The following is a 142,537-nucleotide window of genomic DNA, read 5'->3' on the forward strand; positions in this document are numbered from 1 at the left end:
GAGGCTGAGGCAGGAGGACACTTGAGCTTGGGAGGTCGAGGCTGCAGTGTATTATGACTGCAGCACTGCACTGCAGCCAGGGTGACAGAGCAAGACCTTGTCTCAGAAAAGAAAGAAGGAAGGAAGGAAGGGAGGGAGGGAAGAAGGAAAGGAGGGAGGGAGGGAGGAGTCTTTACTGTTTAAAGAATGGATACAGGGAGGAGATGTGGGTGGATATTTGGCATTTCCAAGCGGGAGTTTCACTTGAATGTCATCTAAATGTAATGAAAAATCAAATAAGGCATACTGGAAGAGGCAGGATTTTTCTGAATCAGAATCCAAGCTTTCTATTCTGCAGAATCTGACTCATCCTGCCATCTGCTGCTGGAAAATGTCCATTGCTCAATTACCATCACCAAGAGGTGGCCGGGCAACTAACCATCACCCCATAACGTCACCCCAAGGTATCCACCCACACAAACTGTGCTTCCACGCAATGTGTACTTCCTGTATCTCCCGCTGAGGCCATGTGCAGATCTGAGTAAGGAAAACTGTATAACCCTAACCCTAGGAGTCTTTACCATTTGTGGGTCCATCTGATTCGGGATTTGCTCTCAAATCCCTGTTCTACCCAAGTCAAATTTCATAAAAGATTCGGATTTTTACAAATCATTCCAAGTAGGCTCCTAAATATGCTACTTCCTTACCTAAATTATATCCAAGATCTGAGGTGTGAGTGCTGGCTTCAGCCAAGCCTTTTGAGATGATTTAGTGTTGGCCCATCTCAACTGTAATTCACATTGCTTTTCTCATCCTCCGAACACAGTCTTGAGACAGAAGAAATCACGTATCTTTTCTACAACTTTAGACCAGTGCCTGGATTGTTCTAGGTTCTCCATTTATGTTCACCCTCTGAGGGATGAATGAATAGCATGGATCACAAATACTAGTTGTAATTAAAATACATGTGCTTAGAAAAATCCAGATGATAAATGATGCACTTTGACACTTCTGTCTCTCTCTCTCCCCCGCTACCCTTCTGTCTGTCTTTCTTTCCCTAATTTTTGCTTTCTGCGATTCCTATCTGAAACTTTAGGCGATGCATTCCATTCCTTCAATGCTATGAAGGGTCTGAGGAGCTTACATAAAACACTGACCACCTCAGATGGATAAAGTAGGTGGAGGTGAATTTCTGGAAGCGATCAACAGCATGGGTTGAAAGAGGTGTTTTTCCTTTGCAAATTCATCTTCTAAGAATGAAGTTTAAATGTATGCTATCTTTACAAAAATGAAATAAATGCACACATTTATCGTATTAGGAATTTTGAGCTAGCGGTGCAGACAGCTATGTCAGCACGCCACCTAGTGTTTAAATTCATCTAATCATTAAAAACACGCATTGCTCAGACTTGTGTTCCTCCACGCAAAGGAAAGAACATCAATTATTTAAAGAATAATTCAGAATAAGCAAAGAATAGAAATTACTTAAGTAACTCGATTTGTAGACTTAATTTTATAATTTATCTATTTAGGGAAAATGGTTAATTTAGGGCTTAGGGGGCATGTGGAAAATATTGACCACCTCAGATAGACAAGGCTGGTGAAGGTAATTTTCTCAATGCAGTGGGTCATGATAGGTTAATGAAGCGTTGAGTCTGGGGTCTTTAGACCGATGGGAAAGGATTGTATCATTTTGAAAGATGGCATCCTTTCTATTTTAATTTTAAGGTATTTTCAAAATAACCACTGGAAAAAGAAATATAATATTTATTTGGGCCTGTGGGCTGTGTGCTAAGTCTTTTACAGATATTATCTCCGTTAATCTTTGTAAGTCTCATAATATACTTTTTAGTTGCATTTCACAGATGGAACAGCTGAAGTAGAGATAGGTTAGGGAATGTGTCCAAAGATACATAGCTGGCAAGAAGAACAATTCCCATTCGCCCCACTGTGTCAAACCCTAGACAGCATTCTCTCCACCTCTGTGAACACCACAGTGTGGAAAAGAATGTATCCCCTTGGTTGTACATAGCTAGCTTTTATCTACTACCTTCTCCCTGGCGCGTGCTTACAGAAAATGGAAGGACAGGAGCTGGGGAGGGAGAAGGACCTTGCATTTGGGGTTGACAACCTGGGGTCCGGACCTCATGGTCCTGCTCCCTTTACGGTGTAGACTCACCAAAGCCTCTTCATGTCTGCACACTCTGTGTTTTTCATCTGCAAAAATAAGAGCATTTGAGAAGATGATTTCAGAAGTTATTTCTCAGGTGAAAATCCTAAGATTCTGTTCTAGGGCATTCTAAATTCAAAATGAACCTCCTCCTAAGAGTCATGAGAAAATAAGGATGTTTTAGAGATCTTGAAACAAGGAGTGGCAGAGGAATTGCTCAGCCTTTGTAAGGAACTCTTTTGTGGACAAGGAAGTCTAATCTGGTTGCCCCAAATCACTTAGGAAAAAGATACCCTTGTTTAATAGCTAATATTAAGACAGCTATTTGTATTTCACTTAGCACTTTCATATTACTCCTTAGTAAAGACAATGTGACAGGTCCATTGAAATAAGTCAAACATGCATAATTTTTGATTCTTTTTTTTTTTTTTAGTTCCATAGGCTTTGAAGGAACAGGTGGTGTTTGGTTACATGAGGATGTTCTTCAGTGGTGATTTGTGAGATTCTGGTGCATCCATCACCTGAGCAGTGTCGACTGCACTCAGTTTGCCGTCTTTTATCCCTCACTCCCCTCCCACCCTTTCCCCCAGAGTCCCCAGAGTCCATTGTGTCATTCTTATGCCTTTGCATCCTCATAGCTTAGCTCCCACTTATGAGTGAGAACATAAGACGTTTGGTTTTCCATTCCTGAGTGACTTCACTTAGTCTCTAAACCCATTCAGGTTGCTGTGAATGCTGTTAATTCATTCCTTTTCATGGCTGAGCAGTATTCCATTTTACATACATATACCACGGTTTCTTTACCCTCTCATTAAATGATGGGCATTTGGGCTGGTTTCACATTTTTGCAATTGCGAATTGATGAACACACATGATTATGTTACTCCTGGGGTTGCACCTTTGAGAGACACTGATGGAGGGCAGATGAGTCTCAAAGTGGGGCTTAGCCCACAAGGGTTCTTGGCTTGACCCAGGAAAGAATTCAAGTGCAAAGCAGAGGTAGGAGAAAACGGCTTTATTGAAGCGACAGTGTTATAGCTCCATGACTGCTCCCACAGAACAGGGTACTCTGTAGGTGGAGAGAAGCAGCTCCGGGCAGCTTTGGAGTCATATTTATACCCATTTATTTTTATTTTTATTTTTTTTTCTTGTTTGAGGCAGTGTCTCACTCTGTCACCCAGGCTGGAGTGCAATGCCACCATCTCAGCTCACTGCAACCTCTGCCTCCCGGGTTCAAGCAATTCTCCTGCCTTAGCCTCCTGAGTAGCTGAGGCTACAGGTGCCCGCCACCACACCCGTCTAATATTTTTGTATTTTTAATAGAGACAGGGTTTCACTATGTTGGTCAGGCTGGTCTCAAACTCCTGATCTCAAATGATCTGCCCGCCTCAGCCTCCCAAAATGTATACCCATTTTTAGTTGCATGAAGGCTAAGGGGCAGATCATGCAGAAATTTCTAGGGAAGGGATAGTTATCATTGAGTTATTGGGTCATTGGAAAGGGGTGGTAACTCCTGAGTGTTGCCATGGCAATGGTAAATTGACATGGCATACTGGTGGGCATGTCTGGCTGAAAGCAGCTCCTGTCCCTGCCCTGTTTTAGCTAGTCCTCAATCTGGTCTGGTGTCCAATCCCCACCTCTGGAGTCAATTTCCCCCTCCTGCTTCAACACCATAGGGTTGATGTGCATGGAGATTTGGGGTTGGTATGGCTAGGGCCCCAGTTCCAGCCCAGTAACACTTAAGCTGTGTTCTCCTGAGCATTTCTGAGTTCCAGATACTCTACTTGGTGTATAGGGCTGCAATGGGTTAAATTATGACCTCCTCAGAGGTTACATTAAGGTCCTAAACCCTGGTATCAGTGCATGAGACTTTATTTATTTGTTAATAGGTGGCTTCTAAATTCTGTATGACTATAATCTCTCTCTATAAGGAAAGAGCGATTCAAAGACACAGAGGGTAGACATTCATGTAATGACAAAAGCAGAGATTGGAGTGATGTGTCCAGAAGCCAAGAAATTTCAAGGATTGCCAAGGACAGATTCTGCCCAGGGTCTCCCAGGAAGCACCTTGACTTTTGAAGTTCTAGTCTCTCTGGGCAATTTCACACAAGTGTTTATACCTAAAACATGAGGCTGAGCTAAGAAGGAAATAAGAGACTTCATCAATGCTCTGGCACATTCTCGAGGTGGGGTGGGGGGGCGGGCTGCGGGTCAAAGCAGTGCTCCTCCTAGGTTGTTGACGCCTACTTTGCTTTCTAGAACTTGGCTGCCCATGAGACATGATGTCTTAGCTGTTGCTGAAATTTCCAGACTGCCAGAAGACCACTTGTTGTGTTACTCGGTGCTAGCATGTGTGCAAAGAACATATCTTGGGCTCCGCAAAACCACTAAGGAAAACTCAATCTGGAAACTGCTTAGGGCAAACCTGCCTCCCATTCTATTCAAAGTCACCCCTCTGCTCACTGAGACAGATGCATGTCTGATTGCTTCTTTTAGAGAGGCTAATCAGAAACTCAAGGAGTGCAACCCTTGTGTGTCACCTACCTGTGACCTGAAAGCGCCCTCCCACTTCGAGGCTTCCTGCCTTTGCTTCAAGTTGCCCCGCCTTTCCAGACCAAACCAATGTACTTCTTACATGTATTGATTGATATCTTATGTCTTCCCAAATGTATAAAACCAAGCGGGCCCTGGCCACCTTGGGCACTTCTCTTTAGGACCTTCTGAGGCTGTGTCATGGGCACGTCCTCAACATTGGCAAAATAAACTTTCTAAATTAGCTGAGACCTGTCTCAGATTTTCTGGGTTCACACACGTTTTGCTGAATTGCTGCACCACTCTTGATTCAGTTTCTATCTATTGTTGACAAACATAAACGCTTTTGGTGGGTTAGTTGCCTCCTCATCACACAGGGCCTTATATTTAGAGCAAAGCAATGGAGCAGATGGCACAAGTGTCTGTAGGTGCTTGTTTTCTGACACGGAAAGACTTGTTTAGAAAATGGAAATTAAGCTTGGTGCAGTGGCTGATGCCTGTAATTCCAGCACTTTGGGAGGCTGAGACAGGAGGATCGCTTGGGGACAGGAGTTTGAGATCAGCCTGGACAACATAGCAAGACCCATTCTCCACAAAAGAATAAAAAGAGCTGGGTGTGGTGGTATGTGTCTACAGTGCCATCTATTCAGGAGGCTGAACTAGGAGGACTGCTGTGGAGTCCAGGAGTTCAAGGGCACAGTGAGCTAGGATTGCGTCAGTGCACTCAGCTGCCAACATGAATGACACAGTAACTGTCTACACAGGAAGGTCATGAGCTCTGACTTCTTCAGAGGCACAGGAAGGCAACAGGACCCAAGACAGAAATTCAGGACAAACTCACCCAAATGGACGAGACCACAGAGGATTCCTGGTTGGTTTGTTTTGTTTTGTTTTTCGTGTTTTGTTTGTTTGTTTGAGAAATGGAGTCTTGCTCTGTCACCAAGGCTGGAGTGCAGTGGCACGATCTCGGCTCACTACAACATCTACCTTCCAAGTTCAAGTGATTCTGTCTCAGCCTCCCAAGTAGCTGGGATTATGGGCATGTGTCACCACGCCTGGCTAGTTTTTGTATTTTTAGCAGAGACGGGGTTTCATGATGTTGGCCAGGCTGGTCTCAAACTCCTGGCCTCAAGTGATAAACCCACCTCAGCCTCCCAAAGTGCTGGGATTGCAGGAGTGAGCCCCTGCACCCAGCCAGGACATCCTGTTCAGAACTCATTTTAGTGGTGGCAAGACAACTGGTTTTGGCATGATTAAAAATTTTGGATAATGCAGAGAAAAATGAACCCAAACATGGACTTGCAAGACACAGCCCATATGAGAAGAAAAAGACCTCAAGGAAACAGCAAGTGCAACGAAAGAACAGAACAAAGAAAGTCAGGAGACTGCAAAGGCCATTGGAGGTGCTGGTGATAGGCAAGGTGGGGATCAGGTGAAGAACAGAAGTAGCAATTCTGCAGTGACGTGATCAGTGATCGTGTGGATTTTTACAAGAGAATTAATAAATTACAAACTTTCAGAAAATAAATTTCAATCAGCATTTATCCACAGGAATAAAAAAAGTTAGCAGCAAATGGAATAAGTGGTGGGTCTTTCATAATCTGGAGTGGTAGATGAATTTATTGGCTCTTGAAAGCACCGAAGTTATTGACCTTTGGTAACCTGATTGTAATTATCTCTTCTCCTTAGCATCTGGAGCTAAGAGAGTTCCCCTTCCTTGTCACACAGACAAAATGGGAACACCCCACAGCAAGGAGCCAGCCACTTCCTGGCCTGATTCAGTTCTGCGAGTTGGTAGGTCACGGGCACGATGGTTTCCTGATGTTCCTTCAGGGCAGCGGCCACCTTTTTAATTACAAAATCGTGGAGGGGCTCTGTGTCAGGTGTCAGGGGTGTGGACTCCGAGGGGTCCCTGGAGAGATCGAAGAGCAGAGGGGGGTTGTGATAGGTAACTTGTTCTCCGAAACATTTGCATAGTGAGGTGACATAGCAGGCACCAGAAGATGGTGGCTGGAATATCGGGGTCACATAGTGAGCCTTCCAAACTGCGCCACCTGGAGGAGAAAAGAGAGATTTGTTAAATGATGCCCATTTCAGCCAAATCAAAGGAAGAAGCTCTAGTGCTTTACAGCAGGGGTCGCCAATCCCCAGGCCACGGACTGGTACCCGTTCGTGACCTGTTAAGAACCGGGTCACACAGCAGGAGGTCAATGGTGGGGTGAGAGAGTGAAACTTCATCTGTATTGACAGTCACTCTCCACGGCTTCCATCACTGGCTGAGCTCCGCCTTTCGTCAGATCACTGGCGGCATTAGATCCTCATAAGAGCACGAACACCATTGTAAACTGCACGTGCGTGGGAATGATCTAGTCTGCACACTCCTTATGAGAATCTAATGCCTGATGATCTGTCACTGTCTCCTATCACCCCAGATGGGACCGCTTAGGTGCAGGAAGGCAAGCTGAGGGCTCCCATGGATTCTACATGATGATGAGTTGCAGAATTATTTCATTATATAATACAACGAAATAATAATAGAACTAAAGTGCACAATACACGTCATGCACTTGAATCATTCTGATGCCATCCCCCATCCCAGTCTGCAGAAAAATTGTCTTCCACAAAACTGGTCCCTGGTGCCAAAAAAGTTAGGGACCCCTGTTCTAACACTGTAGAATGACTATAGTTAACAACAATAAGTTACATAGTTACAAGTAGCTAGAAGGAGGCTAGTCAATGTTCCCAACACAAAGAGATTATGCATGTTTGAGTTGATGGATGTGCCAATTATTCTAATCTGATCACTATGCATTGCGTATCTCAAAATATCACTACATACCCTCATTTCCATGTGCAATATGTGCATATTATTATGTGTGTGTCAATTTTTAAAAATTAAAAATTACAAAAAAACACTTCTAAGTCCTGGGTCATGTTCTTCCAGCACTTTTATAAATGAGAGTTTAACCGTGACCACTTGTGCCTACAAAATAACCTGCCCTTAGAAGATATTCAATAAGAGTTTTTTTATCTCCAAAAAAAAAAAAAGAAAGAAAGCAAAGCACATCAGAGACATGCACCCAAAGTGCTGACTGCTCTTGTCTTCTTCTGTCTTTTCAAGTCTGTTTCTTGTGCTTCCTTCTGCCCACAGGTCAATGCTAAATATTATGCAATCCTTAGAATAAAATGAGAACGTTAGAATCCCCTGGGAAAATGATCCACACATTTTCCAGCAGATATCAGCCCTGTCTCTAAAAATGTATGTATATATACTTTGGTTTTGTTTTTGTTTGAGACAGAGTCTCACTGTGTCTTCCAGGCTGGCGAGTAATAGTGTGATTTCAGCTCACTGCAACCTCTGCCTCCCGGGTTCAATCAATTCTCCTGCCTTCGCCTCCTGAGTAGCTGGGACTACAGTAGTGCATCAGCACATCCAGCTAATTTTTGTATTTTTAGTAGAGACGGGGTTTCACCATGTTGGCCAGGCTGGTCTCGAACTCCTGACCTCAAGTGATCTGCCCGCTTCAGCCTCCCAAATTGCTGGGATTACAGGCGTGAGCCACCATAACTGGCTAAAAATGTCTGTTTCTTAAAAGTGTCTCCCTGACTTTTTGGGTAAAGTTTATGTCCATGGATTTATTTTATACATCTGTTTTATTTATTAAGGTGCAATTGAGAAGTAAAAATTGTATAAATTTTCCATGCACAACGTGATGTTTTCATGTATGTACATCTGCTGAGATAATTAAATGAAACCAATTAGTATCTCCATTACCCCCGCCTGCCTTTCTGCAAAAGAGCAATTCTGAGAAACTTTTCCAAAAACATGTGTTCAGCGACAGCCCTGGAATGAAATGACTGGTCTAGGGAGGAGAGGAAGAACAAGCTGAGGATACATCTGCGTGACCCTGCTCCTGGCAGGGAACAGGAAGGCACGGGTCGAGCACTCACTGTCGTCCTTGGGGATCCACCGCACAGCATGCAGGTAGGAGCTGCAGTAGTGGAACAGAAACTCATGTTCCGAGTGCCTGATGTTGCCCTGCAGCAAGGGCATGAGGTCTCTGCCGTCAATGACCCTGCAGAGACACAGACAGTGCAGATAAGGAGAAGCGGGAGAAGGGACGCTGGCTCCCAGGCTGCCTGAAGGGTACGGGGTGCAGACGGCGCCATGCCTCAGGCCCAGAGGACAGCATGCTGAGTCTTCAGGAAAGGAGATGACACTCAAGTGGGCAAGACAAGAAAGCTAAGCTTTGACCGTGAAATGATGAGACCCAGGAATGTGACAATGCATGCTTCGAAGGCGAAAAGACCGTATCTCCTTGGTTGCGACACAGAGGCTCTCCGCAGCTCAGCAATTGGTGGCAGGTTCATAAATCTGAACTTCATTTGCAATTGTATTGCTACCCTTTGAAAAAGGAATCACTAAAACGTCATATATGTCTAATTTTATGTGAGAAATGGAGTAAACAAACGCAGAAACAGAAAACCAAACACGATGTTCTCACTTACAAGTGGGAGCTAAACATTGGGTACACATGAGCAGAAAGCTGGGAGCGCTAGACCCTGGGGGCCCACAGAGCGGGACGGAGGGAGGAAGGAAGGGTTGAAAAACTACCTGCTGGGTACTATGTTCGCTATCTGGGTAACGAGTTTAATAGAAACCTCAGCATCACACAAACATCCAAGTAACAAACCTGCACATGGCCCCTGAATCTAAACTAAAATGAATTTTAAAATTTTGCATTAGAAAATACATCTTGTGCCTTATATTAGAAAGCAATAATAATAAAACCTACTTTGTAAAGAAACACATAATAATACATCCTAGATAAGGATTTTTTTTTTTTTTTTTTTTTTTTTTTTTTTGAGACGGAGTCTCACTCTGTCGGCCAGGCTGGAGTGCAGTGGCACGATCTCGGGTCACTGCAACCTCTGCCTCCTGGGTTCTTGCAATTCTCCTGCCTCAGCCTCCAGAGCAGCTGGGACTACAGGCGCATGCTACCACACTCGGCTAATTTTTTGTATATTAGTAGAGACGGGGTTTCACTGTATTGCCCAGGCTGGTCTTGAACTCCTGAGCTCAGGCAATCCACCCGTTTTGGCCTCCCAAAGTGCTGGGATTACAGGTGTGAACCACCACGCCAGGCCAGGGATAGCATTTTTATGTGAAAATTTTGTATGAGAAAAGCGACAAAGCACCTAATAAGAGGAATAAATGAAGAAATGAACTATATATTTACTGAATGGAAGATTCAAATTTTTTAAGACATATACTTTCTGCAAATTGATCTATAGATTTAATGCAATCTCAATCACAATTCCAGAAAGGTCTATGTTGAAATGAAGAAACTTATTCTAAAATACACATGGGAAAATTAAGATCCTAGAATGGTTTAAAATTTTTTTAAGAAAATAGTTTGTAGACTCACTTCATAATTCCCAAATTTACTATAAAGCTAGTGTAGTGTTGATACAAGGGTTTCAATGAATCAGCGCAATAGGAGAGTCCAGGAATTGACCAATACGTATATTGTCTTTCAATAAATGACAGTAGAAAAGCTGGATATCCAAATGCAAGGAAAATAAATCTCAACCGATACCTGAAACCACATGAGAAAATTAACTCAATGTGGGCCATAAACCAAATGTAAATCCAAAACTAGAAAACTTCTAAATGAAGACATTGGAGAAAATCACTGTGATCTTTTGATAAAAATATTTTTTAAGTTTTATCACAAAAATCACAAGTTATAAAAGAAAAAAGGATAAATTAGCTATTAGCAAAATGTAAAACTTCCGCTTTCCAAATGTCAATGTCAAGAAAATAAACATGTGACCTCAGTCCATTAGTGGGGAAAAAGAAGAAAAGAAAAAAATCAAAATATTGAATACTAATAAAAAAAGTTTAAAGCATTAGGACAAATACCTAATGCATGTGGGGCTTAATATCTAGATGATGGGTTGATCGGTGCAGCAAACCACACATGTATACCTATGTAACAAACATGCAAGTTCAGCACATGTATCCCAGAACTTAAAGATAATTAAAAAAAAAAAAGTTTAAAAGAAAAGAAAAAGACAAGCCAAGGAAGAAAATAATCATCCCTCTGTATCCAGAGGTTCTTTTTTTTTCTTTTTTCGAGGGAGAGTCTCACTCTGTCGCCCAGGCTGCAGTGCAAGTGGTGTGATCTTGACTCACTGCAATCTCTGCCTGCTGAGTTCAAGCCATTCTCATGCTTTGGCCTCCCAAGTAGCTGGAATTGCATATGCCTGCCACCACATCCAGCTAATCTTTGTATTTTCAGTAGAGATGTGGTTTCGCCGTGTTGGCCAGGTTGGTTTAGAACTCCTGAGCTCAAGTGATCCGTCTGCCTTGGCCTCCCAAAGTGCTGGGATTACAGGCGTGAGCCATTGCGCCAGGTTCAAAGGTTCTGCATCTGTGAATTCAGTCAACTGCAGATCAAAAATAGTTCATAGGATTCTCTCCTATTTTTTCACCTAGAAGTTGTATAGCTTCAGGATTACATTTAGGCTTATGGTCGAAATCGAGTTAATTTTCTAATGTGGTGTCAGGTATAGATTGACATTTATTTTTCTTGCATTAGATGTCCAGTTGTTCTAGTGTCATGTATTGAAAGACAGTTCTATCTCTACTGAATTATTCTGGGCATTTGTTGAAAAGCAATATACACATATTGATCAATTTCTGGATTCCCCTATCCCATTGATCTGTTGAAACCCTTATATCAACATGACACCATCTTGATTACTCTAGCTTTATAGTACATTTTGGAATTATGTAGTGAGTCTTCAAACTATTTTCTTCTTAAAAAAATTTTAGGATATTTTAGGTTCTTTATTCTAGAAAATCCTATGAAATATTTTTGATCTGCAGTTGATTGAATTTGCAGATGCAGAAACTTTGGATACAGAGCTATGACTATTTTCTTCTACTTCATTGGCTTTTATGGTATTAGCATCCTTCATTTCTGTACAGGTGAGAGCCGCTTTTGAGTTCTTCTTGTTGATTTCATTGTGTTGGAGACTGAAGGAGACAGGAGACAGGAGACAGGTATCCACAGGCCCTCACTCTGCTGGTGTCATAGACAGTGAGCCTGATACTGTAAATTTGCTGTTTGTTCTTTTCTAGATAGTAGAGCCATTCTCTATTAGCAAGGACATATTTAACAGGTCAACGCACATGCCAGCAATGTCATAAATTCAAATAAAGAGGCTTGGGAGAACCAAGTGTAGAAATAACCAAAGAATCAACCTGATGAGTAATACCCGGCACACCAACCAGTGTGTGAAGCAGAGGTTAGGTCTCCCACCACGGTGCCTTAGTCATTTTCATGATTTTCTTCCACTTCCCATTTAACTACAAAGATGGCACATCCTCTGAGGACTTAGCCTGTGGCTAGTGGAGTCATGGTTGCAGGCAGGAAAGGACAGCTGTACTATACATCTTATTGAGGACATCAAACTCATAACCCTAACCCCTAACCAAATGAGCGTGTAATCTCATGGAGCAGAATGCACTGGAGTGGTGAGTGAACCCTGATCGACTCATTCTTCTTTTTAAGGTCAGCACAATGGCCGAAGTTCGGCAGCAGTTGCCCTCCACCTTCACGCAATGTAACAATATTGTGCCTGGACATCTCCCTTCTCCCTAATAGGCTGTTGCCCCATGTGGAGTGACAGACTTCTTCAAACAACTATTTCTAAATGGTAGAACAGGGAAGCTGGGGCTTCTCCATAGTTTTTTTTGATAGGTTCTTTTTACAATAACCTCACAGTGATTTTTAAAATATTTTTGGGGAGGCTAGGCATGATGGCTCACGCCTGTAAATCTCAATACTTTGAGAGGCCAAGGAGGGAGGATCACTTGAGGTCAGGAGTTCAAGACAAGCCTGGTCAACATGGTGAAAACCCATCTCTACAAGAAATGCAAAAATTATCCAGGCGTGGTGGTTGGTGCCTGTAGTCCCAGCTACTTGAGAGGCTGAGGCATGAGAATGACTTGAACCCGGGAAGCAGAGTTTGGAGTGAACTGAGATTGTGCCACTGCACTCCAGCCTGGGCAACAGACTGAGACTCTGTCTCAAAAATAAAATAAATAAAAATAAAAAATAAAACATTTCTTTCCTGTATTAGCATCATCAATGCATAACTTCTTTTCAGGCAGAAAATAAAAGCATCGTTATCTAATGTTGAGTCCCAAATATTATAAAATAAATTCCAGCCTTAGTGTGTTGATACAAATATCTACTAGCATCAAACATTTTTTTTCAAATATTAGAAAGGCAAACTGGGGGGGGGGGGGCTTAATTAGTTCTCGATAGTTCATTTTTCAGTAAGTAACCATGACTTCTAAAATATTTTTCTTTCTGTATTAGTACCATCAGTATTTAGCTTTTGTTTTTGGAGACGGAGGGGAGAAAATATAAAAATTTATCACAAAAATTGTTGAAAAATATAAAATATAGTCTTAGTTTCTTTGTCTTATTTTTTAAAGCTGCCTTTCACCCTGGTCAATATTTTTTTCATCTTTATATGAATAACTAAGTAGCAGCAAAAACACACAGGTTTTTATCTATAATAAAATACACTGGTTTTCTCTATGAATCCAAAATAATTGCCTTCACTGGCTAAAACTGTCTAAGCTTCCTTTGTTGGATAGGGGCAACTTTCTTTTTCTTATGAGCTTTGACACATCTGACAGATATGCTTTTTTCTTGATATAATAAAAACTTCCAGAGACTTCCAGCAAAATGGAGTGACTTGCAGTTTCAGCAAAGCATTCACATCTTCTAGAATCTTCTAGAATCATTGCAGTGATTCACCTTTGTTTCCCATTGAAGTGTGAAGTCAAATGCAGAGGGAATGGGAATGAAGATGTAATACTTTTAGAGCTTATTCTGATAAAATCAAAATCAAATTCAGATTCTTTCCTTTTTTTGGGAGACAGGGTGGAGTGCAGTGGCAGGAGCATAGCTCACTGAAGCCTTGACCTTCCCAGACTTAAGCAATCCTCCCACTTCAGCCTCTTGAGTAGCTGGTACTACAGGTATGCACCACTATGCCTGGATAGTTTTTGTATTGTTTTGTAGAAAGGGGGTTTCACCATGTTGCTCAGGCTGGTCTCAAACTCCTGAGCTCAAGCAATCCACCTGTCTCAGCCTCCCAAGGTGCTGGCATTACAAGCGTGAGCCACTGTGCCTGGCCTAAAAATCAAATAATTCCTATGAAGGCAAATCCTAATCGGCATCCACAGACCAATATTCCATGAGATTGAGGTTCTCCTCAGCACTTTGTAAGTCCAAAATAGTCTATACCAATATCCCAAACTCAGTGCATTTCACTCACATCTTGGAAAATTATTTTTATGATTATGATTGGCTTAGTAACTTAAAAAATTGGCATCAGCACTAAACTATTATATAAGTATTTGGAAATGTATTATTTAGCTCAAATTGATGAATACTCTTTTTTCAAAGTAGAAGGAATCTTTATTTTGTTATTATTTTCCATAAATTCTCAATAAATTCCCTTACTGGCTAAAGCAAGTAAGAAAAGGTGGGGGGTGCCAACTGTGCTGGTTCATGTCTATAAACCCAGCACTTTGGGAGGCTGAGGCAGGAGGATTGCTGGAGGCCAGGGGCTAGAGATCAGCCTGGGAGACATATCAAGACCCCATTCCTACAAAAATGAAAAAACCGGTCAGGTGTGGTGGTGCATGCCCATGGTCCCAGCTGCTCAGAAGGCTGAGTGGGGAGGATCTCTTGAGCCCAAGAGATAGAAGTTGTAGTGAGATATGACTTTACCACTGCACTCCAGTCTGGGCAACAGAGCAAGAACTTGCTCATATATATACACAGACACACACACACACACACACACACACACACACATTAGCCTGTGGCTAGTGGAATCATGGTTGCAGGCAGGAAAGGATAGCTGTACTATACATCTTATCATTTTATACACACACACACACACACACGCACAGACACACACACATATATATATGGGGGATCTTTTTTGTTTTTAATTAACATTGAGATTTATCCTATTTTTCTTCAGAAATAGGTTAGCTTTGTTACATGAAGAAAGAAATGTTACAAGAACTCTGTGGGCTTGGAGGAGATACATAGTTGTGTCTGACCTACCTGGACTCCCTTGCAGAGCTGTGCTCAATGAACTGTCAGTAAATCAGCAGCAAACCTCTCTAGGTTTGTTGCTGCTGGGGAATGGAGCAATGTAGTATGAAGAATCTTCTCTTGATGAAATTCAAAGTTTTCATGGTAGAGTTCAAAGCACTCTCAAACACCTTACCTTCTTCACAGTCTTCCAGATCTTTCACACCAGAGACTAGGATTATTTTCCCCTTTCTTATGGAGATGAGTGAGTTTTACCCACCATGCCTTCATCTCCAAAGTTTCCTGTCTCCATCTTTCTCCCAGCTGAAAATGTTAAAGTATCTAAGATGGGCCACGTTAGATTAGTATCTAAGACTGGTCGCTGACAATATGGAGGTTCCTCGGAAAACCAAAAATAGAGCTACCATGTGATCCAGAAATCCAACTACTTGGTACATACCCAAAAGAAAAGAAATCAACAGATCAAAAGGATATCTGCATTTCCATGCTTATAGCAGCACTCTTCACAATAGCCAAGCTATGGAATCAACCTAATTGCCCATCGGCAGACAAATTCATTTTTTTGAAAGTGTTATATATATACAAGGGAATACTATTCAGTCCTAAAAAAGAAGGAATTCCTGTCATTTGCAGCAATATGAATGGAACTGATGGCCATTATGTTAAGTGAAATAAGCCAAGGCCAGAAAAAAGCAAACATCACATCTTCTCACTCAATGTGGGAGAAAAAAAAAAAAATACTAAATCTTAGGAAGACAGAAAGCAGAATAGTGATGACCAGAGGTCAGGGAGGGGAGAGATGAGAGGATGATGAAGGGAAAAAAGAATATAAATAACTCCCTGATAACTTCATAGCTGCCTGTACAGAAAAGAAAATCCCCGTTGTTTTTCGATTACAAGAGGATTATGATCATAGCTACTACTTCACTGCAATCTTTATTACTGATCACAACAGACATCATGCCAAATACCTGAATGCATGAAAAAGTCCAAATAAAAGAATCTCTTCAGGATTATAAAAGTTGTAAAATACAACTGTATTGCTGAGCAAAAAAAAATTTCAAAACATTGAATTTTATAATGCTAAAAGGGCTTCATTCTACAGTTGAATCACATCTGAATAAAGATATAAAACCTAAAAAATATATATATAAATATGCTTATTACCACTGAACTGTATCCTGAAAAATGGTAAAGTTGGTAAATTATATATGTGTATTTTACCTCAATAGAAAAAAAGAAAAGACTAGTCTCTGGCTTATGAAGGATGCTGAATAGACACAGTCATATTTGAAGGTAAAACTGTATAGGCATTAAGTAAAAAGTGGGTCTGCCAGGATAGAGTCAGTCTCCTTGTTCTGAATCTTCTGAGAAGGAAGAAGAGTGAAAAGAAGTTGTTGTTAACAGTTTATATGACATCACCTGTCCTGAGGGGGACTTCCTCCTGACACAGATGCAAGAGTTGGTAAAATATCCATTAAACTTGTAGCTTCCTTAATCAACTGTCCAGCTGGTATCTTTCCAGGCCATCGAACAATTCCTGGGACGCGGATTCCACCTTCCCAGCCCCCCATGCCTTTTCCACCTACAAGACAATGCAATTATGTCCAATTATTGTGGCTAGTTAAAATAGTCACTGTATGGAATGTATTTAAAATGTAAGCTAGTATCAAAAGAGATCACATTTGTGTAGTGTCTACTGTTTGTAGAGTACTGGTGGGGTAAGTAGTGCACATCCACAGAATTATATTTTCCTGTCCTGCTGATAGGTTTTTGATTAAATAACTAAACATATGTAATCTTGGACATTTACATTCTATTTGCATGGCAATTTTCTCTACTTAAAATGTTCTTATATCAAATATGTATCTACTTCATTTACAATCTCCCTCATACCTTTGCTCAAAGTAACTTCCTGTATTTTTTAAAATTAACATTTTTTCTTGTATCCAGCCCCCAAGGTTATGGAGCTCACAGTAACTTCAATGAGGCATGCCTGAATATTTAATCTGATACAGCATCCCCAACCCAGAATTCTTTATTCGCATGTTTTTTCATATTTACTGCCACCTTCTAATATATCATATTATTTATTTATTTTATTTTCTGGTGTGCCTGCCTCCAGTAGGATATAAACTCTATGACGACAAGGATTTCTGCCTGTTTTCCTCATTGTTGATTCCAACACCCTGAAAATAAATGGAATACTATGGGCATATGATAATTTGTTGTCCACATCAAGGTATTATTGAGAATAAAAGCAGAAAGTTGTCTTAATTATACCAAGATGACAGGCGTGCACCAGGATTTCCAGGGGGAAATTAGGAGAAGAGGCCACCTTCCTGTGTTAATGGACTTTTATTTTATTAAATTAATCAGAGTAGAGTTTACATTATGTCATGGCATGCTGAAAAATTAAAATTTTTAAAAAATAGTTCTCATAAGCAAACGTAGAATTTCTTAACATGCACACACATGTTTACAGCAGCACAATTATCAGTTCCAAAGATATGGAACCAGTCTAAGTACCCATCAACCAATAGGTGGATAAAGAAAATGTGGTGCTTGTACATCATGGAATTCTACTCAACTGTAAAAAGAAATGAAATAATGTCTATTGCAATAACTTGGATGGAGCTGGAGGCCATTATTCTGAGTGAAGTAACTCAGGAATGGAAAACCAAACGTCCTATGTTCTCACTTATAAGTAGGAGCTAAGCTACAAGAATGCAAAGCTTCTTTATAGAATGAAATAATGAAGAATGAAATAATGGGCTCTGGGGGCTGAGAAAAAACAATGCTACATATTGGGTACAGAGTACATACTCGGGTGATGGGTGCACTAAAATCTCAGAAATCACCACTAAAGAACTTATCCATGTAACAAAAAACCACCTGTATCCCCAAAGCTATTAAATTATTTTTTAAAAAATAGAATGTCTATAACAACAATTTCCACTAAGGATTCATTTTGGGTCCTAAATGCACATGTCAGTGGTACAGGCTCTAAGAGCACACATTCATACCCTCTGCAAGACGGAGGCATAGCCTTTACCTCATTCATACAGAAGTTATAACTTCCTACTGAATCCAAGACTGTGGAATCTGTAGTTACATGAATAACAATGTATTTTCCTCTAGAAAATAAAATCTCTCCCAAGACATATGATAAAACATGCTTGACGTTTTCCAAATAATTTTCTTTTCCTTTTTTTAATCCTTATTTCACAGATGAAAATAACATTCTTATAACATCAGGTTACATGTTATAGAGCTGGCCAATGTAGTAGCTTATGGACCTATTTTGTGGACTAAATGTTACATCTGGACATAAAATCAGTGTATGTGAATTTAATAGTAAAACCCAAGATGGGCTTGGCCGCTTTCTATGCTATACTATATCCTTGGAAGAGAGCATCAAAGGCTTCTTAACAGTGAAGGATCCCTTATTTAATGTCTCAATAGTCTCATAAATGGAATTAATAAGTAGATATCCCTTTAAAAACCTCATAAAGGCATCTGCTTGTGCTAACTCCTCATAATTTTTTAGGGTTGTCAGAAAGGCATATTTCTAGATGCTCCCGCTACATACATGACTTCTTTCCACAGAAACGTTAACATAGAAGACCAATTTTCTTGACCTTGGTTCAATACTTCATTTTACTAAGAGTCAAATTAAACAAACTTGTTCAGTTTTTCGTGCCTCATTCCTTTGTGTTGTGGGCTTTAATTATAACAACCATAAAAAAGCTTATTCATCACCAGATCACATGCATGAGTTGCTCTCCTCACCTTTGAATATTCCGTTCCATCCACCAAGTTGGGCATGCCCTCGCCTAGCCTCCAAATGCCCTCCATGGTCTGATGTAAAGTAGACGAGGGTGTCGTTCCTTAGGCCAAACTCATCTATAGCATCAAGAATCTTGCCTAAAATAATATAAAAGAGACAAGTAAAAATAGTGACACTATGAAATATTTCACCCCTAAGTCAAATGGGCATGAGCTATCTAAAGGAAAACAAGGATGGTGTGACCCTTACTATGTCAAAAGCCACAAAAGAAAAGAAATGTGCATTAACAGTTTAAATTGACAAACCATTGAAAGAGAAAAAAACAGAGGCTGGGCGTGATGACTCACACCTGTAATTTTAGCACTTGGGAGGCTGAGGCGGGTGGATCATGAGGTCAGGAGTTTAAGACCAGTCTGGTCAAGATGGTGAAACTTCATCTCTACTAAAAATACAAAAATTAGCTGGGCATGGTGGCACATACCTGTAATCCCAGCTACTCGGGAAGCTGAGGCAAAGAATTGCTTAAACCCGGGAAATGGAGGTTGCAGTGAGCAGAGATTGCACCACTGCACTCCAGCCTGGGTGACAGAGTGAGACTCCATCTCAAAAACAAACAAACAAACAAAACAAAACAACAAAAAAAAAAATCAGAGTCCAAAATTTGTAAGAAATAAAAGATGAACTGCTTTAAGAAAAAATTATGGCAATACAAATGAACATCAGTTGCTACTAATATCAATTAAAAGAGCAAATTCTCCTTGATCATTTCCTTCATGCAGAACAAAAACATTAAACAGAGAAATCCCTTTTTTCCCACTGGATATGAAAAGGAGGACCATGGTGGTATTCTGACTGATGTGTCTCTGCTCATAGAAAGCAGACATTGTTACAGAGTTTGAGGAGACAGAGGCAGGAATAACACACTCCCACTGTTGGGTTCACACAATTGATTTGAAATATCCTTGCAGATGATTTAGGTAAGTAATTCTTCAACCATTTTCACTTCCCTTCTTATTTGATATTTTAAATAGAGAATAGGATAACTAGATGGGGAGAATTAGATTCAATGGGCAAGTTAAAAGAGGAGGAACATACTCAAAATAAACCATATTTCCAATCATTTTTATAAGAAAATAGCCAAATTCCTACAGTTTCCAAACCCAGTCTGTATTATGCATAATTATGGAAAAACTCATTTGTTGCAAATGTGTCTAATTCTGTGTGTTCTACTGTTGGTTATCTCAGATAACATTACATTAACATTCTTTTTCTTTTTCTTTTTTTTTGAGACGGAGTTTTTCGCTCGTTACCCAGGCTGGAGTGCAATGGCGTGATCTCGGCTCACCGCAACCTCCGCCTCCTGGGTTCAGGCAATTCTCCTGCCTCAGCCTCCCGAGTAGCTGGGACTACAGGTGTGCGCCACCATGCCCGGCTAATTTTTGTATTTTTAGTAGAGACGAGGTTTCACCACGTTGACCAGGATGGTCTCAATCTCTTGACCTCGTGATCCACCCGTCTTGGCCTCCCAAAGTGCTGGGATTATAGGCATGAGCCACCGCGCTCGGCCACATTAACATTCTTAAAGTACTATATCTTAGAAATTTTCTAGAGCCAAGACACACAGGTAAGGACAAGGCTAAGAAAGAATTTATATTTTTAAATACTTCAAAAAAATTACCACAGTACTTTTAGCAAAAATCACACTGAAAATTGAGCCAAGAGAAAATGATCAATGGATGCTAAACCTGGCACTGAAAGTTTGATAAGAACCAAGATATTGGCTTCCTCTCAAAGTGTCTCCCATAAAATAGTCAGTAATTTCAAATTAATAAGTAATGAGAAAATAAGTAACTTTACAGTGGAGAAAACTGGAAGATACCACTTAATCAAGTGATGATATTGTTTAACCATTGTACTGTTGTTCACTATTTTGGTTAATTTTCACTTTGCCATAATTTAAAATGCTATAATGAACAACTTTTGGCATTAATAAGAGTTCATTTTCTCAATTCCTCATCAGTGTCTACTGTTTGATAGGTGATTATGGTAAATTATGCATGATCACGGGTTTCCTCCTGTGTCCACTCTGACATTTGTACTTTTAATCTGTAAAACATGTTTAGCTTTTGCTGATATTCTTGGGAGGAATTATGTGTTTCCATTATTGATTTATAAGAACTCTTTATTTGTTAAGGAGTTAAAACAATGCCATGTTGTTGCTAATATCTCCTCAGTTTGCAAAGGGCCTTTAGTCATGCTACTTATCACATAACCTTTTGCTATTACTAACACTATACCCCATCCAGTTGTAAATTTACTGTTTAACTATAGCTTCTTCTAGTTTTTGTTTTGTTTCATTCAATGTCCTTAATGTGTATGGAAAAGCATGCTAATTGAATTGGTAATGGTTTTTCCTAAACCAACTCTGTGAATTCCCTTGGGCTGCTGAAACATTAGTACAAATTAGGCGGCTTAAAACAACAAACATTTATTCTCTCACAGTTCTGGAGGCCAGATGTTCAAAATCAAGGTGCTAGCAGGGTCACTCCCTCTCTGAAGTTCCTAGGGGAAGATTTTTCCTTACCTCTTCCTCGCTTCAGACAGTTGGCATCAGTCCTTAGCCTTCCTTAGCTTGTAGCAGCCTCATCCTAATTCATCATATCGGATTAGGACCCACTCCCAATGACCTCATCTTAACTTGATTCCATATGCAAAGACCCTATTTCCAAATAAGATCCCACGCTCATGTAACTTGGGTTATGACTTGAACATATCTTTTCTTTTTGGGGGGACATAAGTCAACTCATAACAGAAACTTTCCCCAACATGTTTCACCCCTGCCACCTTGACTTAAAAAACTTATTGTGCCTAATGTAATGTTCTTCTCTTTCCTGGACCTGCTCTAAGGCTATTATTTTCTGCTTCATTGATCTAAAAGTCAAATCTCATATTTCTGTGTTTTAATTTTTGTACTTTTCTTTATGATAGCATTTCTTATGATCACAGAAGAGTTTCTTGATGTTTTCTACCAAAGACTTTCTGATCACATGTTTCTGGAAACTTTATTTCCTATCAGTTTATTCAGTGTGTATTTCATCATTACCTCTATAATGATCACTCCCCAGAGGATAGAAATTAATGCTCTAATCAGAGCTAGCTTAGCCTTCAATGTTAACTCTGAAATAACTAATATGTTTATACTATCCACTCTTCCCTTCCATGTATTCAAGTTTTCTTTCATGAGTCAACTTGAAAATACTCATTTACTGCTTGAAAAATTATTTCTAAATATTTTGGTTATCGATATTGGAGCTATAATGAATAGTAGCTGGTGATCCATTGTGTCTTGAAATGCAATATGTTTAACAAAAAGGTCTTAATTATGGTGCATGTATCCAACCGAGAAGCACTGTAGACTTTATATATATATGCAAAATATATATTTTAATATATAGCTAATATATTTTTATATATAACTAATATATTTACATATTTAGCTAATATATTTCTATGTATGTAACTACTTATACTATTGGGCTATCTATCAATCCATTATCTATCTATCTATCTATCATCTATTTACCTATCATCTGTCTATCCATCATCTATCTCTGTCAATCATCTATCTGTTTCTATAGATATGTACACAAACACTACAGACACAGACATACACACTTATACCTACATAAACATCTATTCATGTGCATGCATTTGGTTTGAATGTTGTTTATATTTTTAAATATTTTATATTTTTATGTGTTTAAGACTATACAAATTGGCTTTGCTTTTTCCAGGCTTACTTTTCCAAAGTATCTTTTGATTTAGTGACATATATTTCACAATATCTACATCTGGAAAATATTGTACTTTAAATTTGTCTCCTGCACATATGTGAGTTTCACTCATGATTTTCTTTTATTAATGTTGGACAATTGAAGCCATTTTGCTAATCAATATATTTACCATGTAAATCCTAGGAAATCACATTTACATTGTTCTCTCTACAAGGTGAGTTCATGAGGGCACTGGATTCTGACTTACCAGTTAGTCCCCAACCCCAGCTAAGATCTTGTTGCTCAACAGACCTGCAATAAAGGTTGGCTATGTCACTAAAGAGTCTAAAGATATGATTTCTCTTTCTATCAAAAAGATGTGTGGGCTGGGTGCAGTGACTCACACCTGTAATCCCAGCGCTTTGAGAGGCCAAGGCAGGCATATTTACCTGAGCTCAGGAGTTCAAGAGCAGCCTTGGCAACATGAAAAAACCTTGCCTCTACAAAAAACACAAAAGTTAGCCGGGTGCAGTAGCATGTGTCTATAGTCCCAGCTACTCGGGAGGCTGAGGCAGAAGAATCACTTGAACCCAAAAAGCAGAGGTTGTAGTGAGCTGAGATCACGTCATTGCACTTCGGCCTGAGTGACAGAGGGGGGTCTTGCCTCAAAAAAAAAAAAAAAGGGCCGGGTGTGGTGGCTCACACCTGTAATCCCAGCACTTTGGGAAGACGAGGCGGGTGGATCACGAAGTCAAGAGATAGAGACCATCTCAGCCAACATGGTCAAACCCCATCTCTACTAAAAAAAAATACATAAATTAGCCAGGTGTTTGGCACACACCTGTAGTCCCAGCTACTCAGGACGCTGAGGCAGAAGAATCGCTTGAACCCGGGAGGCGGAGGTTGCAGTGAGCCGAGATTGCGCCACTGCACTCCAGCCTGGCGACAGAGCAAGACTCCGTCTTAAAAAAAGAAAAGAAAAGAAAAGAAAAAAAGACATGTACATTCATATGTTCATCACAGCAGTATTCACAACAGCAAAGACATAAATCAACCTAGGCACCTATCAACAGTGGATTGGATAAAGAAAATGTGGCACATATACGCCATGGAATACTACACAGCCATAAAAAAGAACAAGATCATGTCCTTTGCGGTAACATACATGCAGGTGGTGGACATTATCCTATGCAAATTAATGCAGAAATAGAAACCAAATACTGCATGTTCTCACTTATAAGTGAGAGCTACTGTCACCCAGACTGGAGTGCAGTGGTGCGATCATGGCTCACTGCAGCCTCAATTTATGGGCTCAAGCAATCCTCCTGCTTTAGTCTCCTGAGTACCTGGGACTACAGGTGCATGCCACCACACCCAGCTAATTTTTGTGTTTTTATAGAGACAGGGTCTCACTATGTTGTCCAGGCTGGTCTCAAACTCCTGGGCTCAAGTGATTCTCCTGCCTCAGCCTCCCAAAGTGCCGGGATTACAGACGTGAGGCACTGTGTTCAGCTGTATTTTTGTTAAATAGATTTTAGCTGATCTTATCACAAAAAAGTAACTATGTGAGATGATAGATAGGTTTGCTTATGACATTACTATTACTTGACATAAGTATATTAATGATTACTATTTGCTTCACTATAGTAATCATTTTACCATCTATATGTATCTTCTAACATCACCTTGTGAATCTTAAATATACACAACAAAATTTATTTTTAAAAACAAAACAAAATAAGTGGGAGCGTAGCATCAAGTATACATGAACACAGATCAGAACAATAGATACTGCGGACTATTGGAGGGGTGAAGGGAGGAGGGGGCAAGGGTTGAAAACTAACCATTGGGTGCCATGCTTAGTGTCTGGGTGAAGGGTTTGATCATATCCTAAACCTCAGCATCACATAATACACCCAGGTAACAAATCTGCGCATGTACTCCCTGAATCTAAAATAAGAGTTGAAAATTTTAAAAAGAAGGTCTAATTTGTGGTCTGGCCAGCACCGGAGATGCAGCCAAGTAGACAAAGACCCCAGTTAATAAGTGGATGGCATGCAAAGTAAGGAGAGGAAATGCATATGGTATTTTGCTGACTTTCTCAATTGCTTGCAACTATTAGCTCATTTATGTCTCAGACCAACCCTGTCCCATGGTCATAATTCTCTTCACTCTACAGGTTGACCAAGAGCAGTTTTCAGGTGCCCTGTACTATCAGAACACGTTAGTTTCCGTCCACTTAGGTCCTGTGACTTACCCACCATGGAGTCCATCTCTTCCACGTTGTCCCCATATAAACCATGCTTGCTGGTGCCAATGAAATCGTCTGTGGTGGGGAGAGGCACGTGCACATGAAGAAAGGAGAAGAAGAGGAGGAAAGGTCCCTCACGGTGCCTGAGAAGACATCAATGACACTACTTGTGAATTTTCAACACCTATGAATGTGAAAAACAATATGTTTTGGCTTCTCACAGACATGACGTATTTCCTTCTTCTCCATGCTGCAGAAGATAGAGTGGGTCCACCCAAGGGCCCCATCCTGCGTGAAATGTATTCCAAGATCCTCCAGCACCTCAACTGCTCCCCAACCCCTTTGGCGATGCTACTGAAACCGTCTCTATAAACTTCATAAAGCAATCAGAGAGGAAGGGAGGGGGAGAAACAAAATGAACTAAGCTTGCAGCATACTCATCTTTGATCCTGAGGCCAGTTTGCTCTCTAATCTATGTCTTCCTACTAGTTTGGTACCTATTTGTCCTAGAATGACATAGACCCTGTTACAGGATGATAACATAACATGAAATGTTGTTTTCCATTTGCAGTAACCTTTCAGGACCTGCATACCAGGGAAACTACTGATGTCAGCTGCTCTAAAAGACCCTATGAGAAGCTGACTTAACAAAGCATGCCATTTCTATATTCTGATGATTTCATTCCCTCTTACCTCAACCTATCAGTGACCCCAAGACCCTCCATGATTTCCCTAAAAAACACAGCCCAGAACTCATTGGAAAGATAGATTTGAGACCAGGCACAGTGGCATACACACGTAATCACAGAACTTTGGGAGGCTGAAGCAGGCAGGTCACCCTAGGTTAGGAGTTCAAGACCAGCCTGGCCAACATGGTGAAATCCTGTCTCTACTAAAAGTATAAAATGTAGCCAGGCATGATGGTGGGCTCCTGTAATCCCAACTAGTGGGAGGCTGAGGTGGAAGAATTGCTGAACCCAGGAGGCAGAAGTTGCAGTGAGCTGAGATTGCATCAGTGCACTCCAGCCTGGGCAACAGAGTGAGACTCTGCCTCAAAAAAAGAAAGAAAAAAAAAAAGATGGATTTGAGGTCTCCTCTCATGTTTGCACTAATTGTCCTGAAATTATTAAACTCTTTCTCTGCTGTAAACCCTGCTATCTCAGTGTATTGGTATGTTACTGTGCAGCAGGCATATGAACCTCGTAGTCCTGTGACACCATCACAGTTCTTTTGATTCTCAGATGCCAGGACAGCTGTAGAATATACTGCAAGCCAACACAGACCTCCCATATCATGAGAGTGCAAAAAGTCAAATCCAGCTCTGTTAGGTTGATGTTCTCACTGTTCATGAAGCCTCAAACTATAGTCACACCCTGAGAGACATCAAGAGATAGTGGTATGGAACTCATTTCTTAGCAAGATCAAGAGTTTCATAAGCCATAAGCCAGTACAAACAGAAAGCCCTTGGCATTTGCACACTGTAGGTTCTCACATGAGGATACAGGGAACTAGGCTGACCCACTTTTAATTTTGATAATCCATCTGCATGAATGGTAAGTCCTCAGCTACCCAGGGAAGCACACACCACAAATGCCATTTGTTGGGAAATTTTTGCTCTGATGAGATATCAAAATATAAAAAAAGAAAAATAAATGAATTTAAAAAACAAGTCTTGTCTCGTGGTGTCTTGAACAGTGACCCCTCAGAATTCATGTTCACCTGAAACCTCAGAATGAGACCTTATTTGGAAATGGGGCCTTTGGAGATTTAACTAGTTAAGATGCGATCATTCTGGATTAGGATGAATCCCAAATTCAGTAAGGTTGTCCATGTAAGAGAAGAGGAGACACAAGCACAGAAGAAAAGGCCACGTGGAAATGGAGTAATGTGACCACCAGCCAAAGGACGTCTGGAGCCACTAGGAGCTGGAGGAGGCAGAAAGGATCCTCCCCTAGAGCCTCCAGAAGAAACTGGATACAATTGTAGTAGATTGAATAGTAGACCCCAGAAAGATATGTCCATATATTTAAAGCCCAGAACTTGAAATGAGACCTTATTTGGATATAAGGACCTTTGCAGAGGTCATTAAAGGATCTGAAGATGAGGTCATCCTGGAATTAGGATGGGCACTAAATCCAATGACCATTGTCCTTATGAGAGACTTAAGATGAGACACAGACACAGAGGGAAAGGCCATATGCAGATGAAGCACAGACTGGAGTGATGGAGCCACAAGCCCAGGGATGCCTGGAGCCATCAGGAGTGGGGAGGGGCAGGAAGAATCCCCCCCAGAGCCTACAGAGGAAGCACAACTCTGAACATTAAAGATTTAAAATTAAATAGTTTGCAACCCAAACTAAGCTGCCAAAATAAAGAGTCATGGTCAAAGTGATCACCTGAATAATGTCCCATTCCAAAGACAGCTACATCCTAATTCCCAAAACCTGTGAATATGTGATGTTACATGGTAAAAGGTCTTTGCAGATGGGAATGAATTAAGGATTGTGAGATGAGGTGATTATCTGGATTATCTGGGTAGATCCAGTGGAATCAGAAAGGTCCTGTCATAAGAGAGACACAGAGGGGTCTGAGTCAGAAAACAAAACCCTACAAGCTAAGGAATGCAGGCAGCTTCGAGAAACTAGAGGAGACAGTAACAGATTCTCCCCTAGAATCCCCAGAAGTAACTAGCCCTGCCAACGTCGTGATTTTAGCTCACGAGGTTAATTTTGGATTTTTGGCATCAAGAACAGTAGAATAATAAATTCGTGTTGCATTAGGCCACTACTTCTGTGGTACTTTTTTTGAGATAGGACCTCACTCTGTTGCCCAGACTGGAGTGCAGTGGTGCAATCACAGTTCACTGCAGCCTCAAAATCCCCAGCTCAGTTAATCCTCCCACTTCAGCCGCCTGAGCAGCTGTTACTACAGATGCATGCCACCATTTCCAGTTAATTTATTTTTTATTTTTTTGTAGAGATATGGTCTCCCTGTGTTGTCTTGACTGGTCTCAAGCTCAACAGGACTCAAGTGATCCACTTATCTCAGCCTTCCAAAGTGCTGGAATTACAGGTGCGAGCCATTGTACTCAGCCCTATAGTGATTTGTTATAGCAACTGTAGGAGATTCATACACTGAGAATGCAGATAAACATAGTTTCTAGTGTTCACGAGCCTAAGCCATGAGCTTACTGTCACATTGTCCAAGTCTTTGTATTTCCTGTCTACCATTGTTTTTTCCACTCAATATCGTGTTATTGTGGATCATGTGAAACTTCTGAAACTCAACAGAGGTTTTGGTGAACAATGTAGATCTGTTCTTCAAGCACTAATGTAGAGTCATAGGTGAAATGTGTGAGAATGCCTGAAGACTCAAACTGGCAGGCAGAAGAGAATAGGATTGCTTATCTTACACTTTCAGAGTGGTTGGTGCTAACTTGTAGCCTATCGATGCTCTTTCTGTGAAAATTCATAGAACTCTGCACATTTGGAAACGTACCAGGGAGAAAAGGATTTGCCCTAAGTGACACCAAGCATTCAGTTTCATCTACAGAGCAAATATGGCCTTATTACTCCTAGACAACTTTTTTTTTTTAAAGACAGAGTCTCCCACTGTTGTCCAGGCTGGAGTGCAATGGTGTGATCTCAGCTCACTGCAACCTCCGTCTCCCAGGTTCAAGTGATTCTCCTGCCTCAGCCTCCCAGCTAATGTTTGTATTTTTAATAGAGACGAGGTTTCACCATGTTGGTCAGGCTGGCCCCAGACGATTCACTCGCCTCGGCCTCCCAGAGTGCTGGGATTACAGGCGTGAGCAACCGCGCCCAACGCCAGACTACATTTTTATTACCTTCACTTGGACTACAGAGTAAGGACAAAGCTGTGTACCAGAGTGCACAAGACACCTTACATCCTGAAAATCCAGATCCTAGAATGGCTATTGGTAAAGATGAAGCTTTAATCAATATGGAAAAAACAAATGAAAAATGGGTCCACCGACTTTTTTTAAAGAAAGTCCAACAACAAGAGGATAGATACCCTTGAAAATTTCCAGCCATTCTGTTCTGGAGGCATAAAGTTTTTATAACAATCACTCTTGACCATTAACCTCATCCAATTCATGAAATAGCCCTTACATATCACATGCTCAAAGAGAAGCCTTCTGATTTTCATTTCCCCAAGTAGGGTTTTTTGATTTTTTAACAACAGGGACATAATGCAATGGACAACTTACTTTTTTTGTCTGATTGCCTAATATATATAAATTTATCTGTATCTATATCTATCTATAGGTATCAGGGAACCAAACAAAAAATATTATAAAATATATATATACATATATAGTATACATATAGGTATATATGCATATATGTTGTATGTATATATAGATATATATTGTATATGTATATATTTCCTCTTGTAAATTAACACGATGACAAGATGCATTGTAAATTCACATAAAAATTTTGTGAGTTTGAGTTACTAGGGTCTGCCTCCATGGTCTGACCACATATAAATTTCAGAGCCAACAGAGAGACCATGATTTTAATAACAGAAGCCCAAACAAGGCACTGTCTCTGTAGGTAGCAACTGAAGAGTCCAGCTGGTCTTCAATACACTTTCTACACCACTTAGCAATATTCCATTTCCTAACTCAACATTTGTATACCATTGCCCCCTATTAAAGATGTGCATATTTTTAGGGGACATGTTGCGATTCAATACATTCATATAATTTGTAAATAATTATTACAAATGATTTATTATTTCAAATCAGTGTAATTGGGTTGTCCATCACCTTAAATATTTGTGTTTTCTTTATGCTAGAGCCATTTGAATTATTCTCTTTTAGCTATTTATAATTGTACAATAGATTACTATCAACTACAATCACTCTACTGATCTATGTAGGTCCTTTTAAAAAAGAGATCGTTATCATTATTACATGTATCTTTAATTATTACATTTACCTTTCTAAAAAGGAAATCGCCTCCTTCACCATAATGGATCCAGCTCGTTCGGCCTTCATGGGCTGCTCTGTGATCTCGTGCTCCCGCATGAGGAGGCAGTCCCAGTATAAACGGGACGTGTAGCTGGAGAGCCAAGCATAGCCCAAGAGGAAAATAAACAGAATCATGGAGAAGATCAGGAGCCAGGGAACGGAGACCCAGCCGCTCAGTTTCCCAAAGGTTAGTGTGAGTACAGCAATGGCAACCAGCTGTATGCAGAGCCAGAGCCGACTCTCAAAGGCTAGTTCCATGTTACGAGAGGGGGCCGGCCAGCAGCTGTCAATGAGAGTGTACGGCATGCCATAGTAGTAATCAAACCCATAATTATATGGATGGTGGCAGTGGTCACTTCGGGAGTCACAGTTCAGGCCTTGGTGCCATTTGCCTAAAACCAAACACACAAACACATGTACACATCAATATGTCAACACACGCCAGCACATGGCAAAGAACGCTGTGACCATTCTTCATGGGAAACAACCAGCTAAGGCACACAAATAAAGTGGCAGAGATAATTCCTTGGTGTAAAACATCCAAGTTCCACTTAGCCACGTTTTTTTCGTTCTTCTTTAGTTCATAGAGGAAGTTTTTATTTAGATCTGGTTCTGAGCAACAGGACAGGATAAAAAATAAGGGAGAAAAATAAAATCATGATTTTCTTTCAAGGACGTGAACTAGAAATTTTCTCATTCACTGAGAAGACAAAGTCATATCCACAAAGATAGATACATCATAGAGACAAGGCAGGTTACATATGATGAAAGGATAGGTGTATACACAGATATAGCTAGATAGATATATACAGATGATATATAGATAGACAGATAGATAGATAATATGTAGAGAGAAAGATAGGCAGATAGATGATAGAGATAGAGTGAGTGTTTGGATGGATGGATCAATATATAAATAGATACAAAGATAAGTAGGTAGATACGTAGGTAGGTAGATAGACAGATAGATAGATAGGATAGAGGAGAGGGTAGGAGAGGACAGATTCAAATAAATGATGAAGGCTAGATGGAGCATGTATAGATGTGTGTGGATGGATGGAATGATAGATGAGTGGGTGATTACACAGATGCATGAATAGACCTGTGTTGTGGGGAGATGAATAGACAGCTAGAGTGTGATGGATAAAAGTAAATTATGGAGTATACATCTATGTATACATATGTGTATGTAATATCAATAGAGAGATAGATGTGATAAATACGATAGAAACAAATGATGGATGGATACATGGGGCATGTATGTATGTGTAGGTGAATGGATGGACACGTGGGTGGGCTGCTGAGTAGGTGAAGAGATAGGTAGGTAGATGGAGATATATGCGTGGATAGATGAATACATAGATATGATGGATAGATGGATGATGGATAGATGATGGATAGATACATGATAGACAAATGGGTGGATGAATAAAGAAATTATAGATGATGAATAGATAGATGATGGGTAGATAGATACACAGATGATAGATAAATGATAGAAGATGGATCGATTAATAGACACGTAGAGCGATGGATGCATAGAGATATACGGGTGGATGGATGGATGGAGAAAGAGAGACAGAGAGATGACCAATGATAGCTATAGATAAATCATGGAGGATGGACCCAGCGTGGATAGATGAATAGCTGGCTGGCTGAAAATCCTAGGGGCTCTCGTTAAAAACTGAAGCAAGGGATTTATTCAGTAAAACGTACCACATTGAATGATCACCAAAGGGTTTGTGTGAGTCCTGCTAGCATGTCATTGCTCAGCAAACCCTCCGAGGCTGCGATAATGTGTATCTACTAGGAATATTAACTGCTTCCTGTATGTGATGAGGGCCCCGTCAAGAATGCCCATGCTTTCACCAAACTCAGTCCCTGCGGGGTAGGTAGAGGAGAGGCTTAGGCTTCCTGTCCTGCAACCCAGGGAGACTGTCTTCTTTTATCAACAGCAGATGTGTCACCAAAGTTGAAGGGGTTTAAAATAGCATCTTATTCTCATGCCGGCTGAAACCCAGGCTTCCCAAACAGGAATAGTAGTTGAAGCTCCACCTGCTGGGTGACTGAGGACTCCTGCCATCTTTGGCAGTTAGAAGAAAATCTATGTGGTCCAGTTTTAATGAAACAAAGAGGCAGGTGACGGGATACATGGTGAGAGACTATGCGGGCGTGCAGAGCCAGACAAATTTTATATTCTTGCAATATATTCGTTTTAAAACATCTCCTATCACTGGGCTGTATGAAGAGTCAGACTGAGTGTGCTGGCTAACTCCCATAATCCCAGCACTGGGAGGCTAAGGTTGGCGGATCACTGGAGGCCAGGAGTTTGAGACCAGCCTGGCCAACATGATGAAACTCCATCTCTACCAAAAATACAAAATTTAGTCAGTTGTGGTGTCACGTGCCTGTCGTCCCAGCTACTGAGGAGGCTGAGGAACGGGAGTCCCTTTAACCCAGGAGGTGGAGGCTGCAGTGAGCTGAGATCGTGCACACAGAAACACAACGAGATTCTGTCTTAAAAAAAAAAAAAAGAAAAAGAACTCCTGGCACAAGCAATCCTCCCACCTTAGTCTCCTGAGTGCCTGGGGCCATAGGCGCATGCCACTGTGCCCAGCTAATTTTATATTTTTAGAGATGGGCTCTTTCTATGTTGCCCAGGCTGGTCTGAAACTCCTGGCCTCCAGCGATCCTCCCACCTTGGCCTCCCAAAGTGCTGGGATTATAGGCATGGCCACTGTGCCAGAACATAAGACATTGTGAAATACAGCATTTCCAAGAAAGTCATAAATCAAGGATAGAACAAAGGACATTATTACCTTATGTTCGATGACTAACAGCGATTCTTGTGTCTTACCTATAAGCCCTGTGCTGTATCCTTGCTTCTTTAGCAAGGCTGCAAATGTTGTCTCATTTAGAGGGAGGCCTGCGGGGACTGCAAGACTTTTGACGACACGTGTATTATTACCACTAGAAACCATACCTAGAGGTAGTGTGGAAAAAAGCACAATGAGTTGGTGTTGCTATGGAGGGAAGATTTTTGTCACTTCAAAATTTGCACGTTGAAAGGCTCATCTGCAAGTTAATGGTTTTAAGAGGTAGGGCTTTTAGGTGGGGATGAAGTCAGGAGCGTGGAGCCTCAAGAATGGAATCAGTGCCCTTATAAAAGGGACCCCAGAGAGCTCCCTCACCCCTTTCACCAAGAGGGGACACCGAAAAAAGGCGCCGTCTATGAAGCAGGAAGCAGGTCCTGAATCTGCCACCCTTGATCTTGGACTCTCAGCTGCCAGAACTGTGAGCAATAAATGTCTGTTGTTGATAAGCCACCCTGTCTACGGCATTTTTGTTATAGCAGCCCAAACAAACTAAGATTTTTTTTTTTTGAGACAGAGTCTCGCTCTGTCTCCAGGCTGGAGTGCAGTGGTGCAATCTCAGCTCATTGCAACCTCCGCCTCCTGGGTTCAGGCAATTCTCCTGCCTCAACCTCCGGAGTAGCTGGGATTACAGGCGTGTGACAGAAAAGACCTTTTCTTTCTTCTTGCCCAAAGTCAGTGACAGCAGTTTGGCAGTAGGGTTGATACATGAGACTTTATTCTGCCTCCAAGAACCACTATCTGGAATCCATATAATCTGACACTAAAGTGCAGCATCTGTGCCCACAAGCCAAGACCACTTCCCTCACTTTTTTTTTCTTCCTCTCTCTCTCTCTCTTTTTTTTTGTTGTTGAGATGGAGTCTCACACTGCTGCCCAGGCTGGAGTGCAGTGGCACTCTGTAACCTCCGCCTCCCGGGTTCAAATGATTCTCCTGCCTCAGCCTCCCAAATAGCTGGGATTACAGGTGTGAGCCACCATGCCTGGCTAATTTTGCATTTTTATTAGAGACGGGGTTTCACCATGTTGGCCAGGCGGGTCTCGAAATTCTGACCTCAAGTTATCTTCCCTCCTCGGCTTCCCAAAATGCTGGGATTACAGGTGTGAGCCACTGTGCCCCCAGCCCACTTCCCTCACCTTTAAAAAATAGAACCATATGGGTGGATGTGGTGACTCACACCTGTAATCCCAGCACTGTGGGACGCCAAGGCAGGTGGATCACCTGACGTCAGGAGTTTAAGACCAGCCTGGTCAATATGGTGAAACCCTGTCTCTACTAAAAATACAAAATTAGCCAGGCTTGGTGGCGCATGCCTGTAATCCCAGCTACTTGGGAGGCTGAGGCAGAAGAGTCGATTGAACCCAGATAGCAGAGGTTGCAGTGAGCTGAGATCATGCCACTGAGCCCCAGCCTGGCAACAGGGTGAGACTTCATCTCAAAAAAAAAGAAAGAAAGAAAGAAAGAAAAGAAAAAAAGAAAAAAATAGAACCATACAACCCATAAATTTCACTCCTGGGAAATCTCAAAAGAATTGAGATTCCTGAGAAACCCAAAAGGATTGAAAACCAGTATTCAAACAAAAACTTGCACACTTAAATTCATAGCTGTATTCCTCATAATCGCTAAAGGGTGGAGACGTCTTGAATTGTCTTCAGTTGATGAATGGATGGAGAAAATGTAGTGAATCCATGCAAGGGAATAGTATTCAACATAAATGAAGCTCTGACCCAGGCTGCCAGAAAATATGACGCTCGGTGACAGAAGCCAGTCACAGACTGTCACATACTGTATGATTCCTTTTATGTGAAATGTCCAGGACGGACAAATACATAGAAGGGGAAAGTGGATTCTTGGTGACCAGAGGCTGTGAGAAGAGGGAATGGGGAGTGACTGCTTCATGGGGACAAGATCTCCTTTGTGGGTGATGGGAATGTTCTAGAAGTTGATGGAGATGATGGCTGTAGAATATTGGGAAAGTGCTAAATGAATTGCACTCTTTACAATAGCTAATTTCAGCTGGGCACGGTGGCTCACGCTTGCAATCCCAGCACTTTGGGAGGCCAAGGTGGGTGGATCACTTTAGCTCAGGAATTCAAGACCAACCTGGTTAACATGGTGAGACCCTGTCTCTACCAAAAATACAAAAATTAGCCAGGCGTGGTGGCAAGTGCCTATAATCTCAGCTACTCAGGAGGCTGAGGAGGGAGAATTGCTTGAGTCTGGGAGTTTCAGGCTGCAATGAGCTGATATTGCGATACTGCACTTCAGCCTGGGCAATAAAGGAAGACACTGTCTAAAAAAAAAAAAAAAAAGTCACCAGATTGGATGCAGTGGCTCGTGCCTGTAATCGCAGCACTTTTGGATGCCAAAAAGGGAGGATGGCTTGAGTTCAGGAGTTCGAGACCAGCCTGGGCAACACAGCAAGACCCTGTCTCTACAGGTAATTAAAAAATGAGTTAGACATAGTGGTGCACACTTGGGGTTCCAGTTACTTAGGAGGCTGAGGTGGGAGGATCACCTGAGCCTGGAAGGTTGAGGCTACAGTGAGCTGTGATCACACCACTGCACTCCATCTTGCACAACAGAGCAAGACCCTGTCTCAAAATAATAATAATAAATTAAAAAGTAACAAGAACATGACAACTAGAGCTTAGGATAATTTTCTTCTTCTCATTTCATTTTTATTTTATCTAACATTGATATATGGCTGGGTGTGGTGGCTCATGCCTATAATCCCAGCACTCTGGGAGGCCAAGGTAGGCAGATCACCTGAGGTCAGGAGATCAAGACCAGCCTGGCCAACATGGCAAAAACCCATCTCTAACAAAAATACAAAAATTAACTGGGCCTGGTTGCACATGCCTGTAATCTCAGCTACTCAGGAGGCTGAGGCAGGAGAATTGCTTGAACCCAGGAGGTAAAGGTTGCAGTGAGCCAAGAGCGCACTACTGCACTCCAGCCTGGGTAACAGAATGAGACTCCATTTCAAAAATAATAATAATAGACCAGGCACTGTGGCTCATGCCTGTAATCCCAGCACTTTGAGAGGCTGAGACAGGTGGATCACAAGGTTAGGAGTTCGAGACCAGCCTGGCCAATATGGTGAAACCCTGTCTCCACTAAAAATACAAAAATTAGCCGGGCATGGTGGCACATGCCTATAATCCCAGCTACTCAGGAGACTCAGGCAGGAGAATTGCTTGAACCAGGGAGGTGGAGATTGTGGTGAGCCGAGATCACATCACCACACTCCAGCCTGAACAGAATGTGACTTTGTCTTAAATAATAATAATAATAAATAAATGAAATGAAATTGATATAAATTGAGCAAGAGGATAATCCTACTCTCTCCATGGGTAAACTGCTGTGATAAAAGTTGTCCAAAATCTGATAGCTATTTCCTGGTTTATGACTTTGTGGTTTGAAAGAAAGGAAAAAAGATATTTTGTGGTGAGAGACTGCATGTGTAAACACATGTTGTGGTAAGTATTTCATTCCAAGAGAGCTTCTCTTTGTTGACCTGGGAAACACAAATGTATACTCAGTGACTTGGAATTCAGATAAAAAGCTGTCATTGCGTCAGAAGACAACTCAGTCACACAGGGTGGCGTTGCATCTATTTGAAGCGCAGCGATTTTGATGTGGATGGTGGTAGTTGTGTATGCCAGTGCATCTATGCTCATGTGTGCTTTTTTCCTTCCTTTGTACCTTTTTTTTTCTTTCTAAGACATACTCTGTCAACGAGGCTAGAGTGCAATGGTGTGATCATGGCTCACTGCATCCTCAAACTCCTAGACTCAAGTGATCCTCCCACTTCAGCCTCCCAAGTAGCTGGGACCACAGGCACATGCGACTATGCTCAGTTAATTACAAAAAAGATTTGTGGAGATGGGGTGTTGCTCTGTTGCCCAGGCTGGTCTTAAACTCCTGGGCTCAAGCAATCCTCCTGCCTTGGCCTCCTGAAGTTCTGGGATTACAGGTGTGAGCCATCGTGCACAGCTCTTTTTTACTTGTTAAGGTAGTCAAGCCACATTTTTATTTCCTCACATCCTAACATGAGGGCCGAGTCCAGCAGAGCCTCCAGTTTGCGCACCTGATCGGATGGGGTACCTTCCCGTCAGAAACGCGGACCGGCTTGGGCTGCAGAGGGGGGCAGCCGAGAGGTGCTGAGTCAGCTGCACTCCTTCCCTGGCGAGGCGGTCGATGTGAGGTGTCCTGAAGGGGGAGAGAGAAGGTGTATTGGAGAGAAGGAAAAGGTAGAGAAGAGGGGGGAAAGCAGAGAAGAGCAAGAGAAAGGCAGAGGGACACACGGAAAGGCAGAGGTGGAAAGAGAGAGGAGAGACAGATAGAGACAGGGACAGGGACAGAAAGTGAGGCAGAGAGAGACATGGACAGAAAGAAAGGATGAAAGAGAGACAGACAGAAAGAGAGAGACAGAAAGAGACAAACAGAAAGAGAGAGATGAAAAGAGACAGAAAGAGACAGAGAGTAAGACACAGAAACAGAGAGAGATGGAAAGAGAGAGAGGAGGGAGAGAGACAGAGAGAGGTAGAGAGAAAGACAGAAAGGGAGGCAGAGAGATAGACAGACAGAATGAGATTAAAGAGAGACAGAGAAAGAGGGAGACAGAGAAAGACAGAGAGGGACAAACAGAAAGAGAGAGATGGAAAGAGACAGAGACAGAAAGAAATGGAAAGAAAGATAAAGAGAGGGAGGGAGACAGAGAGAAACAGAAAAAGATGGAAAAAGAGAGACAGACAGATGAGGGGAGACAGACAAACAGAAAGAGATGAAAAGAGAGAGACAGAGTAAGACAGAGTGAGAGACACAGAAAGAGAGACAAACAGAGAGATGGAAAAAGACAGAGGGGGAGAGAGAGAGAGAAAGAAATGGATAGAATGAGATAGACAGACATAGGGAGACAGAGGGAGACAATCAGAGACAGAGCTAGAAAGAGAGACAAGCAGACGGGGGTGGGGAGACAGAGACAGACATAGATCTCTGTTCGTTGTGATTTCCAGGTGCCCAGAGCAGGTAACTGCACACAGAACTCCTTTTTCTTTGTTGCCCGTGTCAAGGAGAAATGGGACTGGGATTGCAGGCAGCTGTTCTTTTGTAGGCTTGGTATACTTGGGTGCTGCTATATGGTGTCTATTCACTGTACTGCAGCCTTACAAAATAAAATGCTTAAGGGATTGGGGTCTGATTCATCGAGGCTAATTACTTACAGACCTCACTTATGCCTAACTACTTACAGACCTAGGGATGGGGTCCACCCACCCAGCCGTTTGATAGATACATTCCCCTGCAGTCTACACAGGCTGCAAAAGTGTCATATGATTAAATATTCAAAAGAAGGAAATCCCATCATTTTCAACAACACAGATGAACTGGAAGGGTATTAGATTAAATGAAATGGGCCAAGCACAGAGAGACAAATACTGCATAATCTCACTTATGTGTGGAGTCGAAAAATACCAAACTCAGAGGTAGACAGTAGAATGGCGGGCATCAGGGGCGAGGGTGAGGGTTGAGAACAGGTAGCTTAAAGGATACCACGGTTCGTGTAGCCAAATGTGAATGAATCCTCCACTTGATCTATTCCCCACATAGAGGAATACATTTAAGAGATCTGTTGCAGATACAACAATGTATTCTATTCTTCAAATTGCCATAATTCTGACCACTCTCACTACATATAAATAAGTATGTGAGGCCCTGCATGTCCATTAGCTTGATTTAGCTGTTCCACAATGGATACAGGAATCAAAACATCACAATGTACACCATATATACACACAACTGTAATTCGTCCATTAAAAAATAATTTAACAGGAGATTTCTGGAGGCTGCAGAGATTTCTGGGAAAAGAATCAATCACCTCTTGGATGAAAATAAAATGTGATGAATTCTACATTTATTCATGAGAGAAATTATTTATTCATTCATGACAGAATAAATGAATAAATAAACTCATTATTTATTCATGAGAGAAAAAAATAGATAAATGCCTTGGTAGAGCTACAAATTCTTCTTGAACAGGTAAGTGGTGCAAGAAGAATTTCCAGCTTTACCAAGGCGTTTATCTGGTTTTTTTTCCAGATATGGAAATCACCTACCGACTTTTAAACCATTATTTATTTTGCAAAGAAAAAAAAATTGTAAACTGCATTCCTGGGGCACATGTGCCTGGTTTTAGATTTTACATTACAATCCCACTTCTCAAATTGCTAATGTTTTCAGAAAACACCGGTACCCCACGCCAACATCCACTCTGTAAGTATCTGCTATTTATGGACACCGTTTCTGTGCTTTTGGGTGACTCCTCCCTTCTTTTCTCATGAGCAATGGTTAATTTTTGGCGACGACTTTTGACTCCTGGCTCTGTTGTTGAAAACTGCGATGACTACCTTCAGCATCTATTACTCAGACAACATAATGATCTTAAAAGTGTATGATGTATGCCTCGTAATGATGTAATCCTAAGCTCAGTTTAAGCACGGCTAATATAGATGACTTCCATCCACCACAAAGCTCTGAGTTTTTGTTTCATATCTGTTTTTCTTCTTTCAGAATGCCCATTGTTAAAAATATAAGCTCACCACCTTAGAGGATATGTTGGCTCCCCAAATTAGGAAACAGAATGATGAATTCTACTGAATATACGTATTCACATTTATATATTTATAAATTTATACATATTTATGAATATGTTTATAAACATATATATTTATATATTATGAATATGAATATATATGTACATAATGAATATATATAAATATAGATTTATAATATATACTTTTATATATTATGAATAGGTATGAATATTCATTTTATATAAATTTGTATTTGTGTAAAATATATAAATATATATTTACATACATTTATTTACATATATTTGTATAAAATATATAAATATATTTATATATTTAAAGATGTATAAATGTATATAAATTTATGTTTATATATAAATGAATATATATTCACAGACATATGTAATATGTATATATTCAAGTATATATGAATAACATATTAATATATATTTGTAATATATAATATATATTATAAATATATTCATGTTTATATATTGAACATATATTCATAATATATGGATATACAATATAATAAATATACAATATATATTTTATATATCATATAATATATTCATATATATTCATTATATACCCACAGATACATATATAAATGTCTATATAAATACAAAAATGTAAATATATATAAATATAATTACATTTATATCATTATATTTTATACGATGATATTTATATTATTATATTTTATATGATTATATTTTGTACAATTATATTCATGTGATTTTATATTCATATATGAAATATATCACATGTATTTCTATAATTACATTTATATGTTCATATCTGTATATATACATGTATACACAATCATCATGCTTCATAATAGACTGTAGGATCAAGGGTAGTTGTGTGTTAGGTACTATTCTAAGTTCTTTACATATATAAACTCAGGGGTATAAACTCTTCTCTGCATTCGACAAATAAGAAAACTAAGGCACAGAGAAGTTCAGTGACTTCTCCAAGACTTTAGAGCTAGTAAGTGCAGAGTCAGGACTCGGGTCCAGACAGCCATGCTTTTACTATGACCATCCTAGTTCATGCTGGAGACACTGGATATGTTGATTACCCTGACCTGATCACTATACATTGTATGTATCCAAACTTCAGTGTGTGCCCTGTGAACATGGACAATTATTACTTCTTAAGTTTAAAAACTGAAGGAGATTCAAATTAAAATTATTGAAAATGTAATCATAAGACAAATAATCTAAATAATTTTAAACTATCAGAAACTTTAAAGTAACAAAAAAAAAAATCCCAACAAATCCATTTGCTTTTGCATGTAGATGCAGTCGTACAATCTGTCAGCCTGCCGACTCTGAACAACTGATGAGTGTACGACTTGCCATGAACCCGCCATACCTGATGGTGTCATTGCCATAGCAGCCCAGATCTCCAATACCCAGGTCATCGGCCATAATCAGGACAATATTAGGCTTGTCGTCATGCATGCTGTGTGCCTGGCACATGTTCAAGAGTGCGCACACCAAAGACGTGAAGACCAAGGGGCTCCTGGAACACAAGTGGGGATGTTATTGGTATCAGGTTTCTCTGGGTGGATTCAGGATCCACCGTCCAACACAACATAACAGGGGTCTTTGGAGATCAAGTGAATCTCCCAGATGTCTACCCAAACTCGAGTGTCTCTCTCCAAGCACCAAGCACTGCTGCTGAATAGCAGCAGAAGTGCCCAACATGATGCTCTCTTGACTTCTCTCTTTGCATAAAATAAAGGTAAAACAACAGATGTTGATGTGGATGTAGTGAAAAGGGAACCCTCATATACTGTTAGTGGGAATGTAAACTAGTACAACTACTATAGAAAACAGTATGGACATTCCTAAAGAACTAAAAGTAGATCTACCGTTTGATCCAGTAATCCCACTCCTGGGTATCTACTCAGAGGAAAAGAAGTCACTATATATAAAAGACACTTGCAGGCGGGTGTGGTGGCTTACATCTGTAATCCTAGCACTTTGGAAGGCTGAGACGTGTGGATGACCTGAGGCCAGGAGTTCGAGACCAGCCTGGTCAACGTGGTGAAACCCTTTCTGGACTAAACCCTATCTCTACTTCTCTTCTAAGTGCAGTAACTCAGGAATGGAAAACCAACCATCGTATGTTCTCATTCATAAGTGGGAGCTAAGCTATGAGGATGCAAAGGCATAAGAATGACACAATTGACTTTGGGGATTTGGGGAAAGGGTGGGAGGGGAGTGAGGCATAAAAGACTACACGTTGTGTACAGTGTACACTGCTCCGGTGACAGGTGCATGAAAATCTCAGAAGTCACCACTAAAGAACTTATCCATGTCATCAAACACCACCTGTTTCCCAAAAACTATTGAACGTTTTTTTAAAGGCTAAAGTAGATGCCCTTCCAGGAGGGAAGTCTGAAAACATGTACTCAGAGGGAAGTCTGAAAACATGTACTCAGAGGCAAATCAGTGCAGAGGACAGAGATGGTAAGACGACTGAGGTTAACTCCCTCTTCCAGGGACCTAACCTCATTTAAGCAACTTAAATGAGCCTGTAAGGTTAAGGGATTTAACCTTAACAATTCTAAAATTAGAATTTTTATTCTAATTTAAGGGTATGTGGGTGCATGTGTTCCTTACAGCACTATTCACAATGGCCAAACTGTGAAATCAACCTCAGTGTCCATCACTGGATGAATGGATACAGAAAATGTGGTACATATAACACTGTGGAATACTATTCAGTCTTAAAAAAAGAATGAAATTCTGTCATTTATGACAACATGGGGGAACCTGGAGGTCATTGTGCTAAGGAGAGTAAGCCTGGCGCAGAAAGACCAGCGACGCATGATCTCACTTCTACAAAGGGCACAATGATGCCTGCTGGGGCTGGGGGCCAGTGTGGAAGGGATTGAGGAGATGCTGGCCGAAGGATACAAAATTTCAATTTGACAGAAGAACTAAGTTCAAAGACTGTATTGCACTTGTGGTAACTGTAGTTAATAAGAGTGTATTTTAGAATTCAAAATTATTGATAAAATCTATTCAAAGTTCTCATTACAGATAGGTAAGTGGATGAGGTAACGTGCATTAGCATGATTGAGCCATTGCAAAATCCAGGCATATTTCAAAATACCAAGTTGTACACCATAAATCTATACGATGTTTATATGTCAGCTTTTTTGACTCAAGGGACAATAAAAAAAGAAAAAGAAACTTAAAAAGGAAAAAAATTAAAAAGAAAAATGAATTTAAAAGAATAAAAGAAAGAAAAAATAAAAATAAAATAATAATATAAAAAGGATGAATACATGCAATTTATTGTTACTCACAATTTTTAAAAAGTCAAGTTGCAGTGGCTCACACCTGTAATCCCAGCTCTTTGGGAGGCTGAGACAGGAGAATCAGTTCATCACCAGCCTGGGCAACATAGTGAGAACCCATCCCTACCAAAAATGTAAAAATGAGCTGGGCGTGGTGGTGCATGCCTGTAGTCCCAGCTACTCTGGAGGCTGAGGTAGGAGAATCGCTTGAGCTCAGGAATTCAAGGCTGCAGTGAGCTGAGATCACGCCACTGCACTCCAGCCTGGGCTACAGAATGAGACCCTGTCTCAACAGAGAGAGAGAGAGAGAGAGAGAGAGAGAGAGAGAAAGAAAAACAAGCGGAAAAAAAACCCAATAAGGAATTACCAAGTAAAGGAAAAGTGGAAGTTGGGGAAAGACCTGAACTGAGGAAAGAAAAGAACATGGAATCTGAGGACCACTTGAGTCCACTTCACAATTCTGCTGAGTCCCGGCTGAGGTCGTATTTTCTTAAGGAAGCACGTAACCCTCTTCTCAGCATATCCCTACTCAGTTATCAGGTAGTGAATATTGGACCTGTGGATTATTGATTCAATCTCTATCTCATCTCTATACATGTTTCAAAACCCACTTCAAGTATCTCCTCTGAGAGGAAAAGTGCAAACAGGAGTTCATCCCTACTGGCTCTCAGAGTCCGTTATAAACACTCCAAAACTACGGTAGCCACAGAAGATGACAATTTTTTTGCTTTATGCAAACATCTCCTCAAAGACTGAGAATGTCTTGCAGGCAAAAGCTACATGCTCAGGACTGTGGGTCAAATCCTAAGTTACAGAAATGCTTTTCATTTGTGAGAAGTTAGTTGAATTGTTTTATCACCCCGTTTTTACAGTACTTTAAAATCATATACACGGCTGGGCACAGTGGTGGCTCACACCTGTAATCCCAGCACTTTGGGAGGCTGAGGTGCGAGGACTGCTTGAGCCTAGGAGTTCAAGACCAGCCTGGGCACCATAATGAGAACCTGTCTCTACAAAAAATAAAAATAAAAAATTAGCTGGGTGTGTTGGTAAGCACCTGAGGTCCCAGCTACTCTGGAGGCTGAGGCTGGAGGATCTCTTAAGCTCAGGAGGTGGAGGTTGCAGTGAGCTATGATTGCAGCACTGTAGTCTACACGGGGTGACAGAGCAAAACCTGTCTCCAAAATAAGTAAAAATAAAAATAAACTCATATGTATCTGTTGGAAATTTACAGTTTATATTTCTATCAATTGCCTAACTCTCTCCTACCTTTTCTTAAAAATCACACACTTACTAAGTCCAAAGAATGAACTTAGACATCTTATGGCAAGCCATGTAAAAACAGCATGTTGACTTATAGTAGGTTACAAGAAAAGAAAAAGAAAAAAGAAAAAAAGACAGATGCTATCAAATGCCACTATCTGTAAGGCTGAATTCACAAATACACAAAATTATACAGTAGATTCACTGTGCTCACAATATAGCGTATGGCTTTACCTACCTGACCTTCATTGTGCAGCTCCGAGGACCTTCCTATTGTCTTTGGCAGAAGACATAGGATTAAAAAGACAAAAAAAAAAAAGTGTCATTCATGTGTTGATTAAATTAGTTCCGAGCCCAAAATTCTCACTAGACCTGGGAGCCATATCCCTAATTCCAACATTTTGAAATTGATTTTCCGAGGCCACTACTGCATGAGTCCTGAACTCTCAATGAGTTCATTCTTTTGATCCATATTTTTTATCACAGGGAGTCTTGCCCTGGCACCCAGGCTGAAGTGTACTGGTGCGATCTCGGCTCACTACAACCTCCGCCTCCCGGGTTCAGGCGATTCTCATGCCTCAGCCTCCTGAGTAGCTGAGATTACAGGCATGCACCACCATGCCTGGCTAATTTTTGTATTTTTAGTAAGAGACGGGGTTTCACCATGTTGGCCAGGCTGATCTCGAACTCCCTACCTCAAGTGCTCCTCCCGTCTTTTGGCCCATTTTTAAAGGAACTCCTTGTGGCTGGGCGTGATGGCTTATGCCTGTAATCCCAGCACGTTGAGAGGCCGAGGCGGGTGGATCACTTGAGGAGTTTGAGACCAGCCTGGCCAACATGGTGAAACCCCTTCTCTACTAAAAATACAAAAATTAGCTGGGTGTGGTAATGCATGCCTGTAATCCCAGCTACTTGGGAGGCTGAGCCAGGAGAATTGCCTGAGCCTGGGAGGCAGAGGTTGCAGTGAGCCGAGATTATGCCACTGCACTCCAGCCTGGGAGACAGAGTGAGACCCTGTCTCAAAACAAAACAAAACAAAACAAAAAAAACCAAGCAAACAAAAAAACTCCTGCTACCCCAAGTCCTGGGGCTCTTGCATGAATTGTCTCAGTGGCAAAACCTGCTCTGAAACATGCTGGCACTGGAGAATTGTCTCAGTGTCCTGCCAAGCCTAAAGTTTAAACTCAGAAAGCCTCTGTGTCCTAAAGAAGAAAAGAGGCAATTACTTAAATTGAGCTGCCTCTTTTTTGACTGCATTAATCCAAGTTCAAAACCACTGAATGACTAATGATTGCATTTAATTGGCAGTGGCAGGGGGTTAGGACTAAGGAATACGACAGCGAAATGCTTTACAATGAAAGAAAAGCCCATCTTCAGTCTGCAAAACTACCCATAGTAGTACCTTAAAATAACACTAAGATCAAGATACAAACTAATTCCTCCAAAGCGTGGATACTCTGGCCACAGACTACGCGCGTGCATGCGCACACACGCGCGCGCGGACACACACACGTTCTTGGTTAAGAAAGAAAAAGTAGAGAAGGAGCAGGGAAGAAAGAAGAGAGGGTATGAGACTGACAGAAAGCGAAACTTACCCACGCTGCAACTGCTTTGGAATCAAGATCAATGCCTCAGCTGATGCATTAAGTTTCAGAGTACAAGGTCAAAGGATCTTTCAACTCTGCCCATTTCAACCAGAGGTTAAAAAAAAAGGCTGAAAAAATATATAGGAACAAGCCTTTCCCAACTTACCTATTAGTCATATTGTCTGTCTAATATCTTAGAAGAGAACAGACAGGCTGTTCATAGACAGGCTGTTCTGCAAAGGCTCTGCCTCTTCTGGCAGTCGCCTCAAATCATTACAAAAGCGTCAGCCTCTCTCCGTCCCGCCTCCCTCTGCCACGGGAGGGCTGGTCCCTGCTCGGCTCACCCAGATGGTTCATGTTGATTATGTACAAATGAGGCAATCTGCACCTGCATTTGCAACTCTTACTACACATCCAGGAAAAGAAAAGAAAAAAACAACAGCACACCAACAGCAAAACATTGCATTCAGCAAAACACCTACAGCCTGTCTTGCTGACGCTGAATGTTCTTATCTGTGACAAGCATCAAACCCATTCATCACACCAGGATTCAGACTGGCTCTTTTGAGCCAGAGTAATCATGTCCCTTGCATAATGGTGACCTCATGGTCTATAGCAGTGCTTCAGGGACATCTGTGATCTCAATTAAAGGTGGCGGGGGAGTGGGGGATGGAAGGTCTTCCCTGTCATTATACCTTAATAATATTTAATAAGACTGACGCAGTGACCCACACCTGTAATCCCAGCACTTTGGGAGGCCCAGAAGGGCTGATTATCTGAGGTCAGAAGTTCGAGACCAGCCTGAACAACGTGGTGAAACCCCATCTCTCCTAAAAATACAAAGATTAGCCAGGCATGGTTGTACGTGTCTGTAATCTCAGCTACTCAGGAAGCTGAGGCAGAAGAATCGCTTGAACCTGGGAGGGGGAGGTTGCAGTGAGCCGAGATTGTGCCATTGCACTCCAGCCTGGGCGACAAGAAAGAAATACCATCTCAAAAAAAATTCAACAAGACAAAGTGTGGGGAATAATTTGGAAGATGGTAGGTGTGCTGTTCGTCAACACCCTGCCCCAAATGGATGGCTATTATATTAAATGACACTGATGCAAAGCCAGATAGCAGCTCTCCCAACATTTTAAATAAAATTTGAGGGTATCAGAAGGCATGTGCAACTCTCTCTCAACAAAATACCATTTTTTGAGATGGAACACTATTAAACATGCTATTGTATGATTTCATAAACTCTAGAAACCAGTTTTTTTTTTTTGAGACTCAGTCTCTCTCTTACCCAGGCTGGAGTGTAATGGTGGTGATCACAACTCACTGTAGCCTCGACTTCCCAGGCTCAAGCAATCCTCCTGCCTCAGTCTCCCAAATAGCTGGGACTACAGGCACCCACCAGTCCATGGAAAATGTTTCTATTTTTATGTAATCTCACCATGTTTCCCAGGCTAGTCCCAAACTCCTGGGCTCAAGCAATCCTCCCATCTTGGCCCCCAAGGTGCTGGGATTATAAGCATGAGTCACCATGCCCAGGTGCATTTTCAACCCAAACAATAAAATATAAAGAATCAAAGTGTCTGGAATACAGATTCCCATGGCAGCTCATGACAGTCTCATTGGTGAATTAGTTTCTCTGCTTTCTGCAGATTCCTCTTCTCCCAGCTTCCAGGACTCTCTTGATTCATTCTGTTTCTCTGTGGAGTGAGTGTTCACTTTGAGAACTTCTTTCAGAATTCCTACTTATAATTCCCAGAAATGTTTTCCACCTTCATGCACCTGCTCATGGGAAAATCTCGGTTTCTAAAGAATTTGCTAATCTCTTTTTTTCTTTTTCTTTTAGAGACAGGGTCTCATTCTGTCACCCAAGCTGGAGTGCAGTGGAATGACAGTAGCTCGCTGTAGCCTCAGCCTCCTAAGCTCAAAAGATCCTCTAGTCTTAGCCTCTGGAATAGCTGGAGCTATAGGCATGCACCACTGCGCCTGGGTAATTTTTTTATTTTCTATTATTTTTTTGTAGAGATGAGGTCTCTCTATGTTGCCCGGGCTGGTCTTGAACTCCTGTCGTCAAGGAATCCTCCTGGCTTGACCTCATAAAGTGTTGGGATTATAAGTGTGAGCCATCATGCTCAGCCTAGATTTGCTGATCTTGATATGTTGTGCCTTTTCTGATTCCCTTTTATGTTGACAAAAACAGCAAGTAGCATGCCTGTGGTGCCAGCTACTCAGGAGACTGAGGCGGGGCGTGGCTTGGGGCCAGAAGTTCTGGGCTATGGTGCGCTATGCTGATCGAGTGTCCGCACTAAATTCAGCACCAACATGGTGACCTCCCAGGAGCAGAAGACCACCAGGCTGCCTAAGGCCAGGTGAATGCAGGCTAAGTCACAGATGCAGCAGGTCAAAACTCCCATGCTGATCAGTAGTGGAATCACGTGTGCAAATAGCCACTGTAGTCCAGCCTGGGCAACACGGCAACAGCAAGACCCCATCTCTTAAAGAAAAAAAAAGAGAAACAGTAACATAGCCATGCTTAGCTCAATTCTAAACTACGGTTCACGCTACCTAAGTAGTCATGCTTATTTAATGCAATAATGCCATGGCACAAAACCGTCTTAAGGGCAGGAAAAGAAAACACTAAAATGCACAGTGAAAAGGAACAAACCTTTGACCAAACCAGGTGGTGTTTCTTGAGTTGTGTAAGTCAAAGGCAGTCCTCTTAAAGGTCATGATTTGCAATGTTCTGGTGTCCATTGAATAGTTGTGGGGGTAAGGGGCACGTGTCTGACTTGACCCAAACTGTTCAGAAATGGCACTTGCCTGCTATCTCTGAAAGACATAGATGAATCTTAATATAGTCCTTGTACATAGCTTTTCTATGTTTTTTTTTCCAGTAGGACAAGAAGTACATGGAAGACTTTATTGTCATGCCGGATATGGTGACCCACTGAAGATAAAGCTCCCCTAATTAAATTCATAGCATGTCTGTTTTATCAAACTTTGCATTTCTTTTGAAGTGTAGCATCTGACCAGGAAACAGAGTGAGATTGTAACAAATGCAATGCTTATCATCGACATGGCTAATTTACTGAAACCCTTGGAGTTCACTTTTCTCATGGGTGAAATCAAGACTGGTGTGTTATCTTTGCATAGCCTTTGATGTAAAGGTAACAACACTCCCTAGCCACATTCCCTGGACAATTTCAGCTGCCCCCTGATAAAACGTTCTGGCTGTTACTCTTTGGAATTATGGGATGAAGAGGGCTCCATAAACCATCTCAGTGATATAGAATCAGAACCACCCACTCTTCCAGGAGCTGAAGGGAGCATTTAAGTAACTCACTTAGATGACTAAGTGTCCTAGTAATGTCAGTCTCTGGGAAAAACACTAATAAAATGTATGAGAGCAAAAGTGCTCCCTGAATTTCTGATGCAGGAGATAATTCTTGCTGAAGCAAAGCCTTTTTGTTTGTTTGTTTCTCATTAATGTAAATTTTGCTTAACAATATTCAGATCTGGAGAAGATATGATACGTGTCATTTTGCAATAAGCGACCTGCTAGGGTGATTTTTATGAAAAAATATCCAGGGATCTGTCAAATGATGGGCAACTGACTCTTTTACCCCAAAGCCAGAGTTCATTTGTTCATGGAATATTTATAAAATGCCAGCTGAGCATCTGACTTCCAGGGTAGATTTGGTAGTCACAAGGAATGGAGTCAGAATAGCTCCTCTCTCAGCAGAGAGGATCAATGTCAGTCGTGGCTATTAAAAAGTGCAATAAAGTGTTACAGACAACAAGCTGAATGTATCCTGAGTTGAAATAGACACAGGTTAGAGAGTGAAAGGAATTCTATCCAGGGTGATCAGAGGAGAACCATAGAAAAAGGTCAATGTTCTCCTGTTTTCTAATAAAGCAGTCAGCCTCTCTACAAGAAAATTGAGTGAAGCACATTTCATTTAAGATTTAGGTTAAAGTCAGCACTGCCTCCATCTATTTCAGGTTGGGTGGAGAGGGTCATTCTCTTTAACAAGATATTGTTTTGATACAATCCAATATGTTCAATTCTTTCAAATGTCTAGACTAGACATTGAAATTAAGAACGATGCTGTAGCCAGGAGTGGTGGTTCACGCCTGTAATCCCAACACTTTGGGAGGTTGACGCAGGCAGATGGCTTATGCTCGGGAGTTCGAGACCAGCCTGGCCAATGGGGCAAAATCCCTTCTCTAGTAAAAATACAAAAATTAGCCAGGTGTGGTGGAACATGAGTGTAATCCCAACTATTCAGGAAACTGAGACAGGAGAATCACTTGAAATCGGGAGGCGGAGGTTGCAGTGAGTCGAGATCGCACCACTGCACTGCAGCCTGGGTGACAGAGGGAGACTTCATTTCCAAAAGAAAACAAAAAAAGAAGAATGGTGCAACCTGGCGCAGTGGCTCATGCCTGTAATCCCAACACTTGGGAGGTTGAGACAGGCAGATTGATTGAGATGTATTCATTGGAACAAATACTCGTGGAGAGAAAGTAGAGAGTTCAGAAAAGATAAAAATAGAACTAGATGCTGGGAAAGCCATATAATGTTGGGATTCACTTGGGGTGGCTGGCAAAGTATTAAGGGAAATATTAGGGAAATTACAGGTTATAGTCTGAAACCTTTTGGAAGGCTGCACGGTTTTAATGAGATGGGCTGAAGGCAGCCAGTTCTTAACATTAGAGCATTAAGTCACAGAGTGAAGATTAGGATAATAAAAGCTTCCCCAGTTAAGTCTGTTTATCCCACATTCCTTTGTCCCTACTCTGATTTGTTTACTCATGTAAACTTTGTGCTGGATGGCCGTCTTGTGGGGAGGTCAAAGGGGAATTACCCATTAATGGTGTTTACTCTGGGCCCCGGAACCAAGACCTTTTATCATTCATAAAACCATTCTTTAGCCATATTAATTATCCACAAGTATGTTGACTTAGAACCGCTCTTATTAAATCTATACAGAATAAATGTGAGGAAGGACAGGAAGTAGGGTCGATTAGCTGCAATCGCCCTCCGAAATCACTGTACTGTGCATGTGAGTGCACTTATTCATCCATCGCTGAGTCAGGGTCTACAGGACAGACCTCCACAGGTGGTGATCAGCATCTCAGGTGGTGACCCTGACGTGATACTCGTCACAGCTGGCACCCGAACAGGGACATCGAAATAACGCCACAGCAGGTGCCCTGGTGTGAGGAGACCAGACCGAGTCATCATCACAGCAAGTGCCCAAATGCGGAGTGAACCAACATCATCATCACTGCAAAGAAGGAAAACAGTGGATCCCCGAAAACAGAAGCTGCAGAGACTGTATGATCAGGTCAAGTAGTCAGCAAGTCAAGTAATCCCCCACTGCGGATTGCCAAGTTCAAGGAGGCCTAATTGAAAGAATTAATACAGACTGTTGCTTCCCAAAGCCCATGGTTCCCGGCAGACAGCACACTAGATGTAAAGCTCTGGGAACAACTAGGGAGAAATCTTACACAGTATCATGCACAAAGCAACCAATGAGTAGGAAAAAGGACAAAGGACATGCTACAGCTATAGGTCCTTGTCTTAAGCAAGCAGCATTACAGAAGGAACTCTTAGCCTGCTCAGGCTAATTAATGATCGGCAAGGCAATCAGGTGTATGTTTATAAAAGGATAAGAAAAAGGGAATTAGAGGCTTCAGGAGGAAAGCTCTTCCCAAGCCAGCAAATGCTCCCAAGAACTCGGCCTGTGCAGTGATAGGGAGCCAGGCCCAGCACACCAGAGTTAGCCTTCCAGGGAGGGCAGGAGGCATGCACAGGAAGGTCCACCCAGCAGCTAACTGAGGGCAGGAGGAGGGAGCGAGGCACAGAGAATGCAGTGCAAGTAAAGAGCAGCAGCTGGCAGGGCCGCAGCGTGGCTGCCATCCTGGGACCCGTGCCACTGCCTCTGGCTCCGCAGGTGTCCCACAGTGAAATTTCATGTATTCCTTGTTTACAATGTCCTAGATTATAATTCTCTGCTGAGATTTAAGTAAAATTTAAATTATGATAATAGCTACCCTTGTTATCTCTAATGTAACCATGTAACTCTATCCAAATCCGACTTAAGGGAAACAGTAACCTCTAAAAGGAGAGAAATTACAGAAGGCCCATGAATTAGTTAAAAAACAATTAACAGCTAAGCATGTAAAACCACACATAACTCTTTAAAGGAGAACTTTAAATCAAATTAAATAATATTTGTTGAATTAAGAAGTAAAAATGTTGTGCTCTTCTCAGAAAGTGAAGAAAATTTGTATGTAAACATATGCATGAAAGACTGATTAGAAGTAGTCTTTGCTTAGGTAGTGAGTCACTGTTTTCAGAACTATTTGGCAGTTTAAAGTCCATAAATCTGGTCAGCCTGAAAACTCAATTGCAAGATTTCAGCTATTCTGCCTGTGACTTTAAGCACATGGTTAAAGTATATTCTTTGAGTCTCTGCTTCCAGAGATGCTTTCAGATTTCCTCTTAAAATTTCATGTTATCAATTTCAGCTTGCCATCTTAATGAATTATACAGTCAGTTGCTAGGTTACAATCCTGATACCATCAAAATTCCTTTAAGAAAAGAACCATTCGAAGTGATATTACACTCCTCCATACCTAATGCTTTAACACTGTTTACTGATAGATCAGGTAAACAAGGAAAAGCGTCAGTCTAGTACAGATCACATAATTCAATCACCTGATCTAAGCTTACCAGCAGTCAGAGAGCTGAGATTAAAGCCATGATACTAGCCTTAAAAGCCATTTTCCACTCAGCCAATAAATACAGTAAGTTGCGTGGCTTACTCAGTTTATCTACTACAAAATCTTCAAACGGAATAAGGTCAAGGACTGCGTCACTTGACAGACTGACACCTGAATGCATCAGTGGCCAGCACACAACAGAGCCTGATATTAATAATAGTAAATCCAGACCGAGTGAGTGAATTATATGGTCTCCACCAGACTGTCGCTTTTCCATGCTTACCAGAACCATCAGTAAACAGTGTTAAAGCATTAGATATGGGGAAGTGTCCTTACTAAAGCCCATAGTGTTAAAGATGATGTTGGGACCCATTGCCTTGAGCATAATGCTGTTTAAGATTTCTCCTCACTTGTTCCCAGAGTTCTACATCTAGTGTTTCTTCTTCTGGGAACCATGGATTAAGTGAAGCAACAATTTGCATTGTTTTTTAATTCAGCCACCCCAAGTGAATCCCAACATCTCCTTTCCCATTCCTGGGAGTCACTCTTTGACTGGAAAAGAATGTTGCTAATTGTACTCATATTTGTTTTGTTATTTGTTAATTCCAGGATGCAAAACCAGAATAGAAGCAGTGATCACCTCACCTGACAGACATGTTGCTGCTCTATCTCTTCAGTCAACAGGACCTGATGCTAAAAACAGAAAAGGGGAAAATGTGGGGATTCAGTCAACTTGGTGGGAGAAATTTAGCTATAGAGAATATACACAAACCCTTTTGGAAGGCCTGAGGGTTTTTCCTATTGCTCTTGGCTGAAGGCAGCCTTGTCCCCTTAGTTAAATATATTAGAGTAGAAACAAAGGACTGTGGGGAGTTTACCTTACTAACTTGTTTACTCATGTGGTCCTATAAACTAACCTTTGATCCTTCCTACTGATAAACTACAAAACCGGTTTTCTATCTTAAAGGGCAATCCAGCCATGGATTCTCCAAGATATTTAATCCCTGCAGCAAAAAGAGATATTGAGAAAATAGAGCAAGCCATTTCTCTCAAAATCAGCTGTTACAATCTCAGGCACCCATCTCCTCCATGATAGGCCCTGGGTCTAGAGTGAGGGTGCTTGTATAGTTTTAGCAGCAGGGCATTGGCAGTGACAAATAGTTTTGGCCCTATGAGATGCTGAATGAGGGAGATTTATAGGTTTTGTCAAATTGTCTGTGATCATCAGAATACCATGATTCTGGTTTTCTCAGACGTAAAACAACAAGAAATAAATAACATTCATAATTTTGACAATCAAGAGAATTTGCATGTCACAACAGAAAAAAGAAGCTATACTATTAGGGTGCCAACTAAAAACATCATGAAGAAAATTATAACCTGTATCATTTTCAGAGAATTCTTGTAGTCAAGAAATAATTCATGATTTCATCTGCATTTAAAAATGAAGGTCAAAGCTGAGCACAATGGCTCGCACCTGTAATCCCAGCACTTTGGAAGGCTGAGGCAGGCAAATCCCTTAAGTCCAGGAGTTTGAGACCAGCCTGGACAACAGAGCAAAACCCCATCTGTACTAAAAATGCAAAAATTAACAGGGCATGGTGGCACGCACCTGTAGTCCCACCTACTGGGGAGGCTGAAATAGGAAGATCGCTTGAACCCAGGAGGTTGAGGTTGCAGTGAGCTGAGATTGTGCCACTGCACTCCAGCCTAGGGAAGAGGGAGATAATACTCTGTGTCAAATAAACAAGTAAATAATAAAAACAAAGGTCAGGGCTGGAATCTAGTAACAGGTATGTTACAGGTGAAACAATTTTTCTGTCTCTCTAGCCCTCCTTTTCTATTGAAGGAAAAGTGTAGGAAGAGCAATTCATCTGCAAAATAAGTTTTAGGCTCATTATACTTGAGTATTTGCATAAAGCGCAGCAACAGTTGATATGCTTTTCTCAGGCTGGCTCTGCTGGAACTTTACTAAAAGTACATTATTTTGGTGAAAGCCTTGGTCAAGTAAAGTGTCCACAATTGTGTCCTGTTTCAAAGGAAAACAGTCTTACTAAACTCATGCAAGCCACTATATATTTCCGTAAAATGAGAATAGTCAGAAATAGTTTCCAAATTGTGGAGAACTCAGCTAGAGAGAAAGGTAAATTTTGCTCACAACAAAATATGATTCCAATCACTCTAAACTGTAAATATCTCACAAGAAAAACAAATGTCCTTAATGCTTCTTTAACCAGAGCAACAGCCTTCCAAAGAGGATGATGATGTTTGCTCACCTTGGAACTACAATTCACATGCAAAGAGTTATTTAACAGGCACTGTAAAATCCACCAGCTCCTCACATAGTTACAGAGTCAGTCTGAAGAGGAAAAAGAGGCTCCTCCTTGTATGTTATCTTTGCATTACCCAGGTAGCAGGTCCTATATGAACCATTTATGTTATATCATGGAACTCTTTTAGACACCATTATTCCCATTAGCTTCAGTTAACCTCCCATAGCAAGGGTGGAATTGCCTCTGCTGGCAAAAAGGATCAAAGTCTGTAAACTATGGTAAGAGATTTATTCTGAGCCAAATATGAGTGGTTACTGGCCCACGGTACAGACCTCAGGAGATCCTGAGAACATGCGCCCAGGGTTGTTGAGTTACAGATGGGCTTTATGCGTGTTAGGGGGACATAAGACACCCCTCAACACATGTAAGATGTGCATTGCTTCGGCCAGGAAAGGTGACACACTTCAAGGTGTGGGCTTTCAGGTCACAGAGAGTCATAGATTTTCTTGTTGGAAATTGATTGAAAGAGTTCAGTTGTTGTTACAATAGGTAGCTAGTCAGGCCTGAGCAGGGCAGGAAAGCTTCTCCCCAGCCCCACCAGGAATGCCAGCTGAGCATCAGGTGATTGTCAGGCGCTTACTAAACTGTCCCTCTCAAATAACAACTGGGCACAGCCAGTAGCAGGGAAAGGCTGTCTCCCAATACATAGAAAACACCTGAAACAGGTGACCAGCAGCTTCCCAATACGATCTCAGGAGCTGGATGAGTGGGCACTGGTGTGCACACTAAGGTAAAATGGTGGCATTTGACTGGTCCACGACCTCCTAGGAACATTCAGCTGGCAAGGGAAGAATGCCTCAAGTGAGCATGTGTACAACTCCAGTAAGCACACTGGTGCCTACTCCCGTCCTGAGTGCTGGCAGGCCACTGTGCATGCAGACAGCCCACTTCAAAGGAAGACTCAGGAGAGAAGGGACACAGACTGCAGAAGCATGCCAACATGTAAACCCCAAGTCTAAAGGTCAAACCATGCACTCGATCTCTTAGGTCAGATGCTTGGCCGTGTTCTAAGTGTACTTTCCTTCCTGCTCTAAAACTTTTTTTTTTTTTTTTTGAGACGGAGTTTCGCTCGTGTTACCCAGGCTGGAGTGCAATGGCGCAATCTTGGCTCACCGCAACCTCTGCCTCCTGGGTTCAAGCAATTGTCCTGCCTCAGCCTCCCGAGTAGCTGGGACTACAGGTGAGCGCCACCGTGCTCAGCTAATTTTTGTATTTTTGTATTTTTAGTAGAGACGGGTTTCACCATGTTGACCAGGATGGTCTTGATCTCTTGACCTTGTGATCCACCCGCCTTGGCCTCCCAAAGTGCTGGGATTATAGGCGTGAGCCACCGTAGAAGTTTTTAATAAATGTTCACTCCTGCTCTAAAACTGGCTGCAGTATCTCAGTCTACATTATGCCTTTTGGTCAAATTCTTTTTTTCTGAGGAGGCAAGAATTGAAGTTGCTGCAGACTCCTACAGATTTGCTCTCACTGACATATTTTGGTGCCATGTGACTCAAATAACTCCCACCGCTAACATTATTATTTAAAGACCTGGAATCAATAGAAGAAACTGTCTGGGTTAAGGTCACTGTTGTGGTCACTTGGAAGGCTGAGACAAGAGAATCACTTGAACCCAGAAGGCAGAGGTGGCAGTGAGCTGAGATTGCACCACTGCACTCCAGCCCGGGAAACAAACAGTGAGACTTTGTCTCAAGAAAGATAAGGGATTGTGGAGACCAAGGTTTTATCATGCAGATGAAGCCTCCAGCTGGCAGGCTGCGGAGCACTTACCAGACCTAAACACTGTGCCGGCTTCCTAGTTAATTATCTCCTGAATTAGGAAAAGACCTCGAAAGAAGCAGTGATTTTGAACAGAACGTAGATTTTCCCCATGAGAGACAGCCTTGTAGGGTCATTTCAAAATACATCAAATAAATACATTTTTGGGCAAAATACTTTGATTTTATGTTGCTTATCTGTTACTGATGCTATACTAGAGTCAGTTTGAAGTTTGGTATCTTGCTGTCACAGAGTCTCCTTTGCCAGTCTTAGGGTCTCTGTGTTGATGTTAGTGGTGGTCAGTTATGCCAGAATTTCAAAGGAGGGAGGTATCAGGAGGCATGTCTGACCCAACTTCTCATCATGGCTTGGCCTAGGTTTTCAGGTTTGCTTTTGAATGCCTTTGGCAGAGAAGAGGGATCCATTGTACTGGTTAGAGGGCTTCTAATTTTATTGTTGGTTGCAGCCCTGAAGTGGAAATTCTCTAGTCCAATGTCCCAGTAGTTGTGATACTCGACAGGCTTACAGGCTTTTGCCATTGGCCCCAATAAACATTCCACAAATGGCTGGGCATGGTGGCTCATGTCTGTAATCCCAGAACTTTGAGAGGCTGAAGTGAGTGAATTGCTTGACCTCAGGATTTCGAGATCAGCCTGGCCAACATGGTGAAACCTCATCTCTATAAAAGACAAACAAAATAACAGTCCACAAAGGGCTATGAAGTGGAGAAGTTTTCCTTGCCAGCACCCCAGCTTCTACCCTATGTTCTGCAAGCTTGGGCAATCTTACCCGTTCCCATTGATCATGTCCAATTAACATTTCCCCAAAGGGCAGATTTACGTGCCTTCAGTTTTATAGTACTGGGGGGGAATATTCCCTGCTCAGATACAGCACCTATTTTCATAAGACCTTTACATCAAGAAGTCATAACTAGCATACATGAAGCCTGTTCAAACATCTCAAATTTTGTACTCCTACCAACCCTTACATTCTTAAATATCTGGTCCCAGGGACTTTACTTCCCTATTTCCTCTCCAGTGAAAAAGGATTTGGGTTTCCAGCAGAGGGTTGAGCCAAGAGACTCCTGCCCTTTCGTCAATATTTATCTTGACTTGCCTGAGGCAATGTCAATATTGTCATTAAAACCTTTGACTTTTGATTTTTCTTTTCTTGAGACAGGGTTTTGCTCTGTCGCCCAGGCTGGAGTGCAGTAGCACGATCTCAGCTCACTGCAACCTCTGCCTCCCAGGTTCAAGTGATTCTACTGCCTCAGCCTCCCAAGTAGCTGGAATTACAGGTGTGTGCCACCACACCCCGCTAATTTTTGTATTTTTAGTAGAGATGGGGTTCGCCATGTTGGCCAGGCTGGTCTCAAACTCTTGACCTCAGGTGATCTGCCTGTCTCGGCCTCCCAAAGTGTCGGGATTACAGGCATGAGCCACAGTGCCTAGCCTTAATTTTTCTTAAATTTCTCCAATCTAAGGCAAATGAAGAAAACTGGTATGGGGTGCCCTAATGTTGGGGGACCACTCGGGGCTCCCTTTGGCCCACCCAACCTTTGATCATGTTGTGAAGACCTTTGTTTTAACTCATCAACTTTCCTTTTATTTGTTTCATTTCTTAATAATTGTCCAAAGATTTCCACCCTTGTGGCATGAGCCCTTTGACTTACTTTTCCCTTCCCTGTTTTTGCTTAACAACTTATTAATTTTGTTTGTTAATTAGTGAAAAGAAACTAAATCCCCAGGCTAAGGGGAAAAGTCAAGTTGGGAACTGTGTCAGGAAAAACTGCCTCCCGTTTTATCCTAAGTAAGACAGCCACGAAGACAAAAACAAGAAAACAAAACAAAAAAACTACATATGTCTTTCACAATCTGCCCACAAAGAAATTTTTTTGTGGGCCTCAAGATCTTTACCCTAAAACAATTCTGTTCAATTTCACCTTGGCAATAAAAATTGACAGCCCCTTCTATTTTCACAGGTGTGGGACAAAGGACAGACAGAAGTGAAAGTCAGCCCTCTGCTCACCTGAGACAAATGCTTATCTGATGGCTTCCCCTGCCCTATTGTTTACGCAAAGATGCAGATTCATTGAACCATTAAGGCATCAGTGACTGTTCCTCTATGCAATCCCCTGCCCTCACATGTAAATTGTGTATTCAATGAAAGGCTGATCAAAGACCCAAAAGAATGCAACCTTTTGTATCTTATCTATCCATGACCTGGAAGCCCCCACTTTTGAGTTATCTCACCTTTTGGGATGGAACAAATGTACATCTTACATGTGTTGATTGATGCCTCATGTCTCCCTAAAATGTTGAAAACCAAGCTGTACTCAGACCCATGAGGGAAAGCTACAACAGAAAATTTGATAAGGTTTCTCAAACCATTGTTTGATTCTACAAGAGTAATGTCACCTGGGGTGCTCTTGTAGAAGGGGACCCTTGAACCAAAGCATTTATAGAAATAAAGCTTTCCTTTCCAAATTCATGAACCTAACAGTTCTTCAGTCAACATCATCAGTACACTGAAAATCTATTGTGAACCCAACGTATCTGAGACAGGTCTCAGTCAACTTAGAAAGTTTATTTTGCCAAGGTTGAGAATTTGTGCCCGTGACGCAGCCTCAGGAGGCCCTGACGACATGCGCCCAAGATGGGCAGGGCACAGCTTGCTTTTATGCGTTTTAGGGAGACATGAGACATCAATCAATGTGTATAAGATGTACATGGGTTCGGTTCAGTAATTCAGGACCTCTCGAAGTGTGGGCTTTCAGATTAGAAGTAGATAACAGACAAAAGGTTGCATTCTTCTGAGTCCTTGATCAGCTTTCTACTGAATACACAATTTAGGCTGGCTCAGTGAATCTGCACTTTTACATAAGCAATGGGCAGAGGAAGTTATCAGATAAGCATTTGTCTCAGGGGAGCCTTGGAAGGATGACTTTGAGTTCCGTCTGTCCTTTGTCCACACAGAATTTCCTTATGCACAAGTTGTAACGTGGGTATGTAGCTTCTTTGTATCTGTCTTATTGAAGAGTCAAATGGGAGGCAGGCTTGCCCGATACAGTTCCCCGCTTGACTTTTCCCTTGCTTAGTGATTTTGGGGAGATTTATTTTCACTTCACACTGTGACCGGGGTGATAGAGTTTGGCTGCGTCCCCACCCAAAGCTCATCTTGAATTGTGTCTCCCATAATTACCATTGTTGTGGGAAGGACGGGGTGGGAGATAACTGAATCATGAGGGCAGTTTCCCCCATACTGTTCTCGTGGTAGTGAATAAGTCTCACGAGATCTGACGGTTTTAAAAGGAGAAACCCCTTTCGCTTGGCTGTCACTCCCTCTTTGCCTGCCACCATTTCTTAAGATGTGACTTGCTCCTCCGTGCCTTCCCCCATGATCGTGAGGCTTCCCCGGCCACGTGGAACTGTAAGTCCAATTAAACCTCTTTCTTTTGTAAACTGCACAGTCTCAGGTATGTCTTTATGAGCAGCAGGAAAACAGACTAATGCATTGGGCAATGGGCATATTCAGCTGGTGAATATCCCAGTAATGATAAAGCCAATCCCACATGGCTTGCATATGAAGCTTTATCTAGGATGCTCCATTTGGCATTTTATAGGGAAGTTTGGGCAGTCCCCTTCTCAGGATAAACGGACCTTGTGGTGGTGTTTACCCATTCTATCAGGCTGGCCCTTTCCTCAGGAGAAGCTTCCTGTGCATCTGGGTCCCATACGTTCATCAGTAAGTGTTTAATAGTGAGTGAGCTGTGGGTCCTGAACCAATCCAAACATGCCCTTTAATTCTGTGGCATTTAAAAATTAAACACATTGGCTGGTCAGGGTGGATCAGGCCTGTAATCCCAGCACTTTGGGAGGTCAAGGCGGGCAGATCACCTGAGGTCAGGAGTTGAAGAGTAGCCTTACCAAAATGATGAAACTCCATCTCTACCAAAAAATAGAAAAGTTAGCCAGGCATGGTGGCATGTGCCTGTAATCCCAGCTTCTCAGGAGGCTGAGGTGGGAAAATCACTTGAATCCAGGAGGTGGAGGTTGCAATAAGCTGAGATCACACCACTGGACTCCAGCCTGGGTGACAGAATGAGACCCTTTCTCAAAAAAAAAAAAAAAAAGAAATTCACATACTCTTCTTAAAGTAGTCATTCTTACAAACCATTTTAGAAAAGGGAACTCAGGAAGCTGATGATACCAATCTACAAGATAAAACAATTCTTTTTCAAGCTTATACAACCCACGGCCCGTGAGCTGCATGTGGCCCAGGACAGCTTTGAATGTGGTCCAACACAAATTTGTAAACTTTCTGAAAACATTATGAGATTCTTTTTGCCTTTTTTTTTTTTTTTTTTTTTTTTGCCTATAAGCTATCGTTAGTGTTTGTGTATTTTTGCGTGGACCAAGACAATTTTTCTTCCAATGTGGCCCAGGAAAGCCAAAAGATTGGACAGCCCTGCAAATACGCTTTGGGTTTAATAGTTACTTGGTTTTGCCCTTCCCTCACATTGTCTATTTTCTTGGCAATCACTGGTCTCAGACGTAACTTTCAGTTGGCCTGGCTTAATTTTTCCTTTTATAGGAAGCTTTGCAGTGACTGGCCTGATCTGAGAGAGACCCACCTCTGAGCTTGGTGCAGCCTTCAAGTCCAAGCCAGCTCTGTTTTACTTTCATTTTAGCAACTACAGAGAGCAATAAGAAAGGGGTTGAATAGTTCACTTATTCCTTATTAATTTGCATTTCGTATACATCCAGGGGCAGGGCGTGGTGGCTCACCCCTGTAATCCCAGCACTTTGGGAGGTTGAGGTGGATGGATCATCTGAAGTCAGGAGTTGGAGACCAGCCTTGCCAACATGGTGAAATCTCATCTGTATTAAAAAAAAAAAATAGAAAAATTAGCAGGGCATGGTGGCACATGCTGCTACTCAGCACAGTGAGGCAGAAGAATCACTTGAACCCAGGAGGTAGAGGTTGCAGTGAGCTGAGATCATGCCACTACACCCCAGCCTGGCAGCCTGGGCAACAAGAGTGAAACTCCATTTCAAAAAAACGAAACAAAACAGGAAACATGGCACCTGCCAGGTAGCGAATCCATCTGCATAATAAAAGATTATGCTATGCACGCCCTATGCAAATGACATGCCTAGTTCTAACCAGTTTTATGTGCCTTATGCAAATGGTACACCTGGTCCAACCAGTCTTTTGCGCCCTATGTAAATCAGACATGCATTGCCTCCTCGAGCTCATCTATAAAGCTTGCTGCATTTCAGCATGGGAGCAGCAACCCACTTCTCCAGGACCCTGCTCTGCTGCAGAGAGCTCTTCTCTTTCTTTTGCCTATTAAACTTCTGCTCTCAACCTAATTTTGTGTGTCCATGTCCTCGTTTTCTGTGGCCATGAGACCATGAATCTCAGCTTTTTATCCCAGACAAGGATGCTGCTTCATTACCAAGTGTGACCATATGGCCACCCAAAAGTCAAAGGTTTTTCATTCCACACCTTTTTATTTTTCTCTTTCTCCAATGAGTTTTATCTATATAATTTTCCATTTATTTTAAAGTGACCTTTAAATAGCCTCTAAACATTACATTTTCTCTGGCAAAAACCACATCTTTGTGCTTTTATAAACCTCACCAAAAATACACCTTACTCTCCTACTATTCCAACTCCCAGTAACCCTAATTTCCAGTGCAAAACCTAGGGTTACCTAATTTATCCTAACATTGATACAGGATGGCTGGGCTCCTGGCTAAACTACAACCTCAGGTCTGAAAGCTTGGCCCTAAGTGAAATCAGCTGACCTCGTTTTTCCTGCCCAAATGATTGCCCTTTTGGCCTGCCCTGCCCCCTATCCTGTGTCCATAAAGACCAGACCAGCTGGCAGGAAAAAAAAAAGAAAAAGACAAAGGCAACACAAGCAGCTGACTGGCAGGGATACAAGCTGCTGAGTGGCGAGCAGAGAAGTAACTGAGCATTGGAGATGACAGATAAACACGACTAACTTCAGACAGAGTGGTTTTGGAGGGGAGCCCAGCCAGAGAAGTCTAGGCTTCAGAGAAACATCGCCTTCTTCACACACCATCCCCTTTCCAGCTCCTCTTCCACTGAGAGCCACTTCCACCCACTGCTCAATAAAGTCCTCCACATTTATCATCTTTCAAACATTCCATGTGACCTGATTCTTCTTGGACACCAAAGAAGAACTTGGTGTCAAAAAGGACAGGTGCAGCCCGGTGCAGTGGCTCACGCTTGTGATCCCAGCAATTTGAGAGGCTGAGGCGGGTGGATCACCTGGGGTCAAGAGTTTAAGACCAGCCTGACCAACATGATGAAACCTTGTCTCTACTAAAAATACAAAAATTAGCCCGATGTGGTGGCCGATGCCTGTAATCCCAGCTACTCGGGAGGCTGAGGCAGAAGAATCACTTGAACCTAGGAGGCGGAGGTTGCAGTGAGTCGAGATCACGCCATTGCACTCCAGCCTGGGCAACAGAGCAAGACCCCATTTCAAAAAAAAAAGGAGGGGGGACAGATGCAGAAGGCTGTCACCCTGATCCTTCACTAAGCTATTTTTTTTTTTTTTGAGACGGAGTCTTGCTCTGTCACCAGGCTGGAGCACAGTGGCGCAGTCTCAGTTCACTGCAACCTCTGCCTCCCAGGTTCAAGTGATTCTTCTGCCTCAGCCTCCCAAGTAGCTGGGACCACAGGCGCGTGCCAAACGCCCAGCTAATTTCTGTATTTTTAGTAGAGACGAGGTTTCACCTTGCTGGCCAGGATGGTCTCGATCTCTTGACCTCATGATCCACCTGCCTCGGCCTCCCAAAGTGCTGGGATTACAGGCCCGGCCACTAAGCTATTAATACATAGCTATCCACAGAATGCAAGCTAAGTAATACAAGTGACTCCAGTTCCTGCCCACGAAGGAGGTCAAGGTCAAGGGAACAGTCCCATCTCAACATGACCCTTAGATTTTAAACTACTGGACAGGATTTTGAAATTAAATTTATCCAATTAATTTTACCAAAGATTACTAAAGGAATGTGAATTAAAAGTGTCTGAGCTAGCTTTTGGTTGTCTGATAAGCACTTACTTTTCTTTAAGCCATTTGATTAGAGCTCTTTCATATGATTTGGTACTAAAATATTACTTTCTCATGACATATAGAAACATACAGACAAGGCCGGGTGTGGTGGCTCATGCCTGTAATCCCAGCACTTTGGGAGGCCGAGGCAGGCAGATCACAAGGTCAGGAGATGGAGATCATTCTGGCTAACATAGTGAAACGCTGTCTCTACTAAAAATAGAATAAATAAGCTGGGCATGGTGGCACATGCCTGTAGTCCCAGCTATTCAAGAGGCTGAGGCAGGAGAATCACTTGAACCTGGGAAGCAGAGGTTGCAGTGAGTTGACCTCATGCCTCTGCACTCCAGCCTGGGTGACAGAGTGAGACTCTGTCTCAAAAAAAAAAAAAAAAAAATACAGACAAGGTCAGGCATGGTGGCATACACCTACAATCCTAGCACTTTAGGAGGCCAAGGCTGGTGGATCACTTGAGCTCAGGACGGAGACCAGCCTGGCCAACATGGCAAAACCCCATCTCTACAAAAAAAAAAAAAAACACAAAAAATTAGCTGGGTGAGATAGTATGCACCTGTGGTTCCAGCTACATGGGGGGCTGAGGCAAGGCAGGAGGATTACTTGAGCCCAGAGTTCAAGGCAGCAGTGAACCAAGATCATACCACTTCACTCCAGCCTGGGTGACAGAGTGAGACCCTGTCTCAAAAATAAACAAATAAATCAAACAAACAAATAAACAAACAATATATAAACATATATATAGACAGAGACATATCCTATACAATTTTTCATTTGCCTGTTTTGAAAAATTCTCTCTCTTCCTTTAGACTACTAATTTAAAAAATTACAGGAGCTAGCAAAAGCCGAGATAGTGCCATCACACTCCAGCCTGGACAACAAGAGTGAAAACTGTCTAAAAAAAAAAAAAGAAAAGAAAAAAAGAAAATACTGGACCAGTGAAGAATTGCCTCTAGGTAAAGGCCAAGAGTTAATAAAACCAGCAAAAAGGTCAGGAAAAGCGTTGTCACTACCAGGGAGCACTCGTGAGGGGATGAGTGGAGTGCTTTGGACTCCATATGCAATTTTCTTACTCATCTCGGGGCTCCTAGTGGAGACTTTTGGAGGAAATATGCACGTATTTTTATCAATGGCTTGGGTTATCAGTCCTTCCTGAGAACAGACAGAATGTGTTAGCTGGCAGACAGAAGAAATGGAATTAGTAACCCTGAGGGCAAGTGTTTACGTTGAGAGCTTCAGGCACATCTCGCGTTCTTGGAGTGGACCGGACCATACTTTCCTAATCTGCTTTTTCGTTTGCTCATTCTGTAGGGGCAGATCAAGGCTTACTGAATAGTTTCTTCAGGAACTGGTCGACGGCAGACATCCAAAAGCTCTGAAGCAAGTATGACGCAGCAGAAGTTGAACTCCTAAGACGTCAATCTGAAGAATTTCAAGAAGAGACTGTGGAATTCAAAAATTAAAGACTTCTTGCAATTTCATTAAGAGTAAATCAGTATTTTAAGACATTCTTGTTCTAACCAATTCTTTCCTTTTGCATTACTATATTTCTATTATCAAAATCCAACACCTAGAATGATTATAATTTCCTTTTATTTATAGCAAACTTAATTACATAAAATTTTTTTGAATTCCTTTTTTACAGACAGTATTATGACTTGCACAGACCATATGCAACCTGCTTGGACTTTCTAATCTGTCCTAAACATGTCTTAAATAACTAGTTATTTTATGTGAAAAGACAAATTAAACATACAAGATTCTTTCTCATACAAAATTATTTTTCTTTCAACATACCTTACCAAAAATACCTCCTTGTAACTTTCTTTTATTTATTTATTTATTTTTTGAGACAGAATCTCACTCTGTTGCCCAGGCTAGAGGGCAGTGGCATGATCTCCACTCACTGCGACTTCCACCTCCCAGGTTCAAGTGATTCTCCTGCCTCAGCCTCCTGAATAACTGGGACTACAGGTATGCACCACTACAACTGGCTAATTTTGTATTTTTAGTAGAGAAGGGGTTTCACCATGCTGCCAGGCTGGTCTTGAACTCCTGACTTCATGATCTGCCTGCCTCGGCCTCCCAAAGTGCTGGGATTACAGGTGTGAGCCACTGTGCCCAGTCTACTTTCTTTACATCTCTTATTTCTTGGTTCCTTTAAATGTGTTTCATAAATAACCCTTAAATGAATGTGGAATCTGGCCGGGTACTGTAGCTCACATCTCATACCTGTTATCCCAGCACTTTGGGAGGCCGAGGTGGGCAGATCGCCTGAGGTCAGGAGTTGGAGACCAGCCTGGCCAATATGACGAGACCCCATCTTTACTAAAAATACAAAAATTAGCCAGGTGTGGTGGTGGGCATCTGTAATCCCAGCTACTCTGGAGGCTGAGGCAGGAGAATCACTTGAACCCAGGAGGTGGAGGATGCAGTGAATTGAGATTGTGCCACTGCACTCCAGCCCGGGTGACAGAGCTAGACTCTGTCTCAAAAATATAAATAAATAAATAAACCTGGAAATAGATAAAAATAACTTAGCTTTGAATAAGAATATATTTTTTAGAAAAGTTTTTCTATAATATAATTTTTTAAAGTTGGAAATGACCCAGATAGTTAATGAATCTCTATTATTTAACTTTAGATCTAAATTATGTTTATTTACAAGCATTTTCTTCATTACATTTACCTAATTAATTTACAAAATGTTTTACCTAGATTATCTATAAAAACCGTGATTGTCACCATTTAAAGTTATTTCCCTGTTAACCATTTTTATAGCCTATGATTTTTGTATGTTTACCTAAGTAAAAATTTTAAGGTTAAATATATAGGTATCTTACCAATAACTTAAGATTTAGCTATTTTTATTACACCAATAACATCAAATGTCTTATTTATCAAAAAGTACACAAACAAAGATTATTCTGTGTTATGCTGGGTTGCTGGGTTTATGGTTTTATAAGCCTTATGTCAAATTTTGACACCTTATAATCTGTCAGAGGTATGTAAGTCATGTGAACTTGGAAAGCATTTTGGCTTATTATTTAATTTATGAGTACTCTTTCTTTTTTTTGAGACAGAGTCTTGCTCTGTCGCCCAGGCTGGAGTGCAATGGCATGATCTCTGCTCACTGCAACCTCCACCTCCCAGGTTCAAGCGATTCTCCTGCCTCAGCCTCTCGAGTAGTTGGGATTATAGGTGTATGCCACCATGCCAGGCTAATTTTTGTATTTTTAGTAGAGGCGGGGTTTCACCATGTTGGCCAGGCTGATCTCGAACTCCTGATCTCAGGTGATATGCCCGCCTCGGCCTCCCAAAGTGCTGGGATTACAGGAGTGAGCCACTGCGCCGGCCTATGAGTACTCTTTAACTTGAAGCCAATCTGACACTTCATGGCTAAAATACATAAAAAATATATGTATGTACACATATTTGCATGTACATAAAGACATCTAAACACACATAGACACTCATACAAAGATCCTATAGCTTTTACTTCAGCACTCTAGCCAGGAGATATCAACACAAACTCACCAGCAGTAGAAAAGTAACAGAAGGGCCAGGCGCGGTGGTTCATGCCTGTAATCCCAGCACTTTGGGAGGCTGAGGCAGGAGGATCACTTGAGGTCAGCAGTTTGAGACCAGCCTGATTAACATGGTTAGACCCTGTCTCTACTAAAAATACAAAAATCAGCCAGACATGGTGGCAGGCCCCTATAATACCAGCTACTCGGAAGGCTGAAGCAGGGGAATCACCTGAACCAGGGAGGCAGAGGCTGCAGTAGGTTGAGATCGCACCATTGCACTCCAGCCTGGATGACAGAGCAAGACTCTGTCTCAAAACAAAGAAACAAACAAACAAAAAGAAAAGTAAAGTAAACAGAAGATTTTAAGTAGGCAGAAAAGAAAATAGAGGACTTAGGAGCTGTATGGTTGCAGGCTGACCTTTGGGCTGGAATTTTCTTTGATGTAATGTGTGCAGCAGTTTAAAGTTTGAGCAAGCACAGACATGTAACAAGGACGTTTCTTGTTTCACCTGGTATGCCCTCAAACTTTTCCCACTGACACAAATACTGGTAAGTAGAGGAACCATAAAACCAAAAGGGGTACCCAAAAGGAGGTCATTCTCCTTGCTCTTCCTCATTCTTACCTGACATGTCTCCCACTTTTTTTTTTAATGCAGAACTAAACTGTGACCTAGGTTTTAGTAGGGTGGATTGAAATGTGCTGGCTGTGGGAGGGACTACAGTGTGTCACCACTGAGTCATTCCACCCTTTTATGTGTCTCGGTTTCCTTGTCCAGAGGTCTAGACGTCCAAGAGGGCTCAAAATAGCAAGTGATCAGCTCTTACACCTGTTTCCTGGATGAGCTTCTTCAAATTAATTTTGTTGTCTGGTTCCCTGTAGGGTCACTGCACGTAATGGCGGGAGTCAATCCCCCAGACACTCCTACTCAATCCCCGCCACCAAGGGGCGTTTTTTGGCTAAGAGGAGCAAAACCCCCTTTCTTTAACAAGCTGAGGAGCTCAGCCTCTCATCTACAGAAGTGGCAGTTCAGTTCCTCATGCAATTGCACACACAGGCCAATGGAGATTAATTTGGGGAGAAAATGCAGTGGAGAAGACCCTTCAGAATGCAATGCCAAACCTAAATAAGGATCCAAAAAAACCTAGGAGAAAGCAGAAAGAAGAAAGAAAAAGAACTCAGAATGAACCAAGGATCATCAACCAAATGGAAGGTCTGGAGCTCTGGAGGAGTCACTGGTTCCACTGGAGGAGAAACCTAAAGTTAGGGAGGGCTTCCGATGGCCCTGCTGGTAGCTTAGCTCCAGGTTCGGGAAACTCCTTTAGGGATTCTGACTCTTTTCTGAGGCCCCACTTGTAGGGCACCAATTATTGTCCATGAAAAAAGTCAAACTCTGTAAAATATTTGAAGAGTTATTCATTTAACCAATGCTCACAACACAGCCCCAGGGTTCCTGAGAACAAGTGGCCAAGGTGGTTGTGTTACAGTTTGGTTTTATACATTTTACGGTGACAGAGGACATTAATCAACACATGTCAGTTGTATATTGGCGTGGTCCAGAAAGATGGGATTCCATTCAAAGTGGGGGCTTCCAGGTTGTACATGGATTCAAAGATTTTCTGATGAAAGACCTGTAATCAACAGAAAGGAAACGTCTGTGTTAAGATAAGGGGTTGTGGAGACCAAAGTTTTTATTATGCACATGTAGCTTACAGGTACCAGGCTTTAGAGAGAATAGATAGTAAATGTTTCTTGTTAGACTTAAAACGGTGCCAGACTCTTGTTTAACCTCTCCTGGATCAGAAAAAATAATAGTTTTACAGTGGAGATCTCCAACAGACACCACTTAATCCAGGTGCTCAGATTTAACATCACCAGGACAAGACATAAAGATATCATGCACTCCCTAACATGACACACTGAAAACTTATATCATTTCTGATTTTTTTTTTTTTGCCAAAAATACATAACCTCAATCTAATCATGAGAAAACACTGGACAAAACCAAACTGAAGATGGGGCACAGTGCCTCACACCTGTAATCCCAGCACTTTGAGAGGCTGAGGCAGGTGGATCACCTGAGGTCAGGAGTTCGACACCAGCCTGGCCGACAAGGTGAAACCCTGTCTCTACTAAAAATACAAAAATTAGCCAGGTGTGGTGGCAGGTGTCTCTAATCCCAGTTACTCTGGAGGCTGAGGCACAAGAATTGCTTAAATCTGGGAGGCAGAGATTGCAGTGAGCCAAGATTGCACCATTGCACTCTAGCCTGGGGTAATAGAGTGAGACTCTGTCTCAAAAAAAAAAAAAACAAAAACTGAAGGATAATCTATAAAATAATTGACAATTACTTAGATTGGACAGTGAAACAGAATCATGTCAAATGCATCCATTTGTATTTAACTTTTTTGTTTCCTTGTTTTTAATTAAGCTGCCTCTTGCACTAATGTATGTCTGGGTTTTATGCTTATTTTCCCATTCAGAAAGTCTATCTTTTTTAAAAGGAATTTTAATCCATTCATGTTTATTATGATCACTGCTACATTGGGACTGAGTCCCGCGCTTTCGTTTCATATTATTTCCCCTTTTTCACATGTATCAGACGTTCCACTTCTTTGGTGTCATTCTTTCCCACCCACCTCTGATTGCGTGAATCAGGTTTTCTTCAATCCATGCATTTCCCATGAAGGCTCTGAAACGTGTACAAATGTTTTCTAGTTTTCTGGTGGTGACCACCTTTCAACCGCCTAAGCTGATATTTTCTATCAAATATAAAGATAGTCATTATCTATGTCTTCTTCCCAGACGAAACGAAAACGTGAACATAGGCTCATTCTCTCTTTCTTCTCTGCTCTTTCAATTATCTCCCATGTGAAACATTAATTCCAGATTATTTTCATAGCTATGCGCTAACAGATTCATACTTAACTGTGTTTTATACATTCATTTATTCAGCACTGCTTCCTGTGTGCTCCCTTCTTTTTATTATTACTATTTTGGGACAGGGTCTTGCTCTGTCACCCAGACTGGAGTGCAGTGATGTAACCATAGCTCACTGCAGCTTCAATCTCCTGGGCTCAAGTGATCCTCCTGCCTCAGCCTCCTGAGTAGCTGGGACTGTAGGCATGCAGCACTACACTCAGCAATTTTAAACAAATTTTTAGTAGAGACGAGATCTCACTTGCTGTTCAGGCTGGTCTTGAACTCCTGGAGTCAAGTGATCCTCCCACCTCAGCCTCCCAAAATGCTGTAGTTACAGGCATGAGCCATTGTACTTGGCTACTCTCACCTTTCTTGGAGTCACATTCCATTTTGCTGGAGTCAATCAACTAACTTTTTCCTCAAAGGTCTTTGAGGGATAAAAATCTTGAGCATTTGCAAATTTGAAACACTCTGTAAAAACCAAAATGGCACATTCATTTCTTCAGTCTCTCCATATCTGAGGTGATATAGTTTGGCTGTGTCCCCACCCAAAGTTCATCTTGAATTGTAGCTCCCATGATTCCCACATGTTGTGGGAGGGACCCAGTGAGAAATAGTTGAATCACAGGGTGGTTTCCCGCATACTGTTCTCATGGTAGTGAGTAAGCCTCCCGAGATCTGATGGTTTTATAAGAGGTTTCCCTTTTCACTTGGTTCTTTTTTCTCTCTTGCCTGCCACCATGTAAGATGTGCATTTTGCCTTCTGCCATGGTCTTGAGGCCTCCCAAGTGATGTGGAACTATGAGTCCATTAAACCTCTTTCCTTTATAAATTACCCAATCTTGGATACACCTTTATCAGCAGCATGAGAACAGACTAATACCTGTGGTATATGTTCTATGTGGCAAACATGCAGGACAGAAAACACAAAGGCACTCTGGAGGTGTTTCTTCCTACCATCTTAACAATTCTCAAAAATATTGCAGCAGGTTTTGGAAAATACAATAATGAAGGAAGGGGAAGGGTTTGCTCCCATCACCATGTTGCCAGCTCTCTGGCAAAACCACAAATTCCAGAAAATCTCTTCTCAGACACCTTCCAGAACTCACCTCTTTAAGGTTCATGGTATGAGGGTGGAATGTCCCTGATGAAGACTCTGTCAATCCTTCGCTCTCTCTCAATTCCCCCTGTCCTCTTAATATGTGACTTTTCACATCCCAGCATGGGATGATAGAGAGATCAGGGCAGATGGTTTGAGTAAGACTCCTACTTCTGCTACCTCATGTTTCTTAGACATTCATTTAACACCTCTTATTTTATCACCATTTTATTTTTATTTTTAATTGACAAATAATATGCATATGTATGTGGTACACCATGGAATGCTTTGACATATGTTCACAATGTGGACAAATTAATAAATCAATCCCCTCTCAGGAGCAATAAGCTTAGTGATGTATTGCACAGAATGGTGACTTGGTAGATTTTAATGACCATTTCTTCCTAATCTAAGTTCTGGGTAAACAAAATTTAACCTCAGTCTTTCTTGTAATAAAATAAAATTACTGTCATCTTAAAGTGCTTGTTCCAGCCTCTTGTGTTTTAGCATATTTATCTATTTAATCTTTGCAACAACTCTATGAAGTGTTTGCTATTGTAGTCATTTTAAAGTTGAGATGTTGCAGTACAGAGAAGTGACACTTATTTTTTCCTAGCCAATAGACAGAAATAACTCGAAAAGCAGACATTGGGTTTTAGAGTCTGCATGTTTTACTACCATTTTTAATTTTCTAAAAATGCTGAATTGTGGAGGACAGATTGGCTACTTTGACTCTCTGAAATGGACATGTCTGGTTGGTAAGTATCTACCATCGTATCCCCTGGATTAACATAAAATAAACCGAGTCTGTTACTCCTAATGGCTCAAGAAAACATCAATGACAAGTCTCTGGCAAGAACACCTGCAGCATGCTTGAACGCATTGACCAGGTAGTTGAGAAATGTTTGTCTAGCGGCTCCTAGTGGCACGTTAGTGAAGTGGGGGCATAATGAATTGGTTCATTCCGGTCAAAGTCTGCAGTGTGGCTACAATGTAAAGAGGGATTTAAAAAAATAGCAGAATTGGGGCCAGGAGCCGTGACACACCTGTAACCCTAGCACTCTGGGAGGCCAGAGTGGGTGGATCACCTGAGGTCAGGAATTCGAGACCAGCCTGGGCAACATCACCCCATCTCTACTAAAAATACAAAAAATTAGCTGGGTGTGGTGGCGGGCACCTGTAATCCCAGCTACATGGGAGGCTGAGGCAGGAGAATCACTTGAACCCAGGAGGCAGAGGTTGCAGTGAGCCTGGGCAACAAGAGCGAAACTCTGTCAAAAAAAAAGAAAGAGAAAGGAAGGAAGGAAGGAAGGAAGGAAGGAAGGAAGGAAGGAAGGAAGGAAGGAAAGAAAATAGCAGACTCGGGTGGGGAGCTGCAGCTCACTCCTGTAATCCCAGCACTTTGGGAGGTCGAAGCAGGCAGATCATGTGACTTCAGAAGTTCACGACCAGCCTGGTCAACATGGTGAAACCCGGTATCTACTAAAAATACAAAAATTAGCCAGGTGTGGCAGCACACGCTTGTATTCCCAGCTACTCGGGAGCCTGAGTCAGGAGAATGGCTTGAACCCCTGGAGGTAGAGGGTGCAGTGAGACGAGATTGTGCCACTGCAGAACTGAATGAAGAGAAAGTGACGGATTTGGGGTGATGTAGGGACCTACTAGCTGCTCTCTTTCTTTCTTTTTCTCTCTCTCTGTATACACACACACACACACACACACACACACACACACACACAATTTGAGAACAGCATTAAAGACAAGTGATGCAGGGGAGCTCAGTGAAATAGATTACCTTCAAACGTCAAAAATTGCAAAAGATGTTGTTATTGCATTATTTTTAGGTTTTTATGGGGAGGTTGTTTTGTTTTTGAGACAAGATCTCTCTGTGTCACTCAGGCTGGAGTGCAGTGGCAGGATCATAGCTCACTGCAGCCTTGAACTCCTGGGCTCAAAAGATCCTCTAGCCTCAGCCTCTCGAGTAGCTGGGGTTACAGGCATCACCACTCTTGGCTACTTTTTTATTCTTTATAGAGATGGGCTCTCACTATGTTGCCCAGGCTGGTCTCAAACTCCTGGCCTCAACAATCCACCTGCCTCAGCCTCCCAAGGTGCTGGGATTACAGGCACGTGCCACTGCACCTGGCCCCTAGGTTGCTGATTTCAACAAAGACTCCCCTCCTTGATGAAACTTAAGTCATGCTCCCCTGAGCTTTCTTCTTGGCTAGGTCTTAACCTTGGATTTACGTGTTCATCTTCCAAGCCTCACTTTAGGGTAAAATCTTGCTAACTCAGTTTAGCAAAAATCCTCTACCCTTCATATACGATCAAGTTCCTCAGCTCCAACCCTTGACGTCTGAATCTTCAAATGAACTTTAGCAAGAATCCTCTTAAGGCAGTTTAACAAGAACCCCCTATCCACGATGTAATTTAGTACATCATGGGTAATTAAGTGCTCTCGCATTATTAGCCATCTTTCGTCCCTGTTTTCTGCTTTTGGTTGGCTATGAATTCCCAACTGTCTTCTTGCATTTGAATTTGAACTCAGTTCTCTTCTAAAGCCTCTCTGCTACTGTAGTAGCCTGAATAAACTCTGTCTTACCATTTTTATTTTTTATTACTAGTAGAGACGAGATGACACTATGTTGCCCAGGCTGGTCTGGAACTCCTGAGCTCAAATTATCTGCCTCATTCTGCTTTCCAAAGTGCTAGGATTATAGGCATCAGCCACATGCCTGGCCTGTCTTGTCATTTTTAAGAAGTGTTCAATGCAACATTTTTCTCTTATGGCTAGTTGTGTGTGCATTGGATGTGGGGAGGCTTGGGTGGATACTGATTTCTCTGGCCAAATGCTGGAGAGTGGTGTGAAGCCAGGTATGTTTCACTCTAGGTGAATTTAGAGCCCAGGTTCCCACTGAGGCAAGAGGGTGGAAAAGTCTGGTGCAGTAGCATAGAAAAGGGGCATGAGGCAGGCTTTGTAAAATGCCGTTGCTGGAGCCCTCATGTTCTTGCCTGACATGAGAAATGCATAGCACAGAACCAACACTCTTTGAGTTTCACTGCCGGCACTCCTAAATCCAGGAGGAAGGACTGGGGAAACCATCATGTCATGCTGTCAACGTAGGTTCTCCTCCTCTTCCTCCTCCTCTGCCTTCTTCTCCTCCTGCTCCTTCTCCTCCTCCTCTTCTCCCTTTTCCTTCTTCCTTTTCTTCTTTTTCTTCTTCTCCTCCTCCTCCTTCTCCTTCTCTTCCTCCTCCTCCTTCTCCTCTTCCTCCTCTTCCTTCTCCTTCCCTCCTACTCTTCCTTCTCCTTCCCTCCTCCTCCTCCTTCCTCTTCTTCTTCTTCTGTTCCCAGAAATCTAAAACACTAAAGAGCCAGGAACAGTGGCTCATGCCTGTAATCCCAGCACTTTGGGAGGTTGAAGTGGGAGGATCACTTGAAGCCAGGAGTTGAAGACCAGCCTGGGCAACATGACAAAACCCTGTGTCTACAAAAAATACAAAAATTAGCTGGATGTGGTCACGTGCACCTGTAGTCCCAGCTACTTGTGTGGCTGAGTTGGGAGGATTGTTTGAGCCAGGCAGGTGGAGGCTGCAGTGAGCTGAGATCGCACCAATGCATTCCAGCCCGGGCAGCAGAGGGAGACCCTGTCTCAAAAACAATAAAATGAAATTAAAAATGAAACATCACAGGTTTTGTTTATTCAATCAAGCGTTCCCTCATCCAACTAGAGTAATGTGAGAAATGGGTGAGAGTTGCATAACCACAACTTTTGCTGTGAAATGTTTCTTCTTTCCACTGTCATGAAGTCACATTCTTTTGTGAAATCTTTGGAATGTTTTCCAAATCTAAATGAGAAAATACCTCACTACCTGGTTCTGTCTATGTCCTCACAGTTAATGTCTCACACTGCACTTTGCCTTCAGGGAAATCTAAGCCAATTATCACGCATGTTACTTTTAATCCGAAAGAACAATGAGATTACTTTTCGGCACTTTAGCTAAGATCAAGCATAGGATCTGGGTCTATTTCTATGGTTTAATATCTGATATGTTCTTATCCAAGGACAGTGTATTAAATGGATCTGGGGATCAGGGAGTGGGTATTGCAATAACTATAGGGATGGTGGAAAGAAGAAGCAGAAGTAGAGGAAGAAGAAGAAAAGGGAAGGAAGAGGAGGGAGGAGGAGAAGAGAAAAGGAGGAGGAGGAGAAGAGAAAAGGAGGAGGAGGAGAAGATGAAGAAGAAGGAGGAGGAGGAAGAGGAGGAAGAAGAGGAGGAGGAGGAGGAAGAGGAGGAAGAAGAGGAGGAGGAAGAGGAGGAGGAAGAAGAGGAGGAAGAGGAGGAGGAGGAACAAGAGGAGGAGGAAGAGGAGGAAGAGGAGGAGGAGGAAGAGGAGGAGGAGGAAGAAGAGGAGGAAGAGGAGGAGGAGGAACAAGAGGAGGAGGAAGAGGAGGAGGAGGAACAAGAGGAGGAAGAGGAGGAGGAGGAAGAGGAGGAGGAGGAAGAAGAGGAGGAGGAAGAGGAGGAGGAGGAAGAAGAGGAGGAGGAGGAAGAGGAGGAGGAGGAACAAGAGGAGGAGGAAGAGGAGGAGAAGGAGGAAAAGGAGGAGGAGGAAGAGGAGGAGGAGGAGGAAGAGGAGGAGGATGAGGAGGAGGAGGAAGAGGAGGAGGAAGAGGAGGAGGAGGAAGAGGAGGAGGAAGAGGAGGAGGAGGAAGAAGAGGAGGAAGAGGAGGAGGAGGAGGAAGAGGAGGAGGAGGAAGAAGAGGAGGAAGAGGAGGAGAAGGAGGAAAAGGAGGAGGAGGAAGAGGAGGAGGAGGAAGAGGAGGAGGAGGAAGAGGAGGAGGAGGAAGAGGAGGAGGAGGAAAAGGAGGAGGAGGAAGAGGAGGAGGAGGAAGAGGAGGAGGAGGAAGAGGAGGAGGAGGAAGAGGAGGAGGAGGAAGAGGAGGAGGAGGAGGAAAAGGAGGAGGAGGAAGAGGAGGAGGAGGAAGAGGAGGAGGAGGAAGAGGAGGAGGAGGAAGAGGAGGAGGAGGAAGAGGAGGAGGAAGAGGAGGAGAAGGAGGAGAAAGAGGAGGAGGAGAAGGGAGAAGAGGAGGAGGAAGAGGAGGAGGAGGAGAAAGAGGAGGAGGAGGAGAAGGGAGAAGAGGAGGAGGAAGAGGACGAGGAGGGAGAGGGAGAAAAAGAAGGAAGGGGTAGAGGAAGAGGAGGAGGAGGAGAAAAAGAAGAGAAAACAACACAGGGGTTGCTGAGAATCCAGCCCGTCTGTGTGCGGCAGGTGGAATCATGGTTCCCCAAAGAAGTCCTCACCTTAATGCTTGGAACGTGAATATGTCATACTTCATAGCAAAAGGGAATTATGGCTGCAGGTGGAATTAAGTTTACAAATCACCTGGCCTTGACATGAAAAGGTGAACCTGCATTCTGTGGGTGGACTAATGTGATCACGAGGTCGTTTTCAGTGAAAGAAAAAGGCAGCAGGGCAGTCAGAGTCGGAGAGAGGTGACAGAAGGGCTTCAACAATGGAGGAAGGGGGCATGAGCCGGGGCTGTGACCAGCTTCCAGAAGCTGGGAATAGCAAGGAGATGGATTCTCCCCTATGGATCTGGGAAGACATGCAACCCAACCATGGCTTCGGCTTCAGCCTGGGAGGCCCATGCTGCACTTCTGGTCTACAGAACCGTAGACTGTGTGTGTCTACAGTGTGTGGGTTTAAGCCACTTGTTTTGCAGCACTTTGTCACGGCAGCTAAGAAAGAAGAAAATAGCAAGAAAATACACGTTGAAATGTCAAGAATCAAATTTTTTCTTTATTTATATATATATCTGTATGTATATATGTATGTATTTTAAATAGAGATGGGGCCTTGCTCTGTTGCCCAGGCTGGTGTTGAACTCCTGGCCTCAAGCGATCCTCCCATCTTGGCTTCCCAAAATGCTGGGATTACTAGGCGTGAGCCTCAGATGTTTTCTTCTAAATTAAACTGCTCTGGTGGGAGTTCAATCCTTCCCTCAATCACACAAATGCTAAGGCATTTTTGGGATTGTGAATCTTGCTCTCAGCAGTATGTGCAGAACCTGAAATATACCAGGCATTTATGATGAGTTAAACAAATGTTCCTGAATGAATCACAAAGGCAGATTTCCCTGTTGAAATGTACAGCTATCAAATCTCTCTCTCTCTCTCTCTCTCTCTCTTTTATTTTTTTTAAGATGGAGTCTCACTTTGTCACCCAGGCTGGAGTGCAGTGGTGTGATCTCAGCTAACTGCAGTCTCTGCCTCCCGGGTTCAAGTAATACTCGTGCCTCAGCCTCTGTAGTAGCTGGGACCACGGGCGCACACCACCATGCTCAGCTAATTTCTATATTTTTAGTAGAGACAGGGTTTCACCATGTTGGCCAGGCTAGTCTCCAACTCCTGACCTCAAGTGATCCACCCACCTTGGCCTTCCAAAGTGCTGGGATTACAGGTGTGAGCCACCACACCCAGCCCATTCATTTTTCAATCGAAGACAAATTTAAGTGTTGCTATCCTTTTTACACATTTCTATGAGCTCTTTATACCTGAAAGACACATATTTCATAGCCATTGTTTTCATCATGATTTGTCTTTAAATTCCATTTCTAATTGCATTTGACATTATGTGCTTGGTAAAAGTCATATAATGAGGTTTACCAGTTGTCTCTATCTTAACTTGTCTCATTCTCCATCCCAAAATAAAGCCTTGCACTGGATGCTCATCTAATGGTAGTTTTATTGTGCAGCCTTCACCTTTTAAAGTAAAGTTTATATTTAGGTATGATGTGATGTCATCTAATTTTTTTTTTTTTTTAGACAGAGTCTCACTTAGTCACCAGGCGCCAGGCTGGAGTGCAGTGGTGTGATCTCAGCTCACTGCAACCTCCGCCTCTTGGGTCCAAGCAATTCTCCTGCCTCAGCCTCCCAAGTAGCTGGGACTACAGGTACATGCCACCACACCCAGCTAATTTTTATATTTTAGTAGAGATGGGGTTTCTCTATGTTGGCAAGGATGATCTTGATCTCTTGACCTGGTGATTCGCCCACCTCGCCCTCCCAAAGTGCTGGGATTACAGGTGTAAGCCACTGCACCTGGCCAATGTCATCTAAATTTTAAGAGAGCATCTCTTAGGCCCTAATCTTTCAGAGGATTTTTTAAATAAAAAAAAAGTAGAGGTGGTGACCATTTTTTTAATGATTTTTAATTTTAAAAATGCCTTTTAAAAATCTATTAGCACGATCCTATGATTTCCATAGATACTTTGAATTTGAAGATTTAACATCTGCAGTTTTGATGGTTATCAGGTGACTTGAAAGATCTAGTTCAGTATGCCTTAAATTATTATTTTTATCAAACATATCTATTGTCAGCCAGGTGCGGGGGCTCACACCTGTAATCCCAGCACTTTGGGAGGCCAAGGCAGGCAGATCACAAGGTCAAGAGATCAAGACCATCCTGGCCAACATGGTGAAACTCTGTCTCTACTAAAAATACAGAAATTAGCTGGGCATGGCAGTGCGTGCCTGTAGTCCCAGTTACTCGGGAGGGTGAGACAGGAGAATTGCTTGGACCTGGGAGGCGGAGGTTGCAGTGAGCCGAGATCGTGCCATTGTACTCCAGCCTGGTGCCTGGTGACAGAGCGAGACTCTGTCTCAAACAAAAAAAAAGAACATTCATTTTTGGCCACATGATGTGGTGGTTCACACCTGTAATCCCAGCACTTTGGGAGGCCAAGGCGGGAGGATTGCTTGAGCCCAAGCAGCAGAAAGAGGATTGCTTGAGAAGCAGCAGCAGAAGCAGACAGAGGACCAAATTGAGGACTAGCTAAAACATGGAAGCAGCTTTTCATAAGACATGCCACCAGTGTGCTGTGTCAGTTTACCATTGCCATGGCAACACTTGGGAGTGACTGCTCTTCTGTGGCAATGACCTGAGCACTCAGAACTTACCAACCTTTTCCTAGAAATTTCTGCATAAACTGCCCATAATCTGCATGCAATTAAAAGTGGGTATAAACATGACTGCAGAAGTACCCTGAGCTTCCGTTCTCTGCAGGAGCAGTCACAAAACTGTGACACTACCACCTCTATAAAGCTGTTTCTTCCACCACTGGCTCACTCTTGAATTCTTTCCTGAGGGAAGCCCAGAGCCCTCCAGGACTAAGCCCCAATTTCGGGCTCACCTGCCCTCTAGCCATCTGTAGATCTTTGTCTTTTGTAGTCTGCAGTCACAGATGCTTCAAATTTTGGATTTATTTTTGTTTATCCTGCTTAGATTTACTTCCTATGTGTATTGCCAAATGGTTTTCTTCAATGAAATAATTGTTTTAGCCATGTTTCTTTATTTTTTTCTTAAATGTTAACTCTTACCCATTTTTCTTATTTTGTGTTTAAGGAATCATAATTAACTGCAATTGCTGATGCTTATAACAACAGTATTCGTAATAATAATATTTATTGACTGCTTATTCTACACAAGGTGATTTCACATTAATTAATGCATGTAATCCTCATAGCTACTCTGTGAAGTAGACGTTGTTTTTCCTCATTTTACACATGAAGAAACCAAATCACAGAGACACCTCTGCAATGATATAGTTACCAGGAAGCAAAGTCAGGAACTTCAGCCCAGCATTTTTTCTCAGAACCAGATGTGTGTTGGACAGGAATAGAAAAGAAGGAAAAAGAGAAAATCAAGAAGTTAAACTGACTATAACAGTACTACCTCAAGTTTTATGCGACCCTCTGCTTCATGATAAAATTAAGTAGTTATAATGACTTATTACAAAGCTAGCATCTCTGCATCTAGGATCTGCAAGCAGAAGTTTCTAACTTAGGACATTGGACCTGATGCTTCCATGAATTCTAGGAACAAAAGCTCTACAAGAATCTGCTGAAGTCACCTTGATCTGCTCTTTTCCTTGGGCAATGGTACAATTATATACTAGAAAAAAATTATACAACAAATGCTCCCCTCCAGGTTCACTGTTATATGGATCCACTTTCATTTCACTGAGCTCTTGAAGAAAGAACTGAAGTCTGAGGATAAAACAATGGGTGAGGTCATCGGTTTTTATCCCAAGTGGATAAAAACTCCCAGTCACCTGACTGGGATTAGCTGACATAGGAGTCAGCTGAGCACTGCTCCTATGACCATTGTAACACTAAGTTTGTGGTGGGTAACAAATGGTCCCCATGGTCTCAGGGAGCTGTGGGAAGGATGTCATCTTCCTTGTCACACCCACAGAAGGGGAAGGTCCCACAGCATGGCTGCAGCCATGGTTTCCAAATCGTGTTGAACACAGAGAACTGCTGTGGGGCTGGTGTTAGTGTCGCACGATGCTCTTTTATGGCTGCCTCCATCTTCTTGATCACGGAGTCAAATAATGGCTCGTTGTCAGGGTTCAGTGGAACAGCTTCCGAAGGGTCTCTTGAGATGTCAAAGAGGAGTGGTGGGTCATGGTAGGTTACATCCCCCGAACATGAGCATATTCCACTCCCATAGCAGGCACCAGATCCCTCAGGGTAGAATTTAGGAGTCACATAATGAACTTTCCAAACAGTTGCACCTAAAAAAAAAGTTGCATTGTGATGCCATCTTTGTGGTAATTTTAGGACTCTTTTCATTAAAAATGTTTTTCTCAAATGCTTTTTCTAGTGATTGATAACACTATTCTGCACAAAAGTACACAGCAACATTAGCATTTCTTCAACTCTAAGAACAATGCACAATGCACAATTTTACTGCAAACTTGAAGACGTTTTTAGAAATCTTGTCATGAGAACATTTGGAGACAACAGTGATGATCCAGGTGGGAATATGGTAATTCTGGGAATTCCAAATTAAAAATTCTACCTCAATCACATCACAAGTGATTGATCCCATCAGAGAAAATTCCTCCTGCAAAGAGAGTCAAATTCAACCAAGTAAGAATTCTGGAATTTCATGCAATGACTCCAAAAGACCTTTCTTTACAGGCGTAAGGCAATCAATACTATTTGTTAATTTATATTGTTTGCATGACGCCCATAGCATGAATGTGGGAGAGAAACAATCACTACCATGTTAGGAAGAAAGTGGAGATGAGCAACTGCCACGCAGGTCACACGGAAGAATTTACTCCTTGTTGCTAGAATAATTACTTCAGTCATCCCTAAGTTCATATTCTCTTTTTTTCTCTCTCATGTATACATTCACACAAGCTAATGCACACTTACACACCCACATTAATCACGTTTTCTTAATTTTCTGTATCCTGTAATGCTCTGACTATTTTTTTGAGACAGGGTCTCACTCTGTTGCCCAGGCTGGAGTGCAGTGACACAATCATTGCCAACTGCAGCCTCAAACTTTTCACTCAGCTTACAGAGTAGCTGGACTACAGTTGTGTGCCATCATACCTGACTAATTTTTTTTCTTTTTTAGAGACAGGGTCTTGCTTCGTTTCCCAGGCTGATATCAAACTCCTGGTCTCAAATAATCCTCCTACCTTGGCTTCCTAAAGTGCTGAGATTACAACTGTAAGCCATTGTGCCAGGTTAGTATTTCGACAGCTCGAGGGCCTTATCGACTTGGGTAAAGACTGCTCCCCCCAGGGCTGGTTAATTCCTAAAAATAGTGATATGGTTTGGCTTGTCCCCACCCTAATCTCACCTTGAATTGTAACAATCCCCACATGTCAAGAGGAGAGCCAGGTGGAGATAATTGAATCATGGGAGGGGTTTCTGCCATACTGTTCCCATGGTAATGAATAGGTCTCACAAGATCTGATGGTTTTATAAGGCATTTTTGTTTTTGATTTGATCTCATCCTTTCTTGCCTTCCACCAAGTAAGATGTGTCTTTTGCCTTCTGCCATGATAGCAAGGCCTCCCTAGCTACATGGAACTGTGAGTCCATTAAACCTCTTTTTCCTTTATAAATTACCCAGTCTCGAGTATGTCTTTATCAGCAGCATGAGAATGGACTAATACAAATAGAAACAACTCACTTAGGAACACATCCTTCCTAAGCAAGCAACCACCTACTTTATATAACTCTCACACAGTAAGCTGGTATTTCCTCTGCCCTAAATCAACCAAGCACCAGATACCCGGCAGCTAGGGACAGTCCCTGTTGCCCCAAAACTTACTGTGATTACTCAAACTAGCTGGTATGAAGCTGTTCATACTGTCCTGCCTGACCTTTCCCTTGGAAACTCTAACAATAAAGGCTGTGGCCTGGGCTCTTCCTTCCTGCGTCTGCTTCCTAGCCAAGCCCTGGTGCTTCCCACCGTGAACCTGTGTGGTGAGGTATTATCCCCTTCTCTTGGGAAATCTAAGTCAGGAAAATATTGCAATGGCATTGACCTTTCTGTGTCAACACTCATTTACCTCCCAAGGTGTGAGTCACTGCACCCTTTCCACGGGTGGGTCACACATATGGGAGGCCAAGGAGAGAGGATCGCTTGAGATTGGGAGTTCGAGATCAGCCTGGGCCACATAGTAAGATCTTTTCTCTACTTTTTAAAACTTTAAAAAATTTAAAATAAAACCCTTTGGGCACAAATCTCTCTCTCTCACACACACATCTCTCTAAAATCCTACTGCAGGACAGGCATGGTGACTCACGCCTATAATCCCAGGACTTTGGGAGGCTGAGGTGGATGGATCACTTGAGGTCAGGAGTTCGACACCAGCCTGGCCAATATGGAGAAACCCTGTCTCTACTAAAAAATATATAACTTAGCTGGCTGTAGAGGTCCAACAAGGAGTAAATTCTTCAGTAAGACCCTGTCTCAAAAAAAAGTCAAAACAGTACAGGATACAGAAAATTAAGAAAACGTGATTAATGTGGGTGTGTAAGTGTGCATTAGCTTGTGTGAATGTATACATGAGAGAGAAAAAAAGAGAATATGAACTTAGGGATGATTGAAGTAATTATTCTAGCAACAAGGAGTAAATTCTTCCGTGTGACCTGCGTGGCAGTTGCTCATCTCCACTTTCTTCCTAACATGGTAGTGATTGTTTCTCTCCCACATTCATGCTATGGGCGTCATGCAAACAATATAAATTAACAAATAGTATTGATTGCCTTATGCCTGTAATCACAGCACTTTGGGAAGCCAAGGTGGGTGGATCACCTGAGGTCAGGAGTTCGAGACTAGTCTGGCCAACTTGGTGAAACCCTGTCTCTACTAAAAATATGAAAATTAGCTGGTCATGATGGCAAGTATCTGTAGTCCCAGTTACTCAGGAGGCTGAGGCAGGAGAATCACTAGAACCTGGTAGGCAGAGGTTGGAGGTGAGCCGAGATTGCACCATTGCACTCCAGCCTGGGTGACAGAGTGAGACCCTGTCTCAAAAAAGTAAAAAATAAAATAAAAATAAAATAAAATCCTACTGCAGTACACTATCTGTTTATGTGACTTTCCCAGCAAAAAAGAACCATCATGGCTGGGCAATATCTGCACGTGACGCAGTTTCCCCCAGGAGACAAAGGAGACAGGAACAGGGCCCTTATCGTCTTCCCACGTTTCCACGGTCTTCATACTTACAGTCCTTCTGATGCCACCTGACCGTGTGCAGATAGACCCCGCAGTAGTGGAAGAGGAACTCGTGGTGGGAATGAGACGCCCTTCCTTCCAGCAGGGGCATTAGGTTCTGGCCGTCAATCACTCTTGGGAGAGATGGGGGTGTGCAGAAGGTGATGAGAGAGGCATGGTTCAGTCAAGCATTTTTTTTTTTTTTTTTTGAGACGGAGTCTCTCTCTGTCGCCCAGGCTGGAGTGCAAAGGCGCGATCCGGGCTCACTGCAATCTCCACCTCCCAGGTTCAAGCTATCCTCCCATCTCAGCCTACCAAGTAACCAGGATTACAGGTACATGCCATCATGCCAGACTAATTTTTGTATTTTTAGTAGAGATGGGGGTTTCACCATGTTGACCAGGCTGGTCTCAAACTCCTGACCTCAAGTGATATGCCCACCTTGACCTCCCAAAACTGCTTTATACATATATGTTTTTATTCAGTAATCATTTAACACTTAATTGCTTAATGGTCTAGAAGCCGTGAGGGATGTGATGATGTATGAGAATCAGATCCCACCCATGAGAACAGTCAAACACATGCATGCATAAGTGTAATATGACAAAGGATATTAAGGTCCACCATGCATCAAGGGGAGAAAGACATCTGGCCCTATGGGCAGAATATTGATAATTAAGTAATATACTATGTACGTACACACATACATAGAATTATCAAGTATGTCCACGTGTCCAAATATATCTCCCTAGGTTAGGAGCAACTGTTGTTTCCGTACCTGTCCTGGGGCAAGATCCCTCCACCTATATAAGACAGCGTCGGGTAGATGTCCATTAGGCTGGTGGGCTCACTGATCACTCTCCCAGCCTCCAAGACCGTTGGCCACCGGAATATCCCTGGCACACGAATACCTCCTTCCCATCCTCCCATTCCTTTGCCACCTAAAACCAAAGATTACAGCACAATCAAATATGAGTTAAAACCTAACCATATCAGCTGAACGCAGTGGCTCACGCCTGTAATCCCAGCACTTTGGGAGGCCGAGGAGGGCGGATCACTTGAGGTCAGGAGTTCAAGACCAACCTGGCCAACATGGTGAAACCTGTCTCTGCCAAAAATACAAAAAAATTAGCCAGGCGTGGTGGCAAGCACCTGTAATCAAAGCTACTTGGGAGGCTGAGGCAGGAGAATAATTTAAACTCAGGAGATGGAGATTGCAGTGAGCTGAGATAGTGGCACTGCACTCCAGTCTGGGCAACAGAGTGAGACTCTCTCAAACAAACAAACAAACCCAATCATGTCATTCTCTACTGAATAGAAAATTAAATCTATATGTAACTTTTTGGAGGTCTTACTCTATTCGGTGTGCTGTGTTCACAGAGAGTTATAAAATAACCATGAGATAGCATTCTTGCCTTTCAGAAGTTAAAACATGAGTTGTCAACTTTTAGCATGCAGGTGATATGTTCAATAACAATAAATGAAAATAAGCACCGTCTTAAGATACTACATGTGCCAGTTAATGAGATGGACTTTCAATATTATCAGATGGGAAAGGAGGGCATTTGATAAACTGGTAAGTTCGTAGTCCTTACTGGAATTGGAATGGGCTTGAAAGACAGAAAAGGTCAACTCTGTGTTTGGCATGCAAAGGCAAACTAGAAAGACACATTTTGCCAGGCGTCGTGACACACGCTTGTAATCCCAGCATTTTGGGAAACCGAGGTGGGAGAATTGCTTGAGCTCAGGAGTTCGAGACCAGCGTGGGCAAGATAGTGAGCCCTCATCTCGACAAAAACGTTTTTAAATCAGCCGGGCATGTTGGGAGGCTGAAGTGGAGGTATCATTCAAGAAGAGGAAGTGGACTTTGCAGTGAACTGAGATTGTGGCACTGTACTCCACCCAGGGCGACAAAAAATAAAAAACTAAAAGAAAAGAAAAGAAAATGACAGGTTTTATCCATGTTGTAATGGTCCTTGAGGAACAAGCTAAAAAAATTTGACTTTACCCCGTGTTTTCCCATATAGAGGAAGCAAGAGAGGAGTGTGAGTAGATAAATGGCCAGAGGCAGAAAAAATGTTGAGAATCACTTTTCAGACAAAAGGCCCCTTGGATATTTCTGAGCACCAAGCAAATAATGAAGCCCTTGCTGTAAGATCAATCGTGAGACTGAGGCATTTGTTACAGAATGAAAAAATGGCCCTATGCCAAATGCCGTTGCCAAGACCATATGTCTAGGCTCTTTAAGAAAAAATAGGAGCCTCTCTGGGGGAAAAGATCTCTTCCTATGTGAAATGTTTATTGAATGCCTTCTGTGTGTGGACCTGTCTGACAGGTAGCATTACAAAGAAAACACAAAACCGGAGCCTTGAGCAGAAAATGAGGTCAAAGTCACTGCAGAGACGTTCACTGATCTAAGCACTGTTGAAAGGCATCTCAGCTTCTTGGCACCGTCCTTTTTTTTTAGACACTGTCTCATTCTGTCGCCCAGACTGGAGTGCAGTGGCGTGATCATAGCTCACTGCAGTCTCCAACTCCTGGGCTCAAGCGATCCTTCCCTCCTCAGCCTCCCGAGTAGCACCATTCTAAAGAAAACTTGATAAATAAGAAAAACTTGACAAGCTCCCTGAACCAAATCTATGTGTTTTTAACACACAATCATAAAGCCATCCTGATGTTTTCTTCATCTTGTTTAATAACATGTATCTTTGTGGGGCAGAGCTGCGGGGCGTAACTAGACTAGAACAAAACCCAGCGTCTACCCAAGAGATCGAAATCTCTCTGTCCAATGAATTCATTGCTTCACAGGAAGCACCTGAGAAACAGGTAACCTGTCCCAAAACGTGAGAAATACTCGCAAGAATTTTGCCAGGCCTATTCCAGGGTTATGTGTGCTTTCTAAGGACAGGGCTTTACACTCACACATCCTCATGCAATTAGAATCATTATTATAATATATAATATGTACCGTTGTTAGAATCATCATGATTGTAATAATCACGTTTCATTAGAGGGCATACAAATGGTCATCCAAATCTGTTCCTCACATGACAAGCCAGAGGATGCGAATGCTTTCAGAGGCTCACTTCTAATAGTTTACAATATATGATCCAGTACATACAACCCTATATGTCATCCTATCTGTATGTGCATATACATAGGATTTTATATTGTAAATATATCATGAATATATATTGAATTATATATATTATACATAATGGATATAATGACTGTATACAATAGTAAATAGATATAGGATTATGTATATTATATTGAATACAGTGAATAGATAAAATTATTTATATTATACACAATGAATATAGTGCATAGATATATGATTGTGTGTAATATATAATGAATATAGTGACTATATACAGTGAATACGTATACTGTATATAGTGAATATATAGAATTATATATACTATATATAATAAATATACTGACTATATATACATAGTAAAGATATATAGAATGATATATATTATATTATACATAATGAATATATAAAAAATATAATGATCCATACAGTAAATATAGTAAAAATATAGAGAATTATGTGTGTTATATACAATGAATATAATGACTATATATACATAGTGAATATGCATAGGATTATGTACATTATACATAGTAAATGTGTAGAATTACATGTATTATATTATATATAATATAGTGAATATATATAGGATTACATGTGTTATATGTAATGAACATAGTAACTACATTACATAGTGAATATATATAGGATTATATATATCACATATGACAAATATATATATGTTTTATTGTGTATGATTAATATGGTGAATATAGACACAGTGAATATATATAGGAAAATACATATATCACACACACACACACAAACACAAACTTTTGAATAAAATACAAGGAAGTCCATACATTTTGATTTTATAATGATGACAATTTTGATACCCCGTTAGTTTTTTTTGTTTTACTTAGAAGGTTAGAGGGTAGGGGGAAAAATAGCAAACACCAAATTCTTTTTTAAATGATTCTTTCTGTTGGCAGAAAGAATGGCTTTGCTGATGCCTAAGAGTGGGCGCCACGGAGTTCTTGAACAACACAATGTGAAATCTATCAAAGTGAGATGGAAGAATCTGCCGACCATGAGCAGGTAGGCACCCCAGTCAAATGAATAACTCTTTTTTTCTGATCCACATCACACTCACTAAAGCATAATGAATAGCATCATCGATGTTACTGAATTAAAAATGTGCATCTGGGTATCCAAGTGAGGATTAATCCAAAGGAGCACTTCTCACCCAGAGCCCAGGGACGCTGTTCAACCCCTATAATGCACAGGATGCCCCCAGCCAGAGAATCCTTTAGCCTCAAATGTCAATCGTGCAGAGGCTGGGAGAGCTGCCACAGATGGTCACTGAGACCCTACACTCCCTCTCATGGGGTTGGCATTGCCTCACACATTTTCATTTGAAGCTCTTGGAAACTGCCCCAAAATTTGCAGCTTTTTTTTCCCCTTTTGTCTAGCTTAGTAAGAGTCTAACTCACATAAAAATATCTGAACAGCGTGGCAAATGAATTCAAGCAAATGCAAAGCCAATAGAGACTACAATCACCTTTGTAGAGCCCGTTCCAGCCACCCAGCTGGGTATCCCCGTCCAGGGACTCCAGGTGGCCCCCGTTGTCAGAGGTGAAGTACACCAATGTGTGGTTGGCCAGGCGTTCCCGGTCCAGGGCATCCAGGATTTTACCTGGTGAGGGTCAGAGACACAAAGACGTTGACCTCTCAATGCAGATCACCACTGCTTTATTACATGTCTGTTACTATGCATTTATTACACACAGCATTGAAAGCTTATTCTGCATTACACAATATTGTATAATTAATAACTATTATATAATACTGTAATCTAGACTATTTTAAAACTGTATATAATATAGTGTATATAATACATATATTATATCCAGCAGTTACAATGTTTAATATATAATGTAATGCAATCTGTATATGTAATGTAATAATGTACAATTTTATACATTTTAAATTACTAATTATACATTTATTATATATTATAGGATGCATGGTACATATTTCTTCCAAGTACATGTTAATATATAACATGATATTTTAGTAATGCATAAAGAGTTGTTATATATTAAAATATAATCAATTATGGAATAGAACAAAATATATTGTAATATGTATAATCAATACATATTATGTATTATTATACCATATGATTTTATGATACTAGAAATATATCATTATATAATAGTTTGTAATGATTATTAATAATATCCTATATCATTGTGTAAAAATTGTTATATAATTAACATATAAGTATTATTTTATAATATAGTATTTTGTATATTAATGTAATATGTAAAAATATATGTTTCTTTATACAAAATATAAGAGAATATCTTAAGTATAAGATAAAATATGAATATATGTAATAAATATATACTATATAATAAATATATTAAATTTTATAACATATCTAATATATAAAATTTTATCATAAATTTATATCATTTATAGAAATATGCACTGTATTATTTTAGATAATTGTATGTGTCACATATTATTATATTAATTAATCTTATTATATTGATGTAATTATAAATATTATTTTATAAATATTAAATATATTAAATACACTATATTAATTTAAAATCTAGAATAGTTTATATATGATATACAAAGTATTGGTTTATTATATAATTACATTGTATAATATGTTCATTATTTTATTACTTAATATATGATAAAGTATATTTTATTATACAAATCATGTAATAATGTGTAGTGGCATCGTTGCTTCAAACAATTCAAACAGTGCCAATTAGGCCTGGCAGTTAAATAAACTGATGAACATTAATTAAAAAAAATACAGTTTGCAAAATGACATCTCCAGGAACACATCAGCAAAGCCATTCCCGTACTCCAGGGCACAGTGTCTCCTCTCTCAGAGACTCTGCTGTCCTGGCTGCTATCTGAAGTCTACATGGAAATTGCAGGTTACCCTTGCTGTTCAGGTTACGGTGAAGATCTAATGACAATCCTGCGCTAGGCTCAGCAGACACTGTCTGTGATGTGTTGACGATCCCTCAGGAGGGCAGTTTTTAAGAATAATAAGTAGAAAGTTGATCTAGCAAAATTCCAAACAACATTGATTTAGTTTCCGCTATCTGTTGAGTATTTGAGAATCCACAGATAACATCACCCTGGGCCAGATGCACACTGCATTTCTAATTTGCACCAGGTCACTCTGTGCTATGATCTTGTCCCATTCAAAAATAAAAGAAAATGCTGCACGGAGAACTGTTTCTACGTAAACTCATTCATCTTCGTTATCTATTGCTCAAAAGTGATTTGTTTTAGAAGTGACATATACTATTTTTTTAGAAATGTTATCATTAGAAATTAAGATTTTTTTAAAGCCCAGGGTTTGTAAGATGAAAGATTATAAATGCTTTCTGGGAGGTGAATAATTAGATGTAAATTATTAATTCACATTAGCTCTGGCTATAGTATAAAAAAAATCATAAAACTGATTTGTAATTTATACTGCACAAATATGATAGCTGCAAATTCTTTTTCTGTTTCAAAACAAATATATATGTAAATAATTGTCCATACAGTGTCTAAAGTGTATATAGACAGATGCATATGAATATATAAATACTAATGGTAATAGGTCACTTACAAGACGTCCTACCAAAGGCACCTGAAAAGAAACCAATAATGGAAAGTGATTAAGGTTGGGTGCGGTGGCTCGCACAGGTAATCCCAGCACTTTGGAAGGCCGAGGTGGGAGGTTTCCTTGAGCCCAAGAGTTCAAGACCAGCCTGGGCAAGATGGCAAAACTCCTTCTCTACAAAACACACACACACACACACACACACACACACACTAGCCAGACACGGTGGCCCACAGCTGTAGTCCCAGCTGTTCGGGAGGCTGAGGTGGGAGGATCACCTGAGCCCAGGAGGTCAAGGCTGCACTGAGCTGTGATTGCACCACTGCACTCCAGCCAGCCTGGGCAAAAGAGTGAGACCCTGTCTCTTAAAAAGAAAAAGTGATTAATAGGCACAAGTTTCTTTGATTGGAAAGTTTAAAATGTTACTGAATTCTTCAAGATTCCTTAAGTTCATTTTGCTTGCTGTATTTGCATTTGCATGAGTTTAGTATTGTTATGGCTTACTTTTGAGTAAAGTTAATAATTTACTAAACCTTTGAGTTTTATACTCATGTTGTTAAATAGGAAAATAATACCCACAGAGATATCTGTCTGACTTTCAATATGTCTTTATTTCGGTAGAAATTTTATAAGAAGTGATGGAGAAAAGTCAGAATATTTGGGAGTTGTTATGCAGAAAAATAGCTACTCATCATTTCTCCTGTGTAAAATAATATTCGCCATTTAATGATGCAATTGCTAGCTTTTGTAACACGTCTTCATCATGTATTTACATATATTATAAAACAAACATAATTATTTCTTAGTGATAAATACTCAGATACAGACTTTAACAGAAATTCCCTTTGCAGGACACTGTCCTTTGGCTAAAAGTACAACTATAGTAAGCAATTTCAAAAGAAGCAAAGAAAAAAATCTCAATTATCTAGTTACATTAAGGCTACAATGTTATAGCTGTTTTTAACTGTAACACATTTCAATGTTTGTATTTCATTACCAAGGAATTACACCGTATATATTATATGTGTATATATGCAATGTACGGTACTATGTATATGTACATAAAACATAACGTGTATATACATATAAACCATATGGCGTGTGTGTGTGTGTGTATATATATGTATATAACATATGATATGTGTGTATAGTTTAACTCATATTAAATCTGGCTATAGTATTATGCATAAAAGTGATTTGTAATTTATACCATGCAAATAAAATAACTGTAACTGAGTGGGTGTATATATATACACCCACATACACACATCACACAGCAAAGATTAGATTAATAAATACAGAGCTTTGCTTTAGTTCAACAGGCTTAAAAAGAGGTTTGATGTCAGGGATTAGCCCTTTAAGCCCTTACGTTTTTCCTGTTAATACATTCCTTTTTTTCTCCCCATTTCTGCTTAAATGCCTTCCTGGTAGCACTGACTTTCCTTGTATTTTTTTTTTTTTTTTTTTTTTTTTTTTTTGAGACAGGCTCTCACTCTGTTGCTCAGGCTGGAGTGCAGTGGTGCAATCTTGGCTCACTGCAACCTCTGCCTCCCAGGCTCAGGTGATCCTCTCAGCTCAGCCTCTTAAGTAGCCGGAACTACAAGGTGTGCACATGACACCATGCCTGATTAATGTTTGTATTTTTTTGTAGAGACAGAGTCTTGTTATGTTGCCCGGGCTGGTCACAAACTCCTGGGATCAAGCAATCCTCCCACCTCAACCTCCAAAAGTTCTGGGACTACAGGCATGAGTCACCACTCCCTGCACCTCTTTGTATTCTATCTCCCCTTAGAGATTAAATATAGATGGTAAATATTATAACGGTTCCTAGAATTTTAGGTAAACATATATAGTGGAAATGCAACAGAGAAATTTGGCCGGGCACGGTGGCTTGCACCTGTAATCCCAGCACTTTGGGAGGCCGAGACAGGCGGATCACAAAGTCAGAAGTTTGAGACCAGCCTGACTAACATGGTGAAACCCCGTCTCTTCTAAAAATACAAAAATTAGCCAGGTGTGGTGGCGGGTGCCTGTAGTCCCAGCTACTCAGGAGGCTGAGGCAGGAGAATTGCTTGAACCCAGGAGGCGGAGGTTACAGTGAGCCAAGATCGCACCATTGCACTCCAGCCTGGGAGACAGAGAGAGACTGTCTCAAAAAAAAAAAAGAAAGAAAGAAAGAAATGTATCCCATGACAAGATTCCCCACTTTGCCCTATCTGGCAGCACTAGTTCTTCAGTAATTTTAACTAGTATTTTGTAGCTCACTTAGATTGTGTTTTCCAGAGGAAAAAAAGTTATTTATAATAAAAGTTGATTGATTAACACCCCTTAAATGCATTTAAATCAAAACAGCTCTGTTTCTTTCAAAGGCTATGAATAGACAGAGGCAGCTGATAACTGAGTGATTGTTAGTTTGAATGGTTTGGCACGGCACAGTTTTCACAGAGGTGGGGGGATGCAGTTCAAATAGCACAGTTATTCGATATTGCAGAACGCATGCAGGACTCTGCCCCTCTGCTCATTTATCATCGTTACTATTTCTCTATATCGCCCACTATGCCTTTGAAATAAATGGCTTCAGTTGGGCTAAACTCTCACCCCAAATTTCTATGTATTTTCTGTAAAATTGACGACTCTGAATAATGGTTCCTTTTATAGCCATCAAAATAACCAGGAATTGAAAGGACAATATTCTCTTTTTTTTTTTTTTTTTGAGACCGAGTTTTGCTGTGTCACCCAGGCTGGAGTGCAGTGGTCCAATCCGGGCTCACTGCAACCTCTGCATCCTGGATCCGCGCGATTCTCCTGCCTCAGCCTCACAAGTAGCTGGGACTGCAGGCTGCGTAATCACGCCTGGCTAATTTTTGTATTTTTAGTAGAGACGGGGTTTCACCATGTTGGTCGGGTTGGTCTAGAACTCCTGACCTCAAGTGATCTGACCGCCAAGGCCTCTCAAAGTGCTGGGATTACAGGCGTGAGCCACTGTGTGCCTGGCCAGGAACTACAATATTCTTTACAGTACAACTTTATTTATCTTACCGATCAGTTTTTCCGAAAAGTGGCTGTCTTTATCTTAAAGATGGGAAAACCTATATTTACAAACTGGGACACTTACCTTGGGGAATATATTTTACTGGTACTGATGAACAACTAAAAGCCAGCTTTTGATTCAATTCAGGGATGAAACAAATACTTATCAGGTATCTATGCTATGCAAGGGCCTGGACATCATTTGAGATATTTACAGTTGCGTCACGGAATACTTACCCACCATCCAATCCATTTCTTCCACATTATCCCCGTACCTGCCATATTTACTGTGCCCAACAAACTTCTCTCTGGAGATGAGTGGAGTATGTACGTGCAGGAAGGAAAAAAATAGGAGAAAAGGTTCCCGTTTGTACCTAAGGGGTAGAAAGTTAGCAAAATTACCTTCACAGATAAAGTCATTTCCGCCATTGAAATGTGATTCTGCATTGATGAAAAGATCTGATAGTAGTTGGTGGAGGTTTTCTATGTACTTTAGATGACAATACCACTCCTGTAAGTCGACAATCCCACGAGATTTCTGTTGAAAGGATATGACGAGGGATGACGGATAACGGAACACTTGTGTTCCCAGGAAAATGTTTAATGTAGCCAGGCACACTGGCTCATGCCTATATTCTTAGCACTTTGGGAGGCTGAAGCAGGAGATTGCATGAGCCCACGAGTTCAGGACCAGACTGGACAACACGGCAAGATCCCGTCTCTACAAAAAATACAAAAATACAGCTGCCTGTAATGGCATACCTGTGATCCCAGCTACTCAGGAGGCTGAGGCAAGGGAGTCCCTTTAGCCTGGGAGGTGGAGGCTGCAGTAAGCTATTAACACGTCACTGCACTCCAGCCTGGGCAACACAGTGAAACTCTGTCTTAACAAAAAAAAATGTTTAATGCAGTTCATTTTATACTCTCTTGGGTCCAGTTTAGCTTCTGACATAAAGTAGCAGCTTAATAAATCTTTTAATCTTTGTTGAATGGGTTAAAAAATGTGAATTCTCCTCATCTATTATCTCGAAGTGTTCTTTTAGGTATGAGTTTAGAAGAATCATATCTTAAGGACACACCCAGATGTGCCTCAGTATGGATTTGATGCTCCTTACTCTCCATTTTCCCATCTTTCTTTCTTCCAACTACTTCCTGGTTCCCGGAACATAAGTGTGATGGCTGGAGCTTTGGCGTTCACTTTGGGCCATGAAGCTGCTCACACAGGATGGCAGAGAATAAGATAAAAGCTAAGCTGTGGATAACCTCACTGCATCTAAACCCTGCCTACCACAAGAGAGAAATCAACTCCCCTCATTTACATCTTGCTTTTTGTGTTCTGCATTTTATGTATTTATTTATTTTGAGACAAGGTCTCACTCTGTTGCCCAGGCTGGAGTGTAGTGGTGCAATCACAGCTCACTGCAGCCTCGACCTCCTGGGCTCAGGTGATCCTCCCACCTCATCCTCCCCAGGAGCTGAGACCACAGGTACACACCACCAAGCTTGCATAATTTTTAAAATTTTGTGTAGACATGGGAGCTCACTATATTGCCCAGGCTGGTCTCACTCAGACTCCTGGGCTCAAGCAATCCTCCCGCCTCAGCCTCCCAAAGTGCTGGGATTACAGGCATGAGCCACCATGTCTGACCTTGTGTTCTGCTTTTTAATGTCACATGCAATCATTCTAAAGCTCCTCCTTTACACACTTTTACAACTAGTATAGAAAGAAGGGAGGGAGATGGAGATTGAATATATTCACACAAAGATAGCCCAAGCAAATGGGTTGAGACGGGAGGGCCAGGTAAGATGAACGGAGAGCTGGCTGGGTGGTTACGTCACCATTCTTGTGGTTGTGTTGGATAAATAACCTGGTGTGCACAGGGGTATATGAGTGAAGGATGTTCCCCTGCGTGCCCTTCAGCCTGGTAGAGTAACAATATGTCCTCACCTCTCCCCTCCCTGTCAGCCCCACTAAGGAATGTGACAAACAGTGTCAATGAAACTCCACACCAACAATTTGAATGCGCCTCTAATTTGTAATCTAGGCTGGCACAGTGGCTCACGCCTGTAATCCCAGCATTTTGGGTGGTCGAGGCAGGAGGATTGCTTGAGCCCAGAAGTTTGAGACCAGCCTGAGCAACATAGCAAGACCCTGTCTCTACAAAAAAATAATTGTATAAAATTAACTGGGTGTGGTCATGTGCGCCTGTGGTCCCAGCTACTCAGGAGGCTGAGGTGAGAGGATCACTGGAGTCCAGGAGTTTGAGGCTACGGTGAACTATGATTGCACCACTGCACTCCAGCCTGAGTGACAGAGTGAGACCCTGTCTCCAAATAATATTAATAATAATGTGTAATGTAGAAGCGAGCTGGTATGGGATGATGAGAGCTCATTACAGTCATGCCTTCATAGTTTGTATTGAACATAGAAAAGTTAAAACCAGGTTTCTATAAATACAGAGCCACTTCCCAAAAGTTCATGGACAGAGAGCTCTTCCAGCTGTGTCTGAGACAGAGAAAAAAATATTTATCCCCCAAGTTTAATCAATTTGGATAACAATCCACACTGAAGCAAGGTAGGTTAAAATATGTAACTCCAGGTTTTTTTGTTGTTGTTGTTTTGTTTTGTTTTTGAGACGGAGTCTTGCTCTGTAGCCCCAGCTGGAGTGCAGTGGTGTGACCTCAGCTCACTGCAACCTCTGCCTCCTGGGTCCTGGTTCAAGCGATTCTTCTGCCTCAGCATCCAGAGTAGCTGGGATTAGAGGCACGAGCCACCACGTCCCAGTTATTTTTGTATTTTTAATAGAGACAGGGTTTCACCATGTTGACCAGGCTGGTCTTGAACTCCTGACCTTGTGATCTGCCTGCCTTGGCCTCCCAAAGTGCTGGGATTACAGGTGTGAGCCACTGCGCCTGGTCTAGTTTTTTGATTTTAAAAAAGGGGTAAGTGGCCAGGCACAGTGTAGTCCCAGCACTTTGGGAAGCTGAGGTGGGCAGATCACTTGAGCCCAGGAGTTTGAGATCAGCGTGGGCAACATGACAAAACCCCGTTTCTACAAAAAAACCCAAAAATCAGCCAGGCATAGTGTGTGTGCCTGTAGTCCCAGCTACTCCAGAGGCTAAGGTGGGAGGATCACTTGAGCCTAGGAGGTGGAGGCTGCTGTGAGCCATGTTCACACCACTGCACTCTAGCCTGGGCGGCAGAGTGAGATCCTGTCCCAGAAAGTAAAAATATTAAAACGTTAAAAATGGGGAATTGAGCCAAAAAATGTGTTTGTTTTTTGAGCATTCAAAATTTGCAGGAAATTTAACTATTTTTTTATTCAACCTAAGAGGAGATTCAAGTCTACCATAAATGTCACCTACCATGTTTTTTCCTCAGCTTTGATTTTAGATACAGGAGGTGCACGTGCAGGTCTGTTACATGGGTGCACTGCACTCAGACAGCGAGCACAGCACCCGGTAGGTAGCCTCCAACCCGTGTCTACTGTCTTCCTCTCTCCTCTAGAAGTTTGCAGGAGTCTATTATTTCGATGTTTACATCCATGGAGGCTGAATGTTTAGCTCCCATTACATCCCATGGAATACTACACAGCCATGAAAAAGAATGAGAGCATGTCCTTTGCAGCAACATGGATGCAGCTGGAGGTCATTATCCTAAGCAGATTAATGCAGGAACAGAAAACCAAATACTGCACACTCTGTTCAAAAGATTTTTAAAGGCCTGTATTATCAAGGTGTGAAGTGATGACCTGCTATGAAATAAAAATAAAATTTCCATGCAGGAAATCAGGCAAGAAATGACTAAATACCTTTCAATGAAAGCAAGTGCCTCCTTCAGCAGAAGGGAAGCTACTTTCTCCTCTTTCATCGGCTGCTGGATAATTTCATGGTTCCGCATAAGGATACAATTCCAACGCCGAGTAAATCCGTAACTGGAGTACCAGGAAGTGAAAAACAGAAAGGCAAGGAGAGCGAAGAAAAAGATGACCTTCCACGGCACCGAGAACCAGCGGGCAAACTTGGGAATGAGAAGCAGAAAAGGAACGAGGCCAATGAGTGCCGTGGAGATCCACAGTTTGATCCTGAGCCAGCGGTGCAGTTCTGGCTTCCTGGATGCCTGGCAGTCACTTAAAAGTCCGAAAGGCATCCCGTAAAAGTAGTGAAAACCGTGGTTGAGCGGGTGGTAGCAGTGATCATTCCGAGAGGCGCAGCTCAAGCCCAGGTGCCATTTGCCTAAAAGTAAAATAAAATACTCAAGCAGTACTCAAGGATGATCGATCTCTGGACTGTGGGCTTCCCTTTGAAAAAGTCGAACATAACTGTCACTCTGTTGTCTTCATGGTTTTTTCTTGGTATTCCCAATTACTTCCCTAGTATAGACATGCCGCCAACAGGCTTCTCCCTACCACATGCCTCTTTCGGACAAAACCATGCAGCAGGAACCTCTTTGCTCGCTACAAGGAGAGGAGCCTAGTGTTGGATTCAGAAGAAACCTTTTGCTTGATACCAAACAACCTCATGAGCAATTAGAAACTCTCCAGGTATCTGGAGCTTGCTAGGAAGCCAGAATCGATGTCTTGGTTGTTTGGTGGGGACAATAGCAAGGATTTCTAGCGCACCTTGTGCATTCGTGCTTTTATGTAGCAGTGCCTTCTGACCTGCTCATTCCATCTCACTGAAATGTAATCGAGATTTCATAGATGGAACACCTCTTCTAGGTCCTCAAGCTAGGGATGACAAACTAGCCAAAGAATTTCATCAAGAACCAAATGATTCTGATGATGCAAGTAATTCCTTTGATCAAGCACATATGCAAGGGGGCCGGGTCATGTTCTGATTTGTCTGCACACATTATTGTGTTCAACATTCCCAGACCCTTTATTATGAATAGGAAACACATTATCTAGATTTTTTTTTAAGAGACAGGGTCTTGCTCTGTTGCCCAGGCTGGAGTGCAGTGGCATGATTTTAGCTCACTGCAGACTCGAACTCCTGGGCTCAAGCGATCCTCTACCTCAGCCTCCTGAGTAGCTGGGACTATAGATGTGTGCTACCACACCCAGCTAATTTTAAAATGTTATTTTTGTAGACCCAGGGTCTTGCTATGGTGGCCCAGGCTGGTCTTGAACTCCTGGCCTCAAGCAATTCTTCTGTCTCAGCCTCCCAAAGTGCTGGGATTACAGATCTGAGCCACTGCGCCCAGCTATCTAGATTTATTCAGAAGCCTGAGTCGCATTAATTAATACTGGTAGAGTCAGACCTGAACCCCATGCTCTGACAGTGTGAGAACACTGCAAAGCTAATCTAGAGAATTATTCACAGGACGCTGCTGGGGGTTGCATGGGAATACATGCCCTATTGATGGAAACATTTTTTTAGCTGAAGATATCTCAGAGCTGTGGCTTATACTTCACATTAAATATCCTCAAAAATAGGGCCGGGTGTGGTGGCTCACGTCTGTAATCCCAGCACTTTGGGAGGCCAAGGTGGGTGGATCACCTGAGGTCAGGAGTTCGAGAACAGCCTGACCAACATGGAAAAACCCTGTCTCTACTAAAAATACAAAATTAGCCAGGCATGGTGCAAATGCCTGTGATCCCAGCTACTCAGGAGGCTGAGGCAGGAGAATCGCTCGAACCCGGGAGGCAGAAGTTGTGGTTAGCCGACATTGTGCCGTTGCACTCCAGCCTGAGCAACAAGAGTGAAACTCCATCTCAAAAAAAAAAAAAAAAAAAAAAAAAATCCTCCAAAACAGTGAACCATATAATGCTTTTGGGTAACATTTCCCAAAAGATTTGGTCACAAAAGTTATTCAGAGGAATATCTTCTAAGACTGTAATTCTACAAACAAGCTTATTTTTTTTAATAAGTTTTGGAATCAAATGGACCTGGGTCAAACAAGCTTATTTTTTGGTGAAAGGCTCCCTCACAAGCTCATGTCCGCCCCGCTCCAAAAGGGCATAGAATATTATGTGATCTAAATCGACCAGCAATTGCCTCTATTTGACAACTCTTCACGCTTTAAGTTCTCAATTTCAACAGTAGTTCTCTACAAATTTACTAGCTTTTCTGCTGTTAATGGTATCACAAACGTCGTATCCCTCCAACACATTATTTCATTTTAGGGGCAACTTTGAATACACTTGTTTGTTTTCTGTTTTCATTGTTTTTCCAAGATTATGCCCTTGATTCTAGACATCCTCAATCAATGTGTGATCAATTTCTTCTTCAAGTGTCTTATCTCAAAGAGAAGTCAGTGAACTGTCACACATAGAGCCAACATCCCTGGAAACACCTTAGATACTATGATAGGGAGGTTGCAGGATCACGTTTCTGTTGGCAGAGTTCCAGGGCCATACCTATGAGTCCCGTGCGGTAGCCACGGTGCTGGAGTAGCTTGGCAAAAGTTGTTTCATTGGTAGGAAGACCACCTGATCCACCAAGCCACGTGAGGGCACGATTCAGGTTGTAGGGAGACACCATCCCTAAATTCACAGACATCAATGGGTTAGCACCATAGTCTTTGCTAATAGCAGATTCATTGCAACATGCTTAAAATTCTCTCCTCCTGCACCTCCTCAAAGCCATTCTTCCCCAAGTTTTCTGTTGCCTTTCTGGCTATATGTCCTTGACTCTCCTTTTCCCACTTGCTAAATGCAAACATTACCTTGGAATTAGGGTTGCCAGAATAAGTATGGGACACTCAGTTATATTCATATGAATTTCAGACTAACAACAAACAACCTTCATTAGCTTTTCATGTAGAGGCTGATAACCTTCAATGCTTCAATAGTATCTGAGGACACCACTGCATTTTAGCTGGGTATAAATACTCGGGTATTTAGGTGGGTATAAATACATTTTTAAATGTGTCATTGAGAATCTGAAATGAAGAAGTGTAGCAGTGACAATGTCTTTTTCATATATATATATATTTGAGATGGAGTTTCACTCTGTCACCCAGGCGGGATTGCAGTGGCACAATCTCGGCTTACTGCAAACTCCGCCTTCCAGGTTCAAGCAATTCTTGTGCCTCAGCCTCCCGAGGAGCTGGAATTACAGGTGTGTGCCACACACTTGGCTATTTTTGTTTTTTAGTAGAAACAGGGTTTCACCATGTTGGCCAGGCTGGTCTCTAACTCCTGGTCTCAAGTGATCCACCCACCTTGGCCTCCCTAAGTGATGGGATTACAGGTGTAAGCCACCATGCCTGGCCTCCATATTGTTTTATGTAGATTTATACTGGTAGACAAATTTACACACCTATAGTTTAAAAGGAATTTACAAGAAAACCACAAGTGAAGATCAATAAGAAATAAATAAATGATAATTTCAGGCTGGGCTTGGTGGCTTATGCCTGTAATCCCAGAATTTTGGGAGGCAAAGGTGGATGGATCACCTGAGGTCAGGAGACCAGCCTGGCCAACATGGTAAAACCCCGTCTCTACTAAAAATACAAAAATTAACTGGGCATGGTGGCAGGTGCCTATAATCCCAGCTACTCAGGAGGCTGAGGCAGGAGAATTGATTAAACCTGGGAGGCAGAGATCGCAGTGAGCCAAGATCATGCCACTGCACTACAGCCTGGGCAACAAGTATGAAACTCCATCTCAAAAGAAAAAAAGTATTTCAGGGTCCTACCTTGGAAGAAGGAGAAAGTAGACTCTACATAGTGTCATTGATAGGAAAGAAACAGTTTCATTAAGGGAAGTATTAGACTATTATCTTGGTGTTGAACTGTTTTGCTGAAATTTTTGATAAGGAGAATGAATTAAACTGAACAGTTTGTGTAAAATGATTAAAAATATACACATGGCAATTACCAACAATCAATTTTTTTCTTAATTTTTAAAAATAAATTTTATTTCACTGTAATCAATACTTAAAATTTTCTGAAATTACGCCAGGCATGGTAACTTACTCCTGTAATCCCAACAGTTTGGGTGGCCAAGGTGGTTGGATTACATGAGGCCAGGAGTTCGAGACCAGCCTGGCCAACATGGTGAAACCCCATCTCCACTAAAAATACGAAAATTACCCAGGCTTGGTGGCACATGCCTGTAATCCCAGTGACTTGGGAATTGAGGCAGAAGAATCACCTGAACCAGGGAGGTGGAGATTGCAGTGAGCTGAGATCACATCATTGCACTCCAGCCTGGACAACAGAGCAAGAGTCTATCTCAAAAAAAATTCTGAAATTATGTGTGATTTTTTTGGATACTTATACAGATTCATATCTTTATCCCTTCCCATACATAGTACTGTGTTATACAGAGACTGCTTATCTAGAAACCAAACTGTTTTGAACAAAATGGAAAGCCTTGAATTATGAAAGAAGGTCATTAGGCAACAAAAATAGGTAATAATATAACAATATTTATGAGACAAAAACTTTCAATGTTTACTCTTAATTTTAGTATAATTCTCATTAACCTAATTAGTTCATTCTTCAAGTGTATTGGATGAAAAGCTACTACTTGGAAGAAAATTCATACAGAAAAATTTTTCACTGAAAAATTAAACTGTGAAGGCAGGTATAGTAAAATTATGACAAACAAATACTAAAATTAAATAAAATACAGCAGTATGGGGCAATATTTCACATAGAGGCTGATAACCACGAATACTTCATTAGTGTCTAAGGCCACCTCTATATTTTAGCTGGGTATAAAAATTGTTGTTCATAATATTGATTTTGAGTGGATGTTTGTAGGTATTGATTCTAAGCTAAGCTGCAAAGGAAAACATTTAATTGTCATTATATCAATTTGGCAAGTCTAAATCTTGAAATTATGGGATCAAGTAAGGGAATATGTAAAAGTGTCATTTCCTTTTTGTTTTCTCAGTTATACTTTTTTCCCAACTGTGTCTAGTTTTCCAATCTCATTCTCAGCGATGGATTAGATCCACTTATCTCAGAACCACTGCACAGTTTCTGCTAGCTTAAAGACATTGGAGCCTCTTGGGAAATCTTAGCACAAGTACCTGAAAATGGGAGTGTTCACCATAAGTTGGCAAATTGCCCCCAAGAGGCCTAAACTCTGTCACTATATGCACAGAGATGGGCAGGTGTGGTGGTACCCTGTGAGAGGCACACCTGTTTAAGCTGTCCAAGGGATAACATCCCCCTTTGAATTTAGATTCCTAATACTCTGAGTGACTGTTTGAGAATTCTTATAAAGATTTGCAAAAACTAATCATTATAATACATTCTGGTGATACTGAAATGTTGCTGCCTTTTTATTGCCTCACCTGATCTGATGGGGTACCGGCCGGTCAGGAAGGCAGCCCGACTTGGGGTGCACATGGGAGCAGCTGCAAGATGCTGGGTGAGCATCACTCCCTCACTTGCCAGGCGGTCAATGTTAGGTGTGCTGCAGACCGAAGAAGAATTCAGCAGGTGAGTTTCTAAAAATTCTCAATACAGTGATTAAGGCTCAAAGCTATTCTATTTTGGGTCAAGTTGACTCTATTTCTGGTAAACAAAATCCATCTTTTTAAAACTTTAATCTGATTACTCCCTTAGATGCATTGATGGTTAGAAGCAAATGGAAATGTAAGTATAAAATATATCTTCAGTCAAAACTATTACAAATGAATACAGGTCATTGTGTATATAGTTTTGTGAGTCTAAGAAAAAAATGCATTTCAATGGAAAAGTTAGCCAATTTGTTCTTATCAAGGACCTAAAATTAATAGGTAATTTAGATTAATAAAATTTTAATGTGTTTCATATTTTTTTAAGAGACAGGCTCTTGCTCTGTTGCCCAGGGTGGAGTACAGTGGTGCAATCATAGCTCACTGCAAGCTTGAATTCCCTGGGCTCAAGTGATCCTCCCACCTCAGCCTCTCAGGTAGCTAGGTCCACAGGTGTGCATCACCATGACCAACTAATTTATTTAAATTTTTATTTTGTTTTATTTTATTTTATTTAGACATAGTCTTACTCTGTTGCCCAGGCTGGAGTGCAGTAGTGTGATCCTGGCTCACTGGAACCTCTGCCTCCTGGGTTCAAGTGATCCTCCTGCCTCAGCCTCCTGAGTAGCTGGGGTTACAGGTGTGAGCCACCACGCCCAGCTAATTTTTGTATTTTTAGTAGACATGAGGTGTCACCATGTTGGCCCAGCTAGTCTCGAACTCCTGACCTCTAGTGATCCACTCTCCCTAGGCTCCCAAAGTTCTAGGATTACAGGTGTAAGCCACCACGCCTGGCCTTAAAATTTTATGCAGAGATACAGGTCTTGCTATTTTACCCAGTCTGGTCTCAAACTCCTGGCCTAAAATGATCCTCCCACCTCAGCCTCCCATTAATGTATATCTTACAGTAAAATTGACCTATTTTATAACCAAATTGTGACATTTTGAACCTTATTTCCCATTTTGTTTGTCTAATATTTTAAGGTCTTCAAAATGTTGTAAAAATTTTGTAAAACTTACAGAATTCTACAGGTTAAAAAAAAAAAGATGTGCCTGTTCTCCCATAAGCTAAACCATACCCAATCTTCATCCCATGTGTACGACTATTTTTTCCATAATCCCACAGGAAAGATGATAATAAAGGCTGGGCATGGTGGCTCATGCTTATAATCCCAGCACTTTGGGAGGCCAAGAAGGGCTGAACACTTGAGTTCAGGAGTTCAAGACCAGGGTGGGCAATATGGCAAATCCCCACCTCTACAAAAAGAAACACAAAAAATCAGGTGGGTGTGGGGGCTCATGCCTGTAATCCCAGCTATTCAGGAGGCTGAGGAGGGAGGATCACTTGAGCATGGGAGGTCAAGGCTGCAGTGAGCCAAGATCAGGCAGGCACTCCTGTCTGCCTGACAGAGTGAGATCCTGTCTCAAAAAAAAGAAAAAGAAAGAGAGAAAGAAGAAAGAAAGAGAGAGAGAGAGAGAGAGAGAGAGAAAGGAGAAAGAGAAAGAAAGAAAGAAGAAAGAAAACAATAAGAAGGAGACCAATGATTTTCAATCAACAAATATACTTAAAATATGGGACTAGCCTGTGATCTGCATTCCAAGAAGGAACAGTGTTATTTAAATCCACACTAAATGATGCTATGGATTTTCACAGGAGCCAGATTGGTCTATCAATAGAGAGTAGAGAAATAAAGAGCCCTGGGTACCAGAGACTTAAGAAATAATTCAAGGAAGTTATTTTTAAAACTGTAAACTAATGTGGTATAGCTATATAATGAAAAATTATTCAGCCATGGAAAGGAATGACGAACTGACACAGGCTACAATATGAATGAACCTTGAAAACATTATGCTAAGTGAAAGAAACCAGACTAAAAATACCACATATCATATGAATTGGGCTAAATTATGTCCCTCGCAAATTCCTATGCTGAAGTTCTAACCCCCAGGACCTCAGAATGCGACTGTATTTGAAGATGGAGTCTTTGAAGAGGTGATTAAGGTAGCATGAGGTCATTAAAGTGAACCCTCATCCAATAGAACTGATGCCCTTATAAGAAGAGGAGGTGAGGACATAGACACACACAGGGGGACGACCCTGTGAGGACACAGGGAGAAGACGGAGTCTGCAAGCCCAGGAGAGAGGCCTCAGGAGGAGCCGGCCCTACCCACAGCTGGATCTCAGACCTCCAGCCTCCAGGACTGTGGGGGAATCAATGTCTGCTGTTTCTAAGCCACCCAGTCTGTGGTGTTCTGTGACAGCAGCCTGAAACGGACTAAGAGATATCAAAAGAAGAAGAGATGAGGACACAGACACACACAGAGAGACGACCTTGTGAGGACACGGGGAGAAGACAGTGTCTACAAGCCCGGGAGAGAGGCCTCAGGAGGAGCCAGCCCTACCCACACCTGGATCTTGAACTTCAGCCTCCAGGATTGTGATAGAATAAGCTGGTGTTAGCTAAGCCACCCAGTCTGTGGACCTTTGTCATGGTAGCCTGAGAAAATAAATACTGCATATGATTATTTGTATATGAAATTCCAAGAAGAGACAAATCCATAGAGGGAGAGGGTACATTTGGGCTTAACAGGGCATGGGGATAGGATGGGAAATGGGGTCTTCTTTGGGGGGCGGTGAAAAATTCTGCAACTATACAGAAGTGATGGTTCTCCAACACTGAGAATGTACAAAATGCCACTGAATTGTTCACTTTAAAAGACTGTTTTTTGAAACAGTCTCCCTCTGTCACCCAGGCTGGAGTGCAGTGGTGGGATCATAGCTCACTGCAGCCTCAGTCTCCCTGGCTTAGGCGATCCTCCTGCCCTAGCTTCCTGAGTAGCTGAGACCACAGATGCACACCACTACTTCCTGGTAGATTTTTAAAATTTTCTTGTAGAGATGTGGTCTCTCTATGTTGCCCAGGCTGATCGCAAACTCATGGGCTCAAGCAATCCTCCCACCTTGGCCTTCCAAACTGCTGGGATTACAGGCTTGAGCCACCATGACTGGCCAAAAAAAGCCAACTTTTTAATATGCATTTTGCACAACAATGAAAATACCACCACCAACAGCTAGAAACTAAGGGCACTGGGATGCTAAGCATTTTGCAATTTTCCCTGGTGACCTCAGCTTTTCCTGCTGATAAAATCAGACAATACCTTCTCTCCAGAAACCCTTCTCTGCAATGGCAAAGACATGAGCACTGTGACCTGGGCGACTGCCACATACAGGGAGGGGGTCAGAGTCCATCTTTACCTCACTGACTTGTTACCATAGCAGAACAAATCCCCCACTCCAAGGTCATCTGCCATCAGCAGGACAATGTTGGGTCTGGAATTTCTTGTCGTAAATGTGCCATCAACACCGCAAAACAAACAGCACAGGGACATCGACAGCCAGCAGCTCCTGTAAGTATTTTTAGAAATAAGCAAACAAACAAGCAAGCACTATCGATTAACATGTGAAATAGTGATATTCGTTATCAATTCTCACTGTACAATATACCTGTGTTGGCTTATTCAGAAACTAATTTTTTTTTCTTAAAAAAGTAATGTTCTTTTTTTTTTTTTTTGAGATGGAGTCTCAGTCTATCACCAGGCTGGAGTGCAGTGGCGTGATCTCAGCTCACTACAACCTCCACCTCCTGAGTTCAAGCAATTCTCCTGCCTCAGCCTCCCGAGTAGCTGGGGTTACAGGTGCCTGTCACCACGCCCAGCTAATTTTTGTATTTTTAGTAGAGATGGGGTTTCACCATGTTGGCCAGGATGGTCTTGATCCCTTGACTTCATGATCCGCCCACCTCGGCCTCCCAAAGTGCTGGGATTACAGGCGTGAGCCACCATGTCTCAAAAAAGTAATGTTCTATACTAGAGATCCCCAGTCCCCTGGCCATGGACCAGTACTGGTCTGCAGCCTGTTAGGAACCAAGCCACATATCAGGAGGTGAGTGGCGGGCAAGTGAATGAAGCTTCATCTGTATGGACAGCCCTATCGCTTGCATCACTGACTGAGCTCTGCCTCCTATCAGATCAGCGGAGGCATTAGATTCCCATAGGAGCATGAATCCTACTGTGAACTGTGAATGCAAAGGATCTAGGAAGTGCACTCCTATGAGAATCTAATTCCTGATGATCTGTCACTGTCTCCCATCACCCCCAGATGGGATCATCTTGTTGCAGGAAAACAAGCTCAGGGCTCCTGCTTATTCTACATGATGGGGAGTTGTATAACTATTTCATTATGTACTTTAATGTAATGATAATAAAAATCAGGTGCACAATAAATGTAATGTGCCTGAATCATCCTGAAACCATTCTGCACCCCCTTCCTGTCTGTGGAAAAACTGTCTTCCACAAAACCAGTCCCTGGTGTCAAAAATGTTGGGGACCATTGTTCTATATGAATATGGTGTCATATTTTACCAATTCATGGTGATGTTTAACTCTTATAACATCTTTTCATACTGTTTTAGTGATATCAGAGCTTAAACTTTGTAACAGTGATTACAGTTGAGGGTAAGGTTTAAAAATTTAATTTTGCTGGGTGCAATGACTCATGCCTGTAATTCCAGCACTTTGGAAAGTCGATGCAGGTGGATCATTTGAGCCCAGAAGTTTGAGACTGGCCTGGACAGCATGGTGAAACCCCATCTCTACAAGTAATTCAAAAATAGCTGAGCATACTGGTGCATTCCTATAGTCCCAGCTACTCAGGAGGCTGAGCTGGGAGAATTGCTTGAGCCTGAGATGTCAGGATTGCAGTGAGCTATGATTGCGCCACTGCACTCCAGTAAGACAGAGCAAGACCCTGTCTCAAAAAAACATTTTGTTTATTTTATTGCATAAAAATGTAAACAAGACCAGGCATGGTGGCTCACACCTGTAATCCCAGGGCTTTGGAAGGCCGAGGCGGATGGAATCACTGAGGTCAGGAGTTTGAGACCAGCCTGACCAACATGGTGAAACCCCGTCTCTACTGAAAATACAAAATTAACCGGGCTTGGTGGTGCATGCCTGTGGTCCCAGCTACTTGGGAGGCTGAGGTGGGAGAATCACTTGAACCTGGTGGAGGGTGCAGTGAGCCGAGATTGCACCACTGGGCAACAAGAGTGAGACTTTGTCTCAAAAAAAAGGAAAATCAGAGACTAAGAGCTAGTCATTTCTGATTTTTCAAGTGTTCGACTGTACTTTTTAATACATTTTATAACCTCATGGGTTTTCTCTAAGCCACATGGAGTGGGTGGGGGTGGTGGAGTGATAACAGAAGCTCTAATAACTTCCTGGATCTGAGCCCAGAGCTAGATGATGAAATACTGATATTTTGGGACTGAATACATGTGTGTATAGAGAATGTTTTCTCAGCCGGGCACACTGGCTCATGCCTGTAATCCTAGCACTTTGGGAGACCGAGGCGGGCGGATCATGAGATCAAGAGATCAAGACCATTCTGGCCAACATGGTGAAACCCAGTCCCTACTAAAAATACAAAAATTAGCCAGGCGTGGTGGGGCACGCCTGTAGTCCCAGCTACTCGGGAGGCTGAGGCAGGAGAATCGCTTGAACCGGGGAGGCGGAGGTTGTAGTGAGCTGAGATCACGCCACTGCACTCTGACCTGGTGACACAGCGACACTCTGTCTCAAAAAAAAAAAAAAAAAAAAAAAAGAGTGCTTTCTCCTTTTCTTCATCAAGAACATATGTCCACAGAAGAAATCAGGTGCAGAAAACTCCACTTCAAAGAAAAAAATCTAGAAGTTCATTAAAATCTATAAAAGAAAATTGAACATTTTTTTTTTTTTTTTTTTTTTTTATTTTATTTTTTATTGCATTTTAGGTTTTGGGGTACATGTGAAAAACATGCAAGGTTGTTGCTTAGGTGCATACGTGGCAGTGTGATGTGCTGCCTTCCTCCCCTTCACCCATATCTGGCATTTCTCCCCATGCTATCCCTCCCCAATTCCCCACCCCCCCGCTGTCCCCCCCACTCCCCCACAACAGATCCCCATGTATAGTGCTCCCCTCCCTGTGTCCATGTGTTCTCCTTGTTCAACACCCGCCTATGAGTGAGAACATGTGGTGTTTGATTTTGTGTTCTTGTGTCAGTTTGCTGAGAATGATGGTTTCCAGGTTCATCCATGTCCCTACAAAGGACGTGAACTCCTCGTTTTTAATGGCTGCATAATATTCCATGGTGTATATGTGCCACATTTTTCCTGTCCAGTCTATCATCGATGGGCATTTGGGTTGGTTCCAGGTCTTTGCTATTGTAAACTGTGCTGCAATGAACATTCGTGTGCATGTGTCCTTATAGTAGAACGATTTATAATCCTTTGGATATATGCCCAGTAATGGGATTGCTGGGTCAAATGGAATTTCTATTTCTAGGTCCTTGAGGAATCGCCACACTGTTTTCCACAATGGTTGAACTAATTTACACTCCCACCAACAGTGTAAAAGTGTTCCTATTTCTCCACATCCTCTCCAGCATCTGTTGTCTCCAGATTTTTTAATGATTGCCATTCTAACTGGTGTGAGATGGTATCTCAATGTAGTTTTGATTTGCATTTCTCTAATGGCCAGTGATGATGAGCATTTTTTCATATGCTTGTTGGCCTCATGTATGTCTTCTTTTGTAAAGTATCTGTTCATGTCCTTCGCCCACTTTTGAATGGGCTTGTTTGTTTTTTTCTTGTAAATCTTTTTTAGCTCGTTGTAAATTCTGGATATCAGCCCTTTGTCAGATGGGTAGGCTGCAAAAATTTTTTCCCATTCTGTTGGTTGCCGATTCACTCTATTGACTGTTTCTTTTGCTGTGCAGAAGCTGTGGAGTTTGATTAGGTCCCATTTGTCTATTTTGGCTTTTGTTGCCAATGCTTTTGGTGTTTTGGTCATGAAGTCCTTGCCTACGCCTATGTCCTGAATGGTTTTGTCTAGGTTTCCTTCTAGTGTTTTTATGGTGTTAGGTCTTATGTTTAAGTCTTTAATCCATCTGGAGTCAATTTTAGTGTAAGGTGTCAGGAAGGGGTCCATTTTCTGCTTTCTGCATATGGCTAGCCAGTTTTCCCAACACCACTTATTGAACAGGGAATCCTTTCCCCATTGCTTGTTTTTATCAGGTTTGTCAAAGATCAGGTGGTTGTAAATATGTTGTGTTGCCTCCGATGCCTCTGTTCTGTTCCATTGGTCTATATCTCTGTTTTGGTACCAGTACCATGCTGTTTTGATTACTGTAGCCTTGTAGTAGAGTTTGATGTCTGGTAGTGTGATGCCTCCTGCTTTGTTCTTTTTGCTTAGAATTGACTTGGCTATGCGGGCTCTCTTTTGGTTCCATATGAAGTTTAAGGTGGTTTTTTCCAGTTCTGTGAAGAAGGTCATTGGTAGCTTGATGGGGATAGCATTGAATCTGTATATTACTTTGGGCAGTATGGCCATTTTCACGATATTAATTCTTCCTAACCATGAACATGGAATGTTTCTCCATCTGTTTGTGTCCTCTCTTATTTCGTTGAGCAGTGATTTGTAGTTCTCCTTGAAGAGGTCCTTTACATTCCTTGTTAGTTGTATTCCTAGGTATTTTATTCTCTTTGTAGCGATTGTGAATGGCAGTTCGTTCTTGATTTGGCTCTCTTTAAGTCTGTTATTGGTGTATAGGAACGCTTGTGATTTTTGCACATTGATTTTGTATCCTGAGACTTTGCTGAAGTTGCTTATCAGTTTCAGGAGCTTTTGGGCTGAGATGAGGGGGTCTTCTAGATATACAATCATGTCGTCTGCAAATAGAGACAATTTGACTTCCTCCTTTCCTAATTGAATACCCTTTATTTCTTTTTCTTGCCTGATTGCTCTGGCTAGAACTTCCAGTACTATATTGAATAGGAGTGGTGAGAGAGGGCATCCTTGTCTAGTGCCAGATTTCAAAGGGAATGCTTCCAGTTTTTGCCCGTTCAGTATGATATTGGCTGTCGGTTTGTCGTAAATAGCTTTTATTATTTTGAGATACGTTCCATCGATACCTAGTTTATTGAGGGTTTTTAGCATAAAGGGCTGTTGAATTTTGTCGAAGGCCTTCTCTGCATCAATTGAGATAATCATGTGGTTTTTGTCTTTGGTTCTGTTTATGTGGTGAATTACATTTATAGACTTGCGTATATTGAACCAGCCTTGCATCCCCGGGATGAATCCTACTTGATCATGGTGGATAAGCTTTTTGATGTGCTGTTGTAATCGGCTTGCCATTATTTTATTGAAGATTTTTGCATCTATGTTCATCATGGATATTGGCCTGTAGTTTTCTTTTCTTGTTGAGTCTCTGCCAGGTTTTGGTATTAGGATGATGTTGGTCTCATAAAATGATTTGGGAAGGATTCCCTCTTTTTGGATTATTTGGAATAGTTTCAGTAGGAATGGTATCAGTTCCTCTTTGTATGTCTGGTAGAATTCGGCTGTGAACCCATCTGGACCTGGGCTTTTTTTGGGTGGTAGGCTCTTAATTGCTGCCTCGACTTCAGACCTTGTTATTGGTCTATTCAGGGTTTCGACTTCTTCCTGGTTTAGGCCTGGCAGGAGGCAGCTGTCCAGGAATTTATCCATTTCCTCCAGGTTTTCTAATTTATGTGCATAGAGTTGTTTGTAATAATCTCTGATGATGGTTTGAATTTCTGTGGAATCTGTGGTGATATCCCCTTTGTCATTTTTTATTGCATCTATTTGGTTATTCTCTCTTTTCTTTTTTATTAGTCTGGCTAGTGGTCTGTCTATTTTGTTGATCTTTTCAAAAAACCAGCTCCTGGATTTATTGATTTTTTGAAGGGTTTTTCGTGTCTCTATCTCCTTCAATTCTGCTTTGATCTTAGTTATTTCTTGTCTTCTGCTAGGTTTTGAGTTTTTTTGATCTTGCTCCTCTAGCTCTTTCAATTTTGACGATAGGGTGTCAATTTTAGATCTCTCCTTTCTTCTCATGTGGGCACTTATTGCTATATATTTTCCTCTAGAGACTGCTTTAAATGTGTCCCAGAGATTCTGGTATGTGGTGTCTTCATTCTCGTTGGTTTCGAAGAACGTCTTTATTTCTGCCTTCATTTCATTGTTTATCCAGTCAACATTCAGGAGAAAGTTGTTCATTTTCCATGAGGCTGTGCGGTTCTGGGTTGGTTTCTGAATTCTGAGTTCTAACTTGATTGCACTGTGGTCTGAGAGACTGTTTGTTATGGTTTCCGTTCTTTTGCATTTGCTGAGGAGTGATTTACTTCCAATTATGTGGTCAATTTTAGAGTAGGTGTGATGTGGTGCTGAGAAGAATGTATATTCTGTGGATTTTGGGTGGAGAGTTCTGTAAATGTCTATTAGGTTTGCTTGTTCCAGGTCTGAGTTCAAGTCCTGGATATCCTTGTTAATTTTCTGTCTCGTTGATCTGTCTAATATTGACAGTGGTGTGTTGAAGTCTCCCACTATTATTGTGTGGGAGTCTAAGTCCCTTTGTAAGTCTTTAAGAACTTGCCTTATGTATCTGGGTGCTCCTGTATTAGGTGCATATATATTTAGGATCGTTAGCTCTTCTTGCTGCATTGATCCTTTTACCATTATGTAATGTCCTTCTTTGTCTCTTTTGATCTTTGTTGCTTTAAAGTCTATTTTATCAGAGATGAGAATTGCAACTCCTGCTTTTTTTTGCTCTCCATTTGCTTGGTAAATCTTCCTCCATCCCTTTATTTTGAGCCTTTGTGTATCCTTGCATGCGAGATGGGTTTCCTGGATACAGCACACTGATGGGTTTTGGCTTTTTATCCAATTTGCCAGTCTGTGTCTTTTGATTGGGGCATTTAGTCCGTTTACATTTAGGGTTAATATTGTTATGTGTGAATTCAATCCTGTCATTTTGGTGCTAGGTGGCTGTTTTGCCCTTTGGTTGATGCAGATTCTTCATTGTGTTGATGCTCTTTACCTTTTCGTGTGTTTTTGGAGTGGCTGGTACTGGTTGTTCTTTTCTATGTGTAGTGTCTCCTTCAGGAGCTCTTGTAGAGCTGGTCTGGTGGTGATGAACTCTCTGAGTTCTTGCTTGTTCACAAAGGATTTTATTTTTCCTTCACTTATGAAGCTTAGTTTGGCTGGATACGAAATTCTGGGTTGAAAGTTCTTTTCCTTAAGGATGTTGAATATCGGCCCCCACTCTCTTCTGGCCTGTAGGGTTTCTGCTGAGAGATCTGCAGTGAGTCTGATGGGCTTCCCTTTGTGGGTAACCCGACCTTTCTCTCTGGCTGCCCTTAGTATTTTCTCCTTCATTTCAACCCTGGTGAATCTGATGATTATGTGTCTTGGGGTTGCTCTTCTAGAGGAGTATCTTTGTGGTGTTCTCTGTATTTCCTGGACTTGAATCTCGGCCTGCCTTGTTAGGTTGGGGAAGTTTTCCTGGATAATATCCTGAAGAGTATTTTCCAGCTTGGATGCATTCTCTTCGTCACATTCAGGTACACCTATCAAACGTAGATTAGGTCTTTTCACATAGTCCCATATTTCTTGTTGACTTTGTTCATTCCTTTTTACCCTGTTTTCTCTAATCTTGCCTTCTCGTTTTATTTCATTGAGTTGATCTTCGACCTCTGATATCCTTTCTTCTGCTTGGTCAATTCGGCTGTTGAAACTTGTGCATGCTTCACGAAGTTCTCGTGTTGTGTTTTTCAGCTCCATCAATTCGCTCATATTCCTCTCTAAGTTGTCCATTCTTGTTAGCATTTCGTCAAGTCTTTTTTCAAGGTTCTTAGTTTCTTTGCATTGGGTTAGAACATGTTCTTTTAGCTCACGGAAGTTTCTTATTATCCACTTTCTGAAAGCTGATTCTGTCATTTCATCACACTCATTCTCCGTCCAGTCTTGTTCCCTTGCTGGTGAGGAGTTGTGATCCCTTGTAGGAGGAGAAGTGTTCTGGTTTTGGGTGTTTTCATCCTTTTTGCACTGGTTTCTTCCCATCTTTGTGGATTTATCCACCTGTTGACTTTGTAGTTGTTGTCTTTCTGATTTTGGAAATTTTAAGTCTGCTGTGGCAGAACTCATAAACCCCCTGCTCTTCCCCCGAGGTGTTCTGTCCCAGGGAGTTACTGTTTTATGATGTTCCCCTGTGCGGTTGCTGTTTTCCCTGCCCACAAGGTGGCAGCCTAGTCTCACTCAGGTTGCAGAGGCTTCGCTAAGCTGCTGTGGGCTCCACCCAGCTTCCGTGTGAACTTCTGGGTGTAGTTAGAACTGCTTCCGCTATGTTGGCCCGCCCCTGTAGTGACGGAGTCTCTGTAGTGGCGGATTGCCTTGGTACAGAACAGCAGGGTGCCTATGGAGAACGCCCCTCCTCCACAGAGCTGGACCGTCCCGGTTTCAGTTGTGTTTCAGGTCTTCTTGCTGGGTAAGAGGGGACACCGTCTCATCTGATCTGCCTCCGGAGCCGCTGCGTTGGCTAAAGCCGCGGCTCTGAGATTCGTGGCGCTGGCCTGGCTCCCCGTTTCAGCTCCCCTTGCTGGCTTATAGGGGACTCAGACTCTCTCCCTTTATACAGTGAGCCGTTGCCTCAGGGTGCCGGCCCAGCGGCTGCGCCGTTCAAGCCAGGGGCGCCAGCGGCGCTGGCGACCCGTGTGGCTTCTCTGCGTGTGAATCTCCTGGTCTGTGGGCAGTAAAAATCAGTCTGGAAATACGGCGTCCACTCACCCTCTGTGCTTTCTCTCGGAGCTGCATTCCCGAGTTCCTCCTAAGCGGCCATCTTGGATCTCCCCTCGAAAATTGAACATTTTTAAGATTCTGCTAAATTTTTTAAAATTTTTCAGTTCAAGGAAAGGCAGATTTTACTAAATTTTATTTTATTTTTAGTGGATCAATGTTGGAATAGATCTATTGAATTTTATTTAATTAATTTATTTATTTAGATGGAGTCTCCCTCTGTCACCCAGGCTAGAGTGTAATGCACAATCTGGGCAGCCTCCACCTCCCAGGCTCAAGCAATCCTCCCACCTCAGCCTCCTGAGTAGCTGGGATGACAGGTGTGCACGACCACGCCTGGCTGATGTTCATATTTATCATGGCTCATTGCACCCTCCACCTCCCAGGCTCAATCAATCCTCCCACCTCAGCCTCCTGAGTAGCTGGGAAGACAGGTGTGCATGACCACGCCTGGCTAATTTTTGTATTTTTAGTAGAGATGGGGTTTGCCATGTTGGCCAGGCTGGTCTCCAACTCCTGACCTCAGGTGATCCACCTGCCTCAGCCTCCCAAAGTGCTGGGATTATAGGTGTGAGCCACCACACCTGGCCTAAATTTTAGATTGTAAAAGAACCTTCTTGTAACAGCTGAATTGTATAATATCCTGAAAAATCTACAACAGCCATTGATCAAAAGTGATTACTATGAATCGAAGACCAATATCCCCTCAGTCAGGTTCCCCAACTCCATATTCCATTCAATCAATTCCAAGTCCTGCTAATTCAACTTCAAATATTATGTCATACATCCTTTTATGTCCATCCATCTCCCCTTCTGTTTCATTTTTATATTTTTATCAAAAAAAATTTTTTTAATTGAGATGAGGTTCTCACTATGTTGGCCAGGTTGGTCTTGAATTCCTGAGCTCAAGCAATCCTCCCGCCTCAGCCTCCCAAAGTGCTGGGATTACAGGCATGAATAGCAGTAATTTTATTAAATCTCGAGCTCGTGTTTTTTTTTTTAAATAAACCTACTTTTTAGAGCAGTTTTAGTTTCACAGAAAAATTGAGCATAGGTACAGAGAGTTCCCATATACCCCCCGCCCCCGCACATGTAATAGCTTCCTCCATTGTCAACACCCAGCAGCAAGATGGTACATTATCTGATACAGTCAATGAACCTACATTGAGACATCATCTTCTCCCAAAGTCCATAGTTTAAATTAGGGGTCACTCTTGGTGTTGTACATTCTATGCTTTTGGACAAAAAGTCCCAGCCTACCATTAAGAGGGTTTAAAGATGAGGACAGAAGAGGATATACTGAAAGATTTTTAAATCTTGGCTAAGAATTTTCAGGATTGAAGACGGACATATGTTTCCAGACCAAACCCAGTTAAAAAAGTAAAAAATCTCCAGTTAGATCTAGCTCGGTAAAGGGCAATGGTGGAGACAAGGAGACTTGTATAAACACAACCACAGATAACCTAAAATGGGAGGATAACTGGAATGTCAATTGACTTCCCAACAACCACAGTGGATGCCCGAAGACCAAGGACCACTGCTTCCAGAGTGCTGAGACAAAAGTCACTCTGAACTCAGACTTCCAAACCCTTCTAACGCATCATTGAAGAATGAGAAGGGATTATGGGCATTTGGGATGTACATGAACCCAAAAACTCTTGATGAATAAACTACTAAGGAATATTTTCAGCAAAAGGCAGTTATCTTAGAAAGAAAGGGTAGACAGGCTGAGTACAGTGGCTCATGCCTGTAATCCCAACACTTTGGGAGGCCAAGGCAGGCAGATCACTTGAGGTTGGGAGTTTGAGACCAGCCTGGCCAACATAGTGAAACCCTGTGTCTACAAAAATACAAACATTATCCAGGCATGGTGGCACATGCCTGTAATCCCATCTACTCGAGAGGCTAAGGCAAGAGAATTGCTTGAACCCAGGAGGTGAAGGTTATGGTGAGCTGAGATCACACCACTGCACTCCAGCCTGGGTGACAGAGCAAGACTCCACTACAAAAATAAATAAACAAAAATAAAAATAAAAGGGTAGACACAAGAAAAGATGTTGAAAAAAGATAAAACATGTTCATAACACTTTATATGTATTGACAGAAAATATTATTAATTATAATTATTTTAGAAAGGAGTAAAGAATTAACTAAGCAATAATTACATGCAAGAAAGAGAGAGGGGAAGGACGGTGGTGTTCAAACATTCTCCAGTCTTTCTTCAAAAGGAAGCTGGAAATGCAGATTAACCATCATATTTTTGATAAGTTCATAATTATGTGAATATGATTAAGGGAAATATGAGGTGTAGTTTCCAGGCCACTGGAAGGAAGGAGGATGGGTCAATGTATTAGTCTGCTCTCACGCTGCTAATAAAGACATACCTGAGATTGGGTAATTTATAAAGGAAAGAGGTTTAATGGACTCACAGTTCCACATGGCTGGGGAGGCCTCACAATTATGGCAGAAGGCAAAGGAGAAGCAAAGCCACATCTTACACGGAGGCAGGTAAGAGCCTGTGCAAGGGAACTTCCATTTACAAAACCATCAGATCTCATGAGACTCGTTCACTACCATGAGAGTAGTATGGGGGAAACCACCCCCATGATTCAATTATGTCTACTGGGCTCCAACCTTGACATGTGGGGATTATTACAATTCAAGGTGAGATTTGGGTGGGGAAACAGAGAAACCTTGATATAGCCCATAAAACACAAGAGGGGCGAAAAGAAAACCACACGACAATCTTGAGAATATAAAATAGTGTGTAAGATGGCAGAAATAAGATCAACTATCTTAATATGTATAACAAGTGTGGGTGGGTTTACCTGCCTGTTAAAGAATCCCAAACTCATTTTTTTTCCTTTTTCAGACAGAGTCTCACTCTGTCACCCAGGCTGGAGTGCAGTGGCGTGATCTCGGTTCACTGCAATCTCTGCCTCATGAGTTCAAGCGATTCTCCTGCCTCAGCCTCCTGAGTAACTAGGATTACAGCTGCACGCCACACCAGGCTAGTTTTTGTATTTTTAGTAGAGATGGGGGTTTCACCATGTTGGTCAGGCTGATCTCGAACTCCTGACCTCGTGATCTGCCCACCTCGGCATCCCAAAGTGCTGAGATTACAGCTGTCAGCCACCACGCCCAGCCCCAAACTAGTTTTTAAAAATCTATCATATGCTTTTCTTAAAGGACACACCTAAAACCTAATGACAAATAAAACTTGAAACTAAAAAGATGTAAACATCTACGCCAGCCAAGTAGTAATCAAAAGAAACTTGTTGTAGCAATAATAATATCAGCTAGGAGAAAATTACAATTGAAAAATCATTAATATAGAATGGCAGGGCTATTACAGAATAACAAAAATGCCAATCCACAAAGATGATATGAACATCATACACCAGTGTGAATTTAGTTGTGGCTTCAAAATATAGAAAGTAGGCCAGGCACAGCAGCTCATGCCTCTAATTCCAGTACTTTGGGAGGCCGAGATGGGAGGATCGCTTGAGTTCAGAAGTTTGAGACCAGCCTGGGCAACATAGTGAGACTGCACCTCTGTAAAAAAGGAAAAATAAATAAATAAATAAATAAAAGACAAAATATAGAAAGCACAGCTTGAATGAAATGTGAGGAATGATTGATAATCCGCAATCATAGAGAATATTTTAAGCACATATTTAACCCAAATCCTCCAGGATAGAGACAACCTCGACAAAGAACCCTTCTCCCTAGAAATGGAGGGTGAAGAATGTTCGTGAACTTGCCAACTCACCAGTCATACAGCAAATGTTTCATGGCTTCTTCTTAGATTACCTGAGGAAGAGAAGAATAAAATAAGAACATCTGCAAAGCAAATGTTTTCCTCGTAGCTAGGCCAATAATGGTCCAAAGACTTAATTAAACTGCTTTTGATGACTCGGTAAACCCAGTCCCTTCTTTCTTTTTTTGAGACAGAGTCTCGCTCTATCGCCCAGGCTGTAGTGCAGTGACATGATCTCAAGTCACTGCAACGTCCATCTCCCAGATTGAAGCAATTCTCATGCTTCAGCCACCCAAATAGCTGGGACTACAGGTACGCACCACCATGCCCAGCTAATGTTTTGTATTTTCAGTAAAGACAGAGCTTCACCATGTTGCCCAAGCTGGTCTTGAACTCCTGACCTCAAGTGATCCACCCACCTCGGCTTTCCAAAGTGCTATGATTACAGGTATGAGCCACTACTCCTGGCCAGCCCAGTATATTCTTTAAACCTATTTGCAAATAGGTTATATTTGCTAACAAAGAACAAGGCAACATTTTATGCATGGTCTATGCAGCTCAGGATAATTCTAATGGCAGAGTTACAATAAATTATGTTGGTATAGCAACAAAAACCTACTATTCCAGTGCCAGTAAAATAAATCAGTAATCAATGCATGTGTATATATTCAATAACTGTTTGTCTCAGATCTACTTTATATGTGATACTGTTCTGGAAAGCACTTTGTCTTCATACATAGTGGATCACCTGTGGTGTCTACCTTAAAATGCACAAGAAACACTGTAGACCTGTGATAGTCAGGGCAGCCAAGCTCGTTTGCTGGAGGAGGACGTGTTTAGCAGCTGTAATTAAGATCGTGTTATAGGAATGCAATGAGTGGTACAATCTGGTGTTTCCCTGCCTAGAATCCTCAAGTGATTCCAAGTTGGTGAGGCTTTATAGGCTGAGGAACTGCCCCACAAGACAAATAATATACAATAAAGATTAATAGCACCGCCATATTGTTTGCAGTGCTTTATAATTCCCCAGGCATTTCCACACACTTGTTACCATTTGATCCTCAAAATAGCTCACCCTGCTTGCCTCAAAGGGTTAATCATGACTCCTGTTTTCTAGGAGAGGGAACTGGGGATCATAGAGTTTAAAAGACTTTCACAAGGCTGGTAAATTGAAGAGCTGGGATTCAAAATGAGGACTGATTTTCAGGAGAGAGAGAGAGAGAGAGAATTTGTGTGTGTGTGTGTGTGTGTGTGTGTAAGTAAATTAGCCAATTCCCAAGGCCATCTTCTCAACTTCAACCCTCCAATAAGGCTCGCAAATGTAATATCTCTAGAGACTAACTAGCTTGGGGCATTTGGTAAAGCCAATGTCCTAACCATTCAGTGTGGTCCATTTTCTCCACTGCACAACTTCCAATTAACACCTCTCTATTAGACTTGCTCACAATGTGGCATTTAAAAAATATCATATTCTGGTTTTCATGTCTGTAACTCCACTGCCTAATATACTACAGAGCATTCCCATAAAGTTCATGCCAGGAAAATCCAGAGTTTCCCAATAGTTAGGTGAGAGAAACATGGACGAATTGAGAATATTGCCTTTTTATTCACCATATTTAGCCATTTCCATCCTCCTTTAGTAAGTATCTCTCCAGAACAAGGTTAGTAAGAATCACCATAAATGGTCCTGGCCACCAGTGCAATGTTTTCTCCAACTAGCAAGGAATAAATATTATTTGTATTTACTTATTCATTTAGAGGCAGGGTCTCACTCTGCTGCCCAGGCTGGAGTGCAGTGGTGCAATCATGGCTCACCGTAGCCATGATTGTAATGTGAGACTAAAATAGCAAAGACACGGAATCAACCCAAATGTCCATCAATGATAGACTGGATAAACAAAATGTCGTACGTATACACCATGGAATACTATGCAGCCATAAAAAAGAAAGAGATCCTATTCTTAGCAGGGACATAGATAGAACTCGAAGCCGTCATCCTCAGGGAAGTAACGCAGGAACAGAAAACCAAACACCACATGTTCTCACTTATAAGTGGGAGCTGAATGATGAGAACACATGGACACAAGGAGGGGAACAGCACACACTGGGGCCTGTTGGGGGATCAGAGCAGGGGGAGGGAGAGCATTAGGAAGAATAGCTAATGCATGCTGGGCTTAATACCTAGGTGATGGGTTGATAGGTGCAGCAAACCACCATGGCACACATTTACCTATGTAATAAACCCACACATCCTGCACATGCACCCCAGAACTTAAAATAAAAATAAAATATGAGATTATACACATACATACACATGCACACACACATATTTTTATATGTAAGAAATCTGACATATATATATATAGCCATTTTGTGTTTTTAAATAAATGTGAGATATATAGATATATATGCAATATATATAATACACACACACACACACACCATGGAATGCTACTTGGCCATAAAAATGGATGAAATCAAGTCTTTAGCAGCAACACGGATGGAACTGGATGGCATATCTTAAGTGAAATAACTCAGACACAGAAAGTCAAATGTTGCATGTTCTCACTTACAAGTGGGAGCTAAACAAAGTGTCCACATGCACATAGAGAGTGAAACAATAGACACCTGAGACTCTGAAGGGTGGGAAGGTGAGGAGGGACGAGAAATTACTCAGTGAGTACAATGTACACTATTCGTGATATATTCACTGAAAGCCTGGACTTCCCCACTATGCAATCTATCCATGCAACGTAACTGCACTTGTAACCCTCTACTTTATACTAAAAAATAAATCGTCACTGAGCACTGTCTGCACATCATCAACTTGGTTGACACTCTTAAGTGGAAAAAAAAACCCAGAAGGAATCACTGTAATGGGAAAAGAGAGAAGAGAGATCAAAGATCGCAGAATCGAATTCTGGGTTCCCTTTCAAAACAGTGGACTTGAGCGCGGCTGGGCCAAAGCCACAGAATCAGACAAAGACTGCAAGAGCACAGCCATGCTTTAAGAGCAAGAAAGATATGGTTAAAAAAAAAAGTCCTGCCCTAGAAAAGAAGGAAGACAGATGGGAACCCACAGTTGCTAGCAATGTCAATGCTGGAAGTATCTGAGGAAGCCAGAGAAACACCTGTAAGACGAGTGAGAGGTCACCAGCCAGGACACAGGGAACTTGACGATGGTTAATGATGGCCTATTATGAAGTCACCACACAGTTGGGGTCAGCCAACAGCAATGAATGAAGGAAATTATTTGTGTACAAGTGAATTAACAGATGACTCAGCGGCTGGGCGCGATGGCTCATGCCTATATCCCAGCACTTTGAGAGACCAAGGCAGGAGGCCTGCTTGAGCCCACAAGTTAAAGACCAGCCTGGCCAACATGGCGAAACCCCATTTCTACAAAAAAAAAAAAAAAGAACTGTATGTGGTAGCACACGCCTGTAACCCCGGTTACTCAGGAAGCTGAGGCAGGACAATTGCTTCTTCAGCCCACAAGGTGGAGCTTGCAGGGAGCTCAAACCCACCACTGCACTCCAGCCTGGACGACAGAATGAGATCCTGTGACAAAGAGAAGAAAAAAAGAAAGGAAGGAAGGAAGGGGAGGGAGGGAGGGAGGAGAGAGGGAAAGAAAGAAAGAAAGAAGGAAGGAAGGAAGGAAGGAAGGAAAGAAAGAAAGAAGAAAGGAAGGAAGGAAAGAAAGAAGGAAGGAAGGAAGGAAGGAAGGAAGGAAGGAAGGAAAGAAAGAAAGAAAGAGAAAGAAAGTCCATCTTATCCTGAGTCATCTGTTTTTTGTTGTTGCTGTGTTTTGTGTTTTTTTTTTTTCTTTTTTCTTGAGACATAGTCTGGCTCTGTCTCCCAAGCTGTAGTGCAGAAGACTTTTTCTTTCTCTTTCTTTTCTTTTTCTCTCTCCTCTCTCTCCCGTCCCTCCGCACCTCCTTCCCTTCCTGCCTGCCTGCCTGCCTTTTTCTTTTCTTTTTTTTTTTTTTGGGTCACAGGGTCTCACTCTGTCACCCAAGTTGGAATGCAGTGGTGGGATCTTGGCTTACTGCAACCTCCTCTTCCTGGGCTCAAGCCATCCTCCTGCCTCAGATACCCAAGTAGCTGGAACCACAGGCACGAGCCACCACATGAGCCACACGCTATTTTTTGTAACGATGAGGTCTTACCATGTAGCCCAGGCTGATCTTGAACTCCTGAACCCAAGCCATCAACCCACCTCATCCTCCCAAAGTGATGGGATTACGGGTGTGATCTACTGTGCCTGGCCAGGATAGCACTTTCAAGTAGCTATATTTTCAATTCCTCTGATTAAATAAGGGAGTAGCATCTTTTATAGGCTGAACTGTGTCTGCTAAAAAGTCGTATGTTGAAATCTTAGCTCCTAGCCCCCAGGATGTGACTGTATTTAAAGACAGGGACTTTAAAGAGTTAATTAAGGTAAAATGAGGTCACTAGGACTGGCCTTAATCCAATCCGACTAATGTCTTATAAAGCGAGAAGATGAGGCCACAGACACACATGGGGATGGCCCTGTGAGGACACAGGGAGAAGACGGCGCCTCCAAGCCCAGGAGAGAGGCCTCAGGAAGAACCGGCCCTGCTCACACCTGGATCTCAGACCTCCAGTCTCTGGTACCAGGAGAGAATAACTGTCGTTTTAAGTCACCCACTTTGTGGTATTTTGTTTCAGCAGCCACAAGAAACTAATATAAATATCTGAAAACAGTTTTACAGACCATCAGCAAAGCAAAAAGGAGTTATAGGGAAGGAAAAAAATATCTGTAACATCTTCCCTTTTTTTTTTTTTGAGACAATGTCTCGCTCTGTCACCTAGGCTGGAGCACAGTGAATCATAGCTCACTGCACACCTCTATCTCCTAGGTTGAAGCAATTTTCCTGCCTCAGCCTCCTGAGTAGCTGGGACTGTAAGTGTGCACCACCACGCCTGGCAATTTTTTTAACTATTTGTAGAGATGGAGTCTTGCTATGTTTCGAAGGCTGGTCTTAAATCCTTAAGGCCTTAAGTGATCCTCCCGCCTCGACCTCTCAAAGTGTGGCAGCCAGGTCTCCCTACCGCAGGCCTCCATGACATCTGTTTCAGCACTGACCGAGTGGTGAAGTTAAATATTAAAAGCTGAGAGAGCCAGCACCGTATACAAAGGCGGGAATGTAACGGAAGCCCATCAAGGCCTCTCCTGGGCCTTGGAGTGTGACAAGATAACAAAGGAATTCTGGTTTTTTTTGGAGACAGAGTCTCACCTTGTTGCCCAGGCTGGAGTGCAAGGATGCAATCTTGACTCACTGCAACCTCCGCCTCCTCGGTTCAAGTGATTCTCCTGCCTCAGCCTCCCAAGTAGCTGAGACCACAGGCACACTCCACCATGACCACCTGATTTTGTTTTGTATCTTTAGTAGAGACGGGATTTCACCATATTGGCTAAGTTGGTCTTGAACTCCTGACCTTGTGATCTGCCTGCCTCGGCCTCCCAAAGTGCTGAGATTACAGGTGTGAGCCACTGTGCCCGGCCAGAATTCTTAACAGAACCTGTTTAGGATTAAACAAGTTTTACTGGGCGGAGGGGGGTGGGGGGTGCACTCTGAAGAAACTCCACAGACAAATTTATTGCGGGTCTGAAGGAATTTCCCAAAACTCCACGATTTAGTGGGAGACAAGATAAGGGTAATCATCCCAGCACCTGGACCCATTTAGAGTAAGTGAATTCACTGAGGATCCAGAGGAAGGTCTTCAGGATTCAGACCTTAGTTAGAGATTAGAAGTCAATCACTTGTGTTTAGGCGACTGCACACTTACACATAGACATATAAGCTCTGAAAAACTTGGTAACTTGGAGTTGGTCTGGCGATAATTTCGACACCTTCTCCCTGTACCCCGTTACAGAAGTAAAAACTCCCTTCTCTCCCAGTTCTTCTGCATCTCGTTATTGGGCCAGGAGAAATAGCAGCTGAACCCTCGGTTTGGTCTGGGAACAGAAGAACTATGATTACAGGCATGAGCCACAGCACCTGGCCATATTTTCTATAAATAAATTAGAAAAGAGACCCCCAAAATTATAAATTATCAATAGGCATGGAAAATATTTTTAACTTTCCCAGCAACTAGAGAAAGTAAATTTTAAGGATAATGAGATAGAATGTCTCACTATCAAAACACCAAAAACTTTTAAAGTGTAATAATATATGTTTAAGAAGAATTCACGGCAAGTTACCTTCATACTCCCACTGAAAGTATCGGTGTTCCTAAGTTGCCACGAAATATCAAGATTTAAGCCAGGACGCAGGAAAGTTGTTTAATGCAACATTGTCTTTAAGTAGAGTCATATTGACAAAAACTGGAATCTCCACTCTTTGAAGTAGATTGGCTGAATACATTAGTATGTATTGGTGCTACGAATTCCATGCATCAGATCAAGAGTAAGCTAGTTCTATGTCTACTAATAGGAGTAGATTTCCAAGATACATGGTACAGGATTTTTTAATTTAAATAAACTTTTTGAAAATATATACAGTATGATACCTTTTATTTAACACATGCACACATGAAGATTTTCCTTTGCATGAATGTTTATACAAGTGGGGCAAAAGTCTGAAAGGACAAGACTCATAGGAATTGTAACCCCCAGGTTAAGTCGGGAGCCACAGTGGTGAAGACAGGTTTTGGCTAAGGTGAACTTTACCTATAATAGTTGTTTAAAATTTAACTTAAACAAAAACAGAGATGATGCCTATTTCACATTAATTCACTATATGGCTTTTGCAAGTTTCCGTACTGAATCTGGAAAGTTCTTTCCTTTAAAATAGCGAGACTGGGGCCAAGTGTGGTGGTTCACGCTTGTAATCCTAGCACTTAGGGAGGCCAAGGTGGGAGGATCTCTTGAGCTCAGGAGTTTAGGACCAACCTGGGCAACTTAGTGAGACCTTGTCTCTATTTATTTCATTAAACTAAAAGTAGGGCAGGCGAGGTGGCCAATGCCTATAATCCAAACACTTTGGGAGGACGAGGTGGGAGAATCACTTGAGCTCAGGAGTTCAGGACCAGTCTGGGAAACATGGTGAAACCCCATCTCTATTATGAAAATAACAATAAGAATAAGTTACTAAATAAAATAAAAACAAAAAATAAATAAAATAGGGAGATTATATAATTTACTGCATATTTCAAAATAGCTAGAAGAAAGAATTGTAATGTTTCTGACACAAAGAAAAGATAAATGTGGTGATAAATATCCAAATTTCTCTGACTGGATCGTTACACATTATATACAGGTATAAAAATATTATATGTACTCCCAAAATATGTACAAATATGATTTATCAATTAAAATGTAAATTTTTTTTGAGATGCAGTCTCGCTCTTTCACCCAGGCTGGAGTGCTGTGGCACGATCTTGGATCACTGCAACCTCTGCCTCCAGGTTCAAGCAATTCTCCTGCCTCAGCCTACCAAATAGCTGGGACTACAGGCGTGCGCCACCAAACCCGGCTAATTTTTGTATTTTTAGTAGAGATGGGGTTGCACCATGTTGGCCAGGCTGGCCTCGAACTCCTGACCTCAGGTGATCCATCTGCCTCTGCCTCCCAAAGTGCTGGGATTACAGGTGTGAGCCATGGCACCAGGCCTAAGATGTAAAATTTTAATAATTAAAATAACAAGAGAGCTGCCCTCAGTCACTTAGGTAACTTTGATGGTTGAACTGTGTAATTCTACAAGGCATTTCCCAACCACAGGTGAAACCAAAACGATAATTACTTTTACGAGAGGCTTTCATCTCAGGAAATAGCAAGGGTACCAGGACATTACCTTCTTAACCTTTGCTGTTCTCAATGAGGAAGGATGGTGATAACATCAATAGTCCCAAGTCTATGTAAGTAAATTGGGCTACATGAGCAAAGTGTTGTTTAAGGTCAACTAGTAAATTCCAAAGCAGCCTCTGCATCAGTTACAATCCTCCATTAACACTCATTAATTAACATCGTATAGGCACTGAAACTACTCTTGAAAATGTCTATGTTTTCCAGATTAAAAAATAATAATAATAAACTCTTTTCTTCTGTTCTCTATACACCTGCAAAATGTGCTGTCTTACATAAAACCCGTAGTGAATTTTCACCAAGTGCGTGGCCACCAAGTCATTTTGGTGATAATAATTCAAGTTTAGACAAAAAAAGTCTAAGACATAATCACAACCCAGGCAAAATTCAGCAGGATTCAGCAGTTGGTACCTCAACGTGGAGAAACGTGATTTATCACACTTTTCATTCTAATCTCTTCTTCCTTTCTTGGCTCAGAACAGAAACCTGGAGAGGAAGTCTGTAAACCAGCAAGAGCAGAGGAGATTCCTGAGGATCCATACAGAAGTACAGCTCCACACGGATGCGGGAGGCACAAGGGTGAGAAGTGCTTTGAAGAGCTGGGTAAAATGCACTGGACCAGGGTTTTCCACCTTGATCCAGCTCGGAGCTGAATGACTTGGTGGCCACGCACTTGGTGAAAATTCACTGTGGGTTCCATGTAGGACTGGACATTTTGCAGGTGTATAGGGAATGGAAGAAAAGAGCTTGTTTTTTTTCTGGAGAACGCAGACAGTCCTGGGTACTGTAGGGTGTCGAGCAGCGTCCTTGGACTTCATTCACCAGGTTCCAGGAGCACCCATGCCCCACCAATTTGGCAACAAAAATGTCCCCAGACATGGCCAAGTGTTTCCAAGGGGACAGAATTACTGCCTCCCCACAGTAAAACAGAGCGAAAATAATGGGAATTTATAAACTAGGATTAGTATGATAAAACTAGAATAACAGGGCTGGCATGGTGGCTCACACCTGTAATCTCAGCACTTTGTAAGGTCCAGGCGGGAGGATTGCTTGAGCCCAGGAACTCAAGACCAGCCTAATCAACATGGAGAGACCTTGTCTCTACTAAAAAATAGAATTACAAATATATATAGGCTGACGTGGTGGTGTGCACCTGCAGTCCCAGCTACTTGGGAGACTGAGGCAGGAGGATCATTTAAGTCCCAGAGGTCGAGGCTACAGAAAGCTACAATCACATTGGTGCACTCCAGTCTGGACCACAGAGTGAGACCCTCTTTCAAAGACAAGAATAAAGACACTAAACAGTACTTGCAACTAGAACCGGGGAACTTATCAAAAGCGTCTTCTTGGATGACATCGAATGCTGCATTGCATGCTAAAGAATCAAAATTCTGGCTTTCTCATTCAGAGTTACTGATCTGGAATATAAGCTATGCTATTCCCGTAGCTGATACTATCTTATTTTTAAAATTAAAATAGTTTAATAATTAAAATGTAGTAGTGCCTTATGTGTTTTATTTTACTCATTCACCGCTGGAAGAAACTTATTACTAGATGACTGCTTTCTTGGGTGCTTTCTCACCTACACATAGAAGTGATTTTTAAAGATTTCTAGAGAAATTTACACCAATTCCCAAACTTCCTCCAAATGGTCTGATAATCAATAATTCTTGGAATGTTATTATAAAGTAGAAAGAAAAGTACTCAGCAGTGTAGAAATATTATAAATAAGTCTGTAACTAAAAGCCTTTCTTTTTCTTTTCTAACCATTAGGTTCTTACATTGGATGAGATACATGTTACCAACTCATTATTTGTTTTTTACTCAGACTCTACCAATAAAAAATAAAGCAAAATAAAATATACCCAGTATGAAAGTAAATGTAACACAAGAAAGTCTGGTGGCAAAATCTTTATATTATGCAATGTAAGTCAACTTTGGATCTTTTTAAAAGTGAAGAAAATACAATGTTAATTTATTCATTGCAATGCTATGAGATGCATAATCCCCTTCAGATATTATAACAAATACCCTGTTAGAGAATAAAAAATAAAATACAAGACTTTGGGTATTCACAGTTGCTTGTGTAGACTTCCTAATTCTACCACAAAACAATCTACCTCTGTGGTCTTGGATATGCCTACTTGGTTTTCTTTCTGAAATTAGCATCACTAGTCTTAAACTGGAATGCACTGATGGCTATAAAATCCACTACAAAAAATATGATTTGACATCCAAGGTATTCATCCACTCACAGGTGAGTGAAAAATCCACTCTGGGACAGCCAGAATCCAGTAAAAGTCAACTCCACCATAACCAGGAATCAACTATTGATATAGGCAACAATATTCGTGGATGTCATGAGAAGCCACACACAACAGTACATATTGTATGATCCCATTTATATAAAAACCTAGAAACATGCTGCACTGTCAACCCCACTGCTTACCTAAAATTTCAAGTACGCCCAACTACGATTCCAGGAAACTTAACACATTTTACTTACTTGCGACAAGTTGATTCCCCAGCTCCTGCATTTGTGGACACTGGTTCTACAATGCTAAGTTCCTGCTGCAGTCCTTAGCTGCTCTTGTCATTATTATAATTAAATATCTATTAAGTGCTGGGACTGGACACTGCTCCAATGTACCAATTACTTTTATATTAAACATACCTTACCATGACAGCTATTACATAGTTATTTAAGAAAGGAAGAACTTATCTTAGCCTTTCAACTGGCACTCATATATATAGAAAGAAGGGAATTTGATAAGATTGAACATGATTTCCATCAAGATAATTTTTTTTAGAAAACTAAGAGCTACAGTTGGGCTTTAAAGGAAGGGAAGAGGGAAGAGAATTGTAGCAAGGTGAATTTCAGCATTTGAAATATGACTGCAAACTTTACAGTAAAGCTTCCACCTTTGGGTCTAAATGCATCTTATAAGCGGTACATCATTTGTATGTGGAATTATCAAGACGTGTTTCATTGTCTCATGCAAGATTAGCTTAGACATTCCTCATGAAGCACTTTCCTCACAAGACATTTTCTCATTTGTTCTCACCACTGATTAAAGTCTTGTGTATGTGATAACCGTGGTTGGGGGAGAGTGGGGTTGTTCTGGGTAAGGGTACAACAAGCTGCAGATATGAGAAACTGAGTGAAAAAGAACTCCAGTTAAAAGTTACCAAAAAATGAGTGTTTTGTTAGGACACTGTTAGATTTATGTATACTTGCATTTGCCTTTGTAATAAATAACATGCAAACTGTGCAGACATAAGAATAGTTCTTAATGATTATATTCCCAACACCATAACAATATTCTCAGTGACATTTTAGGGATCATAAATGGGAACTTAGAGGAATTCAGCTAGTTTTCTTATTTCTTGCAATAAAGAATTTTAGTGAAAAGTGCCTATATGACTATTCTAGTTCAGTTAAGGAGATGATTCCAGCTTTAAAGGAAGCTGGAAATACTCTTTCTTCAAGAGCAAAGAGCCAAGGTGGAGGCTGGGCATGGTGACTCATGCCTGTAATTCCAACACCTTGAGAAACTTAGGCAGGAGGATCACTTGTGCCCAAGAGTTCAAGATGAGCCTGTCTCTGTAGAAGACAGGGCGACGTAGTGAGACAGTGTATCTACAGAAATAAAAGCAAACAAACAAAACGAAGGGCCATCTCATGCCAGTCAGAACCACTCATACTACAGAGACAGAAAACAACAGGCCCCGACGAGGTTGTGAAGAAGGCACACTTCTCCAGTTCAACCATTGTGGAAGACAGCGTGGCCATTCCTCAGCGACCTCAAGGCAGAAATAACATCTGACCAAGCAATCTCACTACTGGGTGTATGCCTAAAGGAATGTAAATAATTTTCTTATAAACTTACACACACATGTGTTCATTGCAGCACTATTCACAATAGCAAAGGCATGGAATCAACCTAAATGTCATCAGTGATGGACAGGATAAAGAAAATGTGCTACATATGCACCATGGAATACTATGCAGCCATCGAAAGGAAGGAAATCATGTCTATGATAGCGCCACTGCACTCCAGCCTGGGCAACAGAGTGAGACTCCATCTCAAAAACAAACGAATCCACGAAGAACCAAGATAAGTGACTATCACCAGGCCTCCAGTGGACGTGCAGGTTACTATGACTTTGTCCTTGCTTAAGAATGAAAGAAAGGATTAGAAGGGGTAAGTAAAGGGCAGTCACTGCAGTCATGCCTTTTTCCTTTGGGGAGTGTGTCTTGCTTTTAGGGAGGTGACAAGTCTTTGAGAGATGTGTTCGCTATTGCTGGGGATTGTAAAACCCAACCTGCCCTCTACTGTGAGATATAAAAGGAAATGCAGATTTTAGCTAAGACAATTTCTAAAAGCAACAACTCACCGAAAAGAACTAGCAAAAAAGAAATCACAGAGAGAGAAAGATCGTTCTGTCCTGGCTATGTTGAAAGCATGGGGACGAAAGGCAGAAAATCCAGACCTAGAATTAAGACTAAGGCCGGGCGGTGTGGATCGTGCCTATAATCCCAGCAATGGACAAGCCAAGGCAGGTGGATCACTGGAGCCCAGGAGTCTGAGACCAGCCTGGGAAACATATCAAGATGCCATCAGTAAAATTAAATAATAACATTAAATAATAAAATAACATAAAACATAATAAAATAAAATATTAAAGCCCATTAATGTATCAGGAGGGTCAGATATCATTCCTGGACTGGAAGATCCAGTGGAAGCCCTGAGGGGGAAATAGAGTCCAAAGCAGAGCTTATTCTGAAGGAATTTCTGGGAAGTTACACAGACACACACATACATGTCACTTTGGAGTCCAAAATGACTCAGAGGCAAAACACACCATGACCGTCCCAGACGTGGTCAGTGGGAGCCCCTTCAAACTGGTTCACGTGTTCACAGATCAGCCCTCATACCCTTGTAGACGGTGAGTCCTCATAGTATATTAAAGATCCAGCTGGGCGAGGTAGCTCACACCTGTAATCCCAGTACTTTGGGAGGCTGAAGCAGATGGATCACTTGAAGTCAGGAGCTTCGTACCAGCCTGGCCAACATGGTGAAACCCCATCTCTACTAAAAATACAAAAAATTAGCCGGATGTGGTGGCACATACCTGTTGTCCCAGCCACTCGGGAGGCTGAGACAGGAGAACTGCTTGAACCCCGGAGGCAGAGGTTGCAGTGAGCCGAGATCGCGCAGTTGCACTCCAGCCCTCCAGCCTGGGAGACAGAGCAAAACTCCGTCACACACACACAAAAGAAAAATATAAGAAAGAAAAAGTAGGCTGGGCGCGTTGGCTCACCCCTGTAATCCCAGAACTTTGGGAGGCTGAGGCGGGTGGATCATGATGTCAGGAGATGAAGACCATCCTGGCCAACTTGGTGAGACCCCATCTTTACTAAAATACAAAAAGTTAACGGGGCATGGTGGGGTGTGCCTATAATCCCAGCTACTCGGGAGGCTGAGGCAGGGGAATCGCTTGAAGTTGGGAGGTGGAGGTTGCATTGAGCAGACATTATGCCACTGCACTCCAGCCTGGTGACAGAGTAAGACTCCGTCTCAAAATAAAAAAGAAAAAAGAAAGAAAGAAAGAAAGAAAGAAAGAAAGAAAGAAAGAAAGAAAGAAAGAAAGAAAGAAAGAAAGAAAGAAAGTAAAGAAAGAAAGAAAGAGAAAAAGTAAGATTCCATAAACACCTGTATCCAAACAAGATTTCAAGCAAGTGTGGTCTCAGATTAACACATACAGGTCAATGGAGCAGAAAGGAGAATTCAAGAATGACATGCTCATTTATGGTTAAAGAATTTTTCTGCATAGTTGCCAAAGTAAGCAAAAAGGCGGAAAATGTGTTTTAAAACCAATAAAGTGTCAGAACAACTGATGTGAAATTTGACCTTTCTCTCACGCCATAAAAAAAAACCCTCCCCTATTTCCCCCCGACAGACCCCAGTGTGTGATGCTCCCCTCACTGTGCACCTATGCAACAATCTTGCATGTTCTTCACATGTACCCCAAAACCTAAAATGCAATTTAAAAAACCCTCAAAATATATTAAAGATTTAAATGTAAATGTAAATCTATACAGTTTTTAGAAGAAAACTTAGGAGTTTCAGCTTTAGGGGCAGGTAAAGATTACCTAAAAGGACTTCAAAAGCACATGCTATTTCTTTAAAAATGATATATTGAACTTCATTGAAATTAAAAACTCCTGCTCTTTGAAAGATAGCGTTAAGGAAATGAGAAGGAAAGCAGCGGATCGTTACAATATATTATCAGTTCATATTTGCGCCGAACATGCATCTGATTTCCGGACTATATAAAGAATTCTTACAATTCAATAGTGAAATGAACAACGCAATTCTTTTTCTTTTTCTTTTTGAAACAGAGCCTTCCTCTGTTGTGGGAGGTGGCAGTGGTGGGAGAGGTGGAAGAGCATCAGGGGTGGCAGAGGTAGGAGAATCACTTGAACCCAAGAGGCAGAAGTTGCAGTGAGCTGAGATCGCACCACTGGACTTCAGCCTGGGCAACAGAGCAAGACAACCTGTCTCCAAAATACAAAAACAAAAAAGTCAAACATACACTCTTCACGTGACTCTAAAACTTCACTCTTGCATACTTATCCAAGAGAATTGAAAAATGTGTCCGCACACACAAAAAATGTTTATAGAAGTGTTATTTATAATTGTCCCCAAACTGGAAACAGCACACATTTCTACAGTTGGGGAAGAACTCGTGGACTGATATCTACACAATCTGCTAGTACTTAGCTATAAAAAGGAACACACTGATAAGGCATGCAACAGGATGAATGAAGCCTAAAAATAGTGTGGTGACTGAAAGAAACCAGATGTAAAATAGAAATATTTCATACATTTAATATGACTCCATGTATGTGAACTCCTAGGACAGGTACACCTACAGTTGATCCTTGAAAAACTCAGGGGTTAGGTGTGCAGTCAGCATATAGCTTTTGACTACCCCAAAACTTAACGTCTAATAGCCTACTGTTGACTGGAAGCCTCACTAAAGCATAAACAATTAATGCGTATTTTGTATGCTCTGTGTATTATATACTGTATTTTTTAAATTTTTGAGACAGAGTCTTGCTCTGTTACCAGGCTGGACTGCAGTGGTGCAATCTCAGCTCACTGCAACCTCCGCGCACGAGTTCAAGTGATTCTCCTGCCTCAGCCTCCCGAGTAGCTGGGACTACAGGCGTGCACCACTACGCACAGCTTATTTTTATATTTTTAGTAGAGACAGGCTTTCACTGTGTTGGCCAGAATGGTCTCGATCTCTTGACCTTGTGATCTGCCCGCCTCAGCCTCCCAAACTGCTGGGATTACAGGCGTGAGCCACCACGCCTGGCCTATATACTGTATTCTTACAGTAAAGTAAGCTAGAGAAAAAAAAATGCTATTAAGAAAATCATGGCCGGGCGCAGTGGCTCGCGCCTGTCATTCCAACACTTTGGGAGGCCAGGGTGGAATAATTGTTTGAGGCCAGGAGTTTGAGACCAGCCTGGGCAACATAGTGAGACACCCGTGTCTACAAAAAATTTAAAAATTAGCCAGGCATAGTGGCATGTGCCTATAGTCCCACCTACTCTGGAGGTTGAGGTGAGAGCATTGTTTGAGTCCAGGAGGTTGATGCTGCAGTGAGACAAGATCACGCCACTGCACTCCAGCCTGGGTGACAGAGTAAGATCTTGTCTCAAAAAAAAAAGGAAAAAGAAAGGAAAGAAAGGAAAGAGAGAGAGAGGGAGGGGGGAAGGAAGGAAGAAAGAAAGGGAGGGAGGGAGGGAGGAAGGAAGGAAGGTAGGAAGGAAGGAAGGAAGGAAATCATAAGGAAGAGAAAACATGTTTACTGTTCATTAAGCAGAAGTGGATTACCATAAAGGTCTTCATCCTCGTTGGCTTCATGTTGAGGAGGCTAAGGAGGAGGAGGAAAAGGAGTTGGTCTTGTATCAGGGTGGCAGAGGTGGAAGAAAATCCTTGTATAAGTGGACACATGCAGTTCAGATCTGCGTTGTTCAAGGGTCAACTGTGATCTATAATGATGGAAAAATGATCAGCAGCAGCCAGAAAGTGAGGAATTGGGAGATGTGGTGAAACAGCTTTTGACCACCAAGGAGCACGAAGGAATATTTTGGGTGTCTAGGAACATTTCCTAGACCTCATTTGTGGCTGTGGTAACTTGGGTGTATACATTAGTTGAACGTTATTGAGCTGTGTGCCTAAAACTGATACTTTTATTGTATGCGAAGTACTGGTCCATAAAGTTGATTGTTTTAAAATATAAACTAAAATAAAAATAAGACTCCAGGCAGCTGTAAATATTTTTTGGAGGCCATCCAGTGCTCCTAGCTAAATTAAGAAAATCTCTCTAAGTGCCTTTCTCAAGCTTACTGAAGAATATGTGTGTTAATATGTGTATATATATGCGTATGTGTATATGTCTATGTCTATGTGCATGTCAATATGCATGTGTATATTTATGTATATGGTGTATATATGCATGTAAGTGTATATATGCATGTGTGTATAGGTATACATGCTAGTACATGCATGTACATGTAGATGCATATGTGATATGATATATGCATGCACATGCATATATGTGAGTGCATGTGTGTATATGCATGTGAATTGTATGCATACATATATACGTATGTGTGCATTGCATGTGTATATATGCACATATATACATATGTCTATGTGTATATGGTATAGAAATGTGGGTATGTGTGTATATGGTACATGTTTGTGCATATGTGTATGTATGTGCCTCTTTATAGGTACGGGTTCAGATATATGTTTAGATATATGTATATGTGGGTATGCATGTATATGACACATGTTTATATCTATGTGCTTGTGTGAATGTGTATGTTTCTGCATATGTGTATAGTATGTGCATTATGTATGAGTAAGGGGATTGAGTGCAGAGGCTGACACGTGTAAACCCAGCACTTTGGAAGGCCTAGGCTAGAAGATCACTTGAGGACAGGAGTTCAAGAATGGCCTTGGCACCATATCAAGACCTCATCTACACAAAAACATTTTAAATATACATATAAATTAGTATGTGTATATGTATGGTGTGTGTATACATGTATATATGTGTACATATATGTATATATGTGTGTTATGTGCGTATATATGCATATATGTGTGTATATATAAATTAGTATGTGTATCTGTATGGTGTGTGTATACATGTATATATGTGTACATATATGTATATATGTGTGTTATGTGCGTATATATGCATATATGTGTATATATCTGGTATGTATATGTGTATATGTATATATGGAGTGTATGTGTATGCATCTCTATATGCACATGTGTAGGTATATGTGCATGGTATGTGCATGTATATATGTATACAGGTGGTGTATATAGTATATCTATGTGTATACATGTGTGTATCATATATAAATATGTGTGTATCTATGTGTTTCTGTATGATTGTGTAAATATTTATGCATATGTGTATGATATATGTATGCATATATGTGTATGTGAGTGCATGTTTATACATAGGTATAAGTGTATGGTGTGTCTATGGACACATATGTGTGTGTGCATGTGTATATATGTATGTGTATATGCGTGTATGGTACATACGTGTATCTTTATAAGTGTGTATGAACGTGCATGTATTTATGTATCTGTGTATGGTATGTGTATGTATATATGTCTGTATATGTGTATACACATGTGTGTGCATGTGCCTATGTATAAATATGTGTGTAATTCTGAGAAAAGTGCTCTTTTGCAGAATTATACATATATTTATACATATTTAAAAGAAGAAGCTAAATTAGAGCTGAATGCTGTGAAGCATTCACAGTTGTGGTTGGTCACAATCAACTAGAAAGATTTTTTTAAAAAACAATACTGCATCAGTCCAAACCTAAAAGCCCCGGGAAGCTTTTAGATAGGAAAGAGGATTGAAACCCACAATTTGAAAAACTGCCTAAGGCAATTCTGGTACAGAGCCAACCTCTAGAAATTCTGACTTACATAAGGTTTTTTGGATCTTTTTTTTTCTTTTCTTCTCTCTCTTTTTTTTTTATTTGAGACAGCGTCTCACTCTCTCACCCAGGCTGGAGTGAAGTGGCGTGATCTTGTCTCACTGCAGCATCAAACTCCTGGGCCCCGAGATTCTCCTGCCTCAGCCTCCTGTGTAGCTTGGATTACAGGTGTGAACCTCCACACCTGGCTAATTTTTGTATTTTTAGTAGAGAAGAGGTTTCACCATGTTGTCCAGGCTGGTCTCCAAATCCCAGACTTAAGCAATCCTTCCACCTCAGCCTCCCAAAGTGCTGGCAGTATACTAACAAGATGCAGATCAATTTTTTAAAAAATAGCAAAAGTAATCTCTATGCTGGGGGAAAAAGTGATTCTCGCAACCTATGTAAATCCTTCAGGGTCTGGGAGTTCCTAGGGGCCAGGCCACCTCAGCCATCCCTTTGCCTAGTGACAAATCACCACCAAGACCCCACTCAAGGTTCTCTGCATATTTTTTGCTGTTCTCCCAACAAAGCATGCCCCAAAGGACCACCAAACTCGAAGGAGCAGGTCTTTTCTCTCCACGAGAGTTTTTCTTTCTCACAAACATGCCTTAGGAGACATTTTCTCCTCCCCATTTCCACTTTGATAAAGATAAAGACGGGATAGGCTGGAGATGAGATAAAAAGCACACACCAAGAAAGACTTCACCATATATTTTACCACTTATGTCTCCTTTTCTGTTCTTTTTGGACCCAAGCTGGTATAAATTCCAGCGTCAGACCTTAGAAGCAGCATTTAGACCTCCTGATTTGTGGGTTTACAATGAACTTGCATTCCTTCTTTATTGTCCTGATGGGACCCTTTACTGGAGTTTTTGAAGTTGCCAGTCATAGAGTTTAGACACTTTTCTCTCTCTCAGTTTCGTGTAACCTTTTTCTATTTTATTTTATTTTATTTTTATTTTATGTCTATTTGATACAGAATGGCTGGGCTCCTGGCTAAACTCCACCCTCAAGCCTGGAATCTTGGACCTAAGTGAAAACAGCTGACCCTGTTTTTCCACCCTTTCGGCCTGCTCCGCCCCCTACCCTGTGCCCATAAAAACCAGACTTCCGCTGGCAGAGCAACACAAGCGGTTGATGCAAGTGGTTGGGGATACAAGCTGCTGAAGGTTGGGAATAGAAGCGGCTCACGTCGGAGACTATAGATAGACACACCTAACCTCAGACAGTGCAGCTTCCGAGGGGAGCCTGGCCATAGATGGCCGGGCCTAAGGGAAAGATCGCCATCTTTCCATACCATCCCCTTTTCAACTCTCCATTCCACTGACAGCCATATCCATCACCCAATAAAATCCTCCACATACACTACCTTTAATCTGCCCATGTTACCAGGTTTTTCCTGGATGCTGAACAAGAACTCAGGTGTCAAGAAGGAGGGCAGGTACAGGAGGCTGTCACCCTGACCCTTCACTGGGCTGTTAACACTTAGCCATCCAGGAACACCAGGCTGATTGAAATGAGCCACTCCAGTTCCTGCCTATGAAGGGAGTCAAGAGAACAATCCCATCTCTTTCGGGGGCTCATCCAGGATACAAAAAGGGTGAGTTAAAATGTGGAATTGTTGGATCTGTCTCTTTTCTGAGACCCTGCCACCTCTCTCTTTCCTTCAGGTAAAAGGAATGTTGGTTCTGTTTCCCTTCATGAAAGTCTAGCTGATCTGAACCAGGGGAGGGATACAGTGACTAAAGGAATCCATTTCCACAGAGCAAGAGGCCCTTTCCCCAGGTTCCCCGACAACCATGCACTTCAAGTTGCTTTTCTTCTTTTCTAAATGAGAGTGTTCTTTTTCTACGTCAACATTCTGCTTATAACAGGGAAAGAACAGAGAAGCATCCCCTGCGGCTGTTAGCTGTAAATTTGCCAAGGCCTGTTTGAGACTTAATCTAAATAAATCTACGCATTCCCTTAAATACTTTTTTATTTTTTTGTCTCAAACTTGATTCCAAGCTTCAGGCTGAGGCTCTAGAAAGGAAAACCAGATCTGAGCCAGGCAACAGGCATTGTGTAAATAAGTAGGACCATTTCCTATCAATGAAACCCCCGCTTTATAGAAGGAGGCCATAACTTCATGGCGTAAATGAGGCCCAGGAAACTCAAAGGTTATTGACAGTAGGGGAGGTAGAGGCATAGGTGAGTGCAGATAATTTTTATTCTCTACGTCTTCCCTGCTTCATGGGTACAAGCTGCATTGACAGCCATGGGTGGCACCTGCCAAGGTAGCTGGGACTTGGGGATGAAAAGATGGAAGAGGAAAGCAGGACACCCACTTCCTCTCTCCCTCATACCCCAGATTATCAATGAAAGAAGAAAGAGAATTGAGGGACGCCTAACACCCTGTCTTTCAGAATGGGCAATCAACAGACTTTACCACCTCCAGTTCTTATACTCAGCAATGGACCCTGGCACCAGATAGTACTTTAGAGGACATCCTGAAAAGGATCACCTTGGTCTTTTAGACACAAGAAAGAGGCAGAAGCTTTACTGGCTGCCATGCAAGCTCATAAACCCCAGAATTCCTAAGGTTCACCTGTTAACTCCTACAGATGTGGCCAGAGCAGTTATCTGTCTCATAAAGTTTAACTGCTCCCATATGAAGTTTAATTTCTTTCACCAGGGTGAGACAGTTTGAGGTACAATGTTGTTAGCATGTTTTACTTCTTGTTTCTGAGATGTTTGGCACTAGATTCTTTCTTTGTATAATACACGTTTGATCCACGCTACTTAACCTTGTAAAGCTTGTTTATTGTTTCACCTAGAGGCCATGAAGGCTCCAAATGGGCAGGCAGCTGGAGCGTCAGATGATGGCTCCCTTTTGCTGGGGATCCTTGGGTAAACCTCCAGGAGGAATCTGACTGCCATTTCCTCAAATAACATTCTCTTTCAGCAGGAAGTAGCTAAGATTGGTCATCATCCATTTTCTAATGGCAGTTAGATGTGCCTCTTCAAAGTGGGGAAATGATACAGAATGGCTGGGTCCCCAGCTAAACTCCACCTTCAAGCCTGGAACCTTGGCCTAAGCGAAAACAGCTGACCCCATTTTTCAACCCAAATGATTGCCCTTTTGGTTTGCCCTGCCCACTGCCCTGTGCCCATGAAAACCAGACTTCCGCTGGCAGAGCAACACAAGCAGTTTTTGCAAGCAGTCAGGGATGCAAGCTGCTGAGCGTTGAGGATGCAAGTGGCTGAGTGTTGGGAGACTACAAATAGACACCAACTTCAGATGGTGCAGCTTCAGAGATGGCTGGGCTGCAGGGAAAGATCACCTTCTTCCCACACTGTCCCATTTCCAACTCCCCATTCCACTGGGAGCCATATCCGTCGCCCAGTAAAATCCTCTGCATACACTATCCTTCAATCCATTCCTGTGACCACCTGGATACCGAACAAGAACTTGGGTGTCAGAAAGGGCAAGTGCAGAAGGCTGTCACCCTGACCATTTGCTGGGCTTTTACCACTTAGCCATCCATGGACTGCAGGCTGAGTGAAATGAGCGCCACTCCAGTTCCTGCCCATGCAGGGGGTCAAGGGAAAAATCCCATCTCATTTTTTTAAATTAATATATCATAATTATACATTTTTTTGTGAGAAAGAGCCTCACTTCTTTTGCCCAGGCTAAAGTGCAGTGGCACAATCATAGCTCCCTGCAGCCTTGACCTTTCAGTCTCAAGTGACCCTCCTGCCTCAGCCTCATCAGCTGGGACTACAGTTGTGCACCACCATGCCTGGCTGTGTACATACTTTGGGGGTGTGGGCAATCTTTTGAAACATGCATACAATGTGTAATGATCCAATCAGGAAATTTGGGGTATCAATCACCTCAAACGTTCATATTTTCCTAGTGTTTGGAGCATTACAATTCTTTTCTAGCTATTTTGAAACAAAACTAACCATTGTTTCATTTTGTTTTCATTTTCATTTTTGAGACAGTGTCTCACTATGTCATAAGCGGCACAGATCATTGTTAACTACAATTTCCCTATTGTACTTTCAAATACTAGAACTTATTCCTTCTATCCAATGGCATTTATGTGCCTCTCCACTGACTTCTCTTGATTTATGACATTCAATGTAAGTGCAACATAAGAAATGTATCACTCTTTAAAATTAGATGCACACTGACATGCCAATCTTCTGAATCTTCAGAAATGGATGAGGGAATTGGAGTCCAAAGAGATTAGAAAAGATTTGACACTTATGAAATAAAATAGTAAGAGCGACTTTTTTTTTTGAGACAGAATCTTGCTCTTTTGCCCAGGCTGGAGTGCAGTGGCATGATCTCAGCTCACTGCAGCCTCTGCCTCCCAGGTTCCAGCGATTCTCCTGCCTCAGCCTCCTGGGTAGAGGGGATTACAGGTGCATGCCACCACACGTAATTTTTTTTATTTTCAGTAGAGACGGTGTTTCTCCATGTTGTCCAGGCTGGTCTCGAACTCTTGACCTCAGGTGATCCACCTGCCTCAGCCTCCCAAAGTGCTGGGATTACAGACATGAGCCACCCTGCCCTGTCAAGAGCAACATTTTGAATAAAAAATTTTTTTCAATTTAGAGACGAGGTCTCACTATGTTGCCAAGGCTGGTCTTGAACTCCTAGACTCAAGCAATCTTCTCACATCAGCCTCCTAATGTTCTAGGATTACAGGCATGAGCCACTGCTCCCAGTCAACTTTTTGTCAAGACAGGTTCTGTTCAAAGTAGATGATGATGGTTGAAATCAAAATAGCTTTTCATAGATTTTCTTGAAAATGCATCACCATATGTAAGACATTTTCTCATGTGGACAAACCATCCATTTTACCCCCATGGGCTTTTCTTTTTCTTCATAATGTGAAAGCTGAAGCCACTACTTTAGAAGCATGGATTTCAAAATTGTCTTCTTGTATGCAACCCATATGAAAATTTTAAGTTATGTCTGAATATTTTCAAATATGACCTGTGCAAGGAATATGGAAAATGGTGGCCAGGCAGAGAAGGAATTCTGCCCCAAAGGAGTGGGTTCTTAGGTCACCCTTTACAGTGACACTTTAAACCACAGCCAAAGATAAATAAATTCCAGCTGGAGTGGAATATGAAGTGGTTGTTTGGGAAAGACAGGTGAAACCACCTTGAAATGTAAATAATGCGAGAAAATGGAACACGACTGACTCTGTTTGGCTTTGTAACCTCACAGGCTACATTTTTGTTGCTGTGGTTGTGTTGTTGTATTTGTTTTGCTTATTCTAGCAAGATGCCCAAGAGAACCATGGGACCAATTTAGTTTGTAGTTAAACTTGGAGTCAAGGGAAACTGAACCCCTGCCTTGTTCAGAGATGAAAGCTGCATGCAGATGACAAGGTTAGGATTATGGTAGGATCTGAACTTTGCTAAAGAATATGTACTGTTAGGCTGGGCACAGTGGCTCATACCTGTAATCCCAGCATTCTGGGAGACTGAGACAGGAGGATTGCTTGAAGCCAGGAGTTAGAGGTTAGACAGGGCAATATAGCAAGACCCCATTTTTAGCAAAAAAATTAAAAACTATTCACACGTGGTGGCATGTGCTTGTGGTTCCAGCTACTCAGGAGGCTGAGGTGGGAGGATCATTTGAGTCCAGGAAGTTTAGGCTTCAGTGACCGTGACTGTGCCACTGCACTGCAGCCTGGGTAACAGAGTGACCCCCCCCCCCAAGAAAAAGTGAGTCTTAAAAAGAACCCAGAGTAAATGAATTTACTTGATGCTAAGAGAGTATTTCTTTTGGGATGCTGGCATTGTAAATGCAACTGGCAAGTATGGGTGTATAACGTTAGTGCTGAAAGTTTCAGGATCTTGATTCTGCTACCACCTCTGAAGGATGTGGAAGCCTGAGAAACAAATTGAAATTGCTCACCCAGCATGATTATAGTGAAATGTTCTCCAGACAGCTGCAAAATATGTGCTTAACACCAGTATTTTCACCCAGGGTGATTCTGTCCCCCAGGAGACATTGTACCATGGCTGGAGATATTTCTGGTCGTCCCAACTGGGAAGAAGGTGGTGGTCACTAGCTGCTTCTAGGGAGTGGAGCTCAGGGATGGTTTTCAACATTCTACAATGTACAGGACGGCCCCTACAATAAAGGATCATCCTCCTCAAATGTCAATAGTAGGGTAGTGACGTAACCATGCCTCATCCCAGAACACAGAAAGGCAGATTGACGGTCAATCTGGGAGTTCCACTTTGGATCCTGGGATCCTGGTTTTATCTCCTTGATGTTCAACTTGTGCAAAAAGTAACTGCGTGAGTGTTGACAGCCTTCCTTCAAGAGTAACATAACCTAGTAGGCGTGGCCTAGACTGGTAGGTGTTCCTAAGCCCATCGAGCCCACGCTGCATTCTCATGTGTTAAACTCATGAAGCACGTGTGCAGCTGCAGATTACTTGACAATCAGGAGTCTCAAAGCAAAACTCTGCACTGGTCAGGCTGTAGAGACCATAAATGTATTAGGATGACCATTTTAGTGATTCAACATGTAGAAGAGTGCAGGAAGCTCTTCTCTGGCCAGGCACAGTGGCGTGGCCTGCACCCGTAATTTCAGCACTTTGAGAGACTGAGGTGGGAGGATCACCTGAAGTCAGGAGTTCAAGACCAGCTTGGCCAACATAGTGAAATCCTGTCTCTACTAAAAGTACAAAAATTATCAGGGCGTGGTGGTGCGTGCCTATAGTCCAGCTACTTGGGAAGCTGAGGCAG

The 142,537-nt window shown here is 41.8% G+C and overlaps 2 protein-coding genes and 1 long non-coding RNA gene across 4 annotated transcripts; all 3 read right to left on the reverse strand.

The window, feature by feature from the left end:
• Window positions 1-6,206: 6,206 nt before the first annotated feature.
• On the reverse strand, window positions 6,207-45,740 carry ARSF (arylsulfatase F). Of its 2 annotated transcripts, none has more exons than XM_012458797.3 (11): window positions 45,455-45,740; window positions 43,941-43,979; window positions 40,501-40,650; window positions 36,621-36,742; window positions 32,512-32,637; window positions 29,623-30,046; window positions 24,662-24,798; window positions 18,634-18,768; window positions 16,264-16,426; window positions 8,633-8,757; window positions 6,207-6,735 (listed from the first exon to the last, which is right to left on the reverse strand). In XM_012458797.3, the coding sequence occupies exons 2-11, from the start codon at window positions 43,949-43,951 to the stop codon at window positions 6,380-6,382; spliced, it is 1,749 nt and encodes a 582-aa protein (XP_012314220.2). In that variant the 5' UTR covers window positions 43,952-43,979; window positions 45,455-45,740; the 3' UTR covers window positions 6,207-6,379. The 2 variants fall into 2 exon arrangements, with proteins under 2 accessions (XP_012314220.2, XP_012314221.2); XM_012458798.2 differs by lacking the exon at window positions 45,455-45,740 and adding an exon at window positions 45,298-45,447.
• A 2,174-nt stretch (window positions 45,741-47,914) lies between these two features.
• On the reverse strand, window positions 47,915-67,148 carry LOC135269963 (uncharacterized). Its single transcript, XR_010338199.1, has 5 exons — window positions 66,760-67,148; window positions 64,552-64,665; window positions 60,902-60,994; window positions 52,663-52,710; window positions 47,915-48,114 (listed from the first exon to the last, which is right to left on the reverse strand). It is a non-coding gene; the product is annotated as an uncharacterized LOC135269963 (long non-coding RNA).
• Window positions 67,149-79,986: 12,838 nt separating this feature from the next.
• On the reverse strand, window positions 79,987-105,834 carry ARSH (arylsulfatase family member H). The gene is made up of 9 exons (XM_012458796.3): window positions 105,701-105,834; window positions 102,280-102,401; window positions 99,387-99,512; window positions 96,837-97,260; window positions 93,262-93,398; window positions 87,907-88,041; window positions 84,087-84,249; window positions 83,321-83,442; window positions 79,987-80,354 (listed from the first exon to the last, which is right to left on the reverse strand). The coding sequence occupies exons 1-9, from the start codon at window positions 105,832-105,834 to the stop codon at window positions 79,987-79,989; spliced, it is 1,731 nt and encodes a 576-aa protein (XP_012314219.3).
• Between the last annotated feature and the right edge of the window lie 36,703 nt (window positions 105,835-142,537).

Source organism: Aotus nancymaae, unplaced genomic scaffold, assembly GCF_030222135.1.
Source record: "Aotus nancymaae isolate 86718 unplaced genomic scaffold, 86718_ANA_hifiasm-v0.15.2.pri h1tg000058l, whole genome shotgun sequence".
Classification (NCBI taxonomy): Eukaryota; Metazoa; Chordata; class Mammalia; order Primates; family Aotidae; genus Aotus; species Aotus nancymaae.

What these genes read in the sequence shown, in the direction of transcription:
- ARSF (XM_012458797.3), bottom strand. An exon ending in GCGATTTCCTTTTTAGAAAG is followed by an intron (nt 24,799 to 29,622) that starts GTAAATGTAATA and finishes ATGTCTTCTCAG; the next exon opens with GCACCGTGAGGGACCTTTCC. An exon ending in GGAAGTCCCCCTCAGGACAG is followed by an intron (nt 8,758 to 16,263) that starts GTGATGTCATAT and finishes GTGTCTCTGCAG; the next exon opens with GGTCATTGACGGCAGAGACC.
- ARSH (XM_012458796.3), bottom strand. Translation starts at nt 105,834, where the DNA reads ATGTCCCTGTGCTGTTTGTTTTGCGGTGTTGATGGCACATTTACGACA. An exon ending in TATGGTAACAAGTCAGTGAG is followed by an intron (nt 102,402 to 105,700) that starts GTAAAGATGGAC and finishes TTCGGTCTGCAG; the next exon opens with CACACCTAACATTGACCGCC. An exon ending in AGAAATGGATTGGATGGTGG is followed by an intron (nt 88,042 to 93,261) that starts GTAAGTATTCCG and finishes GACCCTCACCAG; the next exon opens with GTAAAATCCTGGATGCCCTG.